The sequence below is a fragment of the Talpa occidentalis genome, unplaced genomic scaffold (assembly GCF_014898055.3).
Source record: "Talpa occidentalis isolate TD23 unplaced genomic scaffold, MPIMG_talOcc4v2.1 talOcc4.2, whole genome shotgun sequence".
NCBI lineage: Eukaryota > Metazoa > Chordata > Mammalia > Eulipotyphla > Talpidae > Talpa > Talpa occidentalis.
The window spans coordinates 58,689,096-58,833,274 of record NW_023602073.1 but is presented as its reverse complement, the minus strand read 5'-3'; the positions used below and the strand labels follow the sequence as shown (position 1 = coordinate 58,833,274).

The 144,179-nt window shown below is 41.8% G+C and overlaps 3 protein-coding genes and 1 non-coding gene across 11 annotated transcripts; 1 reads left to right on the top strand and 3 right to left on the bottom strand.

Annotated features, from left to right (window-relative positions):
* Window positions 1-19,657: 19,657 nt before the first annotated feature.
* SRSF3 (serine and arginine rich splicing factor 3) lies at window positions 19,658-26,754 on the bottom strand. The gene is made up of 6 exons (XM_037519609.1): window positions 26,625-26,754; window positions 24,532-24,739; window positions 23,298-23,432; window positions 21,102-21,140; window positions 20,809-20,895; window positions 19,658-20,648 (listed from the first exon to the last, which is right to left on the bottom strand). Exons 2-6 carry the CDS (start codon window positions 24,735-24,737, stop codon window positions 20,621-20,623), a joined length of 495 nt encoding a protein of 164 aa, XP_037375506.1. The 5' UTR covers window positions 24,738-24,739; window positions 26,625-26,754; the 3' UTR covers window positions 19,658-20,620.
* Window positions 26,755-58,317: 31,563 nt separating this feature from the next.
* Window positions 58,318-58,421, bottom strand: LOC119253595 (U6 spliceosomal RNA). Its single transcript, XR_005127132.1, has one exon. It is a non-coding gene; the product is annotated as a U6 spliceosomal RNA (small nuclear RNA).
* Window positions 58,422-61,036: 2,615 nt separating this feature from the next.
* On the top strand, window positions 61,037-98,990 carry STK38 (serine/threonine kinase 38). 3 transcript variants are annotated; one of them, XM_037519606.2, is made up of 14 exons: window positions 61,037-61,321; window positions 66,260-66,392; window positions 74,308-74,359; window positions 75,211-75,333; window positions 77,165-77,248; window positions 80,709-80,832; window positions 83,021-83,175; window positions 86,290-86,392; window positions 87,223-87,284; window positions 93,439-93,556; window positions 94,614-94,737; window positions 95,347-95,442; window positions 96,397-96,491; window positions 96,957-98,990. In XM_037519606.2, exons 2-14 carry the CDS (start codon window positions 66,262-66,264, stop codon window positions 97,085-97,087), a joined length of 1,398 nt encoding a protein of 465 aa, XP_037375503.1. In that variant the 5' UTR covers window positions 61,037-61,321; window positions 66,260-66,261; the 3' UTR covers window positions 97,088-98,990. The 3 variants fall into 3 exon arrangements, with proteins under 3 accessions (XP_037375503.1, XP_037375504.1, XP_037375505.1); XM_037519607.2 differs by having other exon boundaries at window positions 66,257-66,392; XM_037519608.2 differs by lacking the exon at window positions 61,037-61,321 and adding an exon at window positions 68,902-69,049 and having other exon boundaries at window positions 66,367-66,392.
* Window positions 98,991-101,570: 2,580 nt separating this feature from the next.
* KCTD20 (potassium channel tetramerization domain containing 20) lies at window positions 101,571-136,378 on the bottom strand. Of its 6 annotated transcripts, XM_054698749.1 has the most exons (10): window positions 136,337-136,378; window positions 118,906-118,959; window positions 117,579-117,684; window positions 115,890-116,095; window positions 113,001-113,274; window positions 109,648-109,750; window positions 109,167-109,287; window positions 107,618-107,815; window positions 106,295-106,405; window positions 101,571-104,869 (listed from the first exon to the last, which is right to left on the bottom strand). In XM_054698749.1, the coding sequence occupies exons 4-10, from the start codon at window positions 116,047-116,049 to the stop codon at window positions 104,577-104,579; spliced, it is 1,260 nt and encodes a 419-aa protein (XP_054554724.1). In that variant the 5' UTR covers window positions 116,050-116,095; window positions 117,579-117,684; window positions 118,906-118,959; window positions 136,337-136,378; the 3' UTR covers window positions 101,571-104,576. The 6 variants fall into 6 exon arrangements, with proteins under 6 accessions (XP_054554724.1, XP_037375497.1, XP_037375499.1 ...); XM_037519600.2 differs by lacking the exon at window positions 117,579-117,684; XM_037519602.2 differs by lacking the exons at window positions 117,579-117,684; window positions 136,337-136,378 and adding an exon at window positions 132,067-132,190.
* Window positions 136,379-144,179: the final 7,801 nt, after the last annotated feature.

Below are 144,179 nucleotides of genomic sequence, written 5' to 3'. Positions count from 1 at the left end.
TGTGGCGTGGGCGTGCGTGAGTGGGCATGCCTGAGCCAGGAGGCAGAGGACGGTGCCTGGAGTGCAGTAGAGACCAGTGAAGAGACCACAAGAGAATGCCAGAAAGCCCAGAAAGAGTAGAGATTTGTGGGGGGCCAGGAGACATGCCAGCCTCCTGGCCCCTAGCCCCGCTGTCTGCTCTACACTGGCTGCCTCACTACAAATGATGCAGAAAGATCATTAAAAGCCTGAAAAATTTACTGAGGCCTCCCGGACTCTCTTTTACCCTTCTGCCCTACTGCTGCACTCCACCCTCCTAAGGAAATAGCACAAAATGGTTGGAGTCTTGGCTCCAGTGGCAGGTGACCTTGAGAAAGGTACACCTTCAGGGCCTCCCCGGTGGCGCAGCAGTTGAGCGCTGGGTTGTGAAGCTGCCCACAGCCTCTGCAGTGTCGGTTCGATCCCCAGCAGCTGGCAAGGGTCCCACATGGCGTGCAGACCTCTCCTGCTACCCGCTGCTCCCCTCAGCAGTGTACTTCATCAGTCTGCCTGCTCTGCTCCCCGCTCTGGCTCTGGTGAATTCTCTCACCCTCCCGTGCTTCTGACTGTACCCAGTGCTTGCATAAATAAATAAATAAATCTTTTTTAAAAAAAAAGGTACACCTTCATCCCTAAAATGGGACTTAGTAACAGCACCTCACTGTACAAGGTTGAGGAAGAAATGAGATGACACCTCACACTAACGTGCTCACTAAAGTGAGTACCTTGGATGGGGTTTCTGCAGGGACAGATCAGAGATCTGGACGTGGGAGGTGAGCCCAGGAGGCACAGTGTGGGGCAGGAGCCCACTTGGGCATGGCCAGTTGCCTGCTTGGGAAAATACCCCGAGGGATGGTCAGGCCATGAGGGTCCCTAGTGACTATCCTCGAGGTCTGGCTTCTAAACCGCTCAGGACTACCTGCCTGCACAATTCTTCTGCATGAGGGGAAAAATAGACCTTGCTCTGCTGGACGCCACCTGTTCTGCTTTTCTGTGACATGCCGCTGAGTTGGATTCTCCTCTGAAGCCAGAAACAGGGTCTGTTCCAACAGGAAGTTGTCCCAGGGACCCACCAGGGACCCACTCCGAGGCACAGGCAGGCTGTGTGGGCCACCACGGCACCAGGGAGACCATCTCCCCAAGAGACCCTTCTCACCCTACCCTACCCATGCAACCCAGTTAGGCAGGCAAAAAAAAATCCTTTGAGATCGGGGTTCTTCCCTTTTGCCCAGGTGCCTGGCGTCTCCTTGCTGTTCTCTGGCTGCCCAGGGTTGCACCTCCCCAAATCATGCCTGGGCCCCCAACCCTGCCTCCCTCCGCGCTTCACAACTGTGTTCCGTGCTTCACAGCCCATCTCGTTTTCTACTCTGTTATGCAACAGCTAGCACATCTGACAAGTGAATCGGTGTTACTGGGTTAATGTGTCACCCTCCCGAGCAACAGATGTGCTCCTCTGACAGGGGCCGTGGAGGGGGAGGGGCGCAGAGGAGACCAGCCTCACACCGGGGTTGAAGGGCACGAAGAGGCCGCCTGCCGCTGGTCTCACTTCCTCTACACCGCTCCTGTTTCCTCCTTCATATCGTCTCCTCCCTTGGCACAGCTGGCCTGGCCAGGGCGCCTACCTCGCCAATGCCAGGTCTCCACCCATCCCGACACTGGGCTTAAGCCTCCAACTGAAAGCGAAAGGAGGGGTTAGTTGGGACAGAAAAAAAAGTAATAATAATAAAACCACGGAAAGAGAAGAACCAGCTGGCAGAATGTTGGAAAAATTCCCGGGCAGGAATCCCCAGCACTCAAGGGGCTCTGCCAGGCTAAGGAAGTTCTTAAAGAGCCATCTGGAAATTTGCTCTTAAGATGGTTGCCAGCTCCTGGAAGACCTGACCCCTGGCCCCCGCCTGGCCCCAGAGGGATACATGCCTGAAGATGGATCAGTTTTGAGGGTCAGAGCAGAGCCAGGGTGGGAGGGAGAGGGCCGCACTCAGGGGTCGATGGTGAGGGGGCTAGTATGGATGCATGCCCCCATCACACTCCAGGTGGGGGCAAGTGGTACCCGAGATTCCAGGCCCTGCTGGGATTCCAGAGCAGGGCCTCCCCTGAGGCAGAGCAGGGCCTCGAGGGCCAGCCGAGTGCAGGTGTGGGGGGAGGCGCTCTGAGAGGCCTCCCTGGCAGCAGCCCAGCGATGGCAGCCAGAAACTGAAGTTGGCTGCTCTTACCTAAGGCAGAGTGAGGTCCTGCATCCGTTCAGGAAACGTGCATGAAAACTGGAAGAGGTTGAAACAGGACGCTGGCTGTGCCCCTGGGAGTCTGGAGCAGGCACGGCAGTGGTTGGCAGCAGGGAGACAGGAGCAGGGGTACCACTGGCACGAGGGCCTGGCTCCAGCCCTGCATATGGGCCCACAGGCTGGCGCCGGGATTTCCGATGAAAAAATGGGAAGGTCCTGCGAGGCAGGGGTAGAAGGAAGCACAGGGCAAGGGGCAGGCTGGGTGAGGGGCTGCAGCTCACCTGAACACCAAGTTTGGGGACTGGCTGATAGAATTTGGAAAGAAAGACTGAGGCTGCACTTTGTGCAAATCATCATCATCTCGTGACCTTGGGAGCCTCGCTGTGCGGTCAGGGTCTGACCCCCCACCCCCAGAGAGACCCTCTCACCCCTCATGAATTGCAATTGGTGACAATAAAAAAGAATAATCCACATACAAACTGGCAATCAGTCCTCTTCGATAGGGAGGGAACAATTTCTGCCACGTTCATTAATTCCAGATAAGGTATGGCCTGAGGAATGTTCCAGGCCCTATCTGCTGATTCTTACTCTGTTTTCACTCCTCTTCCCTCCACTGTGAGGCCACTGCTTCCCCACTCAGCCTGCCCCCAGCCCCCTCCCTCCTCCACCCCTCAACTCCAGACATGCCCCCACATTAATCTTCTGCAAGCTCTGGCTCCCCACTCCTCAGAGTGACTGACATGGCCTTCAGAGCAATTCCCTGGGTGACTGACTTCTCAGCCTTTCTTCTGGAGGCTGGTAGGGCAGTGTGACAGTCAGGGCAGAGGCTCTGGTGTGAATGTTGCCACCACCACTCAGTGCCTCCGCTTCCTCCTGCATGACCCAGAGCTAATAACCATACCAACTTTATGTGGGTACTTTGAACAATCTGATGAGTAAATAAATATAAAGTACTTAGAACAGTGCGGGACATGTGGTAAGCTCTCCATAAGTGTTAGCTAACTTGTACTGTTGTTGTTCTCTAGAATGTCTGCAGGGGAGAGATATTTGTTCTGTTCACCAAGTTCACCCCTGTGACCCCAACATTGTCAAGCACACACAGTAGATGTATAATGAAGTGTGTTGATTTATCATTGTAAATGCTGTCCCGATCAAACTCTCTCCTCTAACATTATTTTGTTCCTGCCATTCCCCTCCTCTGAAAGGGCCTTACCCCATCTGGCCTGATTCCTCCTTCTGCTTGGAATTTCCAGCTCCAGCCCCCCTCCTCTGGAGGCCCTCCCTGGGACCAGAACCGGCACAAAGCAAGCGCTCAGAAAGCCTCAGTGGTTTGTGGCTGGGTTTTTTTTTTTTTTAATGCTTTGGCTCTAATACTGTGTTTCCTCACTGACTTGGCACTTAGAGCTTACCACCTCCTGGGGTGGCCCCCAAGAATGGAGCACCCCAGCTACTATATATGTCCTATATCTTGTGGCTTCTATATTCAGAGAGGGCATCCCGGGTGAAGCCACCTGAATAACTAGACATATGATGCCCAAACCACAGTTTTCTGGGTTTCCTAACTGGTGAGTTGAAAGACATAGCATCTGTTTGCCCAAGAAACACAAGCCAGGCTGTTCCAAACCAACAGGCTGCTTTCCGCCCAGGACAGGGCAACAGCTGCCTAAAAGTGGGCTGTTTATGTGCTAAAAAAAGAAATTCCATGGTGACCAGTTGACTCAAGCCAACTCCCAATGTGAGGCGGTAGTTTCAAAGTAATTCCCCATGACACCAAATGCTCTCCACCCAGCCCTTACTAAAAAGAGAAAACAAGGGCAGAACTTGAGCAAGAAAGCACATGAGTCAGTACTTCAACCCGATGGTCTCACAGCCCCCAGATGGGCTTGCCCGCCACCCCAAGGATAGCGTGTTCCCCACTCCCTGAAGGCCCTCTCTGTGAGGTGCAGCGCGGAGGGCAGCAGACTGGCCTACCCAGAGGTAGCTCTGCCCTGGGATTGTACTCAGGCCTCCTCATTCTCGTAACTCCACTTTCTCCACAGCTAACACGAAAGCGCGCATTACAAACGAGCCTTCTTCTAAGTGCATTACATTCACAGCTTTCTTTTAATCCTCATACATGACCAGGAAGATAGGCCCAATTATTTCTGCCACTGACAGGTGGAGAAACTGAGGGAGTTTCTCAGGGAGATTTACTCTCCTGCCGGCACCGCTAGAAAATGGCCGCTGGTTGGAACCTGACGCTGTGGGGCCCAGGGTGCAGGCTGTGTGCAGCTGGGTGGAATTCAGTGTGGGCCCTTCCTTTCCCACTAGAACATGACCTCCTCCTCTGCAATACCATGCCTCACAGCCTCTGCTATCTGTGCGAACTTTGCACTCTGTCCCTATCAAACCAGAAGGGCTCTCTGATAGAGGACATCGCCCAGGTTTATAATTTCCTCCTAGCCTCCCTGGCGACACCTGAGCCTGCTGCTTTCCTCTTTCCCCACACCCACACTCAGAGTCACACTTTCACACCTATGTGTGCAGTCAGTCACACCCCACAGTCACACAGTTGGTCACCCTGACACATGCTTTTACACTAAGCCACACTTACGCACACACAGTCACCCATCTCTGCCAACTGAGTACTGGCAGGCTTAGAGATTTTCTTTCTAGAAAATCATGCCTGCCTCTTCTTGCTGTCCTTCCCCAGCCACTAGGATTTACAGGCTTCTGCCTTATGTCATCCTTAATAAATGACCAGCTTGGGAAGCACCATGGCCCATACCTTCTGGTGCCCACAGGCAAAGCTGCACCGCCTCTGTCTGGAGATGAGAGCTGCTTTCTTCCCCCATGCTACCACCTTGTGGCCTAAGCTCGGAACTACTGGTTCTGTGCCCAGAGGTTAAGCACTTGCAGGGAGGCCAAGTGTTTGGGGAAATCTGCCCAAATCCCCTCCTTCGTCTACAGATGGGCAAGCTGAAGGTGCCCTCCCCCTCCACCTGTGCCTCACAGGTACACTGCTGGGAGGTGGATGGCTACAACACTTGGACCAGGACAGGACCCTGATGGCCACCAAGCCCAAAGTCATCATCAAACAGTCATGGGATTATTGGTCTGCATGTGTGTCTTCTCGACATCCTCATAATCACCCTAAAAGTGGATCTGGCTAAATCTTGGTAAGGAAGGTGCAACCTTAGGTGACTGTGTGAGCTCTGACCGTAACTGAGGCTGCTCTTCATTTCTCTACAGCCTTGGAAGGTCTGCCTGTGGCCTGTGGCCTGGAGCTTGAACGCACGAAGGTGGGTGTGACTGACTCTTCCCTTCACCCCATTCCCCTACCCAGGCACACTTCCAAGGCCACGGCCCTTGATGTGACAGCTCAGGATACCCCCTCCCCCGCCACCCTTTCCTCCTTGACTCAGAGCCATCGCTTTTGGGGCAGAGTGCTTTGATCCAGTCTCTTGTTTTATTTTTGGCCGTCTGGTGTGGTGGTATGAATTCACCCTGCTCCCTAAGGGATGGCGCACTGTCACCCTTGGTTCTGGCTAGTCCCCTCTTGTTTTATGTGCTTCCCTCTACCACTGGGTCACTCCCATTTATTTCCCTGCCCTGGAGGCAGTCACTCTAGCAGATCCTTTTATTTGTATGTGTTCTAAAGTGCAGGGTTGTGTAGGCATGCATTGCCACACAACATTGCATAACACCTTATTCTTTCATTACCATTTTTTTGCAACACAGAGTTATTTAACGTGTTTGGGGACAGGGTTAATAGACACAACATGCGGGAGAGTGGGAATGGTAGGCCTGCCTGAAAAATGATGGAAGGGGAGGCCCTTTTTCAGAGTTCCAATTCCTAGACCACAACCTCAGAGGATTGTGAGGCTGGGCCTGGCGGGCTCAGTTCTGCCAGAGTTACCAAGACCTCCAGCAAGTCCTTCAGCCCCTGACCCCTGGAGTCCTCACCCATTCTATAGGTTAAACTAAGGCCTTTCTAAGGGCCCACCCACCCTGGTAGCCTGTGGCACTCAGAAAGCTGTTGCTGAGGATTCACCAACCCTGGAATTCATTTATCCCCTGATAGATTCTTTTTTTTTTTTTAAGATTTATTTATGCATACAAGAACTAGGGTATAAGCCAGAGGTGCTGGGGGAGGGGCGTGAGTGAGAGGATTCACCAGAGAAAGTGGGGAGCAGAACAGGCAGATCTACTGAAACACACTGCTGAGGGGAAGCAGCGGGTGAGACAGGAGAGGTCTGCTGGGCCATGTGGATCATCTCCCTGGCTGGCTGGGGATTGCAGTGCCTGGGGATAGTTTGATAGCACTGTTAACCCCTGCGCCACCAGGGAGCTCCCCACCAAAAGGATTCTTACTGAACACCCACTCTGCAGTCGGACTGTAGGTGCCAATCTCAGCTTCCCCACTTGCTGGTGCTGCTGCTGCTGCTGCTGGTGTGTGTGTGTGGGGTGGGGGGGACACTGGGCAAGTCACTGACTCAACTTTTCTGTCCTCTATTTCCTAAAATGGAGATCGTCCAACAGCACCTACTCTCTGAAGTTTGCTGTGAAGATTGAGTTAATATAGGTGACCAGTGACTAGCACCTACCCAGTGCTCAGTCAAGATGATTGGGCTTTTTTTTTCTTTTCATTTAATCCTTATAATAGCCCTATGAAGTAGTATAATTAGTTCCATTTTACAGATGACAAGATGAAGACTCAAGGAGCAAAGTTACTTGCCCGGGCTTGCATGATCGTATTGCTGGGAGCCAACTTCATGTCTTCAGGCTCTGATTGCTGTGCTCTTCCCACAAGAGACAGTCACAGGACTTCAGCCCCAGCGTGATCCCTGAGAGATTGTGCAAATCCTTCTTGATGTTGATTTCAATGTCAAGAGGGAACCCAGGGACCTGACGGCATCTTTCCCCCACACTGTGACCCTGACACCCACTGGCCCTAAGAACCTGCCTCCTATGGGGGTTTTGTGGGCCTCCATGTTCACTGCCAGGCCCCTGAGCCAATGTGAACCCCACAGCCAGGGCTGTTAATAGCCAGCATGCACAGCTGGGGTGTGTGGAAAGGGCAGCCTGAGGAATGAGGCCCAGGGTCCATTCCTGACTATGGGATTTCCTCACTCTGGGAACTTATTTTCTTTCTCTAACTTCAGTTTCCACATCTGTGCAGTGGGAGTGGTCACATGTTGTGTGAAGATTATGCCAGTCTTGACCTATTACTAATGCTTGCCTGACCCCTGCAGCAGAGCTCTGATGCTAACTTGAGTTGTCACCCACAGTAGACAGTTAACATTTTCCCTTTTCCCTCCAGGAAGAGGGCCTCTGGACCTGCCATCCAGACGAAGAGACAGTCTTACTCCTACTTCTGAAATTGTAATCCTTGAATGACAGTGCTGGAAAGGATCATACAGGCCGTCTGGTCCTGGTGTGGCCAAACTGTTACCTCTCGAGGGCCCCCCGCTGCCTGAAGTTGTGGTGAGGCCACCAGACACTGTGGGCCGGAGCTCCAGGGTGCAGTGTGGAGGGAGTGGGCCACCACGCAAGGCCACCTCTAACCTGTCTGTCCCAACCTCCAAGAAATGGGCAAACTGAGTAAGTGAAGATCCTCTCCCTCCTTCACCAGACCCGCAGCGTCCCTGGCTCTGACTCCACGCTGGCATGGGAGATGGGCCCCACCTGAACTAGCACAGGACAAGGCCTTGTAGGGATGACATCATGCACGATGACGTACAATCATCACACAATTAGGGTTCATGGGCCTACACATTTATCATTTTGGCATTCTTTAGAGCTATACTAACAGTACATTTTCCACAATCCACTTGAACTCCACCCTCAATGTATAACTTTAACCAACAAAACTGCACGCTTGTTATTTTAACCACCAAAACAGCGCATGTTTCTTTTAGAAAACAATGAAAGCTTTGCTGGGAAACCCAAAATGGCCAACAGAAAACAAGAAAGATGAGAAGAAAACAAACACAGCATAAAGGGCAACATTTAAAGTGAGGAAAAAAGGGCCTCCCTGGTGGCGCAAGGGGTCAAGATGCAACCCATGAAGCTATCAGCAGCCTCTGCAGCACAAGTTCGATCCCCAGCCAGGGAGCTACATATATGGCACAGCAGACCTCTCCTGTCTCACCTGCTGCTCCCCTCAGCAGTGCATTTCAGTAGATCCACCTGTTCTGCTCCCCACTCTCTCTCTGGTGAATCCTCTCACCCCCACCTCCAACCTCTGGCCTACACCCCAGCTCTTGTATGCATAAATAAATCTTTTTAAAAAATAAAGTGAGGAAAAAGCCCATCAGGATAGCACTTATGAGCTGGCAGGGCTTGGGACAGGGCAAACCCAACACCCTTTGGAAAGCAATTCTGAGGGGCCTAAAACCCACTGAACTGGGTTGTTTACTCACTAACTGCCCACTCCCAGGACTCTAGAACTGTTAAGGCCATGAAAGAGTTTAACTTTTTGAAGGAAATGACAAGTACCCCAAGTTGTCATGAAGGAAGTACGGCATTAAGGGGACAGGCGCCCAGCACACACAGGAGTTCAGAACAGGTGGCAACATCCACCCACGGGTGCATCTGTGCAGGGAGCCTCTGAGGGTGCTCCTGGCCTGACAGGCCAGTGCTGGACGTAAACTAGAAGCTGTGGGTTTCAAATGCGGCTTAACCTTCCTCCTGTCTGCATGACCTTGGGGGAGGCACTTCTCTTTCTCGAATTTAGTTTCCTCATTTGCAAAGTGAATTCATGATGTCATCTAACACCCCTGGACACCAATGAAGAAACTTCCCACTCTAAGCACACAGAACAAAGAAAATAGGATAGGGAAAAAAAACCCGAAAACCTACTTGTGAAAACCAGTAGTAATTGGTAGAGCTGACGGGAAGGAAAACACAGAACTTGGCCCCTTTCAGGGCCTCCTCAGTGCCAGGCATAGCTGCTGATGGCTCTACCCGTGTTCTCTCCAATTATTATTTTTTTTTTAAGATTTATTTATTTATGCATACAAGAGCTAGGATGTAGGGCAGATGTGTTGGAGGATGAGCTGAGGGGAGCAGTGGACAGGCGAGGTCTGCTGCGCCATGTGGGTATCTCCCTGGCCGGGGATCAAACTCGCGCTGCAGTGGCTGCGGATTGTTTCATAGTGCTGACACCCAACCCCTTGGGCCGCCGGGAGCCCCCTCCCTCAGATTATTCTGGCCCAACTTGGAAGGGAAGCAATGTGGCTCCCACTTGTCAGCTGCGGAGACCGAGCTCCTGGAGAATTTGAAGACTTCACTATTACGAGAAGCCACAGTGATGTGCCAGGAGGGGATATATAAGTGCACGGTGGTACTATTAAGGTTAGCCCTCCAATTCTAGGGAAAGAGGAACTCCCACCTGCAACCTGACCGCAGAGCCTCTGACAAAAGCCTTCCCATCAGAGCGATACTCCAAGGAACTGCTTCTGGGGGAACTGCTCTGGATAAAAGTCAGGTTAACTTACTTTTTTTTTTTTAAAGCTTTTTTTTTTTTTTTTTTTTTTATATATAAGCACTGGGTACAGTCAGAAGCACGGGAGGGTGAGAGAATTCCCCAGAGCCAGAGCGGGGAGCAGAGCAGGCAGAAGGACCGAATCACACTGCTGAGGGGAGCAGCAGGTGGCAGGAGAGGTCTGTGTGCCATGTGGGACCCTCCTCCGGTGGCCGGGGAGCAGCCAGGGATCAAACAGGCGCTGCAGAGGCCGCGGGCAGCTTCGCAACCCAGTGCTCAACCGCTGCGCCACCGGGGAGGCCCAGGTTAACTATTAAGTAACAGTCTTGTGCCCAGCCAAAGGTTTCAGAAGGAACTTCCTTTTATAACCTGTGTTGCTATTTATTTTTTTTAAGATTCATTTATTTATGCATACAAGAACAGGGGTACAGGCCAGAGGCACAGGGGTGTGAGAGGACCCACCAGAGACAGAGTGGGGAACAGAACAGGCAGACTGACAAAATACACTGCTAAGAGGAGCAGCAGGAGAGTGGGTAGCTCCCTGGCCAGCTGGGGATTGAACACGCGCTGCAGAAGCTGAGGACAGCCTTACAGTGCTGTCCTCAACCCCCTGCGCCAACAGGGAGGCCCCCTGTGTTGCTATTTAAAACAGGGCTTGCAGGCCTTCACTGGCGGCGCAGCGGTTGAGCGCTGGGCTGTAAAGCTGCCCGCAGGCCCTGCAGCGCTGGTTCTATCTCCGGCAGCCAGCGAACGTCCACATGGCGCGCAGACCTCTCCTGCCACGCCCACTGCTCCCCTCAGCAGTGTCTTTGTTCCATCTGCCTGTTCTGCTTCCCACTCTGGCTCTGGTGAATTCTCTCACCCTCCTGCGCTTCTGACTGTACCCAGTGATTGTATAAATAAATGAATAAATCTTTAAAAATAAATAAAACAGGGCTTGCATGTTGTGTTCTCTTCAGTAGTAACAGGACATAAACACATAAACAAAAATGCTAGTTAGCTAATTATACCGTGATAACATGTAATGATGTAATATGTTTTTTCTGAGAAAAGAAAGCGCAAGTTAAACTTCTCAACATCCTGCCATTTGTAAACAGATCGATTTGCTAAAAAGGCAAATACTCATACCTGGTATTCTTGAAATCCTGGGGCTAGGTAGCCCACCTGTTCTCTTGTGCCCCAGAGCCACCCGTGCCCAGCACCACCACCTGCCGCCAACATGTCTGGGCCCTAGTAACATTGCCCCACCCCACAATGCTGCCCCACCCTGATACTGAAACCAAGGCTGATGGGGCAATGCTCTAAGCCGCCCAGAGGAATGGGCAGCCAAGTTCCACTTGTGGCCTGGAGAAACCTTCAGAGCCAGCACCATTCTCACGCTCACAGGTGTCTCTGCCTGTTACTCAAGAGCCCCAATCTGGCCACAGTGAGGATGGTGATAAGAGCAGGGGCTCAGGGGACTGCCTTTGGGGCTGGCACGGGCACAAGCCGCTGGGTGAATCAGACCTACCCTGACTCCCGGAGCCGTGTACTGTTTGCCCTCCGTCTGAGGCTTTATCTGCCAGGGAGATGGGCAAGAAGCCAGGGCCTCTCAGGTGAGGGGTTGACCAGCCAGGCTGTGGTACACTACCACACCAGATGCTGTGACTGGCCGGAGGGGGGAGCACTGAGCCAGGAGTCAGGAGGCCAACCCCTGGAAAAGGCCCCAGCTGGGCTCCCATGATTCTGAGGGACTCACTCCTGTCCCTGCGCCTCAGGCGCTTCATCTGCAGCATAAAGGTGTGGGCGGCATAAAAAATTCTCACACTGTGCTGCTCAGACGTCTGATTATGTTCAAAATACATACATCTAATGATTTTTTTAACGTTTTAAACAAAAACCCTATTCAACCATATGCATATTAGCATGCTGGATTGAATCTGGGCTTCTAGGTTGTTCTGGGGTAGACCTTCCTTATTCTGTACCTTTTGGGATTGCAAAATGAAGTGTTTAAATAAAGCTACCATTTGCATTTGCTTGTCTGTACTACCAAAGTATGCAAATAAATTGGGTTCTGGGGTCAATCTAAGAACGGCATTATATCAAAATATTTTTCCTGTCTTTATAAGCCAGTATTATCTACTAGAACTTACATTTTATAGCAATGTAGTTTAAATTGTTTTATGTATCTTCTATGTATTCTCATTCCAAAAAAGGTTTGGCTATTTCTGCAGTGTGACGATCACCATTCCCTGATGTCTCCCCTAGCTTTGACTTTCTAACTCTAAACCTTTAAACTTGCCAGTCTACATAAAATCTTGACATTTCCTGCCTTTGCTTTTATGTATGTGGTTTTTATTTTTTAGCCTGTGTTCTATCCAAATTTCATTCTTCAACACTTAGCTCAAGCACAACCTCTGCCACGCAAAACACTTAACATGGGTCTTAGACCTAAGCCTTCGTTCTTTCCTCCGCAAAGGAGATAATGGAAGCTCCCTCAAATGGTCAAATTTATAGGAGCTGGGGGTATGTATATGAAAAACACTTAGCAAAGAGCTGGCACAGGGGTTCAAAAAGGCTAATTGCTATCACTATTGTCTTTATCAGTATTGCCTCAGTGGAAAAGACTGGAGTCAAAGCAGACTCAATTTCACTAGACAGACAGATGTGTGACCTCAGCTCAAGGTAGCCCAGTATTCTCAGTGGGGCAGTACTGCCTCCTACCGGATAATTTGGGAAATTGATGTGGGATTTCTAAGGTAATGCTAGTCAAGGGAGCATGACTGGGTTTAGGGGAAAGGGTTGGAGACACCAGAATTCCAGCACACAGAAAACTGCCCATGCCCACAGGTGAGAGCCCACAACAGGTAAAAAATATGTAAAGTGCTCGCATGAAGTCATTATAGAGAGAATGATTAAATGGAATAAAGATTGTCTGGAAAGACTTGGTTACCATATCCATTCTGACTATTCAATTTTTCTTAATCCTTCTTAACAACAGAGGATAGATATCATTTACAACTAACAGTTATTTAAGGGCCAGGAACTGTTATTTGAGCACATTTCTTGGATTAATTCACTTAAACTTTTAAAACAACTCCTCGGAATAGACACTACATCATTTACTCCTCTCCCCGGCCCCATGTTATAAAATAAGGGAATTATTGAAGTTTAAAAGCCCAGCTCATTTGTAAAAATGTTATACCTCCTTCTTTCTCCAATTCAGCAGGCTGTTATTTGCCTTGCTGTGTTATCACTACATCAATTAAGTTTACCTTCCCCTCTCATATTTTACTCTGGTCTATCATTACTTCCTGGTTCTAGATTTTATTCTGGTTTCTACATGACTTCACCTTTTTTCTCCCTCCGAAGATTTATTTATTTATGCAGAGCAGAACTGGGATGTAGGCCAGAAGTGCGGGGGGTGAGAGTATTCACCAGAGTGGGGAGAATAGGTGGATTTACTGAAATATGTTGCTAAGGGGAGCAGCAGGCAAGACAGGAGAGGTCCGCTGGGCCGTATGTGGGTTAGCTCCCAGGCCGGGGACACAGCTCAGGCCGTCATGGTGATAGCGCGGAGACTTTAAACCCCTAGGCCACCAGGGGGCCTTTACACTTTTTTTTAGTCCTGTCTTCTCTACTTGCCTACCCCTCCACAGAATATTAAAAGGAGGTTGCCATTTCCTATTACCCCCATTTTATAAATGAGAAAAATTAAACCCAAGAACATGTAGATGGTCCAAAAGGCATTGGCTTCCACATGACACTGCTCGCTGGAACAAGCACCTGGTTTTAAAGACAGACCAGATGCCCTCATGAACCTTTCCAACAGCCTTGTCTGGCCATGTAATTCTCCAAGGGTGCTAGCCATAAGATACCATTTATTTATTAATTTTTAAAGATTTATTTTTACTTTTTATGCATGTGGTGTAGACCAGAGGTGCGGGGGGGTAAGAGGATTCACCAGAGACAGAGTGGGGAGAACAGACGATCTACTGAAATACACCGCTGAGGGGAGCAGCGAGCAAGATAGGAGAGATCTGCTGTGCCATGTGGGTAGCTCCCTGACTGGGAATCCAACTCATGCTGCAGTGGCTGCTGATAGTTTCATAGTGCTGTGACAACCGCTTGCGCCACCAGAGAGGCCCCATAAAATAACATTTAAAAAAGGAAAAAAATTGCCATTTCTGGGCCTCCCTGGTGGCGCAAGGGGTTAAGACACAACCTATGAAGAAGGTTGCCACTGCAACATGAGTTCAATCCCCAGCCAGGGAACTACCCACATGGTTCAGCAGACCTCTCCTGACTCGCCTGCTGCTCCCCTCAGCAGTGTATTTCAGTTAATCCGCCGGTTCTGTTCCCCACTCTGTCTCTGGTGAATCCTCTCACCCTCCACACCTCTGGCCTGTACCCAGTTCTTGTACGCATGAATAAATAAATCTTTAAAAAAAATTGCCATTTCTCCATAAAACTGAAAATGCTAAATACAAAATCCCATTTTACCAATCATGTAAAATTCAACAATAAAGATAAAAAAGATACGTACATATACACAATGGGATACTGCTCGATTGTTTTAAAAAATAAAATTCTGCCATTTACGATATGGATGGGTGACCTTGACAGGATTATGCTAAGTGAAATGTTAGATTGCGAACAACAAAAATCAGAGAAAAAAACACTGTATGACTTCACTCATAAGTGGAAGACAATGAACAAAAACAAATCCCTAGATTCTGACAACAAAATGGTGGTTACCAGGGGGGATGTAAGGTGAGGGGGTGGGGTTGATTACACGGTGGTAGATGGAAACCAGACCTTTGGTGGTAGGCCTATGCCCACCCATCCTAATGTGGTATGTACAGACGTCGATGTGTAAAGCTGTACTGGGGATGTTTACACAAAGTTGTAAACCAACGTTAAGGTAGTAGAACTTTAAAAAATTCAATACCTAATGTTGCCCTCAGACTAAAACTGGGGTGTTGTCAAAACCAGGAATCTAGAGTACCATAGCAACTAGTCATAGTTTGGAAGTTTGCCTACAGGAAGGTTAATTAATAATTAACAAGGACAAAAAGCCTCCCTGGCGGCACAAGGGGTTAGTTAAGTTTCAGCACTATGAAGCTATTCGCAGCCACTACAGCATGATTCCCGGCCAGGGAGCTAATCCGTATGGAGCAGCAATCATGTAACCCAGCTCTTGTATGCATAAATAAATCTTTAGGGTCTCGCTGGTGATGTAAGGGGTTAAGCACTGCACGATGAAGCAATCCATAGCCTCTGCAGCACGAGTTCTATCCCTGGCAAGCCAGAGAGGAACCCACAGGGTGCGGTAGACCTCTCCTGTCTCGCCCGCTGCTTCCCTCAGCATGTATTTTGGTCAATCTGCCTATTCTGTTCCCCACTGTCTCTGGTGAATTCTCTCACCCCCCACCCCCAACCACAGCTCTGGTCTGTACCCAATTCTTGTATACATAAATATTTTAAAAAAGAAATTTGACTGCTTAGTTATGGCTATGTGCCCAGATAATGGCATGTATCTTAAGAGTACAATATATACACCAGAGTCCATGCATGTTTCAGATGCTTTGAGGAAAAACTGAAGGATACATGTAATCATGAATTTCTAACTGTATCACTTGTTCATCATGCACTTTATCTCCAGAAAGTGGAGTGGTAGTTTTTTTCCAAATATACACAATTTCATTTTTCACTATGAGCATTTGACATTTGCAATTAAAATTCTATGATCTAAATCCTGACAATCACTGAATCAAATAAAATGGCATCTTGATTGGGTTGACAAAGTAAAAACATGCTAAAGCATTTGATTCCAGGTTGGTCTGAGTTCTGATGGAACTTTTTTCTATCCTGACAGTGGTACTTGATACTCACCTCCTCCTAAGTGGCCAAGTATCACTTTAACAGAAAGCCCTGGGGAGGAAAGGGCCTAGACATTTCACTAAAGATTTGGATGGCCAGCAGACATGAAAGTCTGTTTTATGGTCATGGAAAATTTTTCTATGGCAGTTCTTCAGAATGCTAAAAAACAAAACAAACTACCGTATGATCCAGAATTTCATTTCTGGGTATTTCCCTATATTCATCACAGCACTATTCACGATAGCCAAGATATAGCAACCCAAGTATGAATTAACAGAAAGGATGGCGTACACACAATGCAACGCTATGCAGTATAAAACGATTAAATCTCACCATCACTGACAACATAGACGGACCACGAAGGGATTATGCGAAGTGTAATGTCAGGAGAAAGAGACTGTGGAAAAATAAAAACTTCTTCAGACTGACAACAGAATGGTGATTAAGAGGGGAAAGGATTGTAAGGGGCCAACTGGTTGGTGGTAGATGAGTAGGCCTGTGGTGGTGGATGTGGTGAGAATGTTACCTTGGAACCTAGGATGTAAACTATTACCTCAATTTTTTTAAAAAACAAAAGGTCCTGGCACAGTGTTTGGCAAGTGGATATGGAGAGCAAGAGGGGGGCAAAAACGCCCACTGCCCTCCCTGACCTCTTCCAACGGTGTCCATTGAAGCTTCCAAGCACCCTGAGTCTCCGCATTCTTAGTTCTCGCCAAGTATGTTCATCTACTCCATACTACTTAAAAAGTGGGCAACTTCTCTCAACCTCCTGAAAGCACATTTTACATCCAAGGGACTGCTCTATTATTGCCAACTGCAGTCAACCAGCACTGCCAATTCAGCGAACTTGTCTCCAGTACACCCAAGACAGCTGGGTACAAGAGGCAGTCATTTCATTAGTGTGGTCTAACACTTCCCCCACTTCCTGTCAGTGCTAAAAGGCAGACAAGTTATCCTACACCTGGCTTATTTGAAGTATGGCCAAAGTTAAAAAAAAAAAAAAAATACTTAAAATTGCTTGAGAACTCTAGTTTCTCCTCCAAATCCTAGTGCAGTTACATTCATTTGCTTGTCTCCTAACCTCATGATTAAGAGGCTCATTTCTTACATCATCTCAGGTTTTTACTGGCCTTTCCTTGTCCGTGAACTCAGCTTTTCAGCACCTGTTACCTTACTGTGACTCAAAATTCACCTGTTTTACTCTGCTAGTCAAGGGGCTAATTTTTAAAAAGCTCTCAGCCAGATATTGAGCTGATGTTGTACCCCACTTACTGCTGTACCCCAGCCCCACTATTATGGACTATGTGGGGAATGTGTGACACAGACACAATGACAACCAACATTCCAATCTGTTTATTTGCAAGGACTCTTGTTGAAAACTTTAACAAGGGTGGTTTCATCTAAACTAAATTTTCTTATAAAGAAATCCTGATGGCAGTCAGCTGGAATGGATTAAGTAAGTTTCCACCTGCTGAAGTTTAAAAGGGAGTCCCGGGAGTTATTCTTAAAAGAAACTTTTTAACTTCTCAAAATAGACAATTTTAATAACTCATTTCTAAATGACCAATACAAACAGCAACAGATCCTCTTTTAAAGGCAGCATTATAAAAGCATTAAGCAACTTTAGCAATTCTCCCCCTTGATGGATTTCTAATTTTGGGACTTGTCAGCAAATAGTCACTAAAAGATGCTCACTTATACCAAATGAAATCTAAAAAAATATATATTGAAACAAGTGTCCATTCATAAGTGACTAAAACATTAAAGGGGAAAGTCACCTACATAGTACATTTCTGAAAGGCTTGATTTTGCTTTGAAAATATTCTCCATCTCAGGACCTCTCCAAATGTCTAGCAATGAAAAAGTATCAGTATTTTCAGATCCTCAAGACTGAGTACATACATGTACTTGTAACAGAGGCACTAAATTGCCCTAAGACTCAGATAAAACCATCATACATGCATTGTATATGTCAGAGAACTAAAAAACTAGAGAAAAATGTTTTATGCATTATGTTTAAGTCTGGAGAACATTCTGGCTGTTTCACACGTTCCAGATTAATTAAAAAGAATTGGGTTACTAAATGCATAATGAAAGTAATGGAAGGTATGACAGGGAAGTCTGCATCAACAAAATCAAGCAGTTATACTAGGTTTATCAAGGGATCTCAGACCCTCATGTGTGCTACAATAGAATTCTTAAGTATCCAATGAATCTAATAAAATAGGAAGAGAACGTGTGGACATGCAAACTCTAATTCAACACTACCCGCTCTTGATAAAAATATACTCCAACCCAGTTTTTCTTCAGCTACTTTAATTATAAAAATCTGCCACGTTCTCAAAAAAGAGAGAAAAAAGAAAAACGAGAGGGCAGCAGTCTAATACAAAAATATACAACCGGTAGACATTACCAACCTGTTCTGACAACTAAGTCACGTTTTGAGTGTGAAAATAAAAGCACATTAAGACACAAATTACTAAAACAAGTGCCTTACATAACCAGGGATTTTTTATCACCTAGAACTCTTACAAATAACATAGCTCTAGACCACCCTGGAAAACTGAGTTAAGTCTGCCCAAAAAGGCCCTATAGTTTTTGAAAATCTCTCAATTTCCATTAGTGTAAAGTAGCACTGTGCTAATGTAAATCAGGACTTATACAATAAAATCAGACTTCCCTTCCAGATGAGTGAACTGAATTAAAGGGGAGATGTAAAGACTGTCCACAAATCACATGATCCTAAACAATTATTAAAAAGTTCATCAAAGTGGCAAAATTATAATTCCTCTAATCTATCTTAACCTGCTTATGGAGGTAAAAAGTAACTTTGAAGTACAGATCAGGGTATTCTTGAAGGCATAAAAAACTAATCCTTGTATTTTTCTCACTAGGTATAAAATAGTGACTCCTAGTGAACACCATATTCATGACAACGAAACTATTATTTTTGTCTTTTTTTCAGTATCATTCAACTCATAGGCTACTTGACAAGACTGGCTAATGTGTTTTATAAATTTTGATTACAGTGACTTTCAATTTTAAAGTAAAAATCCTATGCTTACAATTTCTACTTTTTTTTTCACACAAAACTAATATTGAACTAGGGCTTCTGATTAAAGTTGATTGTGAACTTGGAACACCTGAGGTCCAGTTCTGCACATTATCCTCTGTCCTTTTTACAGAAACCCTTCAAGACTGCAGTATTTACTGTTGAAAATACCCAAGTAAATGTCCATTTGTAAAACAGTTTAGTAATTGATCTGCCTATTACTTCCATGACTACTTTGCTAACTTTTCCTAACAGGAAGAGTTTTTAGGATAAAGAAATGCTCAAAGACAAAAGGTGTAAGGCCAGAGCCCCCAGTTAATCAACAGGTAATGTCCTTCTGTTAACAAGGCTCTAAGTGAATACACTGATACCAATGTTTCTTTTCTCATTGGTATTTGCATGAAAGATTAAGGACCACTGTCAAGGACCTACATTTTACAAAATATCCTCATATACTGAAATCAATGCAATGACTTATCTTTTGCGTTAAAGACAAAGTCAGGAGAGCATAATCCAAAACTATCTTTAAATAACACGTTTAAGGAAACTAAGCCACAAGACTGTTGCATTCCAATTTAATCTAATTGCACAAAAATTTGAAATTACAACTCCTCTGATTTCTAAGAGGAAAGTTATACATGCCTCCATATTCAGTTCTGTACTGTTACATTTTAACCATATAGTGACTTTTTTTACATCATGATGGATCAGTTTAGAATTCCCATGCAACACCTCAAATTATATAAAATGGAAGCAATTTTTAAAGCTTTGTGGAAAGTTCTCATGCTAATGATAAAAGCCTTTTTTATGGGCAACTTTGGATCACAATGTATCAGGTGTCTGTAACTTTAAAATGTTGGTCACTGAGTATACCACAGACTTCTAACTGGTTTCTCTTAAAAAAATGTAAATACTAATAATCACTTCGGTGACACCAAAATTTTCCTTTCCATTCAAGTTTCTCATTGTGTTTCTCATAAGATATGTGTAACCAACTGTTTTCCAAGGACAAGAAGTATGGTAATAGTGGGTTCAACTATTACACAATTATGCTAATATTTTATTAATTCAAAAGCACTTTTACAAGAAAATATAAGTATGGCTTCCAATAGGAATGTTATACCTGGACTTGGTACCAAGCTCACAGATTTTAGTTTTGCAAGGAAAAACAGGCTTTCAAGTTAAACAACAATTTGTAACCAAAACTTTAATCCCAAGGATTCTCACAAAACATATTACAAATGACAGCATGAAAAAAAAAATCTTGCACAGTAACTCAAAGTTCAGCTCTACAATGTACCCTTAAACTGCAGGAGATCAGGATCTTGAATGGTCTCAAAACTTCCAAAGAATGTTATAAAGAGCTATGCATTGATACACAGCAATCACATAAGGAACTTATCACTGAAAGTAAAAATAAACTCGTTTTCTTGAAAATTTCTTAATATTCTATACCAACTGGGCTGGGAGGAGTTCTCTACCCAGTGTTTAAGACTAGTTGGAGTTAAAACAAACAAAAAGACCTCTAAATCTAGCTTTATGGTGCAGCTTTTATTTTTACCTACTGGCTTGTGTTCATAGCAGTTTTTAAAGACTGCTTGATTCAACTACAGCTGCATACTATGTATCCTAGTTATGGAAAAAGTCTTGATTTTTGCCAGCTTCCACAATATCAATCACTTTATAGGCTAGGCAAAATTTAGAGGTTTATTTTTAGTCTATGCAAGACTAAAAGTTCAAAACAAATTCAATTTTGCTTAAGGGAACATTGTAAAGTAACAATTTGTGGTATTACATGCCTCTTATAATCCATTTCAAACCATGGAGAATTATATCTTTTATGTGTCACTGTCCCAAGAAACAAACAAATGTGAACAGCTAAAACATCTTAAAAATGCACCACGCTTATGAAGTCTCAAACAAAACTTGAATTTTCTGTACATACTCCTGTCAAATGAAGTTATTTCCTGTACACCACTCCTCTTGCAAACTGGTCTTCTATTTTCTTTCATTTGACCTAGATCGGCTAAAAAAAAAAAAAAAAAAAAAAAAATCAAAGAATAAAGTTACATCTGTAAACTCAGTGACATAAAGATTTCAGTAGTAAAGCCATAAAAAATTCTATCAAAATGGCCATGACCCACCTGTAAGTTCTTTTTAATGGCTCAAATCATTAAGAATCTTACCTACGAGACCTAGAGAAGGACCGGGATGGCTTGTGATTTCTCTCCCGAGACAGTGATCTCTCTCTTCTCCTATCTCGAGAAAGGGACCTAATACCAGAGAGGAAAAGAAATTAGGGCAAGTCAAGATTATACAGAACAAATAGTTACTTCTAAGAGGCTTTGAAAATGAAACAGAACACTGGCTCTATATACCATAAGGCTCATTACTAAAGCCTGGATATATTAATTAACCAAGTCATTCTGAAAATAGAAAATACCTTTTCTGAGAATGTGGCAAGAAAAGGTATTATTACCTGCTCCGACTGCGGGAGAAGCTTCTCCGTCTTGGAGATCTAAAAGCAGAAACAGGAAAATTAGGCTAACTGTCAGTTAGTATTTATGGCGTGAGGCATCTCCCAACTTTTCAATCTCACTGTTGGGCCCAGTGAATGTGCCGAAGAACTGGCACCCATCGTCCAAAAAAAAAAAAAAAAAGTAAAGAAAAAAAGGCACAGAAGGATTAAGGAACCAAAAGCTCAAGTGAAAAGCAGGTATTCCAACCATGGATTCACTTTAACAAAGAATGCTTCACAGCAGATCTGTCCAATGCAAAACTTCATGTCAAACTAACTTCACTACCCAAACACCACACCAAAATGTAGTCCCACAAGTAGTTCCAAAAACAGTACCATAAACCAGTATTTGGAACCCATGCAAACCTATTGTAAGTCCATGACAAGACTTAAGGTACTAGGTGGATAGTGTAATTTTGTGAAAACGCGCTAGGTGTAAAACATTGATGCCATTAAGTGCTACATTAGAACTGCCATTTGTGATCGTCACAATTTAAGTGTGTTTAGGCTTATCAAAATTACCTTAACTTTGGCCCACTTTACCCCCAAATTTAAAAAAATTTGAAAACTGTTAGTAAAACCATTTAAAGGTGATAGGATTCAACAAAATTTTTGCTAGAAAGAAAAGCTAATCTGTTAGAGTTATTAAAATTTTTAGTTTGGCATCTCACACATGCAAATAAGTTCCACTTGAAGGTCTAGTTACATTATGAGTTCCCTATCACCCTTAAAAGTTTTATTCAAGCAATATATATGTACGTTACCATTCAATTATGCACAGCCAGCCTTTGATCCAGAAAAAAGAATTACTTTAAGCCGCTTACTCCTTATTTTAACCAGCAGTAAACTGTATAAGCAGGAAAAACTTACTAGTTTTGGGTTTCAACAAGCTAGAAATGGTGAGGTGAGGCTGCCGGACTGACGGCCAGGAAGAATTTGCTGAAAAGGTTTTGCCAGATGTTGCGTTGGATTTAGTTGGTTGGCGAAGGGGGTGTTGTGGATTTTTCCTGCTTTTTTGTTAGCCGAAGGCTGCTGCTGTAGTTGTTGTGAAGACATTTGGTAAATAAACAGCTGAGCTGATTGGCCAGGAATGTGTGGGCGGTCGAGGTGGCTGCTGCCGATTTGGTTAAGGTTGGAGAGAAGGCTGAGAGAAAACAGCATGCTCGGGAACCAAAGGGCGGTGCAACCTGACGACTGGCCATGCCTGGGTCATGTGAAACGACACCAGCCAAGCTGAATGGGGCGCGCTGGTCACATGACGCTGAAAGGGCTAGTTGACTGGCTAATGCAGACTCAGAGGGTGGTGAGAAGAGACATGATGGTGACTCTGTAACGGGGTTCATTTTTATTAATAGATGGACCAAAAAGCACAAAAAAAAAATGAAAAAACAAGCCATCAGTACAACCATCTATTAGCTAACAAATACTCTATTATGATGGGCAACAGTGTGTTTCTGTTTTTCAAAATAGTAAAAGGGGCAAGATTTTGAACTCCTATCTCCTAGGACTTCACTCACCTGCAAGGTAAATTCAGTCCTATAGAAACTATTTTGGAGTTTGAGGAGATGTGGAGTCAGTATCCAGACAATACTGCCTGGTCCAAGAATGATGCCATTTGCAATTATAAAAAAACTGAATTCTCTCCTATTTGGGTTTGAAGAACAGATGACTGGGATTACTTTTTTAGCCCCCTTTATGGTCAGTGACTTAAGTCAGTTTCAGAATGATTTCTACTTTACCAGTTGTAACATTAAAACAGCTGCCTGTTTGGTCAATATTACAATCGTGCTAATAGTAGAAAACACATTTTTGTGAAGAGCTAGAGTTGAATGTAATGTTTGTCATTATGGAGTCAAGAAATGGAAAAAGGCCTAAATTGAAGTATAAGGGAAGACTTGGAAAGATGCAACTAGAAGATGAACTAGAAGATAGATCCAAGATAGAAGTAACTGACTACCAACATGAACAGTGACCTAAAGACAAAAGCCAACACTCAGCACAACTCACATACCCCAAACTACACCCAGCAAAATGTTTCCTAAAAACCTCTTCACAGTAAGTTTAAAAACCCACCAAAACAAACTTTAAAAGAAATACCTGCTCCCATTAGCTACTCCATTTATACCAATACCTCTAAACACGCTAGCTCTCAAGTACCTGCGGCGAGGTGGAGGACTCCTTCTCCGATAATCATCTCGAGGGCGTCGACCCCAAGAAGGAGGTGGGCCACGATTTCTACTTCTCTTTTCACCATTTGACAGTTCCACTCTTACCCGGCAGCCACACAGTGTTCTAAGAGAAAAAGACATTACCTCTGTAGCAATCAAACGGCTTTCAAAAAAAGGTGTATGAAAGCAAAAAACAAGCACTTGTAAAGTCAGCTTCTCTGCAGAACACAGGAGTGTAAAATCCTTTCAATACCAAAACAATTTTTAGCCCCCAATTTTCTTCTAGTCAAGAAAATCAGCTTGTTTTTAATTACTTTATCAATTAGTCTGATCTTTTAGCTCAATGTAAGTGTGATGACCCCAGATTTGTACTCAGGAACTATTTCATCTAGCTGTATATCCCTCAGTGGGACTTGAGGACCCAGCATGTATTTACTCATCTCGCTACACAGTATGTTGGGGCGCCCCCCTCCTTCCAGCCCTCTCCAAGTGAAACAAGACAGTAGCATTTAGAACATTTTGCTTTATCCTCTCTCCCTTCAATCTTCACATAAGTTGACACCTGAGAAGAGTAGAAAGACAGTTATATCCTCCATCTCTTCACTGGTCCACAAGAAATAAACTTAGATAATCCACCAAATTTGGACAGTGATTATGAGGCAGGACCCAGGAACAATTAATTCGTGCTTCTGCAATCTGCTTGGATAAATGACCTTTTATAAAAGAGCTTTCCAAGACAACCCTCCAATCCTGTAACTTGTTCAATAGGGATTAGATTTCCTTTGGTTTCATGAAATCCAATGCCTTCAAAATGCCATGAAAAAAGGGGTAGAGATGCAGAGAAGGCAATACCTATTCAAATTCAGGTATTATTTATCAGGCAAGGGAAGTTCACAAAACAAAGGGAAATCACCACAGACCCCCAACTTTCTACTAAGTGAAACACTTATAGGCAAAGGTTAAGACAACGTGGGAGATACAAAGTGTTTCAGCCATATTTTAGATGCAGCAAGCCACCCAATATTATTTAAAACTCACCAAAAATAAACCACATAAATTCTTTACTGTCCAAATGAGTGAAACGACACTTTTCTTAAGGTCATTAACACATCGTTTGGTGCTGTTTTGACAGCCGGTAAGACTTAGTTTTCTAAAAAACGGTATCTTACAATATTTATTAAAAACTAGACCGTATTTACATTGTAAGTTATTAATTTAATTACCTCCCATCTAGCTCTCGGACAGCATCGGCTGCATCACGGGGATCTTCAAATTCAACAAAAGCAAAGCCGGGAGGATTTCTAGCAACCCACACACTTCGGAGTGGTCCATAATAGCCAAAAGCTCGTTCCAATTCAGTCTTGTTACCATTGTTTCCAAGATTACCTACATAAACCTTACAGTCCAAGGGACAGGAATCACGATGCATTTCTGTAACAAAAAATAACCCAATTATTAAATCATTTACCCAAATAATCTCTGAGTAACATGAGATAGCCTGAGTAGAAGAAAAAAACAAACTGTAAAAAATACTCAGCCCCAAACCCCCAATTCTCCCCTCAATGACTACTGGTAACCACAAGGAAGCTAGCACAAATTGTGTGTGTGTGTGTGTGTGTGTGTGCGCGCGCGCGCGCGCATGTGCATGCGTGGGGGGTGTATTTAAATGAGGAACAAAATACCTGGAGTATTACAATCTGAGCAAAGTTGGAGACTTCACCTGTTATTTCGGTTCATCTCAAAAATAAAAGTATTTACGGGAGGATAACTCTCAGAAACAAAACCTGGAGACTCAAAAGGCCAAATGCAACAATGCTGAAGATCTACAAGTAACTGTAAAAGGTAGTTTCTGAGAATGATTTAAATTCTGGGTCTCCAAACAAATGCCTGGATGGGAGCCTCTGGCCCTTCCTGAAGAAGCTGCAGTAGTGACTTAGTGGAGAAGAGAGGCCGGGCCTGCTCCCACACCTTCGGCTGTTTTCCACTTCCCCTTGGAAAACAGAGCCTGGAGAATAGTAAGTCGCAACCAGCTTCATTTCTCAAGTAGCAAAACTAAGTGGGATTTTAAGTATGTGCTTAATACAAGAGTATTATCAATAGCCAAAGTTGTCAACACAAAAGTCCTCCAACTTAACTGGTCAAGCAAAATTATCCACAACCGACTACTACTCAGGAATGAAGCACTAACCAAAGTTCCAAAGATGTCTGCACCTTCAAGTCGTGCTAACTGACATAAGTCAGACACAAGGTGCATATTGTCCGATTCCAAGTGCATGAAAATATCCAAAATAGGCAAAGCCAGTGAGAGCAGATTTATGCTTAGCAGAGGCGGATTGGGGAGCACAGATTTAATAAGGAAAAGCTTGCAAACCGGTACTGTTCTCCTCAGTGGTTAAAAAAACGTTTGGAACTAGATAGTGGTGACAGTTATACCGGGAATGTACTAAATACTCCTTAAATGTACACTTCCAAAATGCGTCTTATGTTAATTTCTGCAAAAAACGGTCAGCAATTTGCCATCCAAGGAATTTACTGCACTTTCGTGTTTACATTTAATAAAACTTAAATACTTAAAAATCGTCTCAGTGATGCATCTAATCAACTCGTAGACCAGTTTCAAATGCATAAAAGAGCAGCCAATGAAGTCTGATAGTCTTTCGTAAACACCACATTCTTGTCACTCTGGGCTTATCCGATTTAAAAAAAAAAAAAAAAAAACCAGTCCGGACACATCCTCTTTTCGTGACCCCACCCTGTGCCCAGGAGTTCATTGGTTTTTAAAAACTTTGCCGTGAGTACGTATTAATGGGAGGTAGCTGCAAGAACAATGCAGCTTAAGGCAAATCATTTTCAGTTTTCAAAAAAAGGGCTTCAGGCTTTAAAAAATCAAATTTAAATGAACAAGAAAATAAAGATGAGCACAGAAATGATTTAATCTGGATTGAAACGTCCAATCTTTAATAGTGATTCGAGAAAAAAATCCTGAAAAGCTTCCTACGAAAACGTGAGGCAAAAAAAAGGCGCCATAAGTTGAAAGGCCGCGGCCTAGGGCCCAATTCAATTGCCGGCCCCCCACTTCTCCCTAACTCTCGGTAATCCCAAACATACCCCCCACTGAAGGGTCCTACACACCTCCATTTCAAGGCCAGGGAACATCCTCTGATGGGTTGGGAGCCCCCGCCACCGCCCCGTGCCGAACGTCACAAAATGGCGGCGGCGCCTCTTTGTCTCAACCTGGCGCCGCCATTGGGCCTAGCCCCATTTTGGCTGTTAGGTTCCAACGCCCATCTCACTCTCTCAGTCGCCGGTCTCTTACCGAGATCTTGGGTTGGAAATGCAGAGGTTCAAATCCACGCACGCACCTTCTAATGGAGCGCCCCGCCCCACTCCCGCAGATGCTTTCGCTGACCCGGCGTCCACGAAATGGCGGACCACCGCCTTCCCCTCGCCCGATTTTATACGCCATGTTCCAGTCACGTGATTGGACGGTCTTGTCCAATGAGAGGCGGCAGGGGCCGTGACGTAGAGGCTCCAAACGCCCGCGGTTGCTGGGAGCGCGCTGGGGCGGGGCTGCTGCCGGGTCTGAAGAGACGCGCGCAATCGCGCGTTAGTCGCCTCAGGCCTGGAACTCTAATCCTCGGTATTTGCCGTTCGTCGCATCCGAGGTCTCTCTAGTGCCCCCTCCCTCCGCTCCAAATAGACGGGGTGGTTTATTAATGCCGTCGCCGCCACTCCCAAACACTGATCAGCTAGTTGTGCCTAATGAGATGCACTTACTGGGCGAATTCATTAATTACTTGATCCTTTTGAACGGTTAGGCTGGAACGCGGACGTTTTACAAACAGGCTTCCAGTTGTTTCCGAGGTCACGGAGCCGAGACTGAGCTGCCCCTCGAGCGTGCCCGCCCGGATCCCACCCTCAGGGGAAGGACCGATCCCGAAAAGTCCGCTAAAAACAGGCTACTTTCCCGCCTCTCACCCGAACTGCAGGATTTGCAGAGTCGGTGGCGTCGTCAGCCTGGACTTTGAAAATGTTTACTAGAAACTCAAAGGCAAATGAGACGGTTCAGGCCCTCTGGAAACTTCCCTTTAGCAAATAACAGCAAAAGGAAGTTTCTGAGAATGAATTTAATTTCTGGGCCTGCAAACAAATGCCTGAAAGGCACCTCTGGCCCTTCTCGAAAAAGCTGCAGAGGTGATTTAGAGGAGAGAAGGGGCCCTCGGGCAGCTCCCACACCTTCCTCTGTTTTCCACTTCCCTTTGGAAAACAGAGCCTGGAGAACAATTAAACACTAGGAGAGAAATGACCTCCACTGCGTTAGAAAAATCATCAAGCTCTCCTCCCTCTCTGGAACTGAGTTCCATGTAGGAAGTTTGTAAGGTATCTCCAGTGAAGGCTGACTTTTTGCTAAAACTTAAAAGCGCTCTAAAGAAAAAGAAAAAAACCTGATAATTTGTATTTTCAGTCATTATCTGATAGATATGCCAATTATTTACTAATATTTTATCTCCCCCAGATCATTTCACTTGAAGCCTTATCTCTTCTTGTGCCTCTAAAAAGGTTTATCCAGGGCCTCCCTGATGGGGCAAGGGGTTGAGTCTCAGTGTTGTGGCAATTTCCCAAAGATGTCAGGCGGCACTCAGAGGTGAAGAGAGATTTAATTGTCACAGAAGCAGGCTCAGTGGGATCGCTACCAAAAGGCTGAGCACCTGAGAGCAAAAATGGCAGGGTTTTATACAGTTTGTATGAGGAAACTTGCTGCTCCATTCATCATAGCATAAGCATTCTTTATTGTTCCGGAAGGGGGTCAAGGTAGCCATGGCTACCACGCAGGACAAGCAGTGCAGTACACCCAGCAATTTCTCCACTCCAGCAAGCAGCAGAATCTAACCAGCAGACTCTCCCAAGCAGCAGGCTTGGGAAACTTCCTGCTTGATCAGCACTGTGAGACCTCTCCCACCTCTCCTGTCTCATTGCCACCCTCAGTGGTGTATTTCAGTAGATCCACCTGTTGTGCTCCCCACTCTGTCTCTGGTGAATTCTCGTGCACACGCACACACACACCAGCTTCTCTGGCCTACACCTCAGCTCTTTTATGCGTAAATAAATAAAATAAATCTTAAAAAAAAAAGTTTATCCATAGTTGAGACGGTGGAGGGATTGTAACTGGGTGGTCCCCAGGAAAGGGGGAGATTCCTGGTTCCCTGCCCCACCCAAGGGAGGGTGTACCTGAGCAGGATGGAGAGAAGAAGCTGCAGAGGAGACTGAGAAGGAAGGAAGCAGGATGGAGCCAGAAGGAGACCTGGAGGAGGCACATGGAGCCAAGAGACATGAAGAAGCTGTGCTTGCCTTTTGGTTGTGGACTGGGTGACACAGATGTGGGTGAGAGACCCGTGGGGAGGGGACAATGGTGGTTTTGTCTTGATTTTGATTTTGCTCTTTTCCCTCCAGACTTGTCTGGTTGTTTCTGATGCTTTTCTGTGGGTCCCCACTGGAAGATTCTTTAGATTTGTGGCAGGCTTTGGGGCCTTGCTCTGGGCCAATCCTGCTTGGGTGGACTTTTACCCACAAGGGGACAGGGGTAACATTGGGTGCTTGATTTAGAAACTGTATTTTTTGCCTTTCCTGTATTGTTTCCCAATTGTAAAGTTCCTTCCCATTAAAGTCTCATATGTTTTGTGTTAATACGGTGGATGGAAAAACCCATTTAGAATAGGCAGGTTTGCGGGGTCTGGGGTGCACCTCTCCCTGCCCTGTAACAGATTGAGCATTAGAATTCTCAGGTATAGAATGAGGATGTCGTACTGCAAGGGGAAGAGGGCCAATGGAAACTACAGTTGTTCAGTCAGGCCTTAAATGGGATGTTTCCTAGGCGAAGGGCATCCTAGCAAATGCTTTCTCTTACTTTTCTTTCCTTAATATTTTTCTCTTCTAGCTCATTTGTATTTGCCTTGATTTGCTCCCCTCTTTGTTGTGTTTCTCTTTTTAATTTTATTTTCTTCTGTCAAAGTCTTTGAAATCAAACAGCCCTGGATTTGTACAACAGTCTTGCTGGTACTTAGTACTAGTTTCCTAAGAATCCCTTAACATAGGGCCTCCCTGGTGGTGCAAGGGATTAAGTCTCAGCACAGTGAGTCTCTCCATAATTACTGCGTGCTGCAGTGGCTGCCCATAGTTTTATAGTGCTGAGACTTAATCCTTGCACCACCAGGGAGGCCCTATGGTGAACATCTCTTGATTTTCTTTGGGGAATTCTCTCTCTCACAATGTTAGTGAGCAGAATGAGGGGCATCTCAGGACCCTGAACCTCCCCTTTCTACAGATATCACACTGTTAAAATAGACCATACTTCCGATTCAGGTGTGATTGGCACCTACACCCCACCTCTCCTGGAACAGGGACATGACCACTCCTGGTGAATTATGTCATTCCTGTTCTAAGCCCTCCCCAATTAATTTAGAAATGGAAGAGTAATCCAATTAGACCTGTTAAATCCATCACTGCTACTAGGCCAAACAAAGAGAAGAATACTCATTTCCTCTGATTAGTTAGGTCCTGAGCCAGGGCAGCCATTCAGCCAATCTGAGCCACTCTCCCAACCCTAATGGAGGGAGAGTCCAGAGATGGGAAATAAGAAGCCCTGGAATGCCCTTTATAAGACCTGAGGCCACTTCCACCTCTGGGCTTCTCAGTCATTTGTATGTGCAAGCTCCCTGCCTCTTCCCCTGATTTGTCTAGACTACTTTGTGTTGTTTTTCCTGTCACTTGCGGATTCAAAATACAAAAATTACACTAACAGACTTCTCACTGTCTCAGATAAGAACTATGGTACTAAGTTATCTTCCAATTCTAAAATTCTCCCCTGTTATCAATTCACTAAGTTCTTTTAATTTAAGGGGATTTGGGGTCTCCCTGGTGGCACAGGGGTTAAAGACACAGTGCTATCAAGCTATAGCCAGCCACTGCAGCCTGAGTTCAATCCCTAGCTAGGGAGCTAACACACATGGCACTGCAGACCTCTCCTGGCTCGCCTGCTGCTCCCCTCAGCAGTGTATTTCAGTAGATGTGCCTTTTCTGTTCCCCACTCTGTCTCTGGTGGATCCTCTCCCCCTGCCACCTCTGACCTGTACCCCAGTTCTTGTATGCATAAATAAATCTTAAAAACAGAGCAATAACAATATGACAGCCACTAGGCACATGTGGCTGTTTAAGTTCCAATTGAGATGTGCTGTAAATGTAAAATACATGCTGGATATTAAACATTTAGTGTGAAAAAAGAAGGGCATGTAAAATATGTGTAATTTTTATATTGACTACATGTTGAAACAATACTACTTTTGATGAATTGGGTTAAATAAAGGATATTATTAAAACTAATTTCATCTTTTTTTATACTTTTTAACCATTGCTATTAGAACACTTAAAATTACATATATGACCCATGTTATGTTTCTGTTGGACAGTGTTGATTGATCAGGATAAATGGAAAATAGCTATAGACAATCATAACAAATAATAATTTAAAAACTTATTTTAGGGCCTCCCTGGTGGTGCAATGGTTAAAGTCTCAGCGCTATCAAGCTATCCCCAGCTCTGCAACATGAGTTTGATTCCTGGTCAGGGAGCTGACCCACATGATGCAGCAGACAGGGTATTTCAGTCGATCTACCTGTTCTGTTCCCCACTCTGTCTCTGGTGAATCCTCTCACCCCCCACACCTCTGGCATGCACCCCGTTCTTGTGTGCATAAAAAAATAAAATAAATCTTTAAAAAATAAATAAGTAAATGAATATTCTCATTTTCAGGTCTCTCCATACATCCCCAGAGGTTCTGCAACTATCCTAGCAGTCCTGGTTTTAGGCAAAGAGAGACAACAGGGAGGTAGTGTCCCCCTTGCTCTGGTGTCTTTCCAGCTTATCTGAGCATGTCTTGCTTGCTTCTGATTGCTTGCCAGCAACTTTAGAATTTAAATTACAAATATATTCTAAGTTTATTCTCCAGACAAAAACCTATAGCTTGTCTACCAAGTTTTTCTCCTTTAAAAAAAAAAAATGTTGGGCCTCCCCAGTGGCACAAGGGGTTAAGATGCAACCTATGAAGCAGTCCGCAGCCACTGCAGCATGAGTTCGATCCCCGGCCAGGGAGCTACCCACATGGCACAGCAGATCTCTCCTGACTCGCCTGCTGCTCCCCTCAGCAGTGTTTTTCAGTAGATCTGCCTGTTCTGCTCCCCACTCTGTCTCTGGTGAGTCCTCTCACCCTCTCACACCTCTGGCCTGTACCCCAGTTCTTGTATGCATAAATAAATAATTTTTTTAATTATACTTTTTTATTGAGGTAGTATTGGTTTACAATGTCTATGTGATTTAGAAGTACAGGTTCATAGCTCTTCAGATGTATGTTATCACACACCCCCATCACCAGAGTACCCATAACCCCATAGTCCATGGTGGCCTCTGCTCCCTTTACTCCGCTCCACCTTCCCCTCATGGTAGCCTCAAATCTGCTGTTAGATTTCAAGGGTTTGTTGTTTGCGTGAGTATGTGTGTGTTCCTTCGTTTTGTTTATATTCCACGAGTCACGGGTGCTTATAATCTCCTCTGACTTACTTATCTTACCATAATCTCCTCTGGTCCCAAGGGTTGTCACAAATGGCAAGATTTCATTTTTTTTTTTTTTAATATGGCTGAGTAGTATTCCATTGTGTTTGTGTGTACGTGCATCACAACTTAATCCATTCATCTGTGATTGAGCACTTAGTTTGATCTCATAACTTGGCTATTGTAAGTAGTGTTGCAATAAACACTGAAATGTTCATTGGATGAGGTTTGAATTAGTGTTTTTGTATTCTTTCAGAAAGGTAGCTACCAAGGAGTAGAATTGTTGATCATATGGCAGATCTACTTTTAATATTTCGAGAAACCTCCATACTGATTTCCATAGGGATTGGACCAGTCTACATTCCCACAGTGTGTGAGGGTTTTTTTTCCTCCACAAACTCACCAACATTTGTTTCTGGTATTTTTTTTTTTTTTAAGATTTATTTATGTATGCATACAAGAACTGGAGTGTAAGCCAGAGGTGCAGAGGCAGGGGTGAGAGGATTCACCAGAGAGAGCCAGGAGCAGAACAGGAGGATCTACTGAAATACACTGCTGAGGGGAGCAGCAGGGGAGACAGGAGAGGTCTGCTGCGCCATGTGCCATATGGGTAACCTACCTGGCATGTTGGGGGGTTGGGAGAAGTAGGGGGATAGAACTCAACTGGAACTCCTGCTGCAGTGGCAGCTGATTGCTGCATAGTGCTGAGACTTAACCCTTTGTGCCAAGGAGGCCCTAAATTAGTTTTCAATAATCATCAATTAATGATCTGATTTCTCCTAGTCTGGGAGACATAACCACTAAAGATTGTGAGTTAGTTGAGAGCATTTGATAAATTCTATTTCCCTGACTCCCACCAAATACCATTCTCCACACACAGCAACTTCTCCCCTGTGCCTCCTTCCCTCCTCCACCAGTAGTTTCACCCCGTGGTTTTGTTACCAAATTTACACAATCAGGTTGGTGTGTCCAATGCACAGTTAAAACTGAATCACTAAAATGTGGATATTTGGAGCAGAGAAAGTTTATTCAAGTAGGTACCCATCAGGAAAACAAAGAAAAATTGCCCATTTGTCTCCGCAGTAGGCCAGGTTACACCTTAGGAAGAACAGGGCCCGGGGGTGTGGGGGATGGTCGAGAGTGTGAGGAAATCGTGTGGTTTTACAAGTCTCAAAGTAATCCCAGCAAGCTGACTCCTGTGCCTGCGATGGGCTCCACATTGCTAAGAGTGGATTTGTAAATCATTACATGAGCATTAGAAAAAAAATAAGATTTTTTTCCTCTTTTTCTCTTGTGCTCTTAGGGTTTGAAAAGAATTTAACCATTTAGCCCTGGGTTTTAATTTTCCCTGGAATTGACCTGATTTACAAAATGTAATTGGAGCACTTGAAACAAGCAGCAATTGGGATAAAAAGTAGTTAAATAACTTGCTAAAGTCACACAGTTTGCCCTGGACCGACAAGGAATTCAAACGCCAAGTCTGGCTTTGCAGCCTGGTGATAACTTGTGGCTCTCAGGCAGCAATCCTCCAGCGCCTCGGCTCTCTGGAAAGGCGGCCTTTCACATTTCTGGGTGTGTGCACTTGTTATTTCAGTTCCTTACATTCCTCTGGGAACCCCAAAGAACAACATGTTACGTGAACACTGTCTTTCCCAGCGATGGCCGCCCTCTGAGGCCGCTTGGTTCCAGAGCCTCTTTTTTCTCTTTCAGCTCCACCCTCTTTCCCTTGGCGGTGCCTGAACTTCAATGCCTGCCTCGGTGTATTACCTTATTTGGTTCTCAGACACACAAAGAGATCTGGAAAAGGATCCAGGCCAGAATAAAAGGACTGTTTGTGCAGCAAGGGGGTGAGAAGTGTTTTTATTACAGGGACCCTGGCTCCTGCTCTGGAAATGACAAATACAGGAAACCAGTTTACCCTAAAAAGAAACTGTAAGAAGACACTGAAGAGGGCAGAGTAGAGGTTGTGGAGATGTCACAGTTTTCACATGAATGTTTTGAAAGAGATTTGTCTTTATCAGGCCTCCTACAGCTGTCTTCCCTGAGTTTCTAGAGTTTCCAGGCAAATTCAAGGAAACTTGGGCCTAGAAAATGTAAAAAAAAAAGGTAACTGTTGCCACCACAGTCATAATTTGGCATATGCTCCTAGGTAGTACACCTTTTAAATCAGTTCAAAGTCTGTGTCTCTCTCCCTCTCTCTCTCTCTTTCTTAATCCTTGAAACTCTCTGAGATTTTTATTATTCCTATTTTACAGATGGAAAATGGAGGCAAAAGAAGTTAAGTTATTTCCCCAAGGTCCCAGAGTTCAGAATTACCAAAGTGGGATTTGACCCCTGTGAATGGAATACTAATCACAGACCATCCTGCTTTGGAGTAACCCCAGGTGTCTGGCCCCCTTATCCTGCTTTGACCTACTGCATTTCAGCCTATTACTCCCTTCCTTTTGCATTTCTGTCCTCTCCCTCCCAGTTGTGCAAATTCCCAACTTTCTGGCTCCATATTCTCAAAGACCTTGCCCTTCAGAATGAGTCTTCCACCATGTCCCACTAATGCGAAGGCCTTAGGCCTCCTGGGACTGTTCCTGGCTCCTTGTATGTCTCTGTCCATAAGATTCCTCATCTACTCTTAGGACCTGAGTTCTTTGCTTTTTCTTTTTTTTAAAAAAAGATTTAATTTTTATACTATTAATGCATACAAGAACCAGGGTGTAGGCCAGTCTTGGGGGTGTGTGTGTGAGAGGATTCACCAGAGTGGGGAGCAGAACAGGCAGATTGACTGAAATACACTGCTGAGGGGAGCAGCGGTGAGACAGGGAAGGTCTGCTGTGCCATGTGGGTCAGCTACCTGGCTGGGGATTGAACTCATGCCACAGTGGTTGGCGATAGCTTGATAGCGCTGAGACTTAATCCCTTGAGCCACCAGGGAGACCCTCTTTGCTTTATCTTTGATCAGGTGTTTATTTTTCCATAAGCCATGTATCCAAACACATATGCTTCTTTCTGATGTCCCTCCAAATCACTCTGCTGTGCCCCATATCTGAGTCTCACTGCCTTCAGGCTCAAGTCTCATGGCTTCATAGCTGGCCTCTGCCTACTTCCTAGTTATCTTATCTTCCCTTCCAGAAGCAAACTATGTGACTCTGCATTTGGCCTCCTTTGCACAGAATGCCCTAGAGAGGGTCTTTCAAACTTTTGAGCCTAATAATAAGAAGTACATTTGACATCACAACCTGGCACCCACAAGTTCATGACTCAAGGGTAGGCAGCATCTAGGGTGTCTCGACAGTTGACAACACCATGCTTAGGTTCAAATTAAGATATAGGTGGCAGGTCACACTAATTAGAATTTCAATCCAGTTTGTGTCCACACCTAGGGGAGTTATTAAAATACTTAACCATAATTCATCCTGTACCCTAAGGTAATCAAAACAGTCTTGGAAGTGTAGGAAGAGAAGATACTGGGCACTAGGAGTAGATGGAAAATAGGACCGGGAGGAGGGGGCCATTGTTGGGGAGGGGCTCTCTCAGAACAGCAGCTATTTACCTAAGAACATAGAATTATTTGAATATTTTAACAACTGCCACTTTTTTTCCAGAACTTGCCAACTGAACATCAGTCTAACCCTTAGCTCCTGTGTCCCTTACTAACTCCACCATCCAATCCCATTTTCAGATTCCCTGCTTTTCTGCCACTGGCTACTTTCTGCCCTATCCTTGCTTAGAAAGAGTCCAGGAGGTTGCCTCAATTAATTCTAATTTCTGAAAGAAAAGCAGTGTGCTCAGACAGAAGTTAGCAAAGGGGACTTTCATCACATAAGAGTATATTTTAGGCCTGTTGGACCACAATGTTCAGCTCCTGCCTCACACCACCTGGTGTTGGAAAATAGTGGCTTAACAGCCTGTGTGATACTCATAAAGACTTCACTGCAAATGAGGGGATTAATGGCGGGGATATGTGAAGTTTCTCATTAGACTCTGACCATGTTTCCAAGAAGCAGGCGCCGGGTACAGGCATATTGTGACAAGTCTTCAAAGCACCTTGGCAACGGAGACCTTTTATTTTAGAAACAAACTAATGAGAATTTTTGATTGTTGACTGAGATAGAGCTTGAGCAACTTCCTCAAGGTCCTTGAGTCTGTCATATCTTTCATATTGCAAAATGGGAAAATGAGAAAGACCTGCCACCAGGTGTCTTGAAACAACTCTTTGTTTGCAAAATTGGCAATTAAGCATTTAAGCATTTAACCTCTTTTCTAGTGGGAACTATATTTAAGGTAACTACATGATCTCAGTTGATGAGGGAAAGTTCTATTTTTTTAAAGATTTATTTATTTATGCATTACAAGGACTGGGGTACATGCCAGAGGTGCAGGGCATAAGAGGATTCACCAGAGACAGAGTGAGGAGCAGAACAGGCAGATTGACTAAAATACACTGCTGAGGGGAGCAGTGGGTAAGACAGGAGAGGTCTGCTGAGCCATGTGAGCTAGCTCCCTGGCCGGGGATCGAACTCATGCTGCAGTGACTGCAGATTAACTTCATAGCACTAAGACTTAACCCCTTGCACCACCAGGGAGGCCCCTGGTTTGTTTGTTTGTTTTTTAAAGATTTACTTATTTATTCATACAAGAGCTGGGGTGTAGGCCAGCAGTGTGGGGGTTGAGAAGGTGGGTTATATGTGAGAGGATTCACCAGAGACAGAGTGGGGAGCAGAACAGGAGGATTGACTGAAATACACTGCTGAGGGGAGCAGCTGGTGAGACACAAGAGGTCTGCTGTGCCATGTGGGTAGCTCCCTGGCTAGACTGAACTCATGCTGCAGTGGCTGCAGATTGCCTCATGGTGCTAAGACTAAACCCTTTACGACACCAGGGAGGTCCCCCTAGAATGATGAATTTGAATATTTAACTGAGATTTCCAAGTGAAGTGTTGATGATGAGCCCTAATTTCTCATTGTATACAGTAAAAGGGGAAATTGATAGAAAAACTGTTCAATGAAAAGGGTGCACAACTTGATGGCAAATTCTCTATATGCAGGGCAAAAGATGCTAAAATTTTAAGAGACTCAGTGTCAGAAAAGCATGCTCTGAAGAAAATATACAGCCTTTTGTTAATTCTGCAGGAAGATCAAAAGTTCAGAATATTCACTCACACAAAAGCCTCTTTGAAAATGTCCTCTCAGCGATCAAAGCAGAAGAAAAAATTTGAGATAAGATTATCTAGAATAGATGAGAGAAGGAGCCTTTTGTCTACTGAATTAATACACAGGAGACCCCCCGGGCTCTGGAGAATTATATACCAGCAGAAACACTGACAGTTTGGGCTGAAAGGGACAGAGAGAAGATAAAATGAATAAAATGAAAGAAGTCTGTTGGACTCCCAAAGTTCTATAGACAGGGAACGGGCTAATAAAATTACTCAACTTCAAATCCGTGCATCTATCATGAAAAAGGCAAGATGACTCAGATCAGAGGCTGGAGCCCAGAGAACAGAACTGAGAGTCACACTCAATTATTCCCTTACTCTGAGACCTAGTGGAGTTGCCTTGGCAGGATTTTGAAATGTCGTGGGACCAGAGGTTTCTCTTTTTTTCCCCTTTTGAATAAGGGATATCTATGACTTTAATCCTCTATCAGTCCCACTATTACCTTTTGGGAGCAGAAAACTTATTTCCTACTTTTACAGGTCCACGGAGAGAGGGGGATTTTACCCCAGAATGGATTATATCCATAACTAATTTAGACATTTCCAATGATGCGATTTATTTATTTATTTTAAATTTTTTTATTTATTTTTACATAGAAGAACTGGAGTACAGGCCAGAGGTGTGGAGGGTGAGAGGATTCACCAGAGACAGAGTGGGGAGCAGAACAGGCGGATCCACTGAAATACACTGCTGAGGGGAGCAGCAGGCGAGACAGGAGAGGTCTGCTGCGCCATGTGGGTAGCTCCCTGGCCAGGGACTGAACTTGCTTTGCAGTGGTTGCGCATAGCTTCATAGTGCCTAGACTTATCCTCTGGTGCCACCAGGGAGGCCCCATCCAATGATGAGATTTAGATGTGATTTGAGGTAAGTATTTTTGGTTTAGGAGATGACTGTAAACCCCTGAGGGATTACAGAGCAGATTGTGGTAGGCAGAACAAATGTCATGCAAGGATGTCTACATCTCAATCTCTGGAACCTACGTGCATGTTATATGAATAAATGGAATTATGAGAGCAAGTAAAAATCAAGATCGATAATTGGAGTACCATAAAGTAGGGATATTATCCTGGATAGTCTCAGTGGGCCCTATATAATCATAAGGATCCTTTTGGAAGGGTCCTTCTGTAACCCGTGGATGAAGCCAAAAAAGACAGTTACAGGTGGTGCCCCCTGGAGGGGGTTGCTGGTGAGGATAGATAGCCCCAGGGAAAATGCCAAAAAGTATAGCATTTTGGGGTGGAGACTCTGATAAGAAATATAAGGGACTGCAGGATTCAGCATTTGGGATTCAGTGTTTCCAGGGTCAGTGATTTTGGCCCCCATTGTGCTGATCTTCCAGAGGCTGGTGTGGGCCTCAGAAGGACTTGGAGAGGCCACCAGCATCTAAGCTCAGAGAGGAAAACTTCAGAGGCTTTGCAATTAGCCAAGCAACTGAAACTGTTCCTGGTTTTGCTAGTGGTACAGGCTGGCAGGGAAGGCGAAGACCAGAGCTGTGTACCTCGATGAGCTGCATGAATGTAGCCATTTGTTGGGTCATTCAGCAGCTGCAGCTTTCTTGTCTGGTGCTGTGCTGGGGCATCCTGGCAGCTCTGGAGGGTCTGCTCTTGCATCTTCTGTTGTCTTCGTGAGTTGGAACCTGGCCAAGGGTTGGCTGCTGTGTGCTCCAAGTTGGCAGTGGCAGGAAGACGCCATCTTGGACATGTGGCCTATTGTTTGGGAGAGGAGCTCCACCTCCTCAGGGGTGGGAAGATGCCATCTTAGCTGCTTTTGTTTAGGACTTAAAAACTGGACACTGCTTCAGTTGAGGTAAAGGCCATTTTTGGCCTCAGTAACTCTTTGTTTTTCCCTGGTTTATTAAATAAATCCCATTGATGTTGTTCCCTGAGCCTGAGTAGTCTTGCAATTGTACATGCGGGTGAAGAACTCAGAGACTTGTGAACTATTTGGGCAGTGTCCTTAGGCAGTTTAGTGCCCCTTGCTGCCCTGTATCACTTCCAAAGGTGGAAGAGAAAGTGAGGGAGATATGACAAGGGAGAGTGGTCAAAGGGATATAGCATGGCTTTTAAGATGAACAAAAGAGGGCCTCCCCAGTGGCGCAGCGGTAGAGCGCTGGGTTGCAAAGCTGCCCGCGGCCTCTGTGGCGCCGGTTCAATCCCTGGCTGCTCCCCGGCCACCGGAGGAGGGTCCCACATGGCGCGCAGACCTCTCCTGCCACCCGCTGCTCCCCTCAGCAGTGTACTTCAGTCCTTCTGCCTGCTCTGCTTCCCGCTCTGGCTCTGGTGAATTCTCTCACCCTCCTGTGCTTCTGACTGTACCCAGTGCATGTATAAACAAACAAACAAACAAACAAACAAACAAACAAATAAAAACATGCCTCTATTAAAAAAAATCTTTAAAAAAAAAAAAGATGAACAAAAGAGGGGCCTCCCTGCTGGCGCAAGGGGTTAAGCATCAGCACTATGAAGCTATCTGCAGCTACTACAGCATGAGTTAAATTCCTGGCCAGGGAAGGTGACCCACATGGCACAGCAGACCTCTCCTGTCAAGTCCACTGCTCCCCTTAACAGGGTATTTCTGTCAATCTGCCCGTTTTGCTGCCCACTCTGTCCTTGGTGAATCCTCTCATCCCCCACATCTCTGGCCTGTACCCCGGTTCTTGTATGCAGAAATAAATAAAAAGAAAGATGGGCAAAGGGGACCATGAACCAAGAAATGTGAGTCAACACAAGGGAATGGATTATCCCCTATGGCTTCCACATAGGAATGCATCCCCATGGACACCTTGATATAAACCCAATGAAATCCACGTTGGATGTCTAATCTACAGAACTGTGAGATAATAGATTTATGTTTTGCCACTAAGTTTGTGATCATTTGTAATAGCAGCAATAGAAAATGTGTCATTTATTGTATGTCAATTATACCTCGATAAAGCTGTTAAAAATTAAACAAGTGATTGGCAGAGAACTAGTTCCAATTACAGCAACATTGGTATACTTCTAGTCTCAGGTTGGTTGTTGGGTAGATGTAACTGCAGAGAAGAAGACCCAGGCTGTCATTCCCCTAAGACAGGTTCAATATTAGAAAGGTAATGCTTCTAGACCTCTTTGATGATGTAATATGATACACAACACTATTTATACCATGGTCCAGCCAAAATGTTTATTTTACTTTTTAAAAAATATTTATTTATTTATGCATACAAGAACTGGGGTACAGGACAGAGTTGTGGGGGATGAGAGGATTTACCAGAGAGAGTGGGGAGCAGAACAGGCAGATGTACCAAAATATACTGCTGAGGGAAGCGGTGGGCAAGACTGGAGAGGTTTGCTGTGCCATGTGGGTCACCTCCCTGGCTGAGGGATTGAACTCGTGCTGTAGTGACTGTCAGTAGCTTGATAGCACAGTCTTTAACCCCTGCACCACCAGGGAGGCCCCAAACCAAAATGTTTAAATTGAGTATCTCTTACCCTTTGACAGAACTTTTTATTTATAGTAAGTGCAGGGAACATGATAAACACTTGCCCAAGGAAGTAGACAGACTAATTGGAATGTGGAACATTCTACAGGACCCCTGATCTGACCTGACCTTTCTGAATATCAGTCCTGGCGGAAGAATCAGAAGACACCAAGTGCATAACACCCAGATGGATGAGCAGCCTTGCAGTAATACTGGCTTCATCTAATTTGCTAACAAGGACATTCTGGGGGGAATTTAGATGTGGTTTGGATATTAATAAAGCAAGAGTTTACAAGAATCAAAAGGAAAAGATTTTTGTCAGAAAAAAAGGTGACAGATTAATCGGAAGGACATGATTTTCTTTGAGATAAAAATATATGTATAGGAAAAGATTCCTACTTGATACGGGGGGGGGGAGCTCCTAAAGATACCTTAGTTTTAAAAAAAAGATAAATAATGAACAAACATCTATGAACCAGAGACACACTGGGTGGGGGAAGCGAGGAAAGGAGGGATTGGGGTCAAAATCAGGGGGTTGTAATTGTATGGGGAATATAAAAATAAAAAAAAGAAAAAAGATAAATAAATTTGTTTAAAAGAAAAAGGCCCAACTAACCTCTGACACAAAGGTATTAAAAGTGGTAATCTCAGGTAATGGTTTGACGGTATGTATTTTTTTTTTTTTAAGAAGATTGATTTATTTATACATGCACTGGGTACAGTCAGAAGCGTGGGAGGGGGAGAGAATTCACCAGAGCCAGAGCGGGGAGCAGAACAGGCAGACCGACGAAATACACTGCTGAGGGGAGCAGCGGGCAAGGAGAGGTCTGCGTGCCATGTGGGACCCTCACTGGTGGCCGGGGATCGAACAGGCGCTGCAGAGGCTGCGGGCAGCTTCGCAACTCAGCACTTAACCGCTGCGCCACCGGAGAGGCCCGGTATGTATATTTTTTTTTTTTTTGCCTGCTTGGATTCTCTAACTTTCTACCATGCACATGAGTGATTTTATAATAATAAAATATGTTTTAAAGAATATTCAGATTACATGAAACAACAGAGAATACAAATAAAGCAATAGACTAGTCATCACAACTGTGACTCGTCCACAGCGTGTAGCATTGTTGTAACCACCTCTTTGCTGAGCAAACATGGCACCTGGCACACAGCTTGTGGCTCTGCCTGTATTTGTTCAGAGCTCTTCAAACCTTTCATTTGGTTACTCACAATGAGAAACACATTTTATAGAGCAATGAAGCACACCAAACATAATTTATTATTATTATTTCAAAATTTTTAAAAATTTTTAAATTTTTTATCATTGTTCATTTTTTAAAAAGATTTATTAATTTATGCATACAAGAGCTGTAGAAGAGGCCAGAGATGTGGGAGGGTGAGAGGATTCACCGGAGACAGAGTGGGGTGCAGAAAAGGCAGATCTACTGAAATACACTGCTGAGGGGAGCAGAGGGCGAGTCAGGAGAAGTCTGCTGCACCATGTGGGTCAGCTCCCCGGCCAGGGATCAAACTCCAGCTCCAGTGGCAGCTGATAGCTTCATAGTGCTGAAACTTAACCCCTTGTGCCACAAGGGAGGCCCACCATTGTTCATTTTTGTACAGTAATTGGTTTCTCCCGTCAGATTTAGTCCCCATACTTCTCCCACCACCACAGCACCCATGAACCATCACCACAGTCCCTTGTGCTCTTCCCTCCCTTTTTAGGCCCCTGTGTATGTCTCAGATCTACGGTCACCTTGCAAGTTTTGTCTTTTTTTGCACTCATACATACTTACTTTCATTCTCTACACAATGGAAACAAAAGCTTTCAGAAAACAATCACTTACTGTGACTGTACAATGCATTCTGATATCTTCTGTTTGATGGTATTCAATTCAATTTCATTTTTTAAAAAGTGTTTTCAGGGGGCCTCCCTGGTGGTGCAAGGGGTTAAGTCTCAGCACTATGAAGCTATTGGCAGCCACTGCAGCACGAGTTTGACCCCTGGCCAGGGAGCCGACCCACATGGCGCAGCAGACCTCTCCTGTCTTGCCCACTGATCCCCTCAGTGTATTTCAGTCAGTCCTCCTGTTCTGCACCCCACTCTATCTCTGGTAAATCCCCTCACCTTCCCACACCTCTGGCCTGCACCTCAGTTCTTGTGTGCATAAATAAATAAATCTTTTTTAAAAAGGTATTTTCATTAAATGATTTCATGACCCACTACAAGGTCTTGACCTTTAGTTTGCAAGCTCATTTTAATTTGTTTAGTGCATGCACAAAGACACACCAACTCCTATGAGATAGAATCTATTATTGTACCCATTTTTCAGAAAAGAAAAATCTGTCACAGAGAGGTTAAGTAACTTGCCTAAGCACACACAGCTAAGGATGAAGTGTAATATCCAGGAGTCCAACCTAGGGAGCAAACTCCAGGGTCTGTTCTTTGAACCGCTCTCTGAGGGGGCCTTCATCCCACCAGCCATACAGTGATTGTGCTGATAGATGCCTCTGACCATCCAAAGCAATAATTCAAGTAGTATTTGAACTCTGTATTATTTGAATAGAGAATAGTATTTGAACTCAAGTAGTATTAGAACAGAGAGCTCTGTTAAGGTTATCTGAGTGTTCATAGTTATAGTAAAATTAGGGAGCAGAAGTCTTATTTTCTTAAAAAAAAATTTTTGTTGAGATATAATCAACATATAACATTTGTAAGTTTAAATGTTATCATTTGACACATTTATATTGCAATACAATTGCATTGTGGTGTTAAATCTTATTTTCTTTCTTTTTAAAAAAATTATATTATTTTTTATTGAGGTAATGTTGGTTTATAACACCAAATATAATTTAGAAGTATAGGTCCATATCTCTTCAGATCTGTTACCAAACCACACCTACCACCAAATAGCCATGACCCTCCACTATCGTCCATTGGGCCTCCTACTTTGCTTTCCATCCCACCCTCCTGGAAGTCTTATTTTCTGACTTACATTTCATAGACAAGAGTTGTGTGTGAAGAGCATAGACTACAAAGTCAGATCACTCTGGGTTTAAATATTGGCTCCCTACTAGGGACCAAGCCAGATTTTGTGCAGACTGAAGCTTATGCAATTCTGAAAGCTCCTAGGAAGAATAAAGCTCAGGGATAAAGAATTAGGGGTAGCGCCTTGAAGACGGCCCACATAACAGAAGGCACTGTTCTCATAGATAGCTTCTTGCCCTCTGTCTGCCCTCCAGTAGCCTTTAATCTCTAATATTCAGTTTTCTAATTGCAGAAATAGAGGTAACAATTCCTGCTTCTCCTGGATGCCAGATCCATGGAGACAAACTAGCTGAAGGGCTTAGGGCAGTGTTCATTGACTAGGTACTCAATAAATGATCATTGATAATAATGACAAAATTAATAGTAATAATAGATATAATGAAAAATAATAGACTACTTTGATTAGAAGCCAATTCTTCACCCGGGTTTTGAAATAAGAATGTAATACACAGAAAAAATTATATTGTCATTTCAGTTAAACCTCAGCTGTACAACTCAGTTCTCCCTAGAGCCCAATTATTTTGGTTTCCCCAAAACACTCTCTCCAAAGAAAAGCCTAAGTGAGAATAAAAAATAGAGTATCTAAAAACAAAGGTCTAGAGAGAGAGAGAGAGAGAGAGTATCATGGGAGAAACACCCAAAGGCCAAATTTCCATGGCGTGAATGTCAATAGCAAGACAGTTAACCATTTGAAGTCTTTCTCAGTCAACCAAAGGAAGGCACATTTCAAGGTCTACTTTGATGTTGAGAAGGCAGCTGGACAAAATGCCCTTTGGTGATATCCCCCTTAGCCTATGCATGCAGACACTTTGTGCTTGTTGTTCAGCTGTGTTCCAAGGGATTAACAAAAAGGAAGAGGCCTCTGGAGTCCCTTAAGCCCCTGGTGAACCAGCAGTATTTACAGGAAAGCTGCAGGAAAGCCACTCTGCTTTCCACTTGCATCTTATAGTCTCCTTCCAGGGTTTGATATTCTAAAAAAAAAGGAAATATATTAAGCCAGATTTGCACAAAATATAATGGGGGTTTTTCTCAAAGATGGGGCTTCTCTTGGTTATTTCTAGGTTTTTTTCGTTTTTGTGACCGTGTTGTTTCTTTTAGGTAATAAAAGAGACTATGTGGGAAGAGAAAGGTCAGAAGATGGTAGGAGGTAATTAAATTAATTGGGTAATTAAGCACAGATATGTGGGTGATATTTAACTTTCTTGCTAGCTACAATTTAGGCACAAGTACATGTTTTATTTTTGTTAATATTCACAAATGACTCATCCCCTTCGCTACTCGACAATCACAAAATCCTCGCTTTCCTGTCAGAAATTCCTCTCCATAATGACACAGTCCTTTTTTTCCTATACTCACCAGCAAAATAATTTTTTTGTATCTACTTTTTTTTTGCAATAATTTTTGTTCATCTACTAAGGATAACAGGCAGTTCTAGATTAGTCAATTGTCTCCAGACTGTCTTTCCTAGATTCTCAGTATCCACAGTGCTGCATCAGGAGTTTATTTGTTATTAATTGATGTCTTCTGTCCCCAGGTTTCTTTTCTCCATGACCTTGCCCCCGCATGGGTGGATTAAATCTTTGCTGTCTGCACTCAGGGAAGGTGGGCCCAGCTCAAAGAGGAAGGAGTCTTTTCCTGGCTTTTGGGGCCCTGTGGGGAACATCAGGGAGCCATGTGCAAACACACCTGTGTCTGGAAGAGTCCACTTAACTCCAGTTGAGATCAGGGTTCCCGGAGTGAGCAGAAAGTGACTGCAGGACTCAGAATGTGTGCATTGCAGGCCCTGTGCTGTGACCCCCACATTCAGACTGGGCTTTCCAGAGTGGGAGATCAGATCGGGGATGAAAGAGATTCCTTGATAACTGTTTTGGGGTCTTCAGTGGTGATTGGTTGAAGTTTCACATGAAGAGGCTATGTGGCTGCTATCAGGCCATCCTCAGGGACTGCTGCCTTAGTCATTTCCAATGATCACTTTGGGAAAAGTCTGGAAAAACATAGGGAAAAAAATTAAAATGTATGAGGAGAATGAAGGGAGCATTCAGATCCCTTTAAATTAGTATTCATGAGAACTATGAGCTCTCAGCGCATTTCAGCTGGGCCAGCACGACAGATGATATTCAGGAACAGAAAGCCACCCTCCCCTATGTGCCACCACAGAAGTCCCTGGAGATTAGAGACAACTCGGGGGAAAAACTGGAGGTGTTGAATGACCCGAACACGTCTAATTGCAATCTGTGATAATTGCTACTCAGGCAAAGCCAAAGAAGCTGTGCAAACTGGTCTGAGGGGACAGGGAAGGGCACTCTGAGCTGAGACCTGATGGGTGAGGTAGAGATAACTAGGTGTTTGTGAAGGTAGAAAGAAAATACAGTCCCTGTGCTGCAATTACCTGGTGAGCTTCCCTGAACCGTTTACAAAACATTGCGAAGAACAAAACAGCAAGAAGAAGAGGAGAAGGCACCTGTCAATTGACAACTGCTACAGAGAGGGCAAGTCTTTGGGTTAAAGAATATGGAAGACACTGGCGCCGACTGTCAAGAATAATTTCAGCAGATTGTGGGGAGAGAGCAAAAGTACAGGGGTCACCACACCACACTTGGGAGGTGTAGAAGTAAAGATGGTAACCAGAGAGAATGCTGCCATTTTTTAATTTGTTTCAAATGTGGCCATGTAGAGAAGAAAAGGGGCAATAGCAGGAGCTGCGCGAGGAGACTGAGGAAGAGGCTTTCAAGTTGAAGAGTTTTTGAATGTGTGTAAGTATCGATAGGAAGCAGCAATTCGAGAGAGACCCCTGAAGACCTAGGAAGAGACACAAACCGAAACTCAAGCCTGAAGTGGCCGAAAGAGAGGGAGACAATGTTGAAAGCTGTCTGTTAGTCTGGAGGGAGAAAAAGAGGGAGCTGCTATCTAATGGCCTCTGTGAAGGGGAGGTGACAGGTGGTATAAATGGGGGGAGTCAGTGGGTTGGAAGGGTTAGGAAAATCAAAGAATTGAAGAAGGTAAAAAAGGTTTGAAATAGCTTCTAGAGTGGGTGTGAATTCCAAAGGTTCCAGAAAAACCTTCCATTTACATTCTTACTCCTCTAGGTGGCAGATGCTTCATCTCAGTCTATTCAAGAAGGTGTAAGATCAGGGCAGCTGGTTTCCCGGGTATGTGGCTCCGGAAGGGATGCCAAGAACAGCCACTTGGGGGTCATCAGAAGTTTGTCTCTGGAGTCCCTGCAGGCTTTGACATAGCCAGGGAAAGAGAAGAGGCCAAAGAACCAAATTTAGAAAAACTCTAACATGTAAAGTTCCAGTAGAAAACAAAACAAAATTAAGACCTGACAGAGGAAGAAGAATCAGCAAGAGACTCGGAAGATAGGAAGAGAAGCAGAAGGGTGTTGGTCACAGAACTAAGGGAAGTGAATTTTTTTAAAAAGATTTATTTATTTTTATACAAGAGTTGGGGTATAGGTCAGAGTTGCGGAAGGGTGAGAGGATTCACCAGAGACAGAGCAGGGAGCAGAACAGGCAGAGTGACGAAATACACTGCTGAGGAGAGCAGCGGGCAAGTCAGGAGAGGTCTGCTGCTCCATGTGGGGGACCTTCCCGGCCAGGGATCGAACTCGTGCTTCAGTGGCTACCGACAGCTTCTCAGGTTGCATCTTAACAACTTGCGCCACCAGGGAGGCCCCTACATCCCAGTTCTTGTAGGCATAAATAAATAGTTCTTAAAAAAAAAAAAGAAATCATGAAAAAGATGAAGAAAACTCAATGAGTTTGTACCATTTACGTGTAAGGATACTGCCTACCTCAAAGGCCCTAAAGTTTGTGACCAATAAAAGATTTTCATCAACCAACTTATTTTACAACTAAAAAAGTTACTATCTATACATCTCTGGGGTAAATAAATAGATCATGAGTCTCCTCAGTGCTGCCTGCCACTCCCTTACCTCATCCCCTACCAAAACTGGGAGAATTACAGTTCGTCATCCTCTGCCTTCGGCAAAAATGCTTCCTATTCCTGTACTAAGTATGGCTGTAGAGAAACTTTATTGTTGTAAGGACTGAGCTGGGGTCTACCCCTGGTAAGAAGTGCTAGTGGTCAGCAGAGGGTTAGAGGCCTGGTGAATGAGGCAGGTGATAAGCCTTGATGCTTAAAAAAAAGCTACATTAGATTGCTCAGTTTTCAGTAATGAGGAACGACATTGGGTGAGAGAGAAGACCTTATTCTAAAAATTAGGAAGATGTATCTTTGAGGATCTTGAAACAGTCTGAGGTTCAAAATTAAAGTTCAGGAGGCTGTGACTCTTAGCAGTTTCTCTTTGGTACAAGATTGTCCAATGCCTCATCCGTAGTGCACTGCATACCTGGAGAGAGACCCCTCACAATAGAGGGCAACTGAAAATAGCACTTCTGGGATTAAATCAGATTGTTGGTGCAATAATGGAGTTGACTATTAAAAAGAATTCCTTTAGGGCCTCCCGGGTGGTGCAGCGGTTGAGCGCTGGGTAGCTAAGCTGCCCGCAGCATCTGCAGTGCCCGTTCGATCCCAGGCCACCGGGTGAGGGTCCCACATGGCGTGCAGACCTCTCCTGCCACCTGCTGCTCCCCTAAGCAGTGTATTTCATCAGTCTGTCTGTTCTGCTCTCCGCTCTGGCTCTGGTGAATTCTCTCACCCTCCTGCGCTTCTGACTGTACCCAGTGCTTGTATAAATAAATAAATAAATCTTTTTTTTTTAAAGAATGCCTTTAATATTGATTTATTTTGGTATATTTATCAATGGAAAATTATGCAACCGTTAAAAAAAGGTAGGAGGCAATTCTAATTGTTCTGATGTGGAAGGATTTTCGAGATGTATTTTGAAAATATAGGATGAAAAATATAAGATGCAAAACCATGTGTCTAGAGCACTCGTTTCAGAAGGATGTGTTTGCATATGCAAAGAATATATGGAAAGGTACCCAAGCAACTGGTCACAAAGGTGGCCCATGGGAAGCTTGGTGACCTGGAATTAAGGAGGAGCATTTTCATTGCATATTCTTTTGAATTTTGCACCAAGCACAAGTACTATTTATTTAATAAATAAATATATGTAAATACATAAAAGATGCCTTTGGTGACTCATTTTGCAAGGTTCATTTGTAACACAAACAGCCACTCCCTGATTTGCTTTGGAAATGTTGACATTTGTATACTGGATTTTCTTAAAGCATGAAATACCAGAGTCTGCAGACCACACCCTGAGTGTTCTAAATTTGAGATCACTAACAAAACCAGCCATACAAGTGTGACTTTCCAAAAGGCCAAACATTGTCCAGAGAGGCAGAGTGAGTGGCAGGGGGCTTGGAGCATTTCCAGCATCTGAGACTGTCAGCAAGAGGGTCTCTGGAGAGAGTTAGTACAATCCCCTTTCTTCCCAAAGGAGGAAACTAAGGTCTGTACGGGAAGAGACTTGGCAAATAAAGAGACCGTGCCCTTTTGTGCAAATAAGGGAGAAAAATAGGCTCTCTATTTATATTCCTATAAAGAACTCCAAAGGACACACAGCACACTAATATCAGCAATGAACAATGTGAGAGGGTATGTGAGAAACGGAAAGGAGTGAATCAAGTAGAAATGAAATTTTCACTTTGAACCTTTGCTAATGCTTGATCTATTTTTTGAACCATATAAACCTATTTTAAAACTATATAGAGGACCTCCCTTGTGGCGCAGGCGGTTGAGTACAGCGCTGTGAAGCTGTCCACAGCCTCTGCAGTGCCGGTTTGATCCCCGCTGGCCTCGGAGCAATCCACATAGGGAGCAGACCTCTCCTGTCTCGCTCGCTGCTCCCCTCAGCAGCATATTTCATCAGTCTTCCTGTTCTGTTCCCTGCTCTGTCTCTGGTGAATCCTCTCACCCTCCCACATATCTGGCCTGTACTCCGGCTCTTGTATAAATAAAATAAATCTTAAAAAAAAAAAACACAAAAACAAAACTATATAGAGAGGGGCCGTGTCATCTACAACCTACAATTCAGTTTTCAAGGAAGACTTCATGAAGCTGTGGATTCACAGATAAATGAAGAATCTGGTGTTGAAAGCACAGGTCAAATCCTGCTGTGCCAATGCCAATGCCAAATGATTTTATCATATTGAGGGTTTTTTTTTTTTTGAGAACAGAACAGGCGGATTTATTGAAATACACTGCGAAAACATGAGAGGTCTGCTGCACCATCATATTGAGATTTGCTTGAGTTAACGCGGGCCATCAACTGGGCTTAGGTCTCACTTTTGATTATAGGCAGATTTGTCAAAGGCATGCAGTAAGAGCCATCGCCAGCCTGTGGAGTCAGTCATGAGGAGAAGCACCCAGGCAAGGGAGAGATCAGTTCACAGGAAGTCAGGAAACCTGGTTCTAACCCAGCTTTGCAATTTAATTCACCTTGTGACTTTGGGCAACTTAATTCTCTCTTCAGCCAGTTTATACATCTGTAAGGTGGAAGATTACACGAGGTAATTTCTTTTCTTTTTTTTTTTTAAAGATTTATTTATTTATATAAGAACTGGGGTACAGTCAGAGGCATGAGAGGGTGAGAGGATTCACCAGAGACAGAGCAGAGAACAGAACAGGCAGAAGGACCGAAGATACTGCAGAGGGGAGCAGCAGGTTAGGCAGGGGAGGTCTGCCTTGCCATGTGGGTTTCTCCCTGGCCAGCTGGGAATTGAACCCATGCTGCAGAGGCTGCGAACAGCTTCACAAGCACTCAACCCACTACACCACTGGGGAGTCCCAATTTCTTTCATTTTTAATGGTGAAAAAATTATATTTGTAATTAGACATTTGGACTCAATTTAGCTGAGCCCAATTTTGTTGGCAACATTCAAAGCATCACAGTCAGAAGCCAGTCAAGCAAATGTCTTTTTCTCCCTATCAGGTCCAATAAGGGTGTTGACCTTGGCCATGTCAATGTCATAGAGCTTCTTCATAACCTGTTTGATCTAGGGCTTGTTGGCCTTGACCTCCATAATGATCACAAGTATGTTGTCTGTCTTCTTCATGGCTGACTCAGTGGTCGGGGGAACTTGATGATGGCCTCGTGGTGAACCTCATTTCTCCTGGGGGCACTCTTCCGAGGATATTTGTGCTGCCTTCAGAGTCACCGTGTCTTGGGTCTCTGGAATGTGGGTGATGTACAGATCTTTTTCTTGTGGCTATGGTCACCATTCAGCACCACTTTCCTTTCTTGGCTTTCAAAGCTTTTGCTTTGGGAGGGGCAGGATCTTCCTTTTTTAAAATTTGTGTGTGTACAGAAGAACTGGGGTTCAGGCCAGAGGTACAGGGGGTAAGAGGATTCATCAGAGACAAAGTGGGGAGCAGAACAGGTAAATTTACTGAAGTACACTGCTAAGGGGAGCAGCAGGCGAGATAGGAGAGGACTGCTGTGTCATGTGGATTAGATCCCTGGCCAGGGATTGAATTCAGGTCATAGCTATGATAGTGCTGAGGCTCAACCTGGGACCACCAAGGAGTCCCCTTCCTTTTTTGCTTTCAGTTCCAACTTCATTAAAAGGGTACGTGAAGTGGGGGGAAGCAAATATTGTCTAAAAAATGTAAAAAAATGATAAATGTTAAAATAAAAAAATAATTTAAAAAAGGGGTATGTGAAGTATGGGCCTCCCTGGTGGTGCAGGGGTTAAAGCCTCAGCTATCAAGCTATCACCAGCCACTGTGATATGAGTTCGATCCTTGGTCAGGCAGCTAACCCACATGGCACAGCAGACCTCTCCTGTCTCCCCCACTGGTCCCCTCAGCAGTGTATTTCAGTAGATCTGCCTGTTCTTCTCCCCACTCTGTCTCTAGTGAATTCTCTCACACACACCCCCCATACCACTGGCCTACACCCTAGCTCTTGTATGCATAAAGATTATATGATTGGATCTTTGATTGGATTCTGAAATAGTTGGTGGCAATTTAGAACAGAAGGGGAATTTATGAGATCATTTTTTCAAATCCAGGAGATGGCAATGAGCTATTAGTTTTCCTTTTGCTCTTTGACCTGAAGCTACAAGAGAACTGGTAAGTGATCTTGGTCCCTGATGGTGACCATGTAGGTTGCGTTCCTCATAGCTTTAGGTAGCTATTTTAGGGAAATGTTAATCAGTGCTCCATGAAACATTTGCAATGAATTTGAGAGATGTGGTATAATGAAGATTTCTGATGGAGAGTCGCAATGCAATCAAACATCCTAAGAAGTCCTGTGCAAATGCCAAGTAAACTTTACTTACTTCAGCATTTTCCAACCTTAGGAGTACAGAACACTTTGGTGTGTCTTATTACCTCTACTTGGAACAAGTGGGATTCAAATGCCTCAGTTTATAGGGAATTTATGACATCAGCTATCAGCTGGCAGTTAGGATGGTTCTGGGGCCGTATTCTGCAAATACGGGAAGATTTGAGCTCATTCCCAAAGGAGACTGAGAGTCTTGTGATTCATGCAGCTCTCCACCCTACCCGTTGAAAGAAAGTCTTTCAACAGTGAGAGCCTCAGAAACTCGCCTGTTTCACAGAAGTTTCCCATCTGAGCACAATGAGGTCAATGGACATCTTATTCCTTTACTTCTTTCAGATTTATTTTTGTTTTTGAGAACACTTCTGCTGTTCAGAAATTAGAGTTCTCTTTCTCTCCTCCCTCCATACGGTTTGTATAAATTCCTCCTTCCTAATATTTTCATTCCCAGAAAAGTTTATGCATCATGTGGGTGCTGGGCCTGCCCCACTGCACATACGTCATTAGTTTTGGGGACTTTTTGCCCTCAACTCCCAAAGAAACATTGACTCATCATGATACACACACAGTCACTTGGAAAAAAATTAATTTAAAATCTCTATTTCTTCTCAGTTATTTTGGCTTCATCATTAAGCATTCAGTTTCAAGAAAAGAAAAAATCCCCTAAGCAGGAAAAATTATATAGTCAAAGCTATTACTATGTGCTGGCATATCTGTAAATCTGAAAACAAAACACAATATGAAAAGCTACTTTTGCATGTAGGGTTCTCTTTTCTTTGAGGTTTTTAGGTTTGTAGCCTAAGCGTTAGGATAAAAATGACAGGCCAGAGAGCTGTGGTAAGTCCAGATTATTGTACCAATGCTTCCCTGAAGGATTGGAGCAACAAATGAATTCTTTCTCTTGGACAGTCTTAGCTATTGGTGCTTCCCACATATATGTGCTGTCTGAGCTCAGCACGCTCCCTCTGTTCAGCTAGAACAATGGGAAAGAAATGGAGCAGCTGGATGGGGGTGGAGGAGGTGCCTGCTGATTCTTCCATCTACTTAGCCTATCTTAGCACAGTTCCCTGATGGGTTGTCTTAATTCACCTGGGAATTTTTTATAGAAAGCTATAGTTGACATTTAAAATGAGGGCTATGAAATCAAATAAGAAGGGAAGACTAACAAGAAAAAATAGTAACATAAAGCACTTTATAGAAGGCAGATTGCTTAGGAGGACAGAGGGTGTGATGTTTACTTATGTGTGTCAATTTGCTTATACTGTAGTGCCCAGTTTAGTCAAACACTGAATGTTGTCATGAAGATATATTTTAGATGTAATTTGAATTTCCAATTGCTAGACTTTAAGCAGAGTACCCTCCATAATTGGGCCTTGTCCAATCAGTTGACGGCCTGAAGAACAAAGGCTGAGCTTTCCCAAGGAAGAAGAAATTCTGCCCTAAGAAGATGACATAGAAAAACTGCCTGAGCTTCCAGCCTACTGGTCTACCTTTGCATTTCACACTCAAGACTACAATATCGACTCTTGCTTGAGTTTACAGCCTGCTTTACAGATTTTGGACTCGCTACCCCCACAATTGCATGAGCTTTTCTTTGAAACAAATCTCTTTCTCCACTCTCCCCTCTTTCCTCTCTCTTTCTCCCTCCTTCCTTTTCATTCTGTTTCTTTGGAGGACTCTTTGCTCATGCATTATGGAGGATAATCTGCTTAATTTAAAGAGTTGTTCGGGGCCTCCCCGGTGGCGCAGCAGTTGAGCGCTGGGTTGCAAAGCTGCCTGCAGCCTCTGCAGCGCCGGTTCGATCCCCGGCCACAGCGAGGGTCCCACATGGCATGAGGATCTCTCCTGCCAAGCCCTCTGCTCCCCTCAGCAGTGCACTTTGTCGGTCTGCCTGTTCTGTTCCCTGCTCTGGCTCTGGTGAATCCTCTCACCCTCCCGCGCTTCTGACTGTACCCAGTGTTTGTATAAATAAATAGGTAAATCTTTAAAAAAAAATAAATAAATGAAGAGTTGTTCATAGAGGAAAAAAATAGAGTTGATAGTCTGCGAGTTTAACCGTGATCTTGTAATAGGGTTGGTCCCCAGGAAAAGGGCAGGTTCCAGGTTCCCTCCTCCACCCAAAGGAGGGTAGAGCTAAGCAGATTGAGAGCCAGAAGGTGACCTGAAGAAGGCACAGAGAGACATGTGAAGAAACTGCACTTGCTTCTTGGTCCTGGGCTGGTTGAAACAACTGTGGGTGAGAGACCCGTGGGGAGGTGACAATGGCAGCTTTCATCTTGATTTTGATTTTGCTCTTTTCCTCCCAGACTTGTCTGGCTGTTTCTGACCCTTTTCTATGGGTCCCTGCCAGAAGGTGCTTTAGATTTGTGGCAGGCTTTTGGGTCTTGTCCTGGGCCAATACTGTTTGGTGGGACACTTACCCATGAGGGGATGGGTAACTTTGGATGCTTGATTTAGAAACTATATTCTCTGTTATTTCTGTATTGCACACTAATTGTACTAAAGTTCCTTTCCATTAAAGGTCTTATAAGTTTTGTCTTGATGTGGCAGATGGCAGAAACTATTTAGAGCTGGCAGGTTTGGGGGTCCTGGGGTGCCCTTCTCCCTGCCCTGTAACAATCTGAGGAAAGTTTTCCCATTTGGGAAGATATCTTGCAGATATGTCAGTGATAGATATTTTGAAATAAAACTATGCATAGGAGGGCCTCCCTGGTGGCGCAAGGGATTAAGTTTCAGTACTATGAAGCTATCTGCAGCCACTGCAGCATGAGTTCGATCCCCAGCCAGGGAGCTGAGACACATGGCACAGCAGATCTCTCCTGTCTCGCCTGCTGCTCCCCTTAGTAGATCCATCTGTTCTGCTCTCCACTCTGTCTCTGGTGAATCCTCTCACCCAGCCCCCCTCACTCTTGCCTATACCCCAGTTCTTCTAGGTAAAAATAAAATCTTAAAAAAAACCCCCACAAAACTATGCATGGGAAAAAGCCGGGTCAATTGTTAACTCCAGGGAAAACAAAAAGTGGCATAAGAAGACAGTGTAATTATTCTACCCCACTTGACTCAGTTGTAAACACTGAATATTGATTTTAGGAGAATGGCCATGGTGGAAGAAGTTATGTGGAAGAAGTTGTGATGTGAGTTAAATCCTCAGCATCACTGATGACATTAAAAAATATCTAAAACTGGGGCCTCCGTGGTGATCAAGGGGTTAAGTCTCAGCACTATGAATATTGGCTATTGGCAGCCACTGTAGCACAAGTCTGATCCCTGGCCAGGGAGCTACCCACATGGCACAGCAGACCTCTCCTGTCTCCCCTGCCGCACCCTCAGCAGTGTATTTCAGTCAGTTCTCCTGTTCTGCTCCCTATTCTGTCTCTGGTGAATCTTCTCAGCCCCTCGAACACATACCTCTGGCCTATACTCCAGCTTGTGTATGCATAAATAAATAAATCTTTTAAAAAATATACAACTAAAAATTGAAGAAATAGCAGTATTATTTGGAAATAAGTAGATAAATGGCAGAAGAAACAACTAAAATTGTTGAAAGCAACTGCTTCTGCTGAGTAAATCTAGTGGAAGTAGGTGGGACAAGGAATTGTTATTTATCATTTGTAAAATCACTTCAGCTTTTTCAAGTTTGCACATCTTTTTCAAGTTTTCATAAAAATGAAAACTAAATTATGAGGCAAATAATGTAACATGTACATATGTTGGTTTTCAATGATGCACACCTGCAGCTTAAATAATGTTATATTGCAATGTAAGTTTAATTTTAAAAAGGTGATAGGGCCCAAGGTAGAAATTTAGAAAGTACAGAAAAATATAAAGAAGAAAATAATAACACTTATGATTTCTCCAGTCAAATAAATCATCTGTGCACATTTTAGAGGAACAGGATTATTAAATAAATTTGCTAAGATTAAGTCATAAGATATTGAGGACTTAAAACCTTCATAATTTAGATGTAAATTCATTAGAGAGTACATTAGAGAGTAGTCTGGAGGGATCCCCACCTAAATGTTGCTTGCTAGTGACCAGGACAAGACCAGGGTGGTTAAGTGAGGTGCCCATGATACACAATGTAAGAGGCCCTAACCCTCAGGGTCATGCAAGTGCAGAGGCTGCCTCCAAGCTTGAACACCTCCCTTCAGTGTTGTCCTGGGTACCTCACCTGAGTCTGGCCTTGGTAGGGAGGGACCTAGGACTGCCAAATCATGGGCAGTTTCCCTTTCTTATTTTTCTCTTACATGTGTGTTCAAGTTCCTTGCTATTTCAAGTGTGGTCTGTTGTCAGCAGCATTAGCATCACTAGAGAACTTGTCTGAAACACAGATCTCATCTGCATCAGAATCTGCATTTTAATCAAATCATAGGGGATTTGTGAGCACATTAAAGTTTGAGAAGCACTGGGCTAGCAAGCACCAAAAACAATACTGACATTAGCATGGCCCCTGTGCTAGAATGACTTGCATGTTCCTGAAGCATTCCATGTTTAAAAAGGGGAGGAGGGGAGAACGGATATTGACCTATCCAGCCAGTAATATCTGGAGGGAAATTCAGAAGCAACCGATGTTACTTTTTTTTTTTTAATGATTTATTTATTTATTTATACAAGCACTGGGTACAGTCAGAAGCGTGGGAGGGTGAGATAATTCACCGAGCCAGAGCTGAGAGCAGAACAGGTAGAGTGACGAAATACACTGCTTAGGGGAGCAGCGGGCTGCGGGAGAGGTCTGTGTGCCATGTGGGACCCTCACCTGGTGGCCTGCCGCCGACCGGCGCAGTGGCAGAGCAGCAAGGCTGACCCAGGGATGAGAGACTGAGCTAGGCGGTCAAGGATTCGGCGCAGAAATGACTGACAGACAGACACACTTCAAGAGTGAAGATCTGAATGTAATGTGCTCAAAATCATCATACACTTTTATACCTTTTCTAACAATGGATGATTTCATACAATTTAATTTTTTCTCAGCATAAAATGCTTAGTAACGCCTAAGACATCTACTTCATTATTCATGTTCATGTGATCGCTGTTCCATGACATGGCACAGTAAACAATCTCAAGGTACTGAATCTACACAATCATTGTTGCTTACACAGAACAGCATTCTTTAAGCTAGCTTTTCTTGATTTGTTTCCCAAAACCACAATTATCAGTAAGCATTAATATTTAACTATTGCTACCTTTTACTTTTAGTGATCACGAGCAATATATTCTCTACGTAAGCATTTTAATTTTTATGGTGTTGTCTCATGTGAGAAGTATTATGATTATTTTAAAACTACTATTGCCACACACTATTTTCTTTATCATGCATTTCCTGAAACTGATTGCACACATATAGAGAAAAACCAAAGTAGGTGAAAAAATAGTATAATTATAGACAGGTTGCTAACTTGCTATTTATTCAGAAACAATGACTATCTGGTTAATGGTTAAACTGCTTTGTAAGTAATTCCATCAGGCTTGTTTGTAGGCAACGCTCTTAGCAGCCTTGTTTTCAAGCAAAGGAGGGGTTTTTTACTGCGGGCTTATTGCTTAAATTAGGCTTATAGGCATGTAGGCCTTGTTTGATGTGAACGCCAAAGTTTATCATGATGAAGCCCCTCGGGGACTGCACCTGTCTTAGGTCGTCAGGAGTCACAGACGTGATGCTAGCCAGTGCCTTCTTTAGTCTGCCCCCGATCTTACCCGTCACTGACTGTCCAGTCCAGCGCACAGGGGAAGGGGGTCTTATTCACTCGGATGTCTGAGTGAAAGCCTCCTTCTTTCCAGTAAGTTCACTGGCGTTCAGTGGCAGAGGCTGCCGCAGTGGCTGGTCATTGAACCGGCGCTGCAGAGGCTGCGGGCAGCTTCGCAACCCAGCGCTCAACCGCTGCACCACTGGGGAGGTCCAACAACTGATGTTATTGTCCCCAAGTATGGGGCACACACTGCTGAGGGTAAGATGCCTTTAGGAGTCAGCTAGTGGAATAAACACAGATCAGCCTGATGGAGAAGCAGGGGACAGAGAACAACATGGGACGTTAAAGAAAAGGGAAAGTCTAGTGGGTCTTAAACTGGGGAAAAGGGCAAGGTAAAAAAGTGCTAATATTCAAAACAAGAAACTCAAGTACCAAGGGATAAAGAATAACAATACTCTCTAAGGTTGTTTGTTCCCTGTGAGTTTCTAGAAAAATTTCTTATAAAACTGACAAGCTTGCATTAGGTAAATTATATTGTAATTATAATTTTGTGAGGGCAGAGGTAATATGGAATAGGAAATACAAAGAATTGAATCTATTCACTGTTCCCATTAACCAGAAGTCAATAAATCCTGCTACATGTCAGCCCTCCATTTAGATTAGTAAATTGGATTAAAAGAGAACAGCAAAGTAATGTTTACGACCATGACAGATATTACTGGCTGGATAGGCCAATATCCATTCTCCCCTCCTCCCCTTTTTAAACATGGAATGCTTTAGGAATATGCAAGTCATTCTAGCACAGGGGCCATGCTAATCTCAGTATTGTTCCAATTTTAGTATCTATGCTGGTGAAGCAAGCACATAATATCCTTTTCTAAACCCTTTCTTCCTTGCTTGCCTGCATTACACAGCATAAGAAAGCTGAATACTTGCTTTCCCAGGAGGGGTGGCCATGTGATGCAACTATGGCCAATGAGGCCTCTAGGAACTGTATAGCACAACCACCACTCTTGCCAGAACAAATTCAGAGTGATCGCTCTAGGGCAGGATGAGGCAAATAAGACACCTGCATCAGATACAAGATTTATGAGGGTGGAAAAACACTCAAGATAATATTTTAAGGCAGTGTTTTTAAAAATTAGAAATTAATGCAAAAAAGCCCATAATGAACAAAATATCAAAATTTAAGTAAAGGCAGGATCTGATACCACCAATATTAGAGTGAAGCAAATGGGGTCAAGTCATGCAAGGGCAAGGTCAGATCACCCTAGTTTCCAACACAGTCACAAGTGGGTGTAAGTGATTGGGGGCACTCAGATTTTGTGCCCCTTACCCTAACTGCAAGGGAGTCTAGGAAAGAGGGGTTTCCACTTTTTTTTTTAAAGATTTATTTATGCATGAAAGAACTGGGGTGTAGGCCAGAGGTGCGGAGGGTGAGAAGATTCACCAGAGACAGAGTGGGGAACAGAACAGGTGGATCTCCTGAAGTGCACTGCTGAGGGGAGCAGCGGGAGAGAGAGGAGAGGTTTGCTACACCATGTGGGTTAGCTCCCTGGCTGGCTGGGACCATAATATCATGGAACATGCAAATGAAAGATTTGTGCATGTTTCTTTCGCTTCCTAAATGATCTCTTTGAAGTCAGCCAGGCACCAAGTCTCTCTCATCTTTATTTCCAGGAACCTGACACTCTCTGGTTAAGAGCACTGTGCTCTATTTTCAAGGAATGAAAGAATGCCCCAAAGCTGGTAAACTTGGGACTTCTTTACCCCAGGAGGTACTAAAGATTATGTGGTTGGGTAGCCTTGAAAAACAGGTTATGGGTCAGAGTAAATAGGCCATAAGCAATGTGTGTGTGAACAGATTTCTTGCTACACCATGCATAGTGCCCTACTCCTTTCCCTATGCACCCAGTCCCTATCAATTCTCTGTTTACTGGGATCCCTTCCCAGAGGCAGGTTTGTAGGTATACTATGTAATCCTCATTTTAAGGAAGACTAGGTTTGGTGAAGGGTGCCATCAGACCTATTGCTACAATGGTCAAAAATCAAAGGAAGTAGATGACAACTACACAGGTGAGTGATAAAATTTCACAGAATTACAGATGAGTGCATGTGTGCATGCACTAACACACACACACACACATATGCATGCACAAATGAGTGTATACCAAGCTGGTTAAATCTCACTGAGCTCTGAGTCTAGCTTATTGTATTGTGTTGGGCCTCCCTGGTGGTGCAAGGGGTTAAAGCACAGCACTATGAAGCTATCCACAGCCTCTGCAGCACGAGTTTGATCCCTGGCCTGCCAGAGAGCTACCCATATGGTGCAGCAGACCTCTCCTGCCTCACGCTGCTTCTCTCAGCAGTGTTTTTCAGTAGATCTGCCTATTCTGTTCCCCACTCTGTCTCCTGTGAATCCTCTCACCACCCGCATGTCGGGCCTGTACCCCAGTTCTTATATGGATAAATAAATATTAAAAAAAATTGTACTGTGCCAATGCCACTTTCCTGGTTTTCATAAGGTATTATATAGTTACCCAAATGTTGAGAGAGGTTGGATGGGAGAAGAGCCTCAGCACTGGGTAGGGCCCAGTGAACAAGGCAAAATCCTCTACTTACTGAGCCTGGGAGAGTAGGTAGTATATTTGAGTGAACAAATCAGTCTATACTTCACACGCCCTTTTTTTTTTTTTTTAAATATTTGTTTATTTAAGCATACAAGAGCTGGGGCACAGACCAGAGATGGTGGTGTGTGTGTGTGTGTGTGTGTGGATTCACCAGAGACAGCATGGGGATCAGAACAGGCAGACTGAAGAAATACACTGCTGAGGGGAGCAGCGGGCAAGTCAGGAGGTCTGCTGCACAGTGTGGGTTTCTCCCTGGCCGGGGATCCAACTCGTGCTGCAGAGGCTGCAGATTGCTTCATAGCGCGGTGTTTAACCCCTTGCGCCACCAGGGAGGCCCTTCACCCGCCGTTTGGTTTCATGCACCGATACCCTGCCTAAACTGCCAAACCAGATTTTTCATTACCACATTTCTAATGCACCATGTCTCCTTCCTACAATCCTTCTTCCCTGTCCTCCCTCCATGGGATCCTTGCAACCCTTAATGTTGCACAAGTACCATCACTAAGCCCCTCCCCAAGGAGCAGTGGTCCCAGTCCTGCGCGAGCTCCCCCTCCTGTCACTGCTGACCCCTTTTCTGTTTGCAGAAGGACCCTTCTATACCTCGCCAGGGGTGCAGAAGGTCTCTTTGTACTACTTTTACAACTGTTCGTGAGTCTGTATTTCCAAATAAACAATAAAAACAACAACAAAAATCACAAGACCCAAGGAAACGTTCCCCGGCACCGCCCACTCGTAGACCCCCCGCACCTCACACTTCTGTCTACAGACAAGCGTCTCCGACTGGGGCGCGCGGGGCGGGGCCGCGCATGCGCAGTCCCGAGCCCCCGCCCATTCCCGGGGAGTCACGCGTGCGCAGTCTCGGCCCCCGGCCGCCGCGCCAGCCCCTGTCTGCGACGGGGGACCCGGCGGCCTTGGCCCCTGCGCGCTGCCGTCTTTTCCGGCAGCTGGGGCGCTTCCTGTTGTCCTCGCCCGCAACCCTCCCCGGGCTCCTACCTGGGCTCCCTCTCGCGTCTCCTCCCCTCCCGACCCGCGGGCTCCCGCCCTTGGGAGTCGCCTGCCCGCACGTCCAGACCGCTGGCCGGGCCGGCGCCCGGGGCTGCCCGCCGCCCCAGCCCTGCCTCCCCCGCGGCCCTGGTGAGTGTTGCTGCTCCGTGTCCAGCCCCTGCCAGCTTTCCCTTCGTCGTCTCTTCGTACCCCGACTCTTTTGGGGGCTCCCCCCTTCCACCGGTGCCCTGTTGGCAGCCCTGGTCTGTGGCCGAGGGCCACTCTCTTCAGCCTGCTGGTGTCCTGCTCCGCCCGGTCTCCTGAGGCTCCTCGGGGTTTCTCCTCGGTCCCCAGCCCCGGCCCCTCCACCCGGCCCCTGCGCTGCCCGCCTGTGCATTCGAGGCGGGGAGCCAGACTCCTCTCCTTTCCGTGTTGCCAACTTTGTCTGCTCGCCGCCACCGCTCAGACCCCTCCGGGATCTCGATCACCCCCAATTTCACCTCCTCTTTCTTTTTCTGAAGTCTAGGAAGCCGAGTGCTGTTGTCTGCGGCAGAGATGTCTGAAACCTACCAGCCTCGGGGGCTGGTACCTTTGAATCTGCCCCCTTTCGCATGATCGGTCTCAGGATATTGGAGTCTAGATAATTTTTAACATTACAGGAAAATTTAATGAAGAGTCTTTTAAGAGAGTGAAAACGGAAAGTCGAAAATCTTTATCAGAAAGTGTGCTGCAGAACAATAGTTGAGTGACCAGATCTCTCAGTTACACTTTGACGTGACTGAAACCCGAAGAGTACCTTATTCTTTGTGAGATGTTCAGAGGAAGGTTGAAGTGAAGTAGACCCTATGCTGCTTCTCGCTTTTTAGCTCTGCATTAGAATTAGCTAGGCAGTAGAAGTGGTTTCGTTAAACATGAAACCACCACCTCTACCCCCAAAACAGGCTCTGCTCTCCATCCCAAATGTTAGTTACCATCTTCCTCGTAAAAGGACAGGACCTCTACCTTTCAGCTTTGTATAGAAAGCTCCAACTCCCAACCGTAAATCCCATCATGCGTATATATTCTTAATTCCCAGAAATAGACATAAAAAGTGGGTGTTTTCCTAGTAAATCTTTTATAAGGTGCTTCTTAAGTGCATAGCATTGTGCGTAAGATGGGGGGAGGATATTAAAACTGGTATAAGACAGGGTGCTTGCTCTCCAGTTGCTTATAGTTACATAGGAGAAATTTGATATGTTAAGGAATTATCTTAGCCCATGAGTTGACCGAGTGACATACATTGGATCGTCAGTCACAAGGAAATAATCAGCGAGATAAGGGATATTTATAGTTAACAATGTGCTACTATAAATCCAGTCAACTAGGTATGACTATCCTCATTGACTAAATGGATGGTTTTCTTTTGACCTCCTTTTATGTTTGCAGTTCCTACTGCTGACTTTTATGAAGATCACATTATTTTGTTAAATTTTTTAAAACTTTTAAGAAGTGTTCACCTATTTTCACCAATTCTGCAGAGTTGGAGGGTGAAGCAGATAGGGCTAGCGCCTCGAATGAGCGGAAAGTCAGGGCATGTAGACTTGCATCAAAAGCACCAGCGAAAGTCCTAGCTTATTAAAAGTACTTTGTTGACCCAGTAAACCTATATATTGCTATCGGGCAATAATTGCATCTTCTGATAAAAGGTTATTAGAAATATGCCAAACCTTTTATGAGTGAAGTGTGTGTGTGTGTGTGTGGGGGGGGTTTGAGGAAAGGTCAAAGGGAAGGATAGTGCAGTGTTTGTTATTACAATAGAGATGTATGTGAAGGTAAAAACCCGCTGCCAGAAAATTTGTTGGCCTAACAGATGAGCATTTTTGAGTTTATTTAATCTCCTTTTGATCTTTTAAAAAGTTTAAAAAATCAAGCCAATGAATTAAATGGCCTAAAATTTTTCTCCAGTTTTTGTGTATCTGTCAGTGTAAATGTCCTCTTTGTTCTTCAGCTTTGTTGACTGAAAAATCATTAACTTGCTCAATTTACATTTATTAACTGCCTATTGTATGAGGGCACCCTTTGAGGCTTAAAAGCTCTCCTTGTGTTTTTAGGTTTCAGTTGTTTGACTAATTTCAGTAATTCAGTTTCAGTAATTTCAGTTGTTAAAAATGTAACTCCTTTATAAATATATAAACATATATAATGTAACTAATTTTGTATGGGGGGGAACAAATACCTGCAGGAGCTTGGACACACACACAAACACACACAACACGCACAAACACACACACACACACACACACACACTCAGCTACTCCGGAAATTTTCAGGCAGTGAACTACAAAGCTCTCACTTGCTTCAGACTTGTTTTTAAATCTGGTTTAAAAATTTCTTCACCAAACTTAGAGTGCATGTGGTTTTCATTGTGGGTGGAGGGGGTACAGGCTGACAAATAAGGAACCACACCCAAGCTTCCTAACCAAACAGAAGTTTAAAAAAAGTTCTCCTACTGATATCCTAAAAACATTTGAGTTTGCTTTGATATTAGTAGAAATTTCTCCATAAAAGAGAACATATTTTATAGTATTGTAGAGCTGAGTCCAATGTCTTGAATTTGTGATTACTGATCTTTTTGGTATATCATGAATCAAAACATTTGACTCTGAAATATAGCCTTGATTCTGGTTCTTTTTGCTCTGAAGGAATTATTCCTTATGTGATTCCCCCCTCCCAGTATCATTTTATAAAATTGCTTAAAGTTACGCCTTTTTTCTTAGTAGTAACAAGAGTTCACACATTCTTTAAAAGTCCTAGTTTAATCTGTAAAACAATTAAAAATCTGTTAAGTATTAACTGCACAACCTTAAAAGTTTTCATAAACGAACTTTGAAAATCATCCCTAGCCTCTCCTGATTTTCACTCAGCTTTATGTTGGGATGAAAAAAAAAAAACAGATTTAGAGCTGGGACATGTGGGAGGGAGGTGTGATAAAAATAAAATAATGAGCACTATTACTGATGTTGCAGCAAGTCAGGGTTGGTGAACTCTCTGGCCAAGAGTGACAATATGGATTGGCAAAAATATCTGGAAGAAAATGAGATTAAGTTTAGGGTAAAAAAGAGGCCCTATAAGATGTTTAAACCTTGTTGGTATCAGTTTTTCTCATATGTGAAACTAGTAAGTTCAGGTTCCTTGTTTCTTAGGTATCATCCCTCACTAACATGATTAAGGCTTTTCTTTGTATTTTTTTTTTCTACATATTTATAGGCCTTTGTTTTAACTTGTAAATTCAAATAAACAACAAACATCAAATACCACAAGACATGTCAGTGTACATATATACCTTTAGATGAGCATTCTAGTCATAGATATTTTTAAACTGTAGAAATTATAAATTGAAAAGTTATGGCAGCAGTGGTGATCATACATGCTCACTGAAGAAAATGTAGAAAACATGTGAATCACAGATAAGAATAGAATGATCTGTTGTACTCTCACTGCCTAGAGTTAAGCCACTAGTGACTTAATTGACATGCTTCTGACATACTTTTTTCCTAATCTGTGCACATTTACTAAACACAAACGCAATTGAGATCCTAATGTATATTCTTTGCACTTATGTTGAAATCACTTCCCCTGACATTTGAACATACTTTAATTGTCTGCATGTTATTTCATGACAGGATTTTTTTTTTTAAGATTTATTTTGTTTATTTATACGAGCACTGGGTACAGTCAGAAGCGCGGGAGGGTGAGAATTCACCAGAGCCAGAACGGGGAGCAGAACAGGCAGACTGACAAAGTACACTACTGAGGGGAGGAGTGGGTGGCAGGAGAAGTCTGCGCTCTATGTGGGACCCTCGCCCAGCGGCCGGGATCGAACCAGCGCTGCAGAGGCTGCGGGCAGCTTTGCAACCCAGCACTCAACCGCTGCACCACCGGGGAGGCCCAGGATTTTTTTTAAAGATTTATTTTATTTATTTATGCATACAAGAGCTGGGGTGTAGGCCAGAGGTGCAGGGCTATGGGGTGAGAGGATTCACCAGAGACAGAGTGGAGAGCAGAACAGTCAGATTGACTGAAATACACTGCTGAGGGGAGCAGTGGGCGAGGAGGAGAGGTCTGCACTGTGTGGGTCAGCTCCCTTTCTGAGGGTGGAACTCGTGCTGCAGTGGCCGTGGATAGCTTCATAATGCTGAGACTTAACCCCTTGCACCACCAGGGTGGCCCATAGATTTTTCTAAATATATAACCAATTCTATTTTGGATGTTCATGTAATTTCTAGTTTTCTTTTGTCATTACCAGACTGCATTGAACCCCCTTGTGTGTGAATTCTTAAAGGTCTTTGATACATTGTCTGTATTCTATTTGTTTACTGTATGCATATGGTATTATGATCTTGTTCTCTTTAAAAATACAGTGCAATGTTATGTTTTATTGAAAGATACCCTTACTCATGTTGTTTTTAGGTACAGGTGGAATTGCTTTTAACTACTGTATGGAATTCCTGAGTATGCATCTACTGTATTTTATTTCCTTACAGAATTACCTTCAATGTCCCATTAAACAAATGATGGCATAATGAACATCCTCTTTGTAATGCACATGCTTCTGCATGTCCCCTCAGGTGCTTTTGTGACAATTTCCCTAGGCCATATACCAAGGGATGGTATTTCTGAGTCATAGTGTATTATGTACTGGCTCTTTAAGATATACATATTTTCACTAAGTCTTCTGTTTGTCTGGTTTTTGTTTCGTATAACTTTGTCCTCCAAAATACTTATACCAATTTATATATTCCTGCCAGCAGGGTAGAAGAATGCGTCATTAGTGGATTCTTTTTTTTTTTAAAGATTTATTTATTTATTTATACAAGCACTGGGTATAGTCAGAAGCACAGGAGGGTGAGAGAATTCACCAGAGCCAGAGCGGGGAACAGAACAGGCAGACTGATGAAACACACTGGTGAGGGGAGGTGGCCGGGGATTGAACCGGCGCTGCAGAGGCTGCGGGCAGCTTTGCAGCCCAGCGCTCAACCGCTGCACCACCAGGGGAGGCCCAATTAGTGGATTCTAACTTCAAACTAATACTTCTTTTGTTTCTAGCAGCCATGGCGATGACAGGCTCAACACCTTGCTCGTCCATGAGTAATCACACAAAGGAAAGAGTGACAATGACCAAAGTGACACTGGAGAATTTTTATAGCAACCTTATAGCTCAACATGAAGAACGAGAAATGAGGTAAAGAATTTTGTTTGAGAAAGTTGTGTCATCATTTGGCATTCATGTGTACTATTATAAAACACATTAATAGGGTCTCCCTGGTTGTCTATGGGTTAAGTCTCAGGGCTGTCACCACTATGGCCTGAGTTCGATCCCCAGGCAGGGAGCTAACCCACATGTGGTGCAGCAGATCTCTCCTGTCTCACTGGCTGTTCCCCTCAGCAGTGTATTTCAGTAATTTCACCTGCTCTGCTCCCCATTCTGTCACTGGTGAATCCTCCGTCCCCTCCCCCTGCACCTCTGGCCTACATCCAGCTCTACGCAAAAAACAAACAAACAAACAAAAAAAAACAAACGGCATTTATAGTATTGTTGAAAGGAGATAAGAATAAGTAGCAACCAATTAATAAGCTATCCCTTTGCAATGGATTTCCAAAGCCTTGCTGTTAACCCCCTTATTTTTACTGCTATTCAGTAACAAAAAATTCCATTGTACTATAAAAAAATTAATAGGTCCAGTTCCTTGGAGTTCACTGTTCAGGCAGTATAATATAATGGAAAGAGCAGCCTTAATGGAGTTAGACATGGTTTTAGAATCCTGCCTTTACCATCAATGACTGTATGAAATTGGAATAAGTTTCTTTGAGACTCAGTTCCCCCATCTGGAAATAGGGATAATACTACTTATCTTGCAGAATTGTTGTGTATTAAATATAATATATATGGGTACCTACGTCACATTTCACACATAGCAAGCATTTAGTTAGTGGTATTATTATTGATCTGGTATACACTGTGTAGTAACTCATAAAGAAAACTTCTCTCCCCACATTTTACTATGAAAATATTGAAAAGTGCAGGAAAGTTAAAAGAATTATACAGTGAAACCCATATATATAATTTAGTTTCTGCAAGTATTTATTTTTTTTATCACATAACCATTTATCCATCCCTCTATCCATTTATTAATCCAACTTATTTTTTTACTGTACTTCAAAGTATGTTGCAGATGTTAGTATATTTTATTTCTGAATATTTCTGCTTGTATAACAAACAGAGTTCAGTATTTATACAATTTTTTAAAGGGGTTATAAAACTTGCATACAATGAAATGCACACACTTAAGGGTACCGTTAATGCATTTTGACAAATGCATATACCTGTATAACTTAAATAGCTATCAAGATGGAGAATATTACTATCATCCCAGAAAGTTCTTTTTTTTTTTTTTTTTTCCAAAGATTTATTTATTTGTTTGTTTATATATATAAGCACTGGGTACAGTCAGAAGCGCGGGAGGGTGAGAGAATTCACCAGAGCCAGAGGTGAGAGCAGAGCAGGCAGAAGGACCGAGGTACACTGCTGAGGAGAGCAGCGGGCGGCAGGAGTGGTCTGCGCGCCATGTGGGACCCTCCTCCCGTGGCCGGGGAGCAGCCGGGGATCGAACCAGCGCTGCGGAGGCTGCGGGCAGCTACGCAACCCAGTGCTCAACCGCTGCACCACTGGGGAGGCCCTCATCCCAGAAAGTTCTTTCCTTCCTCTTGTTTCTTCAATCTCAGCAACTACAGTTGTGATTTTGTATCTATGGTAGATTAGTCTTGCCTATTAATGCAGATGGAACACATAAATAGATTCTTACACTTGAGTTTTTAAGGTTTATCCACGTTGCTGTTATATCAGTAGCACATTCCTTTATATTGCTGTTTGTTTAAACACTCGACTGTTGTTTTTTTGAAAGATTTATTTATTTATGCATACAAGAACTGGGGTGTAGGCCAGAAGTGAGGGGGGTGAGAGGATTCATGAGAGAGTGGGGAGCAGAACAGGCAGATCTACTGAAATACACTGCTGAGGGGAGCAACAGGAGAGACAGGAGGTCTGTTGCACTATGTGGGTTGCTCCCTGGCCGGCGAGGGATTGAACTCATGCTGCAGTGGATAAACATCTGGACTTTTTTAGTTTTTGGCTGTTTTGAATAAGTTTCTATGACATTTGTGTACAGACTTTTTGGTGAGCATTTATTTTTCAGTTCTCAGGTAAATATTTAGGAGTAGACTTGCTGGGTCATAAACACAAAGATATATGTTTAATTTTATAAGAAGCTGCTAGCTGTTTTCCCAGAATGTCACCAACAGTGTATGAGAGTTCTAGTTACTTTACATTTTTTGTTAGCATTTGTGTTTGTGAGTCTTTTAACTTGAGCTCTCCTTTGTGGATGGGTGTTTAGTGATATTTCACTGTTACTTAATTTCTGTTTCCCTGAAGGCTCATGATGTTGAACACTTTTTAATGTGTTTTTTTGCAATTTGTTTATTTTCCTTTGGGAGGTGTTTGTCGAATTTTTTTTTGACAATTGAGTTATAGAGTTTCTTTATATATCCCAGATACCAGTGGTTTGTCATATATATGTTTTGCAAATAGTTTATCTTCGACTGTGGCGTTCCTGTTCATTTTCTTAACAATGTGTTTAGATGAGCATACGTTTTAAATTTTGTTGAAATTAATTTGGCATCTTTTTCTTTTATAGTTATTACATTCTGTGACTTCTCAGAAGCCTTTACCTACCTCAAAGTTATAAGATATACTTCTATTTTTTTTTCTGGACGTTTCATACATTGAGTTTTCACATTTAGTCCTATGATTCATCTTGAAGTAGAAAGTGTGTGTGGTGTGAGGTAGGCTTTGAAATTTTTCTTTTTTTATGGATAGTCAATTATTTCAGTAGCATTTGTTGCAAAGACTTTCTTTTTCCCCATTAAATAAAAGTGCATTGGCACTTTTATAAAAAGTAAAATGGCATGTTAAGGTGTATGTATCTACTCCTGTTCTGTTTTATTGATCTATTCGCTTATCAGTATCATAATACCTTAATTACTTGATAGCTTTGTGATAAGTTCTGAAGTCAGGTAATAAGTCCTCAGCTTTGTTCTTTTTTTTTTTTAAATTTCCAAGATTGCCTTGGATATTATATGTTCTTTGCATTTCCATATGAATTTTAAAATCAGCTTGTCAGTTTTTATAGAAAAACCTGATGGAGGTATGATTGTAATCTGTAGATTGTGGAGAATTATAATAATATTGAATCTGCTGCTTCAGGCATATGAGTTATTTCTCCATTTTGTTAGATTTTTCTTTAATTTTTCTCAGCATTGTTTTATAGTTTTTAATGTGGATGTCTTACATGTTTTTTGTGAACATATTCCTAGCAATTTGGTTTTCTTTATGTTATTACAAATGGATATTTGAAATGTCATTTTCCAGTTTTCTCCCAGCATCTAGAACTATAACTGAATTTTGCATGTTTATTTTATATCCTGTGACTTGCTAATTTATTTAGTCTAGTAGCTTTTTTATAGATCCTTAGGATCTTCTATTCCTAGAGATAAAGTCTATATAAACAATCATATATTCAAGTAGAGAGTTTTATAAGTGATGGGAGCATACATCTTTGTTCTGTTCCTGATTTAAGGGGGAAAACACTATTTCATAGTTATGTTAGTTGTAAGTTTTTTTTCCCCATGTACATGTCCTTTACAGGTTGGGAAAGTTTCTTTTGTTCCTGTTTGAGAGCTATCATCATGAATAATATTGAATTTTGTCAAATGCTTTTTCTGCTTCTTTCAAGTGATCATATTGTTTTCCTCCTTTATGCTTTTTCAGTGGTGTATTATGTGAACTGATTTTTCAATTAAACTAACCTTGCATTCCTGGGGTAAAATCTCTTGGTTGTAATGTATTATTTTTTTGTATGTTGCAGAATTTGATATGCCAATATTTTGATAGGATTTTTGTAGCCACATTTTTAATGAGGATGTAAATTATGATTTACATGGGCTATATGATTTGATAAAAATATACCGATCTGTATTTGAAATGACAAAAATTTTTTATAACTGGTTGTGACAAGCTACTATTCCCTGAAACAGACAAGTACCTACACATGATCCTAGGTAAAGATCAAGGGGAATTTGAATATAAATTTTCACGGAATATCTGTAGGCCTATGAAGACTGTTGGAGAGTTATTTTCAATGCAGCCACTCTCTTGAAACTGGAGCTTCTGGTGGTGTAGTTACAAATGTTTATGAGTTCTCATTAAATTACTTGTTTCATTTGATGTTAGTGTTGTTTTTTAATCCTACTGACTCTGCCCTGTAGTTCATCATTGAGGTATATCACTTTCTCCAGGAACAAGTTGTTACATGGTATTATTAATACTATTTATAGGTGCTGCTTTTTGATTTACACTGAAGTTGCATCCAAATATGGATTGAAATCAGTGCTTTTTTTCTGTCTTAGATTCCTAAGATGGAAAGGCCCTCTAAAAGGGACTTTGGTGGTTTTACTTTTCTCAAAAGTCAAATTAATCAAAAGTAAGAAGAGCATGTTTAAGGGTTGTTTGTTTTTGATAATTTTTGTTATCAAATCCTGTTTCATTTTTTAAAAGAAGATACTTTGAGCTTTACAGAATCACTTTTCCTTGCTAATCTTTGTAGTTTTGTGATCTCTTTTTTGGAAATGAGTTGATACTTGGTTTTGTGTTTGCTGGTACAGTTTGGGAAACCTATTTTAGGTTTTATTGCTAGAAAAATTTAAAAGTTGAAAGAAGACAATGATTGGTAGGTAATACCTCTGTAGTAAGAAAAGTTAGAACTGTCAGAAGCAAATTTCCAAGTTTTTTGATGTTTATGGGGGAAAACATCATAGAACCTTGCTAAATACATAGCTTTAATGATATAATTGATGATAAAGAAATGTTTTTATTATGACTGGCTAATACTATATGATGAGGGGTTTGAAATAAGTATTGGGCTAGTAATTTTGAGAACAAATTGTAGTACAAATTCTCATTTTGTTTTTTGTCTGTCTTGTTTGGATGCCTTTAACATTGCTAGGGTCCTTACTGCAGAGGATTCAGATTCAATGTCTGCCTTCAAAAGAATTTACCATCTCTTGGGAAATGGGTTCATGGAGTGCCTTGGTTGGATGGAGCTGGGTGTGGCCTCTTAAGTGTGAAAATAGTCTCTTCCTCTCCCAGGGTTGGTTGGGACTTTGGAGTTGAGCACATTGGCATGGCTTTCCCAAAGCTGGAGTGGAGTGTTGGTTAACCTGGAACTGCAACCAGAAACATGCCAGAGAAGGGGCCTGCTTTTCTCTTTTGTTATGATCATTTTTTTTAACACACACACATAGATTGAAACATCCATATGATGACCCTCTTGTCTCCCATGTAGTCATCCCTGTGATTCAGTAGTTATCAAGACTTTGCTAAATGTGCTTCATCTATTCCATTTTATTTTTTCTTGCCACTGTTTTACAGCAGGTTCCAAATAGCTGCCATTTCATTCCTTTGAACTTTAATATGGCCTTTTTCTTACATAATCACAATAACACTATGAGTCTGACAAGTTAATAGTATTTCACTAGTATGCCACAGAGGATATCACACGTAAGGATCATTTCAGGCTGTGTGTATCATTTTTAGTGCCCTCGAGGTTTTTGATAATTTGATCCCAGTAAATCATTACCGTGGATCATTCTGTATGATAGGTGTTTTCTGGATAGGGTCTCTATTAAAAGGATATGATTGTGTTCAAGGAATTGAGTTTGATATTTACTCTCAGGCAGGTATTCTACTGATGCCAATTTAATTACACTTGCAATAAAGCTGTGGAAACTTTGCAGTTTGAATTTAGATTGATTGATTTTATTCGAGACTGAAAGTTTTATGAATCAGGATGTGAATTTAGATTTAAAATAAATTGTAAGGAGCGGTGTCAGTGATATGTGTTGTGCACTAGCACATTGGACTTATTGCCCAGTTTGATGTGGTCATTCAAAACACACAGAGTTAGAAGGTATGATGATGCTTGGTACTCAAGGCCTAGAAGGGACCATCTGTAGTTCAGTTCTTACTGATCTTGCCATGATGTTACATTACTCTTCCTTACTTCCTCTTACTTCAGTCACTGAAATAGAATGAATTTGCACTCCTGAAACTACCAACAACTTCTATATCAATAGTAAGCCTTCTCCCTCCAATACATGTACACACATCGATGCATATCCCAAAAGGCTCTGGAAACTAGAAGGAGGGAAGTAGACACATTGGGAGCCATGTAGATGCTTCCTTTTTTCCCCATCAGGGTCAGAGTAGGTCTTTCCACTTCCTGAGAATTTAGACATATATCTTCCCATGTTCCTCTCTGTGCTTCCTGTCTTGGTTAGTGGTGTCATTATCCTCCTGTACAAGAAATTCTGGGACTTTTCCCATGACTCCTTCTGCTAGTTGCTCATAGTTGCAATAACTCTGTTCACTTCATCCTAATTTTGCAGCCCTAGCTCCAGATCTTTACTGTACATCTGAATCATTGCAATAACTTTCACTTTGTCTCGGTCTTTGTTAGTGACTTGCCTTGTCAGTCCTTCAACTCTGCATCTGCACCACTCCTGTGCATGCCCTTTGTTAGGTACAGACTAAGGGCTGGTCTTCTCTTAGTGTGGCGTTTGAAGTGCTGTGTGTCTCAGCCTACCTGTACTGCTTCCTGCACCCCTGCTTTTATTCTATCCAGCCCTGCTCACCTTGCCTGTTATCTGCGATGTTGCTAAGTGATGAAGGGGCGATCCAGACCATGTACTTTCATTAATTTCTGCTGAAAAAATAAAGGTTGTGTGGAATTGATTGTAAGAAGTTTTACTTGTTTATTTTAGTTGTATAAAATTTGGTTGCATCAGACTGGCGGTTCTATTATCCGCAGATGTGGTTTCTCAAGTTCAGCACTCTTGAGTATTCAGTGTCTTAGGTTTTGATAGTAGCGCCACTCTTACTTAGTGATCATTACACTACCTTCCTCGCCCCTTGAATCTCCAAATTCTGCCTTTACCTTTATGTTTTTTACTCTTTGCTTATGGCAGGGAGAAGAGGAAGAGGTGAAAATAAAGGAAGTAAATTTCAGTAAGGGAGACGGAGCAAAACACCCTGATATACTAGGTTATCAAACACCAGCTGTTTTGTGGTTTGTTAAGGAGGAAATACCACTACCCCTCCCCCCCAAAAATGAGAAAGAATTTGTCATTTCAAAATACAATTGTTTGTTGCATTCACATCTTATACAATCTTTTTTCAAAATGTAGAACTAACAAAGGGTGGGAATCTTTTCATATATGTTGGTAACTGTAATTTGTGTCTTTAGGCACTTTGAGTTTCACCTGTTTCATCATTTAAAAAAAAGGTTTGTATCGGGCATCCCTGGTGGCCTAAGGGTTAAGTCTCAGCACTACTACCACACAGGCCCTCCTGTGGCAAACCCACCTGAGCTCCATCCCCAGTCAGGGAGCTAACTCACATAAGGTGCAGCAGACCTCTCCTGTCTCTCCCGCTGCTCGCCTTAGCAGCGTATTTCAGTTTTGCTCTCTACTTTGTCTCTGGTGAATCCTTTCATCCCCCGCACCTCTGGCCTACACCCCAGGTATTTTTTTTTGTTTGTTTGTTTGTTTTTTAATGTGTTTTGGAGGCATTCTGAGGATTCTTTTTATTTTTTTTAAAAGATTTATTTATGCATGCAAGAGCTGGGGTACAGGCCAAAGATGCGGGGGGGTGAGAAGATTCACCAGAGACAGAGTGGGGAACAGAACAGGCAGATTGACCGAAGTACACTGCTGAGGGGAGAAGCGGGTGAGTCAGGAGAGGTCTGCTGCGCCATGTAGGTTGCTCCCTGGCCGACCAGGGGATCAAACTCATGCTGCAGAGGCTGTGGACTGCTTCATAGGTTGTGTCTTAACCCCTTGCACCACCAGGGAGGCCCCATACCCCAGTTCTTATAAGCAAAAATAAAATAAAAATCTTACAATAAAGATCTTTTTTTGAAAAAAGATTTATACAGATGTTTCAGAAAGTTGTCATTCAAATGCTATTTCACATGCTTTATTTTTAGACAAAAGAAATTAGAAAAAGTGATGGAAGAAGAAGGCCTAAAAGATGAAGAGGTAATACTGGACATTTTTTTCCCCTTGAAATTAGCATGGAAGATGATTCCTTGTGTAGCAAGTGTTAACCTTGGTACATGAGGGAAGGGTTTTGGCTCAACAGGGGCTTATGGGGACTGGAGCACTTCTGGATTTAGATGTTTCAGAGGGAGAAGAGTACCAGAAGGGAGAGGAAGACTTTTCTAGGCATAATTATGATTTATTAGATTTAGAATTCTAAAAAAAGGAAGGGTTAAAATCAAGTGAAGATTTTAAAAAAGCAAACATACTTAGAGAACTCACTAAAAGATCTCCATAGCAGTGGGGCAAATTTCCTCTCAAATTTGCCTTACCCTCAAGCCCATTCCCATAGATGTGGTTGGAGAAAAATACAGTTAACAAGGAACTATGTAAGGAACTGAAATGGCAGTGGAACACTTTGAAAATAGGAATGAATCACAGCACCCAGGAAAATGGTGAAAACCACCTAGGACTTAACAGGAATATTAGAGTATAAAATGAACTGCAATGTGTAAAAATGCAGAGGGAAATTTAAAAAAACATTTTAATTTTATATAAAAAAGATTAAAGGAAAATGTTAATTGTCTTTCCTTCATTAGGAAAGCTAGAATCAGGGATTGTTGAAGTAGGTTAGTTAGAGTCCTCAAAGCAGGTGCCCATCAGTCTGTTCAGGCTGAGGAAGGAAAGAGTAACCTCCAAAGACTGCTGCTGTGGTGATGTAATGTGTGAAAAGAGTAGTGTGGTATAGCCCTACTTTCCAGATGGGTGGAATCACAAATGCAACTTTGTTGCGGAGTTACAGAATTTCAGCTCCTCCCCTTTTCAACCTTTCCCCTTTATTTCAACATTAGAAACGACTCAGGAGATCAGCACATGCTCGGAAGGAAACAGAATTTCTTCGTTTGAAGAGAACAAGACTTGGATTGGAAGATTTTGAGTCCTTGAAAGTAATAGGCAGAGGAGCATTTGGTGAGGTAAATATTACTTAACAAATACAAAAATGCCACAGGACTTTGACGCTTCTAACATATCATGAACTCATGATAGTTGATATAACTGAAATATGGGGCAGTTGGGTCAAGTGTGCCAGCTCCGTATCTTAACTGTCCTCTCTATCTTATCTGCCCTCCTCTCTTTCTTCACCCTGCACAATCCCAGGTCTCTGTTTTGCGAGAGAAGAGTTTGATGCTTTAAGTTATTGATCTGGAGGGAGAGTTGAAAGGGAGAAGGAAATCAGTATTTATTATTCACTGAGTCTTCTTTCCTATAATGATGAGTGTAAGAGTGTAACTCATTTTATAGGTGATGAAACTAGACTCAGAGGGGTGTGTAATATTCACTGTCACACAGCCATTGAGCAGTGGTATCAGAAGTTGGACCCTGGTCTAACTTTCCCCACTCCTGCCTCTCAGAAGCAAACTAGCAACAAATCTCCATCCTTTATTTCATCTTGTCATGTTGGCTTAAAAGCTTAAAAAAGATGGGAGACAAGTTAAAGAATTTTAGAAATTTATAAAAATGAGTGGTAGAGTTTTGAAAGCATTTAAAACTTTGTCCCAGCTAGTCATGCAAATGTATCTCTGTTGGTCACAAGATATCAGATCTGTTGGGGAAGGTTTGACTGAGCCTATGCAAGGTCATCCTGTTAATGGGAATACCCAAAGTGGATGACCTATTGATAAAATCATTTTATTATCTTTGTGTAAAAGGAGCTGCATATTATCAAGAACCAGTACCTCAGGGAAGTGATGGTACATAGTTAAGGTAATAGGTTAAATTGATCACTCGGTGTTCAGAATCCCTGTTGACCAATTGAGAGGGAAAGCTACAGTAAAGAGCTTTGTGTTCAGTGAGGAAGGGAAGTGGAACTAAATCAGGAAAAACAGGAAGAAAGGTGGAGGGAGAAAGGACATCTTGTTCAAAAGGAGGAGGAAATGTACGGAATTGATAGGAAGTTTTTCTTTAGATTTGTAGACCATTAGTTTTCTTTTCCTCATAAAATTCTCTCTTCTCTTTAAAAACATTGGAAAATTAAAAAAGAAACTACATAGAATCCTGTTTCCCTAATTGAAACATTTTGGGTTTTTTTCCTTTCAGACGTTTTTCTTGTTTTAGGAGCTTTTGCTGTTGTTTTAAATGTTGTTGTGATCATTTACATGGTTTTCTGAACATGTTACAGAGCAACCCGGATATAAAATGGGTTGCCTGACTGTGGGTCCTCATCTGTTCTGCTGACCTGGAATCCCAATGACCCACCGAGCTGGTGAAAAACCACGTGCTGTCAGGCCAAGAGAGCGACCCCCTGGACATGTGGCCCGTTAAATACTCAAACAGAGCATCTGGCTGCTTAACTTCCCCCTCAGATCCTCGCAACCCTCCCTTCTGTGATCATGGGATTTGTAGTTTTCAGTGTCTTGATGGAGTGGGGGTGGAGTCCACAAGTTCTGTATGGAGTTTGCTGCAGACACCCTTTCCCCCTAACAAACAGACTGGGTGGCATGTGCCAGAGGTTTAATGAGGCTTCAAGTTAGAAAGTGAGGGTTTTAAATTAGATGGTTTTGTTTAACTAGGGAGCCAGAGCTGTTCAGAGGTAGAAATATTTGAGGATATTCCCAGTGCTCACTTCACTGTGTGTAGTATATCCATTTTGGTACAATGAAAACATTTTTTTCTGCACCCTTATTGCTAGTTGCTTATATTAAAAATTTAATACATTTTCAGTTTAATTATTATTCCTTATAACACATGCAAGCATTAGCTGGGCATTGAGAACTCTTGATTTGGCACTTCTTTTATAACTTTTAGGTGCGGCTGGTACAGAAGAAAGACACAGGGCACGTGTATGCAATGAAAATACTCCGCAAAGCAGATATGCTTGAGAAAGAGCAGGTAAAGCCCAATAGTAGTGGTGCTTTTTGTCTCCTAAAATGATCCTTTTTGTTTAATTAAAATGCATGTTCTTATCATTGTCTTTTTTTTTTTTTTGTTATGTGTACAGATAATATTTTCTTTAACCAAAAAAGGAGTTATATATGTTGTAAAAGTACAAATAATGCCAACACATTATGTGCAGTCTTTAAAATTGAAAATCTAGTAGAGCTGCACCTGCTATTTGTGTTTCCCAGTTGAGCCTAATATGTCTTTGTCAGGAGGAGCCCTTTTTTTGAGATCATATTTGCTATGGTAGCATGGAACTTCTTGAATGCTGAGAGATAGAAATTGTATCTGCACCTTGGAATTAGAATTTTTGGAATTTAAACTGTGTGTTAATATACTTCATTCTGTACACTTAAACCAAAGTTGGGTCTTCTGAGTAACTCATTACTACCTAAGGAAACCAGTGTTCCAATTTCTAAATATATTTGAAAAAAATATAATGCAGATTCTCCTTCAGTGATTAAGAACACTTTCTAAAACCTAAACACTTTGCAAATAGATTTATAAGATACATAAGTACTTTATGCAAAATAAGTAGGGTTTAAAATATTAGACAGTGTATTAAAAACACAAATGCAGACTTTCTAGAAATCTAGTTTGAGCCGGTTGCTTAAGAACAGATTATAGTTGGTGATGACTGCACATACCCTATAAACGGTCAGATGCTACAGAAGGACCAAGGAGACCCCATGACTAGGATAGTACCCAAGAGCAGGGGTGGACCTGGCTCTATACCCAATCCTTTCTAACTCAGGTATAATCATTGAAGCTTCTCTGCCTTTCATTTGAGTGCCACCTCAGAATTTTGAATTTTAATTTTCTCCTTAATTATCATGTTACCTGGAAACTTTAGGCTCCCAGGAATTTTGGGGTGAGAGTATCAAACACCCTGGCAGTAACTCTTCAGGCTCTATAGTTTATACTAAACCTGCACAACTGTCCAGTTTATGTATTACCTGAAAATTAGTGTGTGGTATGGGGGTGTAAGCACTAAAAGAGTTTCAGTTAATTTTGAGAAAATATAAAGCTCTATGATTAGTCAGTATACTTTGCATTTTACAAATAAATCTTATTTTTACAAAACATATATCTTTTAGCTTTACCCAAGTCTCAGAATCTATCAAATAATGATCATTCAGAGTAAAATTGTACAGAGAAGTACACATGATTTTCAAAGTTATTAATCCTTTGTGGCATGTGCCTGTTGCCCAGCATGGTAGTGGAGGACATTCTCTCAGATAGTGAATCAATTAAAAATTTTTTTCTACATAAAAGTAAAGGAATTGTCTGTTGGAGTCAGGATTTTAGATGGCACACTGACTTAATTGTTAGCTCACATTGTTGACTCAGTTCCCTAGTTTTGATCTTAGTTGGGTTCAGTGAATGTTTCTGGCCACAGATTCCACCTGGGCTGACCATCTTAGAGAAGTATGTAGTATGTTTATGCTGGGTGAGAGGCAGTAGATCAGTGAAAATACATCATTTTTGGCTAGGACTGAAAAAATTTAGTCAGAGTCTAACTTTATGTAGGTATAGTTAGCTTATCCTGAGGGAAAGTTGTTCTTTGTTTGCCTTTACTAAACTGGGGAGGAATTAAAACCACCCAATGGCAGTTCAAGTTGTCCTTCTGTCCAATAGGATGGAAATTTCTGCTACCTGAAAATAAGTTTTAAAAGATAAGAGACCATCACTTAGTTTGTTTGTCCTGTTTCTCTTCCATGCAAAAGGAAAACCTCTACTCGTGATGCCAGTACAGTGGTTGGATGAGACAAAAATTGACTTTTATCTCTGCTCTTCTAGTGCTTAGGGTAGCAACTAGCATGTAATTCCCACCCCATTAAATATTTATGGAACAAGGAAAAGGGAGCCTTTGGTGTGAATTGCACCACTGGCTCTTCCTTCCCTTGCCCTTTATTCACCTGACTCCACTCTTAGATCTCAAGATTCCTAACTGTTGTTTCAGTCCCAGGAGAAAAGGGCAAGGTGTATTCATAGAGACTGTAGCTTTCCATTTGACAAACAGAAAATGTTGCAGTCATTATTCTGTCCTTCAAGGTGAGTGACAAGTGGTAATAGTAATGCCTCCCCTTTATTTGGCTTCCTGAAGCAGGTAAAAGCCTTAGCGGGAGCCCGGGGAAGCAGAGGCAGCTGAAGACTGCCTTGTACACTTGTACTGCCTTCAGCAAGTGTCACTGATGTTTCTAAAAGTTTTGCTTCTGTATTAAAGCTGAGTAAAGGGAGATGCTTTACTTACTTGGCTTCTTCATGATTTCATAACATGAAATCATCACCTTTATCTTCCATCTTCCCCACCCTCATATCTTAAGTAGAATTGTAAAACTATAAGTTTTCTGCAACATCGAAGCTATTAAAATTTTTTCCAAAGAAGCTATTACAATTTTTTGTAGAGACTGGATGAGGATGTAAACTCAGATGTCTTTAGACCCCCTGGGAGTTAGCATAGACAACTGAGATAGATGTCCAAATGGAAGGGATGTCCAAATAGAAGGGAGACTGCCTGGCTCTGCTAAAGATAATCCTATAAAACAAACGAGCGTACAGAACATTGTCTCAAACAGAAAACAGGGGCTGAGTTTGCCCAGAGAAGTGCTAGCTAGCTCATGAGCCTTGACGCGTCTTGCCCTTCAACGTATTCTAGAACTCAAGCCCTATAGCATGCTGAGATCAAGAGCTGGGCTTCCGAAAGATGATCGGGACAGGATTTGGTAATATGTAGCCATGTTTTGATTACTATTAACGTATTTAAAGTAAATAAGGTAAATTTGATAAACATTATTTTATTGAAGTAATTCTACCTGTTCTCCCAAACCTTTAAGGAACTTGGTCCCCTAAGCTAGACATTTCAATACAGGTAGAATGTTAGAAATTCATAAAATTTGAAACTATAACTTTTCTTAGTATAACTTTTTTTATATTTCAATTCTGTAAGAATTGATTGAGCAGTTACTTTGTGCACAGCAGTGACTAAATGCTGTGGCATCATGTTCCAGAATTTTAACCAGGACATTGTCACTACAGATACCATTGCAGACCTGAGGCAGGACTGTTCAGATAGCCTCATCTTGGGGACTTTATCACACAGGATTATTGGAACAAAAAGATATGCAAAACAATGGTAATTTTAACTAATCAGCGTTTCAGTTGATAACACTGTTAAAGTTGTAAATTCATTCATTTTGCCATTTTTAAAGCCTTTCATCACTCAAGTTTTCATCACCAAATACCTTCAAGTCAAATGTCATTTTGAATTAGTGTGGTTGCCTAAGTATAAATTAAATTGTTTGCATCATTACAATTTAATACTCAAAACAGTATTTAAATTGTTTAAACAGATATACAATCTAATAAAGCAGAGCAAAGCTTGTCATTAATCAAATGCATATACCTCCAGGTTGGCCACATTCGTGCGGAGCGTGACATTCTAGTGGAGGCAGACAGTTTGTGGGTTGTGAAAATGTTCTATAGTTTTCAGGATAAGCTAAACCTCTACCTAATCATGGAGTTCCTGCCTGGAGGTAATTACTTGAAGATGAAAGGTTATTTTTCCTTTTTGTTCTGTGGTTTCTCTCACATCAATTAACCCTTCTTTCTACTTTTAATTGTGCTCACAAAGTTGCTTTCTATATCTTTTTTAGGTCTATAAAGGAGGTCAGTAACCTGTCTTGTGCTGGGGTGCCTTTCTGCAATTCTTAGTGCCATAAAAGTAACCTCATTCATTCTCATGATTTTAGATGGACATTTCTTTCTTTCTTTTCTTTTTCTTTTCAAGTACATAGGAATAAACTAGGGTTTCTGCTTGCTCTCCTGTCAGTGGGAATCATGTATAATCAGTTACCCAAGTGACAAATTTGAAGCTATAACATTCTTTGCTTCAACTTTTTTTTGTTTCTTTAACTTCCATTAATATAGTGACTTTCTCATTACTTCTGTTAGTAGTCAGAATCAATTTTTCATTTCTGAGATTTCTGGTTTTATATAACTCAGCATGCACATCTCCTGAGACAGCTCCAACGTAGACCCAGAACAGAACATACCATCTGTTTTGGAGAACACAGTCTGTTTCCCTGTGAGCATGTGAATGATGGGCACACTGATGGGAAAAGAATAAAACGTTTTCTTTTTTGGTTCTATAGTAAGGCAAATATAATTGTGCCATATTATTTTGATCTTGTGACAACCTTTAGTTTAGATTTAGGGTCATCAATAATTTTTCATTAATGAAGGTTAGAAAAGAATCTGTCGGGTAGAATGAAGAAAAACTTCTTAACATTTAGATGCCAATTCTTAAATAGGAGTAAGAACCAGCTCAGCCACCAGCCCCTTGATGTGTGTCTCCTTAAGCCTTACCTGCGCCATCTTCCATAGCTTCTCATGTCTCCTGGACCCTGCCCTTTGCACTTGGTGGAGCTGGCCTGCAGAACCATAGACCATCTGGCCTGAGCTCTCTGATCATCTGGGCAAGCTCGCACAGGTGAGGCCACTGGCTGCTCTCCTGGGCCACAGAGTTAAGGCCACACAGCTACCTTAGAGCCGGCCTGCGTGCACTGCCCCCACGTCTGTGGTGTGGCTGCCAGGAGTGCTTAGATCTTATATCTCAATTCTTGGGTCAAAAAAAAATTTCAAATGGTTTAATTTTTGCCTGAGGGTAAAATAATTGTTTTTCTCCAAGAATACAACAGTTCTCCCAAAGTTATAAATGAAATGAAATTCAAAAAGCAGCATGATGCTTTATGAAAATCAGAGGTTTCTTTATCTTTTTCCTGTTTTCTAATGTAAGTGGCTTTATGTGAGTTCTCAACTGAATCTTTCCTGTTTCTCTTAGCTTTAAACTACTTATACATATTTTCTTTGCTTTGCTTTTGTCTTAACTGTTGAGTTAGGAATCAGATTTTTTTTTTCCATTTTATGTTGTTGGTATTAAACAGATATAATTAAATTTAGCAGTTACCTTATAACTGCTAAAATATTGATACTATGTTGTAAAAGTTGCATAAAGCATATTGGTTTATATTTAAATACCTATAATAAAACCCTGGAGGAAAACACCCCACTGATTTTGAGAGGTGTCAGTGTACACTTTTGGGATGCAGCTATTATACTTCCTAGTACATAGCATTTTCAGTTCCTTTTTAACTTTTGTTGACTAACACTTGCTACCTAAATCCCGTCTTTTTATTTGTTCTATGTTTTAGTGACTAGAAATTAGAGAACTTGCGCTCAACCGCTCAAAGCGTTTATGTTTTTGTTTGGCATTTCAGCCTCTGTGTAATAATGGCAGTATAACCTATGTGGAAGTGCCACTTGCCTCTAGATATAAAGAAGTTTGTAGATATTTGTGTAAAGTAGGTTCCCCCCCCAAGTCCAAAAAATTATCTTGAACAAATTTACTTGCAGTGTGAGAGAATGTCTTTTTCTCTCTAAAGCTCAGTAGTCAGAATCAGTTAACTTAGGTGACATATCTTTGTACTCCATGCTGTAAATTTTACCTTTTAAGTGTCAGAAACTGTTTACCATTTCTGCCCCAGTTGGCAGTGTGGGTCAGTCTCTGGAACACAGCAGAGGCCTGTTTAGCACTGCCCAATGGTGGCAGATAGGGACTCTATCTCTGAAAACTGGCGCTTACTCATGTGTTATTGGTTTGTGTGTGTGTGTGTGTGTGTGTGTGTGTGTGTGTGTTGCTGCTTTGTATCTTCTTATTTCCAGGGGACATGATGACTCTATTGATGAAAAAAGACACCCTGACAGAAGAGGAAACTCAGTTTTATATAGCAGAAACAGTATTAGCCATAGATTCCATTCATCAACTTGGATTCATCCACAGAGATATTAAACCAGACAACCTTCTCCTGGACAGCAAGGTACTGTGGGGTCATGATCAGTGCGAATGTACCAATCTGAACAGCTTCTCCTTTGACACCTGCACCACTTGTTGTGATCACAGTAAGGGAGCTGTGGAGTTGTGAGCTTGTATATTTAAAAAAGCTTGTATCATTTAAAAAATGATGGAAAGTAAAGTTGATTAGGCTGGTTATTTTTTAATAAAGGTAAGGTTAGTCATCTTCTCTTAGCATATAATTAACTGTTCTGATGCATACATGTTGAAAACCTCCCCATTAGGCAGCTTCATCAGTTAAGGAAGAACCCAGCCAAGAACCAGGAAGTAAGACAAAACAACAAATCTGTCACAAAGTTCAGGTTCCAAATCATTTTCCTTCTGCTTAAGAAAGAGTCTTGCTCAGCTCTGCTATGGCCTCTTTATAAGTATTTTCAGACATTTGAATGAGCTTCATTGTTTGGTTCTTAAGCTTACAACAAACCAGAAGAGGATTCCCTGTGCTATTGGATTCTCTTCTGCCAGAGGACATCCTTTGGCAAATCTCTCTTCTGATTTCACTTTTCTTATCTATAAAATAAATATATTGATCCAGATAAGCACTTATGTCTCTTCCAGTTCTAAAATTCTAGGGTGTATTTTCCTTTACCCAGAATTGTTGTCTTGATTGAACTTTTCTTTTTACTAGAATAGTAAATTTAACTCCTAGGATGCTTTTCTTTCTTGTGTAAGCTTGATAACTTCTTTTGCTATCTGAAAAACCTCAAGTTTTGGTCTACTTGGGGTGGGAAGGTGTCAAATAATTTCTTTTGGTTAATAGTTTTTTTTTCTCCATTATGTGAATAATGTATATTCATAGTAGAAAATTTGAATAATACAGAGTATATGGAGTACTTACAATCTCATCACTCAAAGATAACCACTGTTGGGGCCTCTCTGGTGGCGCAAGGGGTTAAGCAATGCACTGTGAAGCAATCCGCAGCCTCTGCAGCACAAGTTCCCCGGCTGGCCAGGGAACAAACCCACATGGCGCAGCAGACCTCTCCTGTCTCGCCCGCTGCTCCCCTCAGCAGTGCATTTCAGTCAGTCTGCCTGTTCTGCTCCCCGCTCTGTTTCTGGTGAATCCTCTCACCCCCCATATCTCTGTACCCCAGCTCTTGTATGCATAAATAAATAAATCTTTAAAAAAAAAAAAGATAACCACTGTTTTGGTATTACAACTTTAGTTCCTTTTCTGTTTATGTCAAAAATTTATATACAGTTGGTATCTTAAAAGAAAATAGCTTGATTTTCTGTTTTTAATGTGAATGAGAGTATGTTTCTATGTCATAAGTTCAGATACATTTTTAATATAGCATTGGCCCTACTTTGTGTGATCTTCAGTTCAGATACCCTGGTCCTGAACCCCAGGTACTTAGTTGTAACCTGTAGTCTGTGGTCAGGTCCAGCAAACATCTTACAGGCCAAGAACTTGAGGATTCAATCTAGCTGGGCAGGAGTGGGGAACGCTGTGGATTTCCTTTCTACAATATGCCAGCCCCGACTTGTGGAAAAATGTTCTTACAAATGAGCTCATTTATGTGTTTAGCCATATAGAAAAAATTCCTGTTCTGTAGTCTCAGTGGCAGTAGAATTCCATGAAAATCTAGACTTGAGTAGCATTTCCTCTAGGTACTGTTTTTTAAAACATAATTCTCTCTCAGAGGTATACAGGTAAAACTGGGACTTATAAGAACTATAAATTAAACTCTGTTCCTTGGCTTGTAGAACAAGTTATTTGTGAATTTGAAAACAAAGATACCAGGTTCTTGGACTCAAAGTACTCCTTCTTTGGCAGTTTAATCTTGTTACACAAATATACACATACATATACATGACCAAACCTAATGGGATTTCTTTAAAAACAAACAATAAAACCCAACCCTCTGAATAGGGTTGTACCCTATTGTACCTTGTGCCCTAGGAATTTTGAAATTTAAGGCCTGAGATTGTCCTGAAGGAAGGTGGTGTTGTCATGGGAAGGTAGTGGAGGTCACTGGGGCTCACACTTGGGCAGCATGGCTCCTCTTATTGTGTCACCTTGAATAGTGTAGACCCCTGAGCATCAGGAGTTTTGGGTTTTGCTTCCTTACCTACATAAAATTTCACCACCCCAAGAACATTTTTCTCTTCCTTAGGGCTAATTATATGCCAGGCACCATTTTAGGAAACTTACTTGCATTCATTCTCATCATTCCTACCAGGAAGATATCATCATTCCCATTTCCAAGTTCTGATCTGCAGGAAAATCAACCTGGTTTATTTTTAGTGTTGGTTCTGTCATTTCACCACAAGTCATGTATCATTCTGAGGTGTGGCTTATGAGTTGCCAGTGAGACAACATATATAAAGCTTTGATGCCTGGCTCCCAGGAGGTATACATTTTCGTTGAAGAGAATGATAAAATCAGAGATGTACAATTGGGACACAGTATGGCAACCTTTGTCAAGAACTATGTAATCATGTTTCTTCCCTTTGCCTTTGGGAAAGTTCACTTCTTGGAATTTATCCTCATGAAATAATCCAGTTATCCTAATTGAAATAATTCAAGTAAATTTTCATTTATTCCATTTAGCAAACAGCTACAAAACCATCCTCTACCAAGTGTGGTTAGACAGGGAACAGACCCTCTCTGTCACAGGGCGCTCACAGTTCTCATCAGGTGAGAGCGGAGAATTGGAAATAGAGTAAACATTCAGTGTTAGAGAATGACTAGGCAAACAACGATGTACTAAGTCAATTGAATACATAGACATTAAAAGTGGGAATTTTGAAGACCTCATAAAAATTCAGAGGAATATTTGGTTGAGTTAAAGAATTGTAAAATTGTCTTTAGATGCTGGACAGATGCTATGTTTAAAAGCTTATTTGCATGAAACAAGGATGATATGTAAGAATGAAAATACTTATTGGTATAATAGATTGCTGATCTCTCTCAAATTTATTTGCAGTTATATCTTTCTCTGTAATAAAAGGAAAAGTGGTAGCATATTTTGGTCGTGGATCTGTAACAGACATTAAAAGGAGCTAAAGAAGATAATGTTCTGTTCCACATCTGTGAATGTTCATCCATCCATTACTTTGTTTTTCTTCCCCATAGGGCCATGTGAAACTTTCCGACTTTGGCCTTTGCACAGGACTGAAAAAAGCACACAGGACAGAATTTTACAGGAATCTGAACCACAGTCTCCCCAGTGACTTCAGTAAGTGTTCATAGTAGATTAGGCTTTTTTATCTCTTAACTGGGCCCAAAAGAGCTGTTCTTGTAGTAGTCAAAGTATACAGAACAGATTAGGAGATTCTGATAGCTTGCATCTTTAAGAATAAAAATAATCTTCCCAGGTTTACCATGATTTATGTTATGGTGAAGCAAGTGAGTGCCACCAAGTTTAACGCAGCTTCAATAAGAGCTTTCTTTGGACCTCTACTAAGGTTACTGAAGATAAATATGGGGCAGACTAGTAAAAATAGTAGAGGGAAAAGTCCTGGGAACAATTTCGATTAGATTCATCCGGGGTGCTGCTTTCTGTCATGGCAGAAAGAAATTTATCTTAGAAGGATTACTTTTTCTTGAGCACTGTCAAACCATTGAAACTGTATAGTAAAGCTAAAAGTTCTTTTAGAGAAGCTTATGTTAAATGATCTGTTACAATTTCAGAAGCCTCTGATTCCATACTATTTCCTACTCTTGGAAGTTTAATGGTAATTTTTTAGATATTGTGAATGTTTTCGTCCTCTTTAAGGCCTTTGCTTCTAACCAGACTGGATTCCCTGTAATTCTGATTAAGGTCTGTCTGTGTCCATATTAGCTACATGAAAATGCTGTTTGCAAGTCTCATGTGTAATTCAAGTTAATGCTTTAGAGCCTCTGATTTGGACTTACAGAATTTGTGGGAAATATGTTATCCAGAGTTATTGATGCATTGGCAGAAAAGCAGGACTTCAGAGTTCCAGGTGGCTTGAACCAGAGCCTAACAGAGGTAGTAAAACATTTCTCTCTGGACTTTGATTAGAACTTGTTTTCTCTCCTCAGCTTTCCAGAACATGAATTCCAAAAGGAAAGCAGAAACCTGGAAAAGAAATAGACGTCAGCTAGTAAGTAGTAATAGCTGTGACTTCTTAAATGCTACAAGCCACGTATGAATAATTTAAAAAAAAATGTACATGGATATGCATTGATTAGATGTTTGCAGCATTATCTCTTATTTTTAAGATGACCTTAAAAGAGCACTGTGATTATGTCAGGAGCACCCAAACTCATCTTTTGAAGGAGGGCAGATAATACTAGGTTTCGGTTGTGATATTTTCAATAGATGATTTCATTCTGATCTTTTACAAGTTGGTGACAGCCTCTTCCTTCCCTATTTTTTATGCTGGTAAAGGAGTTATATTTAAGCTGGAGTTCTCTCAAAATGAAACTATGTATACCTAACCAGAGTTTTAAGACACTGGTTCTCAAACTTAAAATTTGGATTCACTTAAGCAGGCCAAGACTACTCAATTCACCTACTCTGCCCTTTCAACTAATTTGTAATGGGAAAAAAAAGATTTTGGTGATAGAATTTGGTGAGAAATTGAAGGAATGTGCTCATTATTAACTTTATAGATATTTGAATATGTACACATAACCCTGTGCCCCACAGCTTAATAAGTACATTGTTGCATTTACCTTGACAGTATGTCAGAAATTACTTAAATAGTAAAAATTCACCAGAGAAATATTGTCTTCTAGGTAAACTTTCATTCTGATTTATTGATTCATATTTGTAATGCAGTGTACACATATCAGTTTCTAGTTTTTGGAAATTGACCAGATATCATTGAAAGTACTATATATTTAGGCATCACCACACACCCATAGCAAATGAAATTGAGGATTGTAAAGGTAATCTAGCAGTTGGTCATCAGAAAGCAAGAATACCAACAACAGAAAACTGACTAACTCAGAATGGTGACCATGCGCTTTTGTTATCTGGCACTGGTGGCGCCTGTACTTGTCTGTGTAGACAATAATATCTTGGCAACAATTATGCTTCTGCCAGACTGTTTAATAAATCCTGAATTAGTGTTCTCTGTAATATCTTTAATAACTCATGCAGTAAGACTAATATATGTATAATTGTTGACCAATAAATTAGTAAGTGGCTGTCACTCATGTGTGAACATGGAAGGCATATGACTGAGAAAGAACAAAGGGCTGGCGTCTTATTTTTTATTTATTTAAGGGCCGTTATGGGTCTCAGGCCATGCTTTGAGTATTAGAATTTTTATGTTAAACCTGGGTCCTGGAAGAGGCATTAACTTAAACCAAATACTTTTAGAGATTCAGTGAAAAAAATAGTCTTTGATTTATTTTTCTAATATTAATGGGAATTTTTTTTTTAAGTTTAGCATAGTCAGATCTTGGTTCTCCTTTTTTAAAGAATCTCTGTTGCTCTTTAAGTGTCTAAATTCTGTATGTGGTTGAGAAACTGTTTACCCAGCTTGTTGAGGGATAGGGAACAAATTTGGTTTCTCCATAGACCAGTAGATCGTAACCTTGGCTACACATCAGAATCACCTGGGAACCTTCAGAACATACTGATGTCTGCGTCCACTCCCAGAGATGCCTAACTCAGCTGGTCTGGGGTGTATTGTCTAGGTTTCTGATTTTTGAAAGAACTCTGGGTCTTTCTATGTAGTGAAGGTTGAGACCTTCCATTGAAGAGCTTATTTCTTAGACAGTAGCACCTGCATTATTGGGAAATTGATTATTTACTTATGTTTTGGAAGGTGACAAAAAGTAAGGAATCCGTGTTGGTTTTTTTTTTTTCCTTTTTTTTAAAGCAAGCCAAGATTTAACCTTTGGCTACTGTACTATATTTGGGAGGTAGTTAAACTTAAATGATTTAAATTATCCTGAAAAGACAAACTTTATACTCTGACACATGCCAGAAGTTCATTTCAGATTCAGTAGGACTTATCAAACTTTAAGTTCTATAAGGAAGGAGATTTTACAATGTTAGTATTTAAAAAAAAATTTTTTTTTAATCTGCATACACTAAGACCCTCATGCTGTGATTAAGGTTCTTGCCTTTTTATCTGTAGTAGAGTTAGAAAAGTACTATGATCATCCCCATACTACCTCTTTTGATAACTTGAAGAAAATGATGCCACCTCTCAGTCTTCAAAAGGTCAATCTACCCCACGCTTTTGACCTTATAGGTGACCTCATTTCTCTTGTATCAAGCTGAAGGTTAATACTAGTTAATGCTTAATATAAATTTACTGCTCTAGGTTAAGACTAATATATATATATATATATATATATATATATATATATATATATATATATATAAAATTGTTGACCAACATATTACTTTTCAAATCAGCAAAAAAGTAGAGACTTTCATTTCACTTGTTGGCTGCTTAAATCATATTGTAATGTTTTAAGTAGCTGTGTGGTCTTGGGTAATCTTAGGCATCAGTAACTGATTAGGAAATAGGTATGAGTCAGCTTCAAATTACTAAACCACAGAGGTAAGAGATGAAGTATATCTGGGTAGCCAACTTTGTCAGTTTATTTACTTTTTTTAGTGTTAAATTTACAGAATTGATTAAATAAGAAATTGAATTGTTTCATTTCCCCTAAAATCCGAAAATGAAACCATAAGGTTAGGACACATCAAGTGTTTGAAATGATGTTAACAACCACCAAAATTCTTTAAGAGAGAAGATCTTATAAGTACTATAAGCCCCCCAACAGCAAAAGGAAAAAGAAGGGTGTAGATTTGAGGTATTAAAGACCTTGGAGTTGGAGGGCACTGGGGATTGGATAAGAGACAGAGGTCTGGGCTGGGGGCCATCCCGGTTTAGAAATACCTGCTACCTGGTGTCACCAGTGTGGTGAAGTGAGAGTGAGCTCATATGGCATTCTAGTTCCCAGAGTGAGAACATTACTTTCTCTCATAGGCTTGAGCCTATTGCTGGCTATATTTTATAATTCTAAGCTTTTTTTTTTTTTAAAACAGCTTAGTATCTTGAAAGAATTATTTTCCTGTAGCAATAAGTCTCTGGTTTTAACAAATACGGCTTCGGTGACATTCAGCTTTGCTGGACTATATCCTGTCCATAAATTGAAGAGTTTCTGTAGTTTCTTCACTGTTACAATTATAATAGAGTGAAAGCACCTCTGCTTCTTGGGGAGGGCCCAATCTATGTTTCAGGCTTTAAAGCTTACAAAACTGGCATTTATGTTATTTACTATGTATACTTTAAAAAAAACAATGTACAGTTATTCATATCGAAAAAAATGGATTCCTATCCTATACTACTGCACACAAAAATAAATTCAAGATGGAAAACAAAACTTTAAAAATTTTAGAAGAAAATATAAGGCAATATCCTTATGACCCTTGAAGTAAGGAGGATTTCTTAAATGAGATATAAGAAATATAAATTATAAAGGAAAAATTTAACTATTTGCTACTTTAATTTAAGAACAAAAAACAACTTCTGGAGATTGGAAGATGTAAACAAATGACAGGGCAATCCAATGGTTCAATTACTTTGAAATTATCTGATAGTTCATGTGCATACCCTAAATCCAGCAATTCTAGCCCTAGTCCTGTGCCCTGGAGAAACTCTTATGTAAATCAGGAGACATGTATAAAACAGGTTTCTTGCATTTTTTTGTAATAGCAACAAACTGAAATAACCCAGTATCCAGCCACAAGAAACTAGTTATATTCTGGAATAGAAACTAGTTATATTCTGAAAGTACAGTGACGTGTGACATCATGGATCAGTTTTATAAACAAAATGTTGAGAGGAAGAACCAAATATCTGAAGACTGCGTGTAGAATGTTACCATTTTAACAAAGCTCAAAGAGATCTCATTTAGAGATGTGGTATGATAGAATTTCTTTTTAAAAGCAGAGGAGCTTGCCCACAGGCCTTTCCTTTCTTGTTTCGGCCTGGCAGCTGGGTCCCCGCAAAGAAGGGTGGTGAGAAGGAGCAGGGCCGGCCTGCCGTCACCAAGGTCGTTCCTGGAGAACTCCCCATGACATTCACAGGCATGTCCATGGAGTGGGCGTCAGGGCCAAGCACTAGAGGAGACATGGGAATGTGCAATGAGAAAACAGAGACTCCACCGTGGACACTGCCACCGGGCTCAGCAACACTGTGTGGGCCACGGGAGGCTCCCCCTCAGTACCGTGTGCCATTGTCCTGAGTGAGGGTGGAGTCACCGAGCCAGCTGTGCACACGGGTTACCTATGTGCCTGTCACAGCTTTCAAAAATCTACAGTCAATGTGGATGAAAACTAACCCCTTATTATCAAATAAAATTATAAAACTGCCAAAAATAAAAGCAGAGGAATGGTAAATATAAAATTGAGCATGGGAGCTCAGAGGAGCACACATTTGGTTTGAGTGACACTGGTAATTTGGTTCTTCAGTTGAACTCATGGGTATTCATTTTTATTATATTTCATTATCTGATAATTACATATTTTTGGTATATGACTATTACATCATTTTTAAAACCATAATAAAAATGATAAGCATCAGGCTGGGAGAAGATATTTGTAGTATATAAAACTATAAAAGATTAATATTCTGAATTGGGATTAATGTCCTGCTGGCGTAAGGAATTCTAGCAAGTCAAAAAGAAAAAAGACATGACTAAAAAAGATAATGGCAAAGCATCAGAGCAAAAATTCACAGGTAAAAAGACCCAAGTGGCTAGCTTATGAACATGTCCTCACCCTTACTAGAAAGAAGAGAACTATAAAGTAAAATAACAGCAAGATTCTATTCCATATTCTTTAGATTGGTAAAAATTGAAAAAAAAAAAAAAAGGTGACATGTGGAACACCAGAAGCTCCTTCCTATTGCTGGAGTTTAAGTAGATTTAACCATTTTGGAGAACAAGTGGAAAATGTCCAATTAATTGAACAGGTTCATAACTCAGGACCCAGAGATACTACTTCTGTATATACTTGGGAAATATTGGCCCCAGTGCCCAAGATGTGGTACAGAAATATTTATTCAGTTGTTATTTGTCACAGTAAAACATTGGAAGCAACATTAGTGTACATTGACAGGTGAATGACTAAGAAACATTGTGACATTTGTATAAGTGATAGTATCCAGCGGTGAAATGAGTCAGCTAGAGCTACAGGAATAAATCTCAAAATCATAATGTTGAGTTAAAAAAAACAATTTTTAGTATTGTGGGATAGTGTCGTATATACTGTGAAACCGTCCATTTCATTAATATACAAGAAGTAAGATTATTTCATGTCTGCAAATATTTCTACAAGCATAGCATGGCAAAGTCAAGGTAATTTTGACCTCAGTGGGAAGGTAGGGACTGATTGATGCAAATGTGGTATCTGTAGTTTCATTTCTTTTAAAAAGGTGCATCATTTGAGACAAATATAGCAGATTATGAACCTATATTTAATTTGAGTAATGGGTACATGTGTATTTAGTGTCTGTGCTTTGTTTCCTATATGTCTATAATATTTCATAATATTTTTAAAAGACTACACAACTATAATTTTTAATTTTGAAATTTATAACTTTTAGATTAGAGCCTTCCATATAGTAAGCCCTCAAATGCTGAGCACAGTGGAGGACCTTGTGTTTCCCTAGTGTTGCAGTCCTGGGATACAAGATAGATTACTTAAATTTAGAAAATACTCCTCTAAGAACTATCTACATAATTGGTTGACTTTGGTAATTGGACATTTAAATATTTTTGATATGCAGGGTATAACTTTCTTTTGATCATAAAGCTTTCTTTTATGATATCCTCAAATCAAAGAATAAATATGATGGAAAGTATGATGATAGAGCAAGATATTTAATTTTCAGACTGGCTTCTACTGCTTAATTAGTTCTGAGATCTTGGACAAAGTTGAGCTAATAAAGTTCTCTTTGCTGAGTTTTGTGAGAATTAAATAAAGAATCACAGAGCCTGATACTGGGGGTGTTCAGTAAAGTAGGGCACTAGTTGTTAGGACCTTTGACCTTGTGAATTATGGACTTTGGCCATATTTAGGAAGGGTCTCTCACTGACAAAAGTTTATTGTTCATTTTGGAAGTGCTCTGGCAAATCAGACTTGCCATTCAGCTACTGGGCAATCCTACTTATTTAGCTTGTGGGGAGCTCTAGGTGGTACTCATAGGCTCTGGCCTCTGGAACACAACTCTGGGCACCCTCCTGCTTGCTGGGCCTCCCTGATGTGTGGTACATTTTCAGGCCTTCTCCACAGTAGGCACTCCTGACTACATTGCTCCTGAGGTGTTCATGCAGACCGGGTACAACAAGCTCTGTGATTGGTGGTCGCTTGGGGTGATCATGTATGAGATGCTCATCGGTAAGTTGCATGCTTTCAGAGGACTTTTCTGTGCAGCCAGGAAAGATTCCTACCTTGATAGTAGATTGTTTCAATTGGGGGTGATTTAAACACTTTCCCCCCTTTGTCGTTCTAAGTCAAGTTTCCTTGGTAGAAGACTCTTAGCCATCAAACGTATCCTACTGTGATCTCACTCACTGGCATCTGTGTTGCTTTGCTGAGGATTTATCATGTGTTTTCTTCTGCTCTTTCATCCTCTCCATCTAGCAACTCTTTCAGTCACTGGCATTTATTAAACATCCTTTGCATGCAGAGAGCTTTAACCAGCCATTGCTGCATGCACTGTTCACTTCTTAGTGGCTGTCCCCTTCCTTTGTCAAAGCTTTCAAAGTGTGGTGCCCTCCAACCTCTCTTCCTCTTTTTTGGATGGTGTGTCTGTGTATTTAGGGGACACCTCTGTGGGGTGGCCATGTGCTTGTGAGTGCTGGGAGAGTTGAGTGTACCCGCGGTGGTGCTGAGGGAGTCTGTGCGTGACTGCTGTGGTGCCCCCTGGCCGAGCTGTCTTCAGGAACTCGGGGTGGCTGCTGGTGAAGGCGGGCGCCCACTGGGAGGGCAGGTAGCATCATATGGCATGTGATGTTACCCTCGTGGTTCTCTAGTTCTCAGACAGAGGCATGGCGGTCACTTATAAACCTTCACCTTTTCCTCGTTCCACTTGTCTGGTACTTCTCTCATGCGAGCGTCTCTCCATGGAGTCACTTCCTCGTGATGTTTCATCCTTTCATTTCTTCTGTGGGCACATCCTCAATTCTTTCTGTTTTCCTTTCTTTTCCCAGCTCTAACATTTATCTGCGTCCCTAGAAGTGCCCGAAGCACAGCTTCACTTTAGGTTTAGAGTTGGGGGACAAGTGAGAAATTGGTCTAGATGTTTTCTGGGATGAGTGGAAATCTTGTCCTTGTCCTGGCGGGAAGGAGGTATTGCATTATTAAAGAGACATAGAATCATACTGAGGAAAAGATCTCATTCAGGTTCAGCGTTCTAGGGTGAGAAAGCTCCAAAGTGCCTTTTTTATTACAGGCTACCCGCCTTTCTGTTCTGAGACTCCTCAAGAGACATACAAGAAGGTGATGAACTGGAAAGAAACCTTGACATTTCCTCCAGAAGTTCCTATCTCTGAGAAAGCCAAGGATCTAATTCTGAGGTATCAGTCAGAGAACACCTCCTCCTTCTCCCACCTAGGCTTTTTGACATGAATGAAGCCATTTTTTTTTCTTTTTTTAAAAAAAGATTTATTTATTTATGCATACAAGAGCTGGGGCACAGGCCAGAGATGCGGGGGGTAAGAGGATTCACCAGAGCCAGAGCGGGGAACAGAACAGGCAGATTGACTGAAATACACTGCTGAGGGGAGCAGCGGGAGGGCCAGGAGAGGTCTGCTGTGCCATGTGAGTTTCACCCTGGCCGGCCGGGGATCGAACTCATGGTGCAGAAGCTGCGGATTGCTTCATAGTGCTGTGCTTAACGCCTTGCACCACCACGGAGGCCCCTGTTTAGTATATTTTCTATCATGTGTATAATAGTTACTTTTTGTCTGAATTTTTACAAATTCGACAGAAATCTGAAAATAAAAATTCATCCATGATCCTATTGCTCTAGCAAAGAATGAAGCCATTTTTTAAAAACTTTTTGTAATTTTCTGGATTTTCCCTCTGCTTCCTCCCATTCCTGAAGAAAGGACACGGGCAATTATTCCTTCTCTTTTTCTGAAGAGACTACTTGAGGTGTGTTGAAAGGCCTCTGTCTTTTCCAGATTCTGCTGTGAATGGGAACATAGAATTGGAGCCCCTGGAGTTGAGGAAATCAAATGTAATTCTTTTTTTGAAGGCGTTGACTGGGAGCACATCAGGTATATCCATATAAAAGCTTTTAGGATTCTTTCGGAACGTCTGTTCCAACACTAATTTCAGTACTCATTTGGAAACACCATTATCAGCAAGCCAAATAAGGGAAGAGAGATACTTAGAATTCTGGGTCTTTTCCTGATTTTCACTCATGGTGAGGATCGGAATGGGGGGGCTCCCTGTAAGCCACGCTCCGCGTGCGTTATGTTGAAGCTAGCAGTCACTTACACAGCACAGCAAGCTTTGGCCTCCCCAGCAAGGGAGCATCTCACAAGTCTGTTGTCCTTGCCTTTACACAGAACATCAACCTCTCTGGACTGACCTGCCCACAGAACAGGGGCTATCACCAAGAGACAGAGAGGGGAGAAAGGAGTGGGAGAAGGATCGGTGGGGATGTGCAGGGGGAGAGGGGAAGGAGAGGAACTGTCATGGTGGCTTGAGCAGCGCTGCGGTGACGAGGGTCTGCCCTGTCTGCTGCGCTCCCAGACCTTATTCTGCATTTTCATTGGTGGCTAAAGAGAAGATGACGATGTTGTTATCTGTTTTATCATTGTATTTTACATCCTTGTGTTCTTACTTTTGCCTCCTTTTTGCCACTTTTCTAGCCACCCTAGTTGTTGCCACTTCTGGTGGGACAGAGCCCTCCTGGGGAGCATGTAGAGGTCCCGATTCCCTTTTAAGCAGACAGAGAGGCCGTCATGGGGAATGCATTAATTTTGGATTGTTGTTCTTGTCTTTCTTCCTAGCTGTGAATAATTGTTCAGATTTTTTCATAATATGTTTTGTTTGGATGTAGTCAGTTGAGTTGCTTGGTCAGCAGTCACAAGATTTTCAGAGAAAATAAATGCTTCCTGTCAGTGACTAGTGTTTCCATGTCAAATCAGGGCCTTTGTTGGAGAAAGACTTGATTAATATTGATCCCCATGATTACTAATTTTTGGCATTTCTATTCTTGGCAGAGAGAGACCTGCTGCAATATCTATTGAAATCAAAAGCATTGATGATACCTCAAACTTTGATGAGTTTCCAGAATCTGATATTCTTAAGCCAACAGGTACTACCACCAATACTGCCTCTTGCCGCCTTATAAGTGCATTATTTCTCTCCAATTGTGGGGTGATGTTTACAAATTAGGGTGGGGAACTTGGAGAGGAACTTCAGTTCTTCAGGTTCTTTGTAAGCGTTTTTCCACTGCTGTTCTGGGAAGCAGTGAGACCTTGTAGACTGGAAAATAAACATGAACTCCCATGTTTAGATTGTTCAGCTGGGTTGGTAAATTTGAAAGGTCTGTTTTTGTGTTGTTATTTATTAAAGGTTAGGGAAAGGAGAGAAATGGAAAAATAAAACTCTGAAAATATTTATGAAAAACAAATGGCAAACAAATGTAGAAAATTCACGGAGGGAAAAAGAACCTTTCCCAAGTTGAAACTGTGGTATGTTCTTCAGAGAGTCCTGTCCTCAGGACATAGTCCATCAGGATGAGGTAGTGAATCAAATCTCACATTTGTTTCTTCCCCAGTGGCCACAAGTAACCACCCTGAGACTGACTACAAGAACAAAGACTGGGTCTTCATCAATTATACTTACAAACGCTTTGAGGGCCTGACTGCGCGGGGGGCAATACCTTCCTACATGAAAGCAGCAAAATAGTGCCCTTGAAATGGAATCCTACATGACACAGAGTTCTTTGTACAACATCATGGTTTTCCTCACACATTTTTTAAAAAGGACTTTGGAGAAATTTATGGAACCCACCAATATGTCATGGTAATATCCCCTGACATGTGAGTGGATCCTCTTCCACCGTGCATCTGAAAACTTACACAGCAAAGACAACCGTTTCTACACATCAGCCATAAACAGCAGTCCTGCTTCTTGAGAAGCTTCATGAGCCAATTTGATAGGTATTTGAAAAAAACTTGAGTTTTTCTAAGTTCATCAGAACGAAGGGGAAAAAACAGCCATCATCCAACATTCATGAGATTGTAACACGTACTCAGCAAATGTCAGCCAATTCCTGTGATTTTTTTGACATGCTTTCTGCCAAGCCCATCAAGTATTTCATATTTTTTTCTTTACAGCTAAAACTTCCATAGTACTAAAGAAATAAAGCAATAATGAAAGCCTCAGCAGCCAGCATTTTGGCTGAAGAAACTGATCCACCATTCTCTGAGGGGTGGTGATGGTAGTTTCTCCCCATACCTCGGCCTTCGGCGAGTGGCTTTTTACAGCCTCCATTCACGGTGCACTTTATTTATGGTACTAGGATAAAGACCCTCAGCCCATCGGTTTATCTTCTCCCTCTTGCTCATCGAAATTCCTCATGCTGCTTTTCTGAGTGCTGAGGGGAGAGGGATACCACTTTGATCTGTGGTGGCTTTTAGAAGGCCCAGAAGCTATTGGTCATTGCCAAGGAATCCCAGATCACATGGAAAATCTTGACTTTCTCATCACGACTATATCAAAAAATCCGTAAGACAGATGTTGTCATGGATCAGCAATACCTGTAAGTGCTGCCAACAGGAACTCAATTTATTCCTGGGAACACAGCAGGGAGAGCCCAGGCGGAGGCAGGAGGCCTGGAGCCCTCTTGTTATGGTGCTGTTCCTGCTCCTGCGAGGTCTCCAGAACCTTCTTGGAAGTGGTGAAGGAACCAAACCAATAGAAGGTGCAGAGCCAGTCTACACATCCTGTACAGTTCATTCTTCAATGCTTGGTGATGTGTCTCCTCTCCTGGTATTTTTTCTCTCCCAATTTTAAGTAACCATTTTGCCTTGTAATCATGATTTCAGTTTTTTCCTTTGCAGATGCCTGCCTGAGGGACGCTCCTCTCCGCCGTGAAGGGTGGCCTGCAGCTTGGCCTGGCTGGGCCTCTCTGCGGTGGTGTCTCTCATGAGAGATCCTCTGAATTTTAGCACAAAGTGCCTTTTCTTTCATAGCTACGGCGCTCTTTGGAGGGAATTTGTCAGAAAACGTGGAGGCTCTATGTTAATGCATTTTTAATTTTTAAAATTCTGGTAACTCTTCAAGCATCACGTGTGGTGACTTTGCCTACTGCAGTGCGTCATGGCCAAGCTACGCCTGGGAGGCAGATTTCTGCCAGTCTTGAGATTGTTAAAATCAACTTTCAAAGGGAAGTATGTCCTAGCTTAGCCCTTCAGAAAAGAAACACGGAATATCAGAGTTACAGTTGTCAGTGAAACTGCTTTGGGTTTTAATGTCTTAGGGGGAAAAAAAAGACGATTAGGGAAGTGTTAATTCTGGATGAAGGTAACCTCTTTGCCCCTTCATCTAGTTCCTAGTCTGTTAGTGAAAAGGCAGTAAGTCCTTCTTTTTTTGTAACTTTGTAGTTTCTTTGTATTACCAGATAGTTGGGGTCTGGGCCCCTGCCTGTTTTGCAAGAGTGTGTCCTAAACCATCTACCGCTGGTGAAGAGAAGTAAGAGAAGTGACAGGAGCTGTGGGGATAGGCTGCGTGTTGGGAGTGGCAGGGATGATTTGTTTTAGGGGAAAATGCCCACTTTTTCACTTTGAAATTTCAGAATAAACTGTGTGAAAACAGGAGTGTGAATCTGTGATGTGTTTTAAAGCAAATGGGGCTCTTCAGCTCAAGAGGCAGAGTGCTGGTGGTATCTTTCAGCCTCCTGTCTGCAAACTGTGCCCTGCAGCAGCGTATCTGTCCCCAGGGCTCTTCTGCCACCGGAGAAGGGGACCAGCTTTTATGCTCCCCGAGGAGTCATCTGAATGGGTGTCCATGGGAGACCTGTGCTGTTTCCACCCAGTTAAGTGTTTCTGGGCAGTAGAATCTCCCGTTGCCCAGGCAACCCGATACTGGCTGACAAAAGTGCTGTCAACTGATGGGCCCTTTGCTTCGGGAAACTTCCTGGGGATATTTTTACTTAAGTAGCAGCCATCTTTGATAAAGGGGAAAGTGACCCACTCAGGATATGGGAGGTGTGGTGGATATTTGGTTTTGTCCTGGTAGAGGTGTAAGTATTATGTGAAGAATATTCCGCAGTTGCTTTTGTTACTTCATTTCCCTCTCCCATCACTCTGGTTTTTGTTCCTTGTATGAAATATAGCCCTCTTATTCTATGTAAAACATGCTAGTGTTTATTTTTTTTTTTTTTATAAATTTTATTGTTATATTCCCCATACAATTGCAGCCCCCCCATTCTGACCCCAATCCCTCTCCTCCCGCCCCCGCCCCCCTAAAATTGTCTCTGGTTCATAGTTTTTTGTTGATTTTGATTTTCACTTTCTTATAGTTATTCATTTTCCTGGTCCCTTATTTAAGTTTTCTAGATTCCTGCTAAAACATGCTAGTGTTTATTCTCATAATCATATCCCTGGTCACCGGTCCTGCCATAGCCATTGGATTCTCTTCAGTCCTTACCTTACTTGGTCGACATGCTCAACTCACACTATTGACAGTTTTTTAAAAAAACTCACTGCCGGGCCTCCCCGGTGGCGCAGCGGTTGAGCGCTGGGTTGTGAAGCTGCCCGCAGCCTCTGCAGTGCCAGTTCGATCCCCAGCTGCTTCCCGGCCACCAGATGGGGGGGTCCCACATGGCGCGCAGACCTCTCCTGCCGCCCGCTGCTCCCCTCAGCAGTGTACTTTGGTCCTTCTGCCTGCTCTGCTCCCCGCTCTGGCTCTGGTGAATTCTCTCACCCTCCCGCGCCTCTGACTGTACCCAGTGCTTGTATAAATAAATAAATCTTTAAAAAAAAAAAAACAAAAACACTGCCACCGGACTTCTCAGTTGTTCCTCCACCACCACACACAGTACTGGCATTCCTCAGAGCAGTGGCCTTGCCCTCTTCATTCATGTGAACCCCCCTATATTGCTTCACCACCACTTTTGTGCTAATCTTGAATGTCCCTCTGACCAACCTGCCTGTCCCTGCAACCCAAATCCTAGATCCCATGTAGCTAATTGCCTGCCAGGTTAGCATCTGGAAGCTCAATCTAAAGCCGTCTCAAATGGAACTGTCTTGCCTCCATAACTCTTCCTCTTGCTCAGTGTACCCAGTTGTTCAAGCCAGAAACTTACATGACTCCCCCGTCCACCCTAGCAACCGGTATTGCTTGTGGAGTCTGTCATCGTGGCCTCTTAATGGACTCTTTCTTTCCTGGCCCTCCTTTCAAGCTTGTCATCTCCCCAGGCACCAAAGAAATTCTTTCACATCTGATGTCACTCTGCTTTAAATCCTTTGGGGAATCCCAGTCAGACACTGAACACCCTTGTGTTGGCTACAGCGGTTCTTAGTCTAGCCTCCTCTCCGGTAACAATAAGCCATTATTTCACCTTTGCTCGTGTAGTTGAGTTGGCCTGGAACACCTTCCTCCCCTTATATTTATGGATCCAAAACTAGTATTTCTCCTTCACAAATTGGTTCATGTGTCACTTCTAAAATTCTCGTGTGCTCTGTAGTCAGTAAAAATTGGCTACTCCATTTTTGGGGGCTGAGTGATCTGGACTGTTTCTATAGAGAGCTGCCTTGTCCATTATTACAAAAGCCCCTTGAAGAGAGGAACAGTCTGTGTAGCCTGTGTCCCAGCAGTGAGACTAGGTCAACAGGCCACAGCTTCAGGTGTGTTCATGACCTCTGAGACAAAGGCAGGCCTGCTAGGGAGGGACAGGCTTGCTTTAGGACCCCCTGTGATTGGACCACCAATAAGCTTCCAGGCTAAGTGAGCTGAGGGAGCCCAGGAGCCATCTGACAGTTGTGGGGCCAAAGACAGACACCCACGGATAAGCAAGTGGTAAGCAAGTGGCTCTGGAACAGTGTTTCCAAGGGGCCCGCCTAGACGCCGCCTGCCTTCTCGCCACCTTTCATTCTTGCCGTGGTTCCTTGCTCACCTTAATCCAGAACCAGAACATTGAAGTCTTTGAGTCTTTTTACCTAACTGGGTTTTACGGGGTCCTACTAAACTGCATTTGAGGGCTGAAAGGATCTGAAATCCAAGTTAAACAGGAACTCAAACAGATCATTAACAGCTCTGGAACCTGTGAACTATAACTCGGGAGGGCAAAGCACAAGGAGGCTCAAGCTGCACCTCAAGTCGGCGGCGCTGTTCCAGGCAGCCGGAGCACTCCTTTCACTCCTCAATGCCTTCATTTCTAGTTTGCTGCCAGAAAACAACATGGACACACAAATGATAATATTTTATTATAGAAAAAGCATCCCAAATATAGGATTTCGTAAACACTGGTAGGTGAACAAGTGCAATTAAAAGTAAATACAAAGTAAAGAGGCAAAACTTACACACATTTTGCCTTTAAGAGAAAATGTAATGTCCTCCTGCAGAGGTGATCCCGCCCAGGGCGTCAGTGTGGCTCCATCTCCAGTGAGGGCATTAGGTTTGCTTTTTGAACCTGCCGTGCCCATTTTAATAATTTCAAAATGATGGCAAGAAGTGGCATTGAATTACAGAAATTCTCATCTTTCTATTGACAACTGATAGACTCCATGTCACACTTCATGACAGTTTGAATGAAAGCCTGCGCTCTGATTGTTTCTACTCACTGAAGAACATTATTTGCGAATACACCCACCCTACCTGGGCTCACTCCACAGCTTCTCCTATACCTGTATACCTTAGATCTCACACTGTGCACTTTAGTATTAGCTGCTGCATATTGTGCAGTAAATCCAACTACTTTCTTCCCTACCCTTTTTGCTGTTACTCTTTCAATACCTTAACCACTAAGTAATCTCACTTGATGTTAGTGCTCTTTATCGGATCTCCAACTTCTCAATGGTAGATGTTTCCCAGTTGGCCATACATAACATGATGCAAACTCATTCTAAACCTCAAGTTCAGGTTCATCTTGAATTGTTGACAGGCCTCTGAGTAAGATATTCTGAGCAAAACCATGTTCTTACAAAAATGTTTCTGTATAAACTGCCTGGCTTACTTATTTAGGCACTTAGAAAAAAAATACCAAACCTGAGTTCCTCTTTCATTGGAAACACCCTTTGCCTGGCTGATCACTGACCGACTCTGAAGGGAATGACAACCCAGCTCTTCTTACTGAGAGAACTGAGGCCCTCCCACTGTGGAATGTCCTGGCCCCGCCAGAGAGCAGCTGTGGCTGAGGGGAGCCACACGATGACGATACTGAGCTCCAGGTTGAGAAGGGCCATGGTACAGAAGAAACCACCTTTTCCTCCAGAGGGACCTGTAGGCCCAACTTTTCCCTCAGGCACCACCACCTGGTGACGTGGAGCATATCGCCACAGATTTCCACAGATTTCCAGCTTGCTCACATCCCATGGTTTAGGGCCAAAAGCACATTAGCCCAATTTGGGGGGAAAAAACACCTAGCTCTTGAAAGCCTAAGGAAATGAATCACTTACATATAACAAAGTGTTAAGTACAAGCCATACTTTTCATACCTGGCTTTTTACCTAAGCAAGGACTAGTTAGTTTTAGGTGTTAGTTGTGACACATTTATACTTACACGTGAATAAACTATATAACAAGTTATATATCATACAGACTATACAGACAGTTCATTCAAGTTTCCTCTGAGATGGCATAGAAATAAAATGAAAAGCATAAAAGCACCATCAAATAATTATCTGGGCTGGCCAACCACTACTGGGTATTGTAGTACTAGTAAGGTCAAAGCCAAGTTTGACCTCAATTATGAGCCAGTTTCATAGAAATTAAACTCTGGCTACGAAAGTAACCCAAAATCTAACACCCTGGTCATTGGCCTTGCAAATGGATGCCAACGGTAATGAGGATTTGGGGGGTGTAGTGGTGGGGGAGAGCTCCATTTAACCCATATGGCTACTCAGAGTAGGAACAGCTTGATTTCCACTGATACTGGGCACACACACAGAGAACACACATATTAACACTCATGTTCTTCAAGCCTGAAGGAGTTGGTTTCAACATCCATCTGAATCTACCTCTGGAGGAGTGTAACTAGGACGGTCATAAAATGGAATCAATTAGTGCCCAACAGAATCTCAGATGGAATTTAAGAAAACCAATCATGTTCCTGCCTTAAGGAACTTGTGTCTCTTGGAAATTTGTGATGAGTGCATGCTCTGGGTTGATGTTTGGAAGGACAACTTCTTCCACAAAATGGGAAATACTCCCAAGACACACACTTCAGGTTCTAGACTTTAAATGTAGCTGTACTGTTAATAGCCAGGGAGGTAACAGGGAAGGTGGTTCAGTCCTGGGGGCTGGGGATCAGAGCTGACATGCATTGTGTGTCTTGAATACAGAGCTGGCAGATCAAACAAAATTACTAGGCCATTGTCCCTCCAACTCACCCTTGCTTGGGAGATAGAGTATCATTTTCTTAGTCACTGTGTGAGCAGCTGATAGGCTGTTTCAAAAAGTGAAATATCCTGATATCCAGGAGAGTCAAAATGGCCTGATTTGGTAAGGCGGTTCTTGAGTTTTAAGTTCATTTCAAATAATTTAAGTTCAAAAACCTCGATGCTAAGAAGGTTTCATAAACATTATTATGCCTTTATCCTTCCTGTAAATACATAGTTCTGGATTGTTCACTGCAATAATGAAAAACAAGACTGAATTTAAGCTCTTAAGAATTTCCTTTTAGACATTATGAACAAAGGACAGCCCAGTTCTTCCCAGACTCCCTCTGGGTGTAGAAGTTACCAGGAACAGCATCTTCATTAATATCTAGTGAGCATCCCATCAGTGCCTGCTTGTAATAGAGATTGTCTCCTTTTTAAATTTGGTCCCTCTGCTGTTAAATAATTTGCCTGGTATAAAACAAAACAAAACAAAAACAAAAAAAAAACAAGAACAGAGCATAAAGGATGAGGATAGCTTTGCTGAATGAGGCAATAGGAGTCCTGACCTCCCTCCCTGCTTTTGCAGTTCTGCAAAGACTCAATGAACAGCACCAGACCCAACCAAAATTTTCAAGTCACCAGGGCTGCTGCAAAGCCAGGAGCTTAACAACCAGTGAATGCTTTTCACCCCCTGCGCCAGAGGCACAAAAGAAGACACACATTAATTATGTGAGAAAGGGAAGGATGGAAGAGAAGCATGTCTTCTACTCAGGGCAAGACAAACCATGGGAGGGCAGGCTGGGGGCTTCCCAGACAGAGAAAAGCTCCAAAGGGGCGGACCCACAGCGATTCTAATCCTGAAAGTCATTAGAAGCCATCTGAGAAAGTGGGGCATTTAGCCTATCAAGTTCATCCACTTGAGGTGGGTGATGCATTAGTATCTCCTGGTCCTCTGAGACATCCTCCCCAGCAGCTACCAGATTAGTGAGGGATTTGCTTCGAACACACTGGAAATCTACATGGCGACTCTTTCCTTCTTCCTTTTCCCATGACATCTGGATAAAGGGGCGCTGTACATAATTGTAGATGACTTCAGACCGGCCACCAGGTCGCCTCTTAATTTTTTCTTTACAGGTGGGGTAACCTGAAAGAGAGGAAAAGGCCATCCAGAAATTGCTCATTCTGGTTTACATACTTCCTCCTTCCTGACTACATCAATTTCCTCCCAAATCCAAAGACTAGTCATAAAAACTACCAGGGAAGGGACTAGTCCTTGACCATGCCCTATAAGCCCCAAGCACCAACATACTCATTTCCCTCCTACTCAGGTTAGTAGGTCTTGTTCTTAGAAGGGAAGTAACAAAAATTCTGTCCCTTCTACTTTCTGAAGCCTTTATAGTATAGGCAGCAATATTATAGAGCAAAAATTCAGCCAGGGTACAGCTACTCCACTCCTCTAACGCTTAGAGGGCACACTATATGAGTGTGGCTGGAGAAGTGTGGAACATTTAGTCAAAAGAAAAAATAGGGGAGCCTCCCCTGGTGGCACAGTGGTTGAGCGCTGGGCTGCGAAGCTGCCTGCAGCCTCTGCAGCGCCAGTTCTATCCCCGGCCGCCGGCGAGGATCTCACATGGAGCGGCAGACCTCTCCTGCAGCCCGCTGCTCCCCTCAGCAGTGTATTTCATCAGTCTGCCTGTTCTGCTCTCTGCTCTGACTCTGGTGAATTCTCTCACCCTCCCGCGCTTCTGACTGTACCCAGTGCTTATATAAATAAATAAAAATCTTTAAAAAAAAAAAAAAAAAAGAAAAAACGGGGATGCTGTCTCAAGTACTGAAAGGCTGTCACATGGAAATGGGAGGAGCAACCCACATGGCAGGCAGACCTCTCCTGTCTCACCTGCTGCTCCCCTCAGCAGTGTATTTCAGTCAGTCTGCCTGTTCTGCTCCCCACTCTGTCTCTGGTGAATCCTCTCACCCTCCCGCACACCTCTGGCCTGCACCCCGGTTCTTGTATAAATAAATCTTAAAAAAAAAAAGAAGAAAGAATTGGTCTCTGTGACCATTCCAGAGAGACCACAGGTTGGAAACCATTGCTCAAGATCATAAAGCAGTGCTGTAAACACATCCAGACATTCTTCAATGGTATGTGGTGGAATAATCTTAAGCTTTGAGACCCCAAGCTACAGTTTGTAGAAGGACCCCTTCAGGTCCCAGAAAGAGCCTCACCAAGATTTGCTAAAATGGTGGCCTCCCACTTGGTGAGCCCATGAGCTTGCTACCTTTACCTACCAGTGTCCTTAGCCCTCACTGCTCTCTAAGGTGAAACAGTAACCTGGAACATATTCCTATCGCTGTTTTAAAGCATTTTCAACTAGAAATAAAATGAAATGTAAGGGCAAATAAAAACAAATTTAAGAATCCTTCAAACTTGGGTAGGAATGTAGTTCTCACATGTGCCTACTCTCTAGGTCCTCTGGAAGTTGAGTTTTAAGGAGATAAGCTGCGGCCATAGAGCCAAAACCTCCTTCATAAACCATGTGAGCCGAATATTAAGCAAGAGCATGTTTACCTTCAATTCCAATGCGAATGTTTTTCAGGCCCCGTTCCTTTAATACTGTTTTAGCAACATCCCGATTCTCAATATATTTGAAGAATCTATAGAGTTTGGAGCTGTAAAGAACTGGAGAAAAAACAAGAGCTGGATTAGTCATGGTGTGTGGACCCCTGTGAGGAGGAGGGGATGAACTCAAGGGATCAGATTAATGAAAGGTACACCTGACGCCAGATTAAAATCAGTCACAGGAAAGAAACCATCTGAAGAACTGTTTGTTTCAGGGTGGAGGAGGCCTTTTTGAATATGACAAAAACCGTAGAAGCCATAAAAGAATTGATACACTTGACTACATAAAATTAGAACATCTACAAACAGCCAAAACCACCATTAACAAATGAAAAAGGCAATCAGCTGGGGAAAATATTCCAACTCATAGTTAATTTTCCTTAATACATATAAAGGAGGGTGGTCACAAAGAGTAAAAGACAATTCAATTTTGTAGTGGGCAAAAAAGAATTAACATGGAAAAGGAGATTAAAATGGCTCTTAAAAATTAAAAGATGTTCAGCCTCATTCAGGAAATGAGAAATGCAAATTAAAACTCAAGTGAAATGTGTTTTACCTATCAGAATGGCAAAAATAAAAGTAAAACCTGTTCTGAGATGGCCTGGGAAACCTGTCATATTGTTTTGTGAGAGGACAATTTGGCAATATCTATCAAAATTGTTAGAGCATAAAGCTTTTGATAGAGAAATTCTATTTATAGAGATAATGTATGAAAAGACTTTAAAAATATTCACAACAGCATCATTTATAATTTGTTGCTTAATGCTATCAATGAGGCTGGTTCAATCAACAATGGCATAGGTATACAGTAGAATATTATGTAGCCATAAAAAAGGAATTGCTTGGACACAAAGGAAGACTACATTAATTGCTTATGTATGCACAGTGACTGTATCTGGAATGATATAAACTGAGAAGGAAAACTGGGTAGAAGAGGTAGTGATGAGAGCAAGATTTTTCATTATATCCTTTATAATTTTTGAATTTTTAATTACCAATTCAAAAGGATTTAAACATGAAATGGAGATGACACCATTATTTATGTTAGCTCAGTACTGACTACAGTAACAGACATCAGGTGTAGCAGTGGGAGGTGCAGCAACACCCACACTGTTAGCCAGTATGAAAGCTAGACCTGAGTGTGTCGTCTGGGTAAGAGTGCACATTGTCACTGGTTTGGCTGTGGTGTGCACATTAGTTCTAGGATCCAGTGACTGCTCTGAGCAACATATTTCTTGCTGAAAGCATCTAAGCTATACAGGGGGCCCCTACTTTGGGAATATTCCTCCCCCATGGGAGGGGGGTGGTCTTCATCCCAGTCCACAGAATCCTCATCCGTGAGCACGACGATGTGGCACTCTCGCTCCCCTTTCTTGGCACAGCCCACCATGATGGGCAGGATCAGCTCTTCGAGGTAGTGATCAAACTGCTTGTGAGCACCGTCATTAGACAGTTCATGCAGTAAAGCACCTGGAGAGAAAACGCATATGAACATGTTACTCCCCCAAATGTACACAGTATTAGAGTAAAAATGACTGAAGTAACAGTGTTATCATTGAAAAGATCCAACGAAATGTCCCATGTAAAAGCAAAGAGATTGTTTGGCCTCAACGTGACATTAAGCTGATTTTGTGAGAGATGTTTCACAGTCTACCACTATTCAATTTACTCATGTTTAATAATCCCTGAGGATTATAATCAATTCAGGTTTTGTTGGACATACAAAGTCAGACCATAAACATTAACTCTCTAAGAAGGCGAACACCATCATTTGGGGATGACTCTTCATAGCACTTCTTCTGAAGAAGCTCTGAATTCCAACTGGATTTAAGAGTCCCACAAAAGAGGAGTAATCTGAAGTTTGGCAAAAGAAAGGAATTTGCTCTAAGTGTGTACTAGGTCCAGTAGAGAAACCGAAAGTCCAGAAAACTTCATGGAATATGCGAGGAAATACTAAGACTTTAAAGAATAATCCTTTAATAATTTTAAACCTCAGTAGCAAGAGCATGGACTTTGAGACATCAGTTCTAATCTTAGCTTTAATGCTCAGAGCTTTGAACAAGCTAATTTGATGAGATTATCACCCATCTTTCAGAGTTAAGTGTTATAAGACTTAAACAAGTTCACATGCATACAACACTTAGTAAACACTAATAATAATGATAAAAGTAATTACAGACATAACTTGCTTTACTGTGCTGCACACATACTGCAGGTTTGTGGCAATCCTGTGCCAAGCAAGTATCAGGCTCATTTTCTCAAGAGTATGTGCTCACTTTGTGGCTCTGTGTCACATTTAATAATTATTATTATTACTATTTTTTTACACATAATGGTATTGCACACTGAATAGACTACAGTATGGTGTAAACATAACTTTTATGGCATTGGGAATCGAGAACCTCATGTGACTTGCTTTATTGGGATGTTTGTTTTATTGCAGCGGTGTGGAACTGAACCCACAGTGTCTCTGAGGCGGATCTATCTAAGAACCCAGCCAATTTATGCTGTCTGACTTCATTAGTAAACCATTTTTCTTGTATCTGACGATCAGTATCCTTATTTGTTAGAGTTAAGATACCAAGGTCCCCAGAGGGGAAGCAATTAGCTTGGTGACTCATGGGTCAGGCAAAATTAGAACCCACTACATGTTCTCCTTTGTTTACTTCCTCACAGTGCTTTGAAGCGAGAGAGAGTAGGTGTATTATGTCTCTGCCCTGCAGAGGAATTTCAACGTACCACTGAAACTACCTCTGCCTGGTAATAAAAAAATATCAGTTAATTCCAAGCAAACTCGAAGTTCAGCTGCTCCTGTACTTACTCAGATCTTGACACCGGATAGTGTTGAAGTCAAAGTTAATGCAGAGGTAATCGCATGTATCTCTGAGGTCAGGGATAGAGATGCCATCAGGACAATTGATGATACCAGTTTTGTAATAATCCTATAAACAGATTAGGAAGACGAAATGTAGCAGAGAATATGATAAAAAAAAAATACCTCTTCAACCCCCTCTTTCTTTCTGGTTCCGTTAAAGTGATGCGTTTCTAGGACTATCACCAAGTGGGTTGATTCATTGGATGGCAAAGTGGCTCCTGGTTATGCTGACACATTTAATCACAATCTGATACCTGACTGACTTCATGTAAGCAGGAAGGACTTATCAGCCACATTCAGAAAAAGAGGGAAAGGCAGCAAATGGAAACTAGAGACTCTACTTCAGCACATAGTTCGATGGCACACTCGAGGCAAGTGACTACGCATGCCCCTGGGAAAGGGATAGAACAAAAAGGCTACTACACACCAGCACCGTTCGAAATACAGTTGCACTGATTCCTTCGGCAATCTCATACTCTCCCTTCTCATTGGGCCTTGTGAAGTTATACTCTCTTCCTGGTCCAAACATCCTGAAAGATAACCAGGCAACAACATTATCATCTCCAGCAGGATTCTTCACAGATGAGATTTCTCTGTTCTGCATTCCATTCTGGAAGACTCCGTTCTCTCTCATAGTATAAGTTAAAAACACAGTATTAAGAGTCAGCCCCTAAAAAAATCTGTTCAAGACTTAGGAAATTCTCTTCAGACAGGAAAAGACAACAACTGCTTTTGGCATTTGAATGCAAAAAGGAATGAGGCAGCAAGTCTTCAGGATTCCCCGGTAGTTAGTGTGGGTGATAGCAAACGAAGTAAAAACCACACCTGCAAGCTGGACCTCTGGGAAAATCTCTGGAATGTGTGAGGGCTGCCTCTCAAGCCCTTCCCCCTGCCCAGGAGTCAGAAGGCAACTCAGGAAGACAGTGTGTCTCATGCCCCTGACCTTTCCTATTCCTTCCCCTTGTCTATCAGCAGTAGCAGGTAGATATGTTAATGCTTTCCCTTTCCTAATGCATTTTAATTGTGGGCTCTAGAAAAAAGGTCCTTTATTAAAAAAAAAGTTTTATTTATGCATGCATACAAGAACTGGGGTGTAGGCCAGAGGTGCTGGGGCGTGAGAGGATTCACCAGAGACAGAGTGGGGAACAGAACAGGTGGATCCACTGAAATACACTGCTGAGGGGAGCAGTGGGCGAGACAGGAGAGGTCTGCTGTGCCATGTGGGTCAGCTCCCTGGCTGGGGATCGAACTTGTGCTGCAGTGGCTGGCGAAAGCTTGATAGCACTGAGACTTTAACCCCTGCATCACCAGGAGGCCCTGGAAAAAAGATCTTTAATTCAAGGAGTAACTCTAATGATGGGCATTTCAGGTCAAGTAGAAAGAAGGGTAAGTTACTAGGTTGATTAGCAGTTTGACATAGTTCAGAGAGGTACCTGCTCTGGGTCATGGGAGCACAAGGTAGAGGTGTTGCTTTCCTTACTCATCCCTTCCCAACCTTCCTCCCCTTTCTCAGATCCCTCCCAGTGAAACTGGCTCATGACTTGTTATTACCGTGTGTGTGTGTGTGTGTGTGTGTGTGTGTGTGTGTGTTTTGTGTGTGTATGAGAGAGAAAAAGAGAGAGAAAATGAATGTCATGGGATAGGAAGCCAGCACAAAGGCCAAGGTAGGCAACTGGTATCTTCAGCCAGCCTGAATTCCCAATGGGAATTCACTGCTATTTCCTTCCTTATTCTGCTGGGAACCCTGTTTAACTCTTCACAACTGGTATCCTCTACCCTGCATTAGCTGCTTCTTAAAGGTCTGAAAGACTTCATACCACATGCTTTCCAAATCACTGCACCATTCATAAGAAATCCATCCTGATAAAAGTAGTCTTCAAAAATTGCTGACATTTTTCTGGAATGTTCTGGCTGAAGTCAAGATAGCTATTAATGAAAACAGTGGGCAAAATGCCACAAATACGCCCCCCAACACACACATCTATCATTGGCCAGACCTAAATAAGCTCAGTTGTTTATCTGTAGTGGCATGGATTTATATTAATCCATTCAGTCTCTCAGCTTGTTTCTTTTGTGATGGATGGTCCCATTGGTTAGTTCAGTGACTAAGCTAATGAATACTGTATGTAGCCAAAACACAGAGCAAACTTACTCAAGTCTCAGAATTTGTGACCCTGGCCAACAGTTGGTTTCTGTATCTAAAAATATCTAGATAAAGAATCAAACTCTCCTCTTCATGGGGAAACCTACCACTAGAGTCAAAGAACCAGTGTTACCCAAGAATCTACTGCCCAGAAAACGCCTGCCTTTCTTCCCTTGATAGGTCCGGGGGGCAATAATGGTGGTGATACTGAGAACCAAAAGTCCAGTTCAATCAAATATAGGACTAGTCTGGAAAATGTTTTATCGTTCTGGTTTAATCTTAATTCAGATCTGAGAACTATATTGTTTTGCTTATGGTTAAAAATGGTCTAGCATGAGTTTATAATGTTTACGTTCAAATATACACACACTTGAGGTAGATTCACTTTGGCTTAGAGTTCAGTGAATTAATGTGATTCATTCTGATTTCTAATTCAGTTCAAAGCCCTGAGTGAGGTTAGATCCTTAAATAAAACAACATCTACTTCCAAGTAGTTAAAACCCTCAGTCAAATGTGTGTCTGTATACACATAAACATTAGTAACATTATTTTACTCTTATCCAACTTGCTCTTCCTCATGTTAAGGGCTGTGGTGGGCTAGAAAGAGGGTCACTGGCTCCAAGCAGGCACTTTTCATATCCTAAACTCTTCTAGAGACAGAAGAACATCAAAGGAGGAGATTTCTGTCTGATGAAGCAGCCCAGATAACATGAAGAATAGAGTGCAATTATGAAACAAAAAACAGTCAGATAGGGCCTCCCTGGTGGTGCAGCAGTTGAGCGCTGGGTTGCGAAGCTACCCACAGCCTCTGCAGCACCGGTTCGATCCCCAGCCACCAGGTGAGGGTCCCACATGGCGCGCAGACCTCTTCTGCCGCCCGCTGCTCCCCTCAGTAGTGTACTTCGTCAGTCTGCCTGTCCTGCTCCCTGCTCTGGCTCTGGGTAATTCTCTCACCCTCCTGTGTTTCTGACTGTACCCAAGTGCTTGTATAAATAAACAAATCATTAAAAAAAAAAAAAAATTAAAAAAAAAAAACAAACAAAACAAAAAACAGCCAGATCTAATCAATTTCAGAAAACCTGAAAAGTGAGGGAGGCATTAGGAAGAGCACAGCATCTATTGCCAAGCACAACTAGCAACAGAGGGCAGGCTTTTTAGTAAAATGGCTTTGTTTTTGTGTCCTGTGGAAGTTGCCTAATTCATTTTTTTTCCAAGGGAAAATATGTTACTTAGCGCTCACCTTCACCTTATCTCAGTACCTCTGATCTGTGGAACTCAGAAAACATTACTTTTGTGAAGTTGTACAAATTGTGGATAAAAGAAATTAAGTAGCTGACTTCTATTTTACAGTCAGTTTATAGAGATTTAGGGGGTGAGATTTAGTGGGCTACTTTCCGTAGTTCTGATTGTGCTTCCTTTTAGGGGGCCCATTCCACAACACTGGCTGTGTAATAAAGTATGTACTCTCCCCCCCAAAAAAAATCAACATCAGGTTTTACCAGGTTGGCTTGCCTGTCTCACAATAAGATAGAAAAATAAGTAATAAGCCTTTAATTCTCACATCTAATGCAAGATAGATAGCAGGTCTTTTTATTCAGAGAACACAGTGAATTTGAAAGGAAATCATCATCAATTACCTTCCCAACATGGTATCTGGGTGAGCAGTGAAAATTTGCGGATTCACAACAAAACGTGTGCCATCTACAAGAAGTGTCACTTTCTCTGGTGCCTGGGAATGAAGGCCACTGCCAAAGCCCACAGTGCTGTTTCCAAATCGTTCTGGAGCAATAAAGGGTTCATGGTTCCGTTTATTCCCACTCTGGAAGCAAGAGCCTTTGAAGTCTTCAGGAAGTGGCATTATGTGAGGGAACTGAAGATTTGCTGGCTGGGAGGTGTAGTCAAGTGAAAGGTCTAAAAGATCACAAAGACAAAAATAACTTGACAGCAAAAAGCATTTGGGGGAAAATAAGTTCTGTGATTGTAAAAAAAACACACTAAATAAGCAAAAAGCCAAATTTAGGTGTTTGCAGGCAAAAACTCCTGTCTAGAGGAATGAAAAAAAATTAAAACTTAAGATTCATTAAAGCCCCTTGAGATTTTTCCCTATGTTTACATTTTGGAATGCCTATACTTAAAATGATTTCTAAATTTTAAGTAAATTTACACATATGGTAAAAAAACAAACACTAGAGAAGAATTTCTGTAGAAAACCATCAATCTCCTGTCAGACCCTATTGCTTCCTCTAGTCTTGTTTCACAGAGATGATTACTTTTTTTTTTCCCCTGCTTTTATCTCTAAATAATACTTATTGCCTGTGTTTTATTTCAGAAAATTAATACTTCTGTGAGTCAATTATTTATGTCCACATTCTTTAAAAAATGTCTTTAACTTTTATTTTCCAGAAAGGATGATGGTAGTCTCTAATAGTCCAATGAATCCCTTTAACTAGAAATTCATAGACAAATGCATTTTCTCTACGCACAAAAGAATCCTAATAACCTCATCTATTCATTCAAACAGGCAGGTCTTGCTCCCAGTGGCCATGGATTAGGATTCATTCATGGAATCTTAGTTTTTGTTCTAATTCCACCAGAGAGGTAATTTCTTCAAGTGATTTAGTTTTTTCTAAACCTATTTTAACATCAAGGAAATGGGAATAAATGTTCACTCTGTCAACCTCACATAACAGTTTTGACTGTCAACTGAAACACAGTATATGAGAGTACTTAAAAACGTACACTGCTGTATTATGCAAAACAGGCTTAAAAGTCGGGATGTAATATATAAGGGGGAACTATTTACAACAGAATTACCAGAGGATTCAAAAATGGCCAGTTCTAATATATTTTAATATGAAAAACGTTTTTAGTGAAAAATTCAAACATACTGAGGCACAGAATTACTACAACATGTATATACCATCATCTTTGGCAAGCTTAGTTTTAACATTTTTCTACATTTTCTTCAAACCATTTTGGAAAGAAATGTTGTAGATACAACTGAATGTCTTGTTCCCACCCCACATGTAATTTACATTAAAAATTTTTTTTAAATTGAAGTAACACTGTAAATTTATATACTCATGAACATAATTACTGCCTGTCCTAAACCAAATAGACTGGTACTAGCGTATACTCAATTCCCTCCACTGCTTCTAGAAAAAAGGAAACCAAAATCTAGAGCAAAAGCCTAGAGTTCACAGCTTCTGATAAATTTCAGTGTGTCCCTGTGTTTACATACCAAGAGATAATTTCCATATAATTCACAGGCAAGTTTGTAGCAAGAAACTCTTTTATTGCCAAAACAGGTTTTTACACTCCAAGTGCTGTTTTTAAATGAAAGCAGGTAACTAAATTAACTAATCAGTTCTTAACAGTTTTTTTCCCAGCAGTGAAAGTCATTAGAGTGGGTTGACTCCTGGAGGGTGCCCTTCTTAAATGGATGAGCAGAAAAAGCAGCTCATTGCACAAATTCTCCCTAATGGTGTACGCTAAGATGGCAGTCACACCCTGCTTTTCTATTTGTTGAAATATATAAATTAACATCATTGCCTAGTCAGAAAGATAGGTTCAAATCCCAGTCCTACAACTCCTAGTAGTATGAACCTGCGCAAGTTACCTAAGCTTTCCAAACCTTAGTTTCGATATCTATAAAAGCAGAATAATAGTTCTTGTGAAGATTAATCTTAGCAAGGATTGGCAAACTTTCTATAAAAGCACCTATTTTGGGCTTTGTGCATTAGTCTCTGTCACTGTAGCAAAAAATGATGGCTGTATTTCAATCCTCTGATTAAAAAAAATGTGAAGTTCCTAGCACAGTGAGTGCTCAATAAAAAATTCCAATTGCCACCACTGTTTATTACTAGAATTCTTATTACATTATTATTAAGTGAACCTAACAGCTTATCAAGAAGTTTCAGGGCCTCCCGGGTGGCGCAGTGGTTGAGTGCTGGGTTGCGAAGCTGCCCTCAGCCTCTTCAGAGATGGTTCCATCCCTGGCCGCCAGGCAAGGGTCCCACATGGCGCGCAGACCTCTCCTGCTGCCCGCTGCTCCCCTCAGCAGTGTACTTCGTCACTCTGCCCGCTCTGCTCCCCACTCTGGCTCTGGTGAATCCTCTCACCCTCCCGCGCTTCTGACTGTACCCAGTGCTTGTATAAATAAATAAATCTTTAAAAAAAAAAAAAAGTTTCATATCCATTAACTTAACAAATTTCTAGCCTTGTGAAATAGGAAGAATATTAATATCTCTGTTTTCCAGATTAAGAAAGCAGGGCTCAAAAGACTACAGCCGATTAGTGACAGAGCTAGAATTTGAATCTGTCTTCCCACTCTAAGCCTATGGTTATTTTTCTTAAACTATTTTGCTAAGTTAGATGTGCTGTAAGTAGAGACTGTGAAGGCCAGCTTTATGACTCTGACATGCAAGCTAAGCCAATTAACTGGGTACTTTATTTAGACTAAGAACATCTAGGCTCTCTGGGTGGAGTGGGCCCCTCTAAATTAAGTCAAGATCTAATCGCCTTACCATCACTCCTGGAACCTAGAGGATAACTAAGATTTTGAAGACCAGAAGAAACCAGGCTATTTGCTTCTTTTTCTTGGGCTGCAGCCGAGTTTTCATCCATGAGGCAGCTGGCCTCCTGGCGCAACAGCCTGTCACTCTCACCACCACAGTGAACATTCATCCTCGAACTCTGTCTCCTGAACTGTCCGCTGGATTAGAGAGAAATCCTGGAAGACAGGAAATACGCATGATTTAGAACTCTCTCTAAAGCAGTTCCCAAGGACTTTCATGGTATGAAATCCAAAGTAGAGAACTAACACGGCTCTCATTCTTGTTCTGAGGAGAAATGATATCTCAAACATTTGTGATTTTACATTGAGGAATTACGCTGATTCAAACAGCCTTTACCAAAGCACTGAAAATGTTAATACACTTGCTATTAGGGAATAATTTTAAGCTTTATCCATAAGCAAACATCAAATCCACTGACTTTAGTCATATTCACGATCAATTCTACACATAAAATGGTAGTACTATAACTTGGTAATTTTTATACCATAGAGACACTAAGTAGAGAAAGAAGAGTCCAACTGGTCAGTTAAAGAAAATCTGTCCACATATGTTTTTAAAATTGAGACATATACTCCTGCAACTATTAAGCACCAGAAGTGAAGAAATAAACAAAACAAAACAATCACAACCGTAATGCTAGTGTGAGAAATGAAAATAGAAGTCACCTGTGCTTTAAAAAAAAAAAAAACAGGCAAATTTGCCTGCTAATGCTTAAGTTCTGGTCTGTAAGTCTTCTCTCACTTTCTGTATCAGCTTCCAACCCCCACCTCAAAATCACACCAAGATACCACTGACTATAAGACTGTCTCTTCCCCCCAGCAGCACACAATCATCATGAACAACACACACTGAGTGGCTGCCAGTCTGCAAAGCATGATTAGGAGAGAAGGGCCACCCAGGAGGGGGTCATACCTTTCTTCCAGGTAATCACACCTAGCAGACTCTCCATCTATGGGGGCTGCCCAACTACTGGAAACATTCCTGAAGTTCACCCTACTTAGCACTCACACAGCTTGTGCTGTGCAGATTTCCACTTGGTGTTCTGGTGGAAGAATCATCTTACATCATCAACAATTGTTACGTATATGATTGCATGCTAACACCATTTTAGGAAGTGAGGTCACGGAAGACAGTGATTTACTGGCACCAACAAACATTAGTGACTAAATTTTGAATCCCTCATAACCTGTATTAATACATTTTTAAGCAAATGGATTGGTTAGTCCCTGTCCCTGTTTTAATTTAGGTGAAATAGGGAAATGCACTTTGAAAAGATGGGCCAATACATGTACCTGAAGACATTTTAAAGAAGTACTTTCAGCTGATGAAATCTTTTATTTTCAGGCAGTGACTCTTAGAATAATATAAGACAAACTGAGGGACTAAAGTGAATGTTCTGATAGAAAACTTGATAGCTGGACACAGCTTTTTCAGGATTACTCTTTATTAAAGAAAAAACCATATTTACACCAAAAATCACTTAAAATTGACACCCAGCAATTAGTAAAGCCAAATACAGTCACCACCGCCCTCAAGTGGTCAAAATCAAGAGTAGTGAACGGGCTACAGAAGGCTCATGGAACTGGAAAGAGCACCACTGACACTGGAACATTAAGAGAAGCTCTGTTTTAGCCTCACCTGATTCTGAATGATAATGTTTCACTCATTAGCTGCTGCTTTCAACTCTTCTCTAGCTGCTCAAGTACCAAGTTCAAACCTCTCTTTGTTGCTCTCCAAAAGATCTCTTGGACAAAAAAACAAGCTTGAATAGGCCTATCTCTTGAGAATTTGTAAAGATTAGATTGTTCGGATAAATTACTCCTTATAATAAGCAATCATTTATCCTTTAAAATAATGAATAATTTCATTATAATGGGCTATAATGAAAATAGTTTCTTTCTAGCCTATATAGTATCAGAGCTCAAAACCCAGTCCAACTTGTATACAATGAATCAATAAATAGATCTATGGAACTTAGCAGGGTAGCTACCTCCAATGAGGGAATTTAATAGGCATTTCATTTTTATTTATTTACTTTTTATAATAACTAATAGAGTAATTCCCTTCTAAAAATTCAAACTTAACAGATAAGGCAAAGAAGGACCTGTTGATCACCACTTCTAATCTCAGTAACTCTTCCAAGTAACTATCACTACTTGTTTGTTATGACTCCTCTCAGACTTGACAAAAATGCATTTATACTGTACAGGTGTACTGGTAAAAGCATGTAGTTTTTAAAGAAAATATAAACTTTGTACTACATACATCCTTCTGATTCTGCAATGTTTTTCTAAATTAATGTTCTAGAGATCCATCCATGTTGAAAGATTGAAACCTAGTTCATTCCTTTTTTAACTGCTCTATAGTCTATGATTCCACTCTCCTATCTATGAATATTTAAGTTTCTAATTTGACTATTACAAACAATGATTCAATGAATAAGATCTGACCTTACTGTGAAATTAACTCCAAGAGAGGATGTGGTTTATAGTTGGTTTCAGAACTTTGTTTTTCAAGAAACTATTTCGAGGTTAATTCTTTTTTTTTTTTTTTTTTTTAATAATTGAGCTCAATCTTTATTTGTTTATTTTGTGTTAAAATATATGGACACTGTAAGTTATACATCAGGCTTACCACCCTCCACCCCAGGAACTGATTCCTGTTTGCACATTGATGGCACATATGATTATTGTAAATACTAGCTTCTCCCAGCAAAATAAAAGCATCTCAAGATTAATTCTTAATGGCATACTTTAATCACTTAATCCAATATTTCCCAAAGTCCGCTATACATTAATTCCTCTATAACCTTAGAATGTTAGAATAAAATTGACCTATGAAACCTAAGAAGTAAACTGACTGACACTGAATTCTTCAACTTACACCTGAGCAGTTTCAACCTAAAGGTAACTCCCCTTCAGTATGGATGTTTCATTCATTTGAATGTGTATCTTTCATTGCCTACCATGGTTCAATTCTGTAACCATCCCCCAAATGAATCTTGGTCCTCAGAACAGATCTAAGAAAAAAAAAAAAAAGAAAGAAATAAGCAAAGCACTTTAAAAATATAGTTCTATATAATCATAAAACTATTTTTGTAAACACAGTCCTAAAAGTCACAGCAATTACAATAGTAAGAACGAAAGGATCATGACACACCTCACTAACTAAAGAGATGGCTTCAGAAAAGAAATGACTTAGAAATAGAACTGAGACCGTAGAGCTGTGAAGAAAAAAAAAAAAAAAAAAAATCCTGCAAGCCAGTTCAAGCTTCACCTTCATAGTATGTGAAAGCATTTTTATAACAACACTGAAGAGCATTATAAATATGTATTTTATTATTTCACCGGCCTCCATGAAGGTCTGTATTTTGTTAAGTCTTTTTTGCTGATTTGGAACAGCAAAACCATGCAGCATCATAATCTCCTTATGTTGGAAATTTTGTACAAGCTTTGATAGTGGAATTATCTCCACATATTCCTTGCACCTGAAAAAGGGGACATACTGATTTCTCCCTACAACATAATCAACCAAAGTAACTTCTAGGTAGTAAATCTATTTTCTACCTACTTGTGTTTTAACCAATTATTTCTGAAGAAAACAAGGTATTTACATGGATCACCATTCTATTAAATATCTTGCCATTGAACTACTCAGGTTTTAAAAACTAGTAGGAACGGGGTCGAGGGCAATCAAACTTAACATGAATGTATCTCAAAAGCATAGTGCTTTCAAACTTCTTAGTGGTACAAGGGTATGATCTTTTTTTTTTTTATTTATTTATGCATACAAGAGCTGGGGTACAGGCCAGAGGTGTGGGGGGGAGAGGATTCACCAGAGACAGAGGGGAACAGAACAGGCAGATTAACTGAAATACACTGCTGCGGGGAACAACAGGCAAGTCAGGAGAGGTCTGCTGCACCACGTGGATAGCTCCCTCACCGGGGATCAAACCCATGCACCAGTGGCTGTGGATAGCTCCACAGGTTGCGTCTTAATCCCTTGTATCACCAGGGAGGCCCAGGGCATGATCTTTTAAAAAGGCAGTATCCTCTCATATGTCAGGACCTTGTCTCCAGTGTGTATAAGAGCTAAGTGGTGAGGATGGCAGACAATTTGGTAAATCAGTCTACCTTCATCTATTGATATATTCTGTAATTAAATTTAGAAAGTAATTACATCTTTGCTAAACTTTCATTTCAAATAAATCCTAACCCTTTCAGTATGTTCTCAGGAACATACTGCAGTGAAAACTGCTACATTTCTTTCACTATTTAATTGCCTATTGTTGACTTTGGTCTAGTTCCATTATGCTTTTTCTCTGTGTACAATAATGAGAATTCTGATAATGTTTTTTATTAAACATAAATAGGTTTTGTTTTACATATGCTCTCTGGTGACAGAAGGATTTCTGAGACTAAGGTTAAAGGGGACGAAAGTGGTGGTGGTGGGGGAGGGACAACAGAGATGACAGGTACACAATATAAAATGTCTATAGGATCACCTGCTAGGCAATCATTAACTGATAGCTAAGAGCCCGCCACCTTCAAAATATACTCTCAACATATTTTCAAAACCAACCCCATTGCAGCTGTTGTGTCATGGTTCTATTCACTCCTCTTACATGTACAACCCCCCTCCAATCTCAGGAGAAAAATCTGTCTTCTCACTATTTAAGGCTTTCTGGTTTTTCCTTTTCTAGATTATTACTTAAATGTTGAATAAGACCACTACATTTTAAGCCTATATAAACTCTTCTTTTTTTTTTTAAGATTTATTTTTATTTGTGCCTCCCCAGTGGCACAGGCGGTTGAGCACAGGCTGTGAAGCTGTCCGCAGCCTCTGCCGGTTCAATCCCAGCCTGCTGCGGCGATGCCCACATGGTGAGGCAGACCTCTCCTGTCTTGCCTGCTGCTCCCTTCAGCAATGTATTTTGTCAGTTTGCCTGTTCTGTTACCCGCTCTGTCTCTGGTGAATCCTCTCACCCTCCTGCACATCTGGCCTGTGCCCCCGTTCTTGTATAAATAAATAAATCTTTTTTTAAAATATTTATTTTTATTTATTTATGCATACAAGAACTGGGGTATACACCAGAGGTGGGGGGGGGGGCAGGGGAGAGGATTCACCAGAGACAGAGTGGGGAGCAGAACAGTCGAGATAGGAGAGGTCTGCTGTACCACGTGGGTAAGCTCCCTGGCCAGGATAGAACTCAGGCAGAACTCATGCCACAGTGGCTGGCAACTGCTTCATAGCACTGAGACTTTAACCCCTGCCAGGGAGGCCCCATACAAATTAATCTTAACAGCTCTAACTCTCAGAGTTTCCTGTATGTCCCCAAACCTACAATAATTTAGCTATCAAATCAGCAAAGAAAGAGACCCTTATTAGTAGGGTATTTCCTCTAGGTGCTCCCTTCCCATGTACTTGTATTCTGGTGAGATATGAAGCTCCTAAGAGATCCTGGAACACGTCTCTCCCCACCCCCGCAATATCTTCTAACTTTGATTACTGAGGCTCTGGGCAGGTTCTTAGTCTCTCTGTTGCAACTTCTTTCCTTACAAAAGAGTGTAATAACCATACAAGGTTGATGATATAAGGAATTAAATGAGGTAACACCTTTAAAGTGTATAGTACAAAAAACCTCAAATAGCCAAAGTTCTCCTGACCAAAAAGGAGAATGGAGGTATCACACTCCCAGACTTCAAACTATACTGCAAAGCCATAATAATTAAAACTGTATGGCACTTAAAAAAAAAACAAACAAAACAACAATCTGTATGGCACTAGAACAAAAACAGACACACAGACCAATGGAATTGAATAGAAAACCTAGAAATAAACCCACATATTTATGGACAACTAATCTTTGACAAGGGTGCAAAGAATATGCAATGGAATAAGGACAGTTTGTTCAATAAATGGTGCTGGGAAAACTGGACTGCTACATGCAAAAAAATGAAGCTAGACTACTACTTTACACCATACACAAATACCAACTCAAAATCGATAAAAGACTCAAAAAAAGATAAATAAGATCTGAAACTGTAAAATATATATAAGAAAATACAGACAAAACACTACATGACATACATCTCAGTAACATCTTTAAAGACGCATCCCCCCAAAGCAAAGAAAGTAAAGGAAAAGATGAACAGCTGGGACTACATTAAATTAAAAAGCTTCTGTACAGCAAAAGAGACATTAACCAAAACAAAGAGACAATCTACTGACTGGGAAAAAAATTTTGCACACAAGTGCATAGTACAATGCCCACACTACTGATAAGGGACTGATCACAAAGATCTACAAAGAGCTCATAGGACTCAACAAGTAAATAATCCAGACAAAAAATGGGCAGAAAAGCTAAAAGACACTTCTCCAAAGAGGAAATGCAAATGGTCAACAGGTATATGAAAAAATATTCAACATCACTTGTAATCAGGAAAATGCAAATCAAAACCACAATGAGATACCACCTTCACCAGCGAGAACGGCACATATTTAAAAAAACAGTAAAGAACAAATGTTGGCAAGGATGTAGAGAAAAAGAAACTCTCCTACACTGCTGATGGGAATGCAAATTGGTCCAATCACTATGGAAAGCTGTGTGGAGACTCCTCAAACTACTGAAAATGGAGCTTCCATATGACCCAGAAATTCTACTCCTAGGAATCAACCCAAAGGACACAAAAACATTAATTCAAAATGTTATTGCAGCACTATTTATAAAAGGCAAAACTTGGAAACAACCCAAATACCCCAAAATAGATAACTGGATCAAGAAGATGTGGTATATATAAACAATGGAATACCATTCAGCAATCAAAAGATAAACTCATGCCATTTGCAGCAACATGGATGGAGCTGGAAGGGATTATGCTCAGTGAAATAAGCCAGAAGGAAAAAAAAATATTAGATGGTTTTATTTATAGGAGGAATGTAGGAGAACCAAATAAGGGACCAGGAAAAAAAAATTATAATAAATTAAAAAACAAAATTAACAGGCCACGATAAAACAGAGACATTGCAGGGGAGGGAGAGGGATCAAAACAGGTAAAGGAATGTGTTCTTACACAAGGGACTTTGGTGATGGTGCATGGGTGAATTGGTGGTGGGAATTTTGTGGGGACTACACCTGAGAAGAGAAAGCATGCACTGTACAAAAAGGAAGAATGATGTAAAAATACATATAAAATTAAATTAAAAATATTAAGTGCATAGTATAATGCCCAGAACAAAGAACCCAATAAATATTGGTGGTTGTCATTCCTACACTATAGAATCTACAAAAAACTTTACAAGGGGCCTCCCTGGTGACGCAAGGGATTAAGCACAGCACTATGAAGCAATCCGCTGCCTCTGTAGCACGAGTTCGATCCCAGCCGGCCAGGGAGCAACCCACATGGCGAAGCAGACCTCTCCTGTCTAGCCTGTTGCTCCCCTCAGCAGCATGTTTCAGTCAGTCTGCCTGTTCTGTACCCCACTGTCTCTGGTGATCCTCTCACCCCAGGCATCTCTGGCCTGTACCCCAGCTCTTGTATGTATAAATAAATAAATCTTTAAAAAAAAAAAAAAACTTTACCAAACTAATCTTATTTGATACTGAAACAACCCCAGGGGAGATACTTCAACTATTCTTACTTTACTGATGAAGAAAAAAAAAAAAAATCAATTGTTTGAGGAGGTTAGTAAAAAGCCCCAAATCACAACTGTAGCTAAGAGGCAAAAAGATTCCAAACCCAGGTCCAAGAATTCCCGTATTTATTCTACCCAAATACACTGCTTCCCCCAAACCATCTTGCCTTCCCTGATTCTGGCAGTTTTAATTCCTCTGTTTGTCAGAAATGAAACATTTTCGGAGTCACTGCCGCTGCAGTTCTTATCAAGTAGGAGTGATGGTAGTAGTGCATTATAAATAAAATTAGCATTTAAGTGTTTTACTGCTTACAAAAGCAACATGTAAAAATATAAATACTTTAAAAATCAATTAGGTTGTGGTGAAATCTTTGCACACATATTTTTGGGCATCTACCTCCTTGGAATTTATTCCATCTCCTTGGAATAAATTCCTAGAAGTAAAATTGCTATGGAAAAGGTAATTTTTAAATTGCTATGTACTAGGCCTCCCCGGTGGCGCAGCAGTTGAGCGCTGGGTTGCAAAGCTGCCTGCAGCCTCTGTAGCCCTGGTTCAATCCCCGGCTGCTCCCGGGCCACTGGAGGAGGGTCCCACATGGCACACAGACCTCTCCTGCCGTCGGCTGCTCCTCTCAGCAGTGTACTTCAGTTCTTCTGCCTGTTCTGCTCCCTGCCTGGCTCTGGTGAATTCTCTCACCCTCCCACGCTTCTGACTGTACCTAGTGCTTGTGTAAATAAATAAATAAATAAATCTTTAAAAAAAAAATTGCTATGTACTACCAAACTGTCCTTATAAATATATCAATTTACACTGCTTCCAGCAGCATGGCGTGCCTATTCTCCAGAGCATGCTATTTTTGTACAACAGAACTGAAAATTACAGTTTTCTAATGATGTAACTATAACTACACAGCTTTCTAATGGATTGCCTATATTGACTAAGTACTTTGCTCAGCTAGGTTTCTTTTTTGGTCTCTCAAAACTGTAAAGAAATTTGTACTGACCTCTTCAATTACCAATAATTAGTCAACACAGCCTGTATTTACCCAGGATCTACTGTACAGAAGGCACAAGACATTGTGAGCCACCACTGAGGACACAAAGGAGTGAGCAACACTTTCGATGGCTGACCCTCAGCTTCCAAGCTGGTTAGGTGGGGCTCGATGAAAAAGATAAACTCAAGGCCTCCCGGTGGCGCAGCGGTTGAGCGCTGGGTGCGAAGCTGTCCGCAGCTCGGCAGTGCCGGTTCGATCCCGGCTGCTCCCCGGCCATCGGAGGAGGGTCCCACATGGCGCGCAGACCTCTCCTGCCGCCCGCTGCTCCCTCAGCAGTGTACTTCGGTCTTCTGCCTGCTCCCCGCTCTGGCTCTGGTGAATTCTCTCACCCTCCGCGCTTCTGACTGTACCCAGTGCTTGTATAAATAAATAAATAAATAAATAAATAAAAATCTTTATAAAAAAAAAAAAAAAAAAAGAAAATAAACTCATATAATAAAGAGTAAGTGATTCAAACTCATGGGTCCAGATGCCCAGGCCTACCCACTGAGTCTGTCTCCATACGTTTACAATGTGAATTCAGAATTAAAAAGAAAGGTCAACTTCTCCAGTAGCTCTCATGTGCATTCAGATGTGAAGATCCTAAGACAAACTTAAAGTCTTAAAAATTCATAGGAAAAAACTACCTCTAGCTAGGGGAAGTCTTCATATGAGACAAAACCTGAGCTGGATTCTGCAGTAAAAATAGGATTTTCTCCACAACTTTTATTTTGAAACTTTTCAACTGTACAGGAAAAATGAAAAATCACTCTAATGAGTACATTTATATAACCCTTGGGCTTACCAACAAATCATCCTGCTTGTGTACATTACTTCTGTGTGTGCGCGCACACATACACACACACACACACACACTCTTTCCCAAATCATTTCACATGTAAAATAAACAATCCCCAAATACAAACATAATCCATAATCAAATTTACTCAATAGGCCTCATATTTTTCCTAACCATTTTTCTGATCTATAAACCAATCAAAGTTTCCTTGCAATTGGTTTCAATTTTGCATATCCCTCCTCTTCATTTGGGGGAATTCTGCTTTTCAAGAAATTGACATTTTAAAAAGTGTCTTGGTCAACTGCAACTTTCCAGATGAGTTTGTTTTCATATGATAAGACACAGGTTAAGAAAAAATTATTATTGCTTTATACAATACTACATAGATAGCAGTTGTGTCTTTCTAATGGCCACCACATCAGAGGCACATAATGCAAGGTAACTCCACTCCATGGAATAAATGCACTCCCTTGGTTGAAGTAGTGACTACTGGGTCTCTCCACTGGGAAGGGAAGTAGAACTATTCTTTCACTCTCTACTGATCTAAGTGTCATTAAAACTCAAAAGATTTGTTTTAATCTAGTGTATTATGATAATCCATTCCCATCATTTTTTTCAAGTTGTTCCCAATTTTTTTTCAAATATGGCTCATCTCATGGGGTTCCCTTCCAGATATCATTTGTGTCATTTTAACAGAATTCTATTGGTTTTGAGGCTATTTCCTAGCACAAGATTTGTCCAAGCTCAGCTTCTACGTCTCTGCCCTAGAACTGGAACAAGTCATGTCTCCAAAAGACTTTGTTCTTTCCAGTGGGCAATGGCATTAAAAAAAAATCAAGATCTTGGTATTGGGTGTCCTCAGCTTTTGGGGTGTCACTGCCTTAAGCCATTTCAGTAAGGAAAGTTTTTTTTTTTTTATTTTGGCAACCATGAATTTACACTGATATTTTCAACTCAAATTCAACACTATCATTTTTCCTTATTTAATCTTGTATCTTTTCTTTCAAACTGAAATTGTGGTTGATAAGCTAATTTCAAGATTCTAACATCAATATTCTAACAATAAACCTACCAAGTTTAAGTGTCATTTGGGGGGTAGTTTTTTTTTTGCCTTTAAATACATCCTACTAGGGATGTACAGCCAGCATGCTATGTTCAAGTTATTTTTTTCTCTGTATGTCCTATAAATTATAGACTTTTCTCTTTATGCTCAATTATAGTATATTTTCCATTATTTTTGAATATGTAAGACATGACTCAAAAGTTAGTCACATGAAAAAGGAATTCATAGGAGACTTTCTCCCTTCAATCTGTTCCCAGCTACCTTCTAGAGATAGCCAGTTCTGTTCATTTCTATGTATATTTTCTCTTTGTAGAACATGTATACGTATAAACTCTTAATTTCTCTTTTTCCTTATACAAAGGATGGAATATCATATCCAGTCTTACAGTATGCTATTTTTACTGAACAATATATTCTGGAAATTACGCCACTTGAGTGATTAGAAAATGTTCTCATTTTTTTAAAATGACTGTTTAATACTCCACTCTGTAGATGTTAAAAACTTGGACAGGTAGTAGACCTCAGATAGAGAAAGCGGGAAAGGGCAATTTAAACAGGGTGAATGGCATATAACAGGTAGGAAGTAAGAGTGAACAAATAAGACTGTAATGTGGGGAGGGGTGCAGCTAGATCAAAGGATTAATGCGAAGGGTGTGAGAGATGAGGGTCACCCTCACATGGCACAACTCCAGGGAGCCCTTCTGCATACCATCATCTAAGTGCACAACCTAGACAGTTGTACACAACAGCCCTGAAGGAAGACAGAGTTGGAAAATAAGTTGGAGACATATTGTGGAGATCTTGAATTATAAAGTTATACAGAATCAGGATTTTGTCTGGTAGCCAGAGTTTTTGCTTAAAGAGGTAACTGTTCAAAATGTTGCTTTAGATAAATACAGCCACAGACACACTAGGGGAGTTTAAAGAGGTTATTTAGTGAAATTATCTGGGTGTGAGTTTACCAGATCTCAATGAGCTGATATGGAGACATAGTCCTGCCTACCTTTGAAGAGCTCAGGATGGAGGGAGTTACATAATACAGAAAGGCAACAGTGAGTACACTGTGCGCTGGTCCTCAATCCTAGCTGATGACCAGCTAGACTAGGAACTTGCTAAGAACACATTCTCTGGCCCCATATCCCAGGGATTCTGATGTAGTAAGTCTGGGGTGGGACTCTGAATTTTTAATAAGCTCCTGGGTTGTCCTGTGGACTAGCCATGCTTCATTTCAGGGATGAGCTAAATCACAATGATACTCTTTTTGAAGAATGTAAGAAATTACAATCTTAATGAAGATGGAAAGCTAAAAGAGAAAGACAAATCTGACTAAAAAAGAAAAACAAAAAGTGCAGAAGAGGGCTGGCAGCACCTAGGGATTCCACTTTACTTTTCCCCTCTTTCTCTCTATAATTTGCTGAGGCCAGTCTGACAGGGTCGCAGGTAAAAGCACAATAATAGTAGAGACAAAATTATAATTGCTTGGATACATTTTCCTGTTTTCTCTACTTCACACCCTTAACTTACTGCCCTTAGTAGTTTTTGTCACTTTTTTAATAACAGCATTTGTGTACAGAAAAGACTACATGTTATAGTTACTTGGATTTAAAGCTAGACTTAAAACCTTAAGTTCAATTTGTAAACAGTTTTCTTTAGAAACTCGTAAGTAAAATTAACTGATTTTAAAAATTACTGTATGCTCATTTAAAGAATAATAAAAACTTATATTTGCCACCCAATTTAAAATATAAAACATGATAATATAAATTATACTTATCTTAATATATTCTCTTTCTTGTTTAAGCTCTCAAAAAATTCTAGGATATCCTTATTAAGAATATGCTCTACCTCAAGAAGTTCTTAAATATCACAACACTCTTTTCGAACTTAGCAGTTTATTACATCCTTAAATAGCCAAATGTAAACCCAATGACTCAAGAATGTATTTTTATTAAGTCACAAATTAATCTGCTGAGATTCTCCAGTATGTCAAAATACAGCAAACACTACAATTTAATCCAAACACACTTAAACTTCATTGATTTAAATACATCATGTGCTGCATATTGTTCTATGTACTTGACAAATATTATTTAATTTTCAAAAAATGTATGAGGTGCCATTATTACCCCCATTCTGCAGATGAGGAAATTCAGGAAGAAAAAGAATAAGGAAAGTTCCCACAGTAACTTGACATGACTAATAAATAGTGGAGCCAAGCTTCAAGATCTATACCATGACCATCTGTACGTGTGATCATTATGCTGTGTTACTCCCCTTACAGGTCTGATTTACTTAATGATTTCTACCTAAGTTTCACAGAATTGGAGATAGAGATTCCAAACCAGGACATACCACCTTTCTATGCACAGAAAGAGCATAGCTAGCAATTTCCCTCTTTAAACAGTTGCTATGTGAGGACCTCTAAATCCATGACCTCCAGAGGACTGATTTTACAATCTGAGTCCTCTATGTCCCATTACCTAATTCTGTTGTAACTTTTAACTTTATTATCTAAAAAGTGGGCAAATGAAATTCAATCATTTCCACCGCTCTTGGTAAGGACTGTCCTTTATATCTCATTTATATGTTTACTTCCTCTTGATATTAAATGTCTTCTCTTTTATGAGATAATGGTGATATAAAATAATGACCAGATTTAAAAATAAAAGTCCCCAAATGCTGTCAGCCTTATGATGGGCTGCCTATTTCCCCCTCACAACTTTACCAATAATGACTCTCAAAAATATCTGGTGGGGGGGCCTCCCTGGTGGTGCAAGGGATTAAGCACCACACTATGAAGCAATCCGTAACCTCAGCAGCACGAGTTCAATCCCCAGGCGGCCAGGGAGCAACCCACATGGTGAGCACACCTCTCCTGTCTCACCCGCTGCTCCCCTCAGGAGTGTATTTCAGTCTGCCTGTCTCTGGTGAATACTCTCACCACCCCCCGCCCCCACATCTCTGGCCTGTACCCCAACTCTTGTATGCATAAATAAATAATTTAAAAAAAACAATCTGGGGTCCCAACCACTTTTCATCTAGGACTGTAAAAACACCACTAGTTTAGTACAGTCTGTCTAAAAATATCCCAAAATAAAGAATCTGCTGCTTAGCTCATTCTACTCTTGGACAATAATCCTCGAGGGATAATTTATTCTCTTCCTTGAGTTGAGCTGAGTTCACCTTTGGCCCCAGACCTTTTTATCAGGGCTTCCATGCATTGGTTTTAATTTTAGCCCTTGAACATCCCTCAAAAAGGCTGGGTAATATAGAAAAACACAGGTTTGTAGGCATCAGACAACTACTGAGGTAGCCAAGGAGCTAATTCCTGGAGAGAATGTGTGATGATCAGTTTTAATTGTCCACTTGGCTAGGCCACACACCAGCCAATCAAATACTGACCTAGGTGTAGGTGTGAAGGTAGGTGGTAAACATAATTAATCTATAATTACTTTATTTATTTTTTGTGGGACCCTCGCCGGTGGCCAGGATTCAAACTGGCGCTGCAGAGGCTGCGGGCAGCCTTGCAACCCAGCGCTCATCCGCTGCGCCACCAGGGGAGGCCCTGTCTATAATCACTTTAAAAAAGGAAGATTATCCTGGATTATCTGGGTGGACCTGATCCAAAAAAATGGAAAGGTTTTAATAACAGAACTTAAGTTTCTCTGAGGAAGAAATTCCATGTTGGATGACAACTTCACCTCCTGCCCAGAGTTCAGCCTACCCTTCATGACAGCCCAGTGCCGTCCCCCACAACTCTATTAGTCAATAACTATCTTAATAAAGGTAAGTGTTTATGCATAGAGAGATGATACTCACTACATCTTTCTGACAGATATACACACAGAACTATAATCCATAATCAAGACCTTTCTAAGGCCTCCCTGGTGGTGCAGGGGTTAAAGACACAGTGCTGTCAAGCTATGGGCAGCCACTGCATGTTAAGTTCGATCCCCGGCCAGGGAGGTGACCCACATATGGAGCAGCAGACCCCTCCTGTTTTGCTCACTGCTCCCCTCAGCAGTGCATTTCAATAGTTCTGCTCCCCACTGTCTCTGGTGAATCCTTTCAGCTCCCTGTACCCTGGCCTACATCCCTGTTCTTATATGCATAAATAAATCTTTTTAAAAACCCAAAAACAAACCTTTCTAGAAGGAAAACACTAAACCAAGTGGCTTGATTAGCACCTTCTTCCAGACCTTTAGGGGAGAAATGGCATCAATCTTACATAAAGCTTCCAGAACAGAAAAAAGGGGAGGGTTTCTCTATTTTCTGAGGTCAGCATAACACTGACACAAAACTCGACCTGGACATTACAACAATGCCCTTTCTCTCATGAGCATAAGCACAATAATCCTAAACAAAGTTTAAAAAATTCAAATCCAGACAGATAAAACATTACAATAAAGGTTGGCTTAATATTCTGAAATCAATAAAAATAACTCACCATGGTAAAAGACAAATGTTTTAGGATAGTAACTAAATAGCGTCAAACAGTATTGATAAAGTTGGTTTTAAAAAAGGCAGTTTGAAACAATATATGTGCAGAAAAATGACTGAAAATATTGATAATTACCTTAATTGTAAGATTGTGAATTTTAAAATTATTGCTTTGTTAAATATTTAAAAATCTCTAAAATGTTACTATTTTTGAAATGAGGGAAAGGAAGATGTCTCACAACAGAGAACTCTTCAATAAAATGTTGAATTTTTTTTCTTTAAAGTTTGGATCCGTTTAAGAGAAAAATTGCAAAAGTTTATATAGAAAATGACATTGGTACATAAGAGATTTGGACATTTTTCCATCTAGATAAGAGAAGAAATATGCTTACCAGCAGAATTAGGAATTCAGGTTAAACACAGAGCTTCTCCAGTGGGTTATTCAGCAGAATGGTGGGCTAACTTGATAGCTCTAAGTCCAAAGCAGTGACAACGCAAAGGCATGATTTCTTAGGGTGGTCAACAAACTGTTAAGAACTAAACTATGCTCCCCTCAAAATTCGTAAGTTAAAATTCTAACCCTTAAATCCTTGGAATGTGACTGTATTTGGAAATAGAGACTTTAAAGAGGTAATTAAGGTTACGTGAAGTTATTAAAGACAGGTCCTAATCCAATATGACTGGTGTCCTTTAAAGAAAAAAGAGATGTGGGCACCAAAGGAAGACCACATGAAGACACAGGGAGGAGAGAGTAGCCATGTACCAGGCAAAAAGGAAGGCCCCAGAAGAAACCAACCCTGCTGATACCTTAGACTGCCCACCTCCAGAATGGAGGGCAAGTTCTTTCTCCTGTTTTTGCCACAGTCTCCGGTACTTTGTTATGGCAGGCCTGGCCAACTAATACATAGCTACAACTGCAAAAATTAAATTTTACCCTCTCCCACCAAAAAAGAGATTTAAGACAAACACAGAGTCATGTGGTTTATTGTATTAGACTGTAATCTTCATCTAGAGGTGTAAATCACTGGTTGTTTTTGCTCTAAGGAAGTTAAACTTTAATAATCCTTCAACAATAGTTTATTGTAACTTTCTGCTATAGTTTCAATAAGTATTTTTACATTTGTGTAGCATGCAAATTTCATTCACATTTGTTACCTAATCTGATCTTTACAACCTTCTGTAGGTGACAGAAATAGGATCACAGTGACAGAGACAATTAGAACCAAATCCTCTAGTCCAGGCCACAGATCTTTTCAGTGTACACTGATGCTTTTCAAAATTTTATTGAGTCTCCCCCTGTTTTGTTAAAGACAGAAATAGTTTATTATACTTATCATTATACTTATCACACACTTTAATTATTTCAATAATAATTATTTCAACAATACTATTTCTAAAGAAAATAGTATCTTGAAATAAACTAAATCACATTATTTTTTAAAAAAATTAACATTCCACATTTCCTGAGAGCTTATAACATGTCAGGTACAGTTCTAAGCACTTTACATGAATTAACTCAGTCCTCATAACCCTCTGAGGTAGGTACTAACTATCCTAATCTCTATTTGGGAGGCAAAGAAACTAATGAGTACCTCATCAAGCTAGTAAATGAAGGAGCCAGGATTTGAGTGCAACAAAGACAGGTTTCAGAGCCCACATTTCCACCCAATGAAGCATAAGGAGGGCACATGTGAACATAAATCTTAATGGCTTTGGGATACAGGTGGAGTTAAATTTGAACAGTGGCTCTGCCACTTACTATAACATTGGGCAAACTTAAAGTTTTTTTGGTCTTAAATTCCTCAGCTATAAAGTGAGCTTTTTTTTTAATTTATTTTTTTATTTTTATTTTTTATTTTTTAATTTATTTCTACAAGCACTGGGTACAGTCAGAAGTGCGGGAGGGTGAGAGAATTCACCAGAGCCAGAGCGGGGAGCAGAGCAGGCAGAAGGACCGAAGTACACTGCTGAGGGGAGCAGCGGGCGGCAGGAGAGGTCTGTGTGCCATGTGGGACCCTCGCCCCGCGGCCGGGGTTGGAACTGGCGCTGCAGAGGCTGAGGGCAGTTTCGCAGCCCAGCGCTCAATCACTGAGCCACCGGGGAGGCCCTATAAAATGAGCTATTTACATGAGAAAATGGATGTTACACAGTGTCTGGTACATAATAATGTTTACTAGTTACTAAGTCCTACCATTTTTTAATTCTTTCATGCATATACAAAACTATTCAACAATATCTAATTTGGGGTCTCCGAGCAAAAGTATAAGGATCTCTTCCTTCATCCACAGCTTTTCTTCCCACTGTTCCAGAAAAGCACATACTATTCCAATAATCTCATTTCCCTTAAGAACACAGAAACACATTGAATGAGACGAGTAGTTCCATAGGCTCAAATTCTCTCTCCCACAGAAATACCTAATAACTTTGGTGAGTAAGCCCAAAGATTCTGGACATTGCTCTAACATATAACAGAAATTTACCAATACACTTAACTTTTATTCAATCTTTTTTTAAAATAGTGCATAACTTCTCTTGAGATTATAGCATAACTATTTGCTCTTATTTATTATTTTATTACTTATTTCAAAGTTCAGAGTTTCTTTTTTTTAGCAGTCTTTCTTTTAGCACTAATTTAGTACTCTTCATGATTTATATGGTTAGATCACATTTTTCTTCAATCTCCATTTTTTCCAGATATTACTGCTCCTGTAGTCATATGCAATTCTCTCTGTTTTCTTCACCTACTTATAACAATTTCTCTGGACCGTTTCTATTTTTGAATCATTTTTCTTGAGTTGATTTTATGAGAAGAACACTGGGCTAAGAGCCAGAAGTGCTCACTCTGCCATCTCATCCTCTCAAAGACCAGAGGATTGCACCAGATAAATTTGTAATAGATTCCCGTATATTTCTAAGCCTCATATTTCCATGACTCTGGGCCTTCCAACCAGAAATCATTGAGTATATTGGCGCGCAGACCTCTCCTGCCGCCCGCTGCTCCCCTCAGCAGTGTACTTCAGTCCTTCTGCCTGATCTGCTCCCCGCTCTGGCTCTGGTGAATTCTCTCACCCTCCCGCGCTTCTGACTGTACCCAGTGCTTGTATAAATAAATAAAAATAAATCTTTAAAAAATAAAAAAAAATAAAAAAAAAAAAAAAAAAAGAAATCATTGAGTATTCTAACAATTTCCCTAAACTTTTCACTTTAGTTAACCAGGGAGGAGCAGGCATGTTCAGAAAGGGGCCCAGAAGAAAATACAGTAATCAGGAAGCCCAGGGCCAAGAAGGAAAGACGATATTTTGGGACCCAACAGAAAAATATCAATTAATAAGAGAAATCAGACACCAAAAAGATGCCAAAGTCAGAAGAAAAGTCAGAAACACACTACCTCTAATCTCCTCCCTACACATCTATTTGAAGAGGGACTAGCAGGAAAAGCTTTGGCAGCACTGGTTAGTCACCTCTCATTTCTGCCTGAAAAGGAGCAAAGCAACTCTGTGCCATCTTTGCAGCGCTGTTGCTAAAATGGCTTAATACAAACCTTCAAGCAAAATAGGCATCACCGGGGAATCTGATGACTGAATTAATGTTCAGCTGAATTGAAATCCCTCGGAAATGCTACTGGTACTGCTATATTCCAGGGAATCTGAGAGGTTAAGGCCATAGGATTTACATGCATTGGCTGGACTGGTTCTCAGGGAAAGCAGACTGGGTTCATTTGGGAGTGGGGAGATTTGGCCTAATGGCATTGCTTAAGCTCTGACAAACTGGAAGAAGCCCCCAGGAGGAAAAAGGACAAGTTAATCAGCACAGGCTAGCTCATATTAGAATGTGCAGGAAAGCCATTTCCTATCCTGGTGTCAGAGTCCAAGAAAGCACTATCTTTCCTGAAGTGTCCTTCTAGAGTGTCAGAGCTTCTTGGCTCATGACTGGTTGGGGGCAGGGGAGAGTAAACCAACAAGGGGATAAAGGAGCCTGGCAGTTCCAAAAATTCTGAAGTGGTATTTCTAAGACCAAGGGAGGGGGTGTCTGCTTAAAATACAGACTCTGACCCATCAGAGATCTCCAGAATCACATTTCTGGGAGAGGTACTGGCATTTTTATGGAGCAAACATTTATTTGAGAACTACTGCCTCAAAATTTGATGGGGTGGTGGTGGTGAGTTGTGGATGAAGTTTTTTGATTCTGAATCGATCACATCCAATTATTTCTGTAACTCTATTTTGAGGATCATTGAAAAACTATTGTATTGCAATTCTGAAAAATGCTAAAAAAAAAAACCTTAAATGGACACGTTAAGATGGTCATTTTGCAATATACAGTAAGCCCTAATTGAACCTGGTGGATAAGTTCTGGGAAAGAGCAGCTTGAAGCAAAAGACCCATATACCCAATGCGGGTCCTCCATGACGTTGTGGGCAGGATTGTTTTTTTCTCAACTTACAGCGAAGGCTTTGCATGAAATGTTATTCCAGGCCCTGCCGTACACAAATGTCAAATCACTATGTCCTACAAGTGAAACTAATATAATGTATGTCAGTAATACGTAAAAACACCACACAGGTAACAGGTGCAGCTAGCTGTTAAGCACCGAACAGAGGCAGAATGAAAGAGCCTGGAAATTGTATTTTCGCTAACTTGGTAACAAAACAGATCCTCTATAGCCCTGTTCATCCGGTTAGTCTGCTCACTGTTTTTTTTTTTTGTTTAAAAAATAAATTGGTTCAACTCAGGCGTCTTCACAAACTGCACGACAGAAGAGGATTTCTGATAGGGCAGCACTAGGTTTGCAAGCCCGAAGACACTACTATAAAAAGTGAGGTTTTATTTAAAAGAAGATTACCGGTTAAGCCTCTCCCCAGCTCTTCTGCACCCAGAGCCACTGAGGAAAGCTGGTAATTTGTGGGTGGCAGAGACGGGAGCCTGTGAAGCAGGGGTGAAGAGAGCGAGCAAAAGGCACTCTCCGCTCCAGAAAGAAAGACTTCAGGAAGAAGTCGGGCTGACTACTTAATTTTTAATAAAGTCTGTCAATTGCCAGAAAAACGCGCATCTGCAAATGTCTTGTCAGTAAACACTGCGGAGCTCTGCCCGAGCCGCCGCCGGCGGGTAAGAACGCGAAGGCCCGCAGGAAACGGCCAAGTTCCCTGAGGCCCCCGCCGGCGTGTTTACGAACCCCACATTAGGGGACCCCCGAGCCCCCTCGTCAGACTTCCCCCTCGGCGCGGAAACGACACCCGGATCCCACTTGCCGACCTTCTTCCTCGCGGTGAGGGGAGCCCCGCGGCCTTTCAATGGGGGGTTCGACCCGCCCGGGCAGCGGCCGAGGCGACGCCCCCCCAACACAAAGGCAAATTTCCGGCCCGCGCCCGCCGCACACTCGCCCTGCCGGGGCCCCGCGCCCGAACCCGGCCCGCGCCGCCACTCACCTGCGGCGCCCCCGCGCTCCGGCGCTCCGGCCCCTGCTCGCCCGGAGGCGCGCGCGCTCCGCGCCCCGAGAAGCCGCCGCGGGGACCGCCGGCCCTGCCGCAGCGGCGCGCGCCCCCCACTTCGGCCGGCGCGGCCACGCGGCTGAGTCACCCGGTGCTTCAAGTTAAGAGTCCCCTGCGCGCGCGGGGCACGCCGGGAAGGCCGGCCTCCCGGCCCGCAGCCCAGGGCCGCGGGCGAGGGGCGTCCCCCGGCCTTCCCGACACGCCCCGCCCGTCCCGGGGAGGCTGTGCGCGCGCCCGCCCCGCCGGGGAGGGCTCCATTTCCGAGGCGCCTGGGCGCTCGCGCTTGTTAGAGGTGGAAAGTGGAAAAGTTGTTAGGTACCTGAGTTCTAAAAGAAGCTCGCACAGTTCGTGCCCGTAAACTGTGGCGTCCCTAGCCTTACTTTGGGGGTGGGGGGCTGGGGGGCGGGACGAGTTGTGAGAATAATGGAGTTTCTCAAACAGGTTTTTGTTTGGAAGCCCCTATCCAGGATGCGCCTTGCATCAAAATAAGGTGGGCAAACCCACACGTTCCTCAGACCTTGAGTTTACTGAAACTACACGCCATCGCCAACAAAGTTGAATCACAGATTTTAAAGCCACCAGAAGCAAGTGATTGGAAAGCTGTATTGCGAGAAAGATATTTCAATACTCAAAAAACAAGCCATGTTCAACAAACCGAATGCTGGCAAACAACAAAAAAGAATACTAACAGTCCTTGCCGTCATGATTTCTGGTGGCTTTTGTACTTTTAAAAGTTAGGCTAATTGAATAAGAAGTTATCCTTATCGTGCAAATGGTTCTATTTTAATGTTGCAAATCGTATAATAGCATGATTTCTTAAATTCAGAGTCAATTTCTGTTTCCTTACAAGAGTATCTGAAAACTAGTTTGGCGCTAAGGGCTAGGGTTGGAGCTGAACCGGAAGAAATATGAGGAAATAGTTTGAATTATTGCAATAGGATGTAAATGGTGGTTGGATAGTTGTAGAGCAAAATTACCTTATGGGGTCAGCAACTTTAAAACATGGAAACTCTAGATGTTTGTATAATAATTTGGTTTCATTTTTTTTAAAAGATTTATTTATGCATACAAGAGCTGGGGGCACAGGCCAGAGATGGGGGGGGGGGAGGTGAGAGGATTCACCAGAGACAGAGTGGGGAGCAGAACAGGCAGACTGAGAAATACACTGCTGAGGGTGAGGTAGGAGAGGTCTGCTGTGCCATGTGGGTTGCTCCCTGGCCAGCCAGGATTGAACTTGTACTTCAGAGGCTGCGGATTCCTTCATAGTGTGGTGCTTAACCCCTTGTGCCACCAGGGAGGCCCTATAATTTGATTTTAGATCTCTAGAGTAATTCCCCTTTTCTAGCCTTTCACTTGGCTTATGAATATAAAGCACTCAGTTCTGTGTTTGAACCAGAATGGGCTAGGTTATGATGCTGCATTAGTCACCTGAAGGTGACACCACTGGGCACTTCACCTCTATGTGGTGACTCAACATCCCAACTGCTTTCATTGCTGGTCCTGCCATCCCAACGGTTGCCTCCACATTAGGGATGCAGAACAACTGGATTGGAGAATCCTGGAAGGACTTTTCTTTGCCTCCACCAGAAATGAACCTCTCAGTTCTGTTGACATTACATTAGCTTGAGCTAATCATAAGATCCAACCTGCTTAAGAAGACTGGGCGGTATGGGGGGAAGGGGTGAACAATATGAAAAAAATATTTGGTGAACAGATAGAATTGTCTGCCACAGTGTGATACAGTATTGATAAAAAGAAGTATAAACGCATTTGAGTGTATGTTATAGGATCCAAACTTCACAACCAAAGTACCATAGAGAATTTTTCAAATGAATCCCTTAATTTCCATTTCTATAAAGTACAATGTTTTGCCATTGAATCAAAAGAAAGAAAAAAACCTTTTTGATATTCCTGCAGGCCAAGTCCTGGAAAAAGTCTTCCTTTCTGGAAAGGTTTCTCTCTGCTGATGTGTAATATACAAAAATCTAGCATAAAGGTTAGACAGTTATGTCAACTGTTGTGTCTTTTAATTCGTAGGTAAGTCTAAATGGTTCTATTTTTTGTCTATAATGTCACATAATGAATAACATGTCAGATCTGATACTTTTTTTTGGTAGCCATCAAGGAGACAGAGTGTGAGAAATGTATATTTACCAAAAGGTGTACTCTGATTTTTCATCATTTTGTTTTTGATTTAATGTATCTCTAAAACCTAAATTTCTCAGTGTATTTGTATCTGAAGCAGTAATCCATTCTAATTTGAAGTTTTCAAATTGTCACAAGTTTTCAATTGTCATAATGACCAATTCAAAAGGCAAAACGATTCCATTTGTACTATTTGAGTCTTCTTATATAGATAACATTTACAATAGGTAGATATAAGAAAACATTTTTTCTGACATTTTACATCACTTAAACATTTCAACAGCCCTGGGAGATAAATTTATTACCAAATTTACAAATGAGGAATACAAGACATAAACAAGTGTCTAAAGTCATTAAAGTAGTGGGGTTGGTAGGTTGAGAACCCAAGTCATCTGACACCCTGAAGTTCTTGCTTAATCTACTGAATATATGGCATTTCACCTAACTGCTTTCAGGTGAACTCCTGAGCACTTCCAGGAGGCATCTTAAATGCCTTCAGCTGCTAACACCAAACAACTAATTTAAGGGTGACTCTCAGAATGAAAATATTTTTAAAGTATAGTCATTATCAATTCTCATATAAGAAACTAACAATCCTTTCTACCTACTACACCTGTAGTAAATATAAAAACAACAGAAAACCCAAGAGTTTTGATCTCTCTTTCAACATAATTATATTAGCAAAACTTTTTTTTTAATGTTTTAGGTTGTGTGAGAGCTACATCACTACAGGTATATCAAATGAGACTTTTTGAAAAAATAATACTTTCATTTGGAAGTCCAAAATTGTGCTCAAATATAGATGTAAGTAATTAATTTCTGATTTTCTTGAAGTTGGGCAGGAACCCTATGTGCTGACCTAAAACAGTCACAAGAATCCTTTTTTCTTCTAGTTTCATTGGTTCACCTTAGTTAACAATTTCTCCATGAAATTCACAAAGGCTTACCAAAGGAAACACGGACTTTGCCTTGAATCCATCATCCAGAGAATGAACTTTAAGTTGCTAGTGACTGGATTTTGCTATGAAAACATTACTAGGGCCTCTCTGATGATGCAGGGGTTGAAGACAGTGCTATCAAGTTATCACCAGCCACTGGGTCGGCCAGGGAGCAACCCACATGGCACAGCAGACCTCTCCCACTTCGCCTGCTAGTCCCCTCAGCAGTGTATTTCAGTGGATCCGCCTGTTCTGCTCCCCACTCTCTCTGGTGAATACTCTTACCCCTCGGCACCTCTGGCTTACACCCCAGTTCTTGTATGCATAAATAAATAAATCTTATTTATTTATTAACACATATCTGCTTAATTAATACATATCTGCTTCATCTACAACCTTGGTGTGCCTTTTAGTCTCATTTATGGGTAATATCTCATCTGCAAACTCTACAGATACCTAGTCACAGTCCAAAGACATAGGACCCCAACAAAACTACTTATATGATGATTTCAGGAGCGCTCCTCTAAAGGAACTTTAAAAAGTTAAATTTGGTTATTTAGGTAACAAAATAGGAGATAAAGGGAAATGAATCCACATAAAATGTATTCCACCATTAAATAAAAGAAAAATGATAGAATATGCAAATTTCACAATATGTAGGTATTATGCATTAACAATTCCTAACATCATAAAAAGAAAGAAGTAGACATGTGCTTCCTGAGTGAAGACCACCTGAAACTCTCCCACAGGGACTGAACCTGAATCTGGTCTAGACTGGGGATCTAGCGGTCCATTTGTAGAAAGCACAGGAATATGTTGAGCTCTCCAGCATGGTGCAATCTGCAAAGTCCTGACTGAGGATCAAAGGCCTCTGTTCTTCAAGATTCAGTTGTAGGGGCCTCCCTGGTGGCCAAGGGATAAAGCTTCAGCACTATCACCACTAAGGTCCAAGTTTAATCCCTGGCCAGGGAGCTAACCCATATATGGCACAGCAGACCTCTCCTATCTCATCTGCTGCTCCCCTTAGCAGTGTATTTCATTCAGTCCTCCTGTTCTGCTTCCTACTCTGTCTCAAGTGAATCCTCTCACACCCTGCACTTCTGGCCAACACCCCAGGTCTTCTATGCAAAAATAAATGAAACCTCTAAAAATAAAAAGATGCGGTTGTAAAGTTAAAAGATATATCAAACTTATAGTGTGTGTGTGTCAGGGGAGACTACACATTTGGGTGGTAAAGCCACTAAAGAAAAAAAGGAAGTGAAAGGGAATAATATAAAAGTTAGGCTATTGTTCCTTATTAGGTAGTGGGGGGAGGTGGAGGGGTTGGTGGGGAGGATAGTAGTGATTGAGCCAAGGGATGTGTAGGGTAAATGAAGATTACACAGGCTTTTATGTCCCCGGCCTCTGTGGCTATCACCTGCGGCCTTAAATGCAAGAGGCGTTTGGGAGTATGGGCTCAGGGTACGCATGCCTTATGGTAGACACCTTGAGTGTGGTGTGGGCACTCATAAGTGAGCACACCTGAGCCTGGAGGCTGAGTTTATAAGGGCGGCATCACAGAGGGTGGAGTATGGCAGAGAACAGTGCAACAGGGTACGACTATGAGGAGAAAGAGTTTATGGAGATTCTCAGGGAGGCCCAAGTTGCTGTCTCCCTGCTGGCTTGTCTCCCCTGCATACTATTAGAAAACTTGTGGGGATGATGCCAAGGGCTCCAAGGATCTCTTTTAAGCTGCCTGCACCTATGGTGAACCTATCCGGCCTGGGATGGTTGCAGAACAGGATGAATGGAAGGAAAGGGTTTCTAAAATAGGAAGCCAAATTGTGTTTCTTCACTTGGTGGTGGTTACAAGGGTGTGTGCCTTAGAATAACTCATTAAGACAAGTATTTCCTTGGTGTGGTCTTCTGTTTCTGTCTTTTATTTTATGATTAAAAAAATTAAAAAGTTTGGAGGGAGAGGCCAAATCTTCTAAAGAGCTTAAATATATTTTCTTCGTGTTTAACTATTTGCAAATATTGGATATCCATTTCATTTTCTGGGACAATAGTAAGATTAAATTACTTTTAAAAGAAAAAAATTTTTTTTAAAAAACACCAAGTCTTTTGAAATATATTCCACATTGTAATGCAATTTTGAATTTTAATTAGATTCTGTTTTAATTAGATTTTTTTTTGAGAAGGTAATGAACAAGTAGGTAGTAGATGTATTTTGAGTGTTGGAGTAAATGTAAAATGGAATGATGAAAAATAAGGAGACTAGAACAGTTTCTTGAAGCTTAATGGCTAAATTTCCATAATGGCCAGAAGAGTAATCTATAAATATTTCCTGTTATGGTTCTGGTGAGGGCATGAACACCTCTTTCCAACCCACATGCCAAGACATTTAATCTCAGAACTGTATGGCTTTTTAAAAATACATAGACCGCTTAAGTGGAGATACAAAAATCAAATACACCTCTATAAATAGAAGTCCTGTGGGGAAGTCTGAAAATGTAAAAGGATGTTACTCTGGGCTTGAGCAGAGGCTGGTGTAAACTGATAATATATTTATCTCTCATGACTCCTGTTACCAGTTTACCAAAAGTCTCTGATCTTCCAATTCCAGGCCCCAGCTCTGACAGCTCATACTATCTCACTGAATACACAAGTCTCATTCTTGAAGCCAACATTGAGAACGCTGGAAAGTTGTTTGTTTTTTAATCTTGTGTAAGTTATAAACGGCATTTGAAAAAGAACGTGAGTTCCAAAATATATGTTCTTCAGATGAAGATTTGAACTAGTAAACTACAGTCTTACAAAATAGACTTTGGTCACCCACTGGACCTCTACAGAAAACCATGCAATTCCTATACATTGCCCACATCTCATCATCCCCTGTGTCTCAAACTTTCAGTAGCTGAAGAAAAGGAAAACTTGTTTACCAAAGTATGTGTCCTGGCTCCTTACTGCCACTATATGAGAAATTTTAAAATGAAAGATAAACCAATAAACAGTAAAATAAATCATAGGAACTAGGCAAGTTCAAATTTCTGTTTGTTAACCAAGAGCTCAAACAAAGTGTTCTCCTTGGTTATTTGGAGTTGTAATTCCTACTTGGAAATAAGACAGTGTTTGGAAAGTACAAAGTACATGAAGAAGGAAGTATGTAAACACGAAGTGATATCAGAGTCATAATATCAGAGTCATATGACAGTAAGATGTAGTGAAAAAAAAATAATTGCAAAAGGAGCCAGATGACCTCAATTTGAGGCCACCCCACCATGTAACTGGCTGAGCATGGCACATGGACACTTCCATTTGCTAATCTGTAAGATGAAACTGACCTATCTTTGTTATGAAGTTGTTATGAGGAAGAAAACATATCAAAATGTAATCAAAGCATTGTATAACCACAAAATACTTGAGAAATTTAAAGTACGATTAATATTGATGTTGTGCACACTCTATCCAAACTAATATTATCTTGAAAAAGAACACCCAAAGACTTTTTTTGCATGTGAGATAAAATTGCCCTCCTTAGCAAAATGAAATAAATGGGACTACGTCAAGCTAAAAAAAAAAACAAAACAAAACTCCTGCGCAGCAAAGAATGCCATTAACAAAGTGAAATGGGAACACACAGAGTGGGAGAGAATCTTTACAAATCTTTTATCTGCTAAGGACTTAATATCCAAAATATGTAAAGAACTCATTGTAGGGTAAGGAAAAATGTCAGGCTTTTCTGCCCTCCTGCCATCAGGATAGATGATGGATCCTTGTGGTCCTGAATGGATGCCTGATGGCGGGCACCTGGAGTAGGGTGTGGGCCTAAGTAGATGGGATTCAGCTGGGCTAAGACTGTGCTTTTTAAGGGTGGCGTCACCGGCATGCCAGCAGCAGCAGAAGCTGAAAGAGAAGCCGAGAGAGAAGCAAGAGAAGCAGAAACTGAGAGAAGGCCGGAGAACCCAGATAAAGTGAAGACTTGCTGGGGGCTGGGAGGTCTGCCAGCCTCCTGGCCCCCCAGCACTCCTGCCTGCTGTGTACCTGGTAATCCCAATAAAAAAACTGCCGAAAACCACTGAGGACTCTGACTCCTCCTTCACCCGGTCTGCTGGATCCTAGAAAACCTGCACTGTGTCCAGTCCTGACCCTTACAATTGGCGTAAGTCAGCAAAATGATCCATGCAGACGGGTATGGAGCCCTCCGAAGACCTGGAGGGACTAAGGAGTAACAGACTTTGCCTGTGACGACGCTGGAGGCATCATGGCGGCACAGGAGAGGGAAAAGGTCCAGGACCTACAGGACAAGACCTGGCATGAAGGAGATGACTGAGAGAACCAGTCAACAACACCCAAAAGGACCAGCCAATGACCCCTAAGGCAGCAGAGTAATCGGCGAAAAGAGAACCATGATTTGGAGCTCGCCAGTGCTGATGCAGGGAGAGGCCTGATGGACTTGGACTAATGGAGTTGGACTGACAATCCCACCAGAAGGCGGAGGAACTTGAGGCTGATATGTTTTTGGGACCCTGGGGGTGGAACAGTGTAGGGTAAAGAAACTGTCAGGCTTTTCTACCCTTCCGCCATCAGGATAGATGATGGATCCTTGTCCTGAATGCATGCCTGATGGCGGGCACCTGGAGTAGGGTGTGGGCATAGGTAGATGGGATTCAGCTGAGCTAAGACTGCTTTTAAGGGAGGCGTCACGGGGACGCCAG

Coding starts and splice junctions, on each gene's coding strand:
- SRSF3 (XM_037519609.1), bottom strand. CDS start 24,737: ATGCATCGTGATTCCTGTCCCTTGGACTGTAAGGTTTATGTAGGTAAT. Junction 23,433..24,531: donor GTCCGAGAGCTAGATGGGAG/GTAATTAAATTA, acceptor TTTTTCTCTTAG/AACACTGTGTGGCTGCCGGG. Junction 20,896..21,101: donor TTCTCCCGCAGTCGGAGCAG/GTAATAATACCT, acceptor CTCTGGTATTAG/GTCCCTTTCTCGAGATAGGA.
- KCTD20 (XM_054698749.1), bottom strand. CDS start 116,049: ATGAATGTTCACTGTGGTGGTGAGAGTGACAGGCTGTTGCGCCAGGAG. Junction 113,275..115,889: donor TCTAGGTTCCAGGAGTGATG/GTAAGGCGATTA, acceptor GTGATCTTTTAG/ACCTTTCACTTGACTACACC. Junction 109,751..113,000: donor CCAGATACCATGTTGGGAAG/GTAATTGATGAT, acceptor GTTATCTTTCAG/GATGTTTGGACCAGGAAGAG.
- STK38 (XM_037519606.2), top strand. CDS start 66,262: ATGGCGATGACAGGCTCAACACCTTGCTCGTCCATGAGTAATCACACA. Junction 75,334..77,164: donor GCAGAGGAGCATTTGGTGAG/GTAAATATTACT, acceptor TATAACTTTTAG/GTGCGGCTGGTACAGAAGAA. Junction 93,557..94,613: donor CATGTATGAGATGCTCATCG/GTAAGTTGCATG, acceptor TTTTTATTACAG/GCTACCCGCCTTTCTGTTCT.